This window comes from Aulonocara stuartgranti (assembly GCF_965226115.1).
Source record: "Aulonocara stuartgranti genome assembly, chromosome: 7".
Lineage (NCBI taxonomy): Eukaryota > Metazoa > Chordata > Actinopteri > Cichliformes > Cichlidae > Aulonocara > Aulonocara stuartgranti.
The window spans coordinates 19,602,810-19,726,123 of NC_138945.1; the positions used below are offsets into that span (position 1 = coordinate 19,602,810).

The 123,314-nt window shown below is 41.7% G+C and overlaps 3 protein-coding genes and 1 long non-coding RNA gene across 5 annotated transcripts; 1 reads left to right on the forward strand and 3 right to left on the reverse strand.

The window, feature by feature from the left end:
• Positions 1-277: 277 nt before the first annotated feature.
• kcmf1 (potassium channel modulatory factor 1) lies at positions 278-6,255 on the reverse strand. Its single transcript, XM_082542720.1, has 7 exons — positions 6,053-6,255; positions 4,303-4,470; positions 3,957-4,096; positions 3,120-3,221; positions 2,804-2,987; positions 1,969-2,263; positions 278-1,025 (listed from the first exon to the last, which is right to left on the reverse strand). Exons 1-7 carry the CDS (start codon positions 6,066-6,068, stop codon positions 761-763), a joined length of 1,170 nt encoding a protein of 389 aa, XP_082398846.1. The 5' UTR covers positions 6,069-6,255; the 3' UTR covers positions 278-760.
• Positions 6,256-7,806: 1,551 nt separating this feature from the next.
• Positions 7,807-79,444, reverse strand: itga1 (integrin, alpha 1). Of its 2 annotated transcripts, none has more exons than XM_082539464.1 (30): positions 79,375-79,444; positions 43,839-43,959; positions 35,165-35,274; positions 30,683-30,771; positions 27,566-27,677; positions 25,399-25,526; positions 24,515-24,663; positions 24,036-24,186; positions 23,779-23,953; positions 22,968-23,041; positions 21,511-21,658; positions 19,853-19,998; positions 18,688-18,828; positions 18,343-18,594; positions 18,011-18,141; positions 17,145-17,320; positions 16,893-17,044; positions 14,831-14,938; positions 13,743-13,822; positions 13,260-13,383; positions 13,093-13,173; positions 12,914-12,990; positions 12,649-12,747; positions 11,574-11,676; positions 11,333-11,446; positions 11,152-11,253; positions 10,967-11,074; positions 10,687-10,785; positions 10,456-10,569; positions 7,807-9,827 (listed from the first exon to the last, which is right to left on the reverse strand). In XM_082539464.1, the coding sequence occupies exons 1-30, from the start codon at positions 79,427-79,429 to the stop codon at positions 9,771-9,773; spliced, it is 3,576 nt and encodes a 1,191-aa protein (XP_082395590.1). In that variant the 5' UTR covers positions 79,430-79,444; the 3' UTR covers positions 7,807-9,770. The 2 variants fall into 2 exon arrangements, with proteins under 2 accessions (XP_082395590.1, XP_082395591.1); XM_082539465.1 differs by lacking the exon at positions 79,375-79,444 and adding an exon at positions 75,564-76,034.
• Positions 79,445-111,230: 31,786 nt separating this feature from the next.
• On the forward strand, positions 111,231-116,623 carry LOC309710198 (Golgi phosphoprotein 3-like). The gene is made up of 5 exons (XM_082539466.1): positions 111,231-111,663; positions 112,152-112,283; positions 112,537-112,651; positions 113,260-113,420; positions 114,190-116,623. Exons 1-5 carry the CDS (start codon positions 111,454-111,456, stop codon positions 114,451-114,453), a joined length of 882 nt encoding a protein of 293 aa, XP_082395592.1. The 5' UTR covers positions 111,231-111,453; the 3' UTR covers positions 114,454-116,623.
• A 2,042-nt stretch (positions 116,624-118,665) lies between these two features.
• Positions 118,666-120,091, reverse strand: LOC309710199. The gene is made up of 2 exons (XR_014277680.1): positions 119,451-120,091; positions 118,666-119,340 (listed from the first exon to the last, which is right to left on the reverse strand). It is a non-coding gene; the product is annotated as an uncharacterized lncRNA (long non-coding RNA).
• Between the last annotated feature and the right edge of the window lie 3,223 nt (positions 120,092-123,314).

Below are 123,314 nucleotides of genomic sequence, written 5' to 3' on the forward strand. Positions count from 1 at the left end.
CACGTCTGAAATAACCAGGGATGCACCGACGTATCTGCACTACAGTCTATCTCTAAATAAGACGGCAGTGACCTTTGTTCGCCTGTCATGTGACATTATGCATTTCAAACTGGAGAGTTCCTCAATTTATGTAGCACGAAAGCAAAAACAAACTAAACAAAACAATCAGTGCATCCCTAGAAATGATCATTTAACAATTGTGAGCTTTGGGATTTTAAAAAGGTTTTAATGACAGGGTCATTAAGTCATGCACGCTGCAAATAACTGCATGCGGTAGTTAATGGTAACCCATCCAAGCACTTTATTTATTAATAGTCATAAACACACACAGCAGCTTCATCAGAGGAGCCTGTGCCCTCTTCACTTTTTGAATGTGGAGTATTTATACGGAGAGCCGTTTTCATGTCACAGGAAGCAAAGGTCTGCCACAGCTGCCTGTAACATTTACCTGATAAAAGAAAAGTAATGTGGATTGATTATCGACTTCATATATATTTTATATAGATTTATATAGTTCTCTTCTCTCGCTCACACATTTATCCCACTTGCTCTCATTTATTTTTGTTTACAATATAACAAATGTGGTGACAGGCCTGAAATTACAATCACCAAAAACAAACTCAGAAAATCGGAGGGGAGGGAGAGGGGGTGAGGCTGGGGGTGGGGTAGGCTGGGGTATGGGGGACTGCTGCTGCTGCTGTTTGCTGCCCATCACTGACAGTTGCAGCACGGAGGACACAGTCTGCTTGATGCTCGGACATCAAAGAGGCGGCGGCGGAGGCTCCTTCCCCGTAGAGCTGCTCTCTTTAAGCTGGAGGTTCTCCAACGCCACATCTAAAGGCATGATATCCACGCAGCCCATCGCTCCGAAGTCGCCGAAGTCTCGGCGGTCGTCCTCATCTGAAGAGGAGCTCTCTTCGTGCATCAGCGTGGACAAAAGCAGCTCCTGGACAAACAGGCTGCGGTCGGCTCGCTCGCCTTCTAGGAACTGCCGCTCTGCTTCTGACATCTTGGGTTCATTCAACCTACAGAACGGTTATATTCATTAACACTCACACAGGTAAGAAACATATTACAGTACAAAGAAGTACTTTAACTAAAAGCAGTAAGAAGGACTCTGCTGAGGTTACAGTCTGCACGTTTAAGCTCGGTAACAATTTTTGTTTCTTAATGCCTAAAAAGTTCATGAAATGGAAAAATGATCAACAATCTACTGAAGTATTATTTCCGATACGGTCTTCTGCACCAAGTCACAGAACTATTTTCTACTAGAATTTATTTTGCTTTGTTTATCACAAGACAGAAAAGCACAGGGGGATTGGTTACTTCTCTAATCCTGTGACTCTTCTCCATAGTTTTCTGACAAATATATCAAACTGGGCAATAAAGCTGAATACAAAGCTGTACATTCATAAATGCATATAGAGCCAACTCAATGGGCAATGAGCAAAATCCACATGTAAATTTAGTCTATAAGTGTTTAAACATAAATAACATGTGAGGCGTGAGGACTTTTGGACTGACTGTCGACGTTTCCTCAGAGTATCAAATCTGAGAAACACACTGTGACATGAAAGCAGCTCGTCTAGACAGAGACTGTTCCTTTCCATCCAGCCCCTGATGGTGCTGATGGTGCTGCACTCAATTTGTGTCAAGAGCTTTGCTGACCTGCTTTTCTGGAAATAGGCCAAAAAAAGTATCCAGCTGTAACCTTTTATAGTTACATCGTAAATAATTCAGTTACATATTTTTCCTCAGTCACTGCACCTTACTAAACTATAAAATGAATGGTTTTAATATAAATAGTTACTTCCCAACATCAGTTATCACCAAACTTAGTATTTACTATCAAAACACTTTATTATAGCAGTTGTGTGTTGTTGCTGGATATCTGTGTTCTGACAGTCTGTTAGCAGAAACACATGGATTTATAGGCAAACTCTAAAGTCCACCTCCTGCTCCACTCACCGTGCTAATAGGAACTGGGAGCTGTGGGACGAGGACGCCGGATTGCTTTCACCCACGGTGGTGGTGTTGGCAGTTGCTGTGCTGGGCTGGGGGACGGCGGCGCCGGTGTTGCCCGGGTTGTTGCCGCGTCGCGTCGCGTGTCGGCTCGTCTCAACTTGCTGTCGTGCCGCCTGAGCTTGCTGCCGCTCCAACTGCAGCTGCATCTGGAGCTGCTGGAGCTGAGAGGCTGAAGGTCCCGACGAGTTTATTTGCCCTCCTGCAGCACGCCGCACACCTGACAGCTGAGACAACAACTCTGCAGGAGACGTGCGCACACAAACACAAAAAGAAGAAGAAGAAAAAAAAATGACTATTTGTTTCTAAATTAAACAGACTTCTAAAAAAAACAGCGTAAAAACACGAAGAAAGATTCGGACACGTGCATTTTTTTGCAAGCAACACAGTATGATGATTAAAAACAAAATATGGTACTTCAAAATGTGACTGCCTAAACTGTTTCTTGACAACCATCTATAAATGAGGCACACCCTTTACTTTTGCTTCTTCTCGCTAATGTCTGACTTTAATTTTTTATTTTTTTTAATAAATACTGTAATCTTGATGCTATAATGATCGTAGCACATATTTCTGCATGTACTCTTCTCCTCTTTAACATCTGGGCCAACCTGACTGAAACTTTGCATTATCTTCACCGTGTGTGTGATGTTACATTCTCTGTTTGCGCATCTTTCACACGTCACATTCAATGACTGGTCACTTTTACACAACGATTGCTGCATTTTTGGGGAACATTTCTGCATTTTGCAAACATTGTGGGTAAACTCCTGATGCTCACCTGCGATGGGGTCCATTGCCTCTCTGTTACTGGGGGTGTAAGTGGAGCTCTGTGATGAGGAGGATGAAAGTCCCCCTGTGGAGCCGCTAGTAAAGTGCATATTTGTCCGTCGTGCTCTGGGGCCGCCCAGTCCTCGCCCGGGGTGGAACATCCTGCGTACATGCCGCACACTGCTGGACTCATCGTAAAGGAGGACTGTTAAGGTTAAATTCGGTCACAATGTGCACACACACAGAAGAATCTTGCTATTTAAAACAATTCATGTAGAAAAAAAGGCTTATTTTGACACTATTGTGTGGTTAAATGAAAAGGATATTAAATCTCTTGGTGCTCTGTGTTCGAGAGTGAGGTGAGCTGTGAAGTCATCTGTGACATGGTTGGGATCCCCTCCGGGCAAGGCAGCGCATATTGGACAGATCTGAAAAAGAAAGATTGAGCTCATCATACAAACTGGCATGTCTGCATGGAGCAACTCTTCTACCTCACAAAAGGTTTAGGGTACTTACACACACACACACACACACACACACACACACACATATATATGTGTGTGTGTAAAAGCTTTAACTGTTAGGCTAAAGAATATACTTTATTAAACTGCTATTGCCATTAACCTTTTTTGACCAGTCAGGGCCAATGAGTAGAAAATTGTGGTCAATCACTTGGTATGAATCTAAAAAAAATAAAAACCTTATTGCTACAGAAAATGAATCTGTACAGGATAAATTAAACAATCAAAAAGTGGAAAATGCTGACTTCATTTTAATTTCCATTTCATCTGGCAGTAAGAGTCATGAAGAACACAAATACTAAGTTAAATAATAAGTTAGCTCTGGTCACACGCTTCAATGGCATCTTTTCACCCCCGCTCTCAAGTAGCTGTTGGTCAGACAACCTACTAGGCAGCCAGGTGTCAGCAGTATGAGCAGCCTGAGCCTTTGTCTTGCTTTGCTCAGCAGTGGAGAATGCTCATAAAATGCCACTGAATAGCTGAAGTGTAGTAACTGAGAATTACAATGATGACTAAATTCAGAGCATGCCAGTGGATAGCAGAGGTAAACTAGGATGCTTAGAGAAATGAGGACATTTCTAAGCTTATAATAGTACACAAAAGTGTACTGAGCAGTTCCGTTTGTGCAGTGAGTGTACTCACCACCTCCGTGGAAGTCTCTGAATGCTCTGAGGTGACATGCTCCTGTAAGGATGTCTCTGTGAAGCCCATCTTGCCACAGTAAGGACATGTGAACGACTGTGGCTGCTCTACTGAAAAAGTGTCTCCTCCATAGTACAAATCTGCAAGAAGATGATCAAACACAACAGCTCGTATTGATGTTCATCACTATTTTGATGATTACTTTCAATAATCAACAATATTTATTGCTGGAAATGTGCTGAATGGCTTGTAATCACACTTTGGAGTCCTTAGCAGTATCACCATCCCGTACAACAGGCATGGCGATCATGCATATAATCAGAAACCCACAGAGTAAGGTCTTTACCATAGTCTACCCTGGTTAATATACACTGCATGGGGTGCTCTGTGGTGTGCCTTGTTGTCGTGGCTCCGCTCTCGTAGCACGACGCGCACAGGTCGTAGTCGTAGCAAATTAAACACTTGAACCGTCTTCCTCTAAAGTTGCCCTTTAAACACGCATCGCAGCTCACACCTGCAAAACAGAAACGGAGAATAGGAAATAAAACACGTGGGCCTGACAATACTTTCACAAATTCCTTATAAAGGCGTCTCAGAGGCTGACTGTGAGAAGGCGATCCCATATCTGCAGGCCGGTCTCACTTACACAAGCATGCGTTTTGGAGTGGCACCAACCAACAAGTGCCAGCAATGAAGAACGCTGACATTCCAGCAGACTTCACAACCAACTCAGATTTATCTGAAAGCAGCTTTCATTGCTCACTTTTAACACAGTTCACTCTTTTTCAGGCAGCAGGCTGCTCCTTGTTTTTATCCCCCCCCCCCAAGATCGACAACACCTAAATTGGTTGGGGGGGGGGGGGGGGGGGCTGGGCATAGGCAGAATGGGGGAATAAAAAGCTGTTTTCAATGAGACATCATGCTGACATTTCCTGACATTACAGAGTGCCTTATTTGGCAAGTGTTAGTAAATATGTAAACAAGTATTAAGGGAGTTTTCTCTGACTCATCTCACATCTAACAACAGAGACCTGAAGGAACAATATGCACAAAAGATATCTGTTATTAAACAGATGCTGACATAAAGAAACCAATCAAACTGCAACAGGCCGCGTTGGGAGTTACTTTGAGGCTTGGTTAGACAGAAGCAAGCTCAACAGGATAAGTAACTGAGTATCTTGCTTAAAATGAATTTTAACCATCTGCACAATCCTAGTCTCAGCTGAAAAACTAACTGGTCCAGCAGAGGACCACGAAGCAGATTATTAGATACCTCTGTTGTACCTTGAACATATAACCTCAGATAATTCACCCTCGGTCCAAGAATGGTTAACAAAGCTACTGCGATCATGTCTGCATTATAGTGCTTCTTTTAAAACTTCTGAGGCAATTTGACGGGACAACACCTGGCAGGTCTTGAAATGTTTGAATGAAATTAGCCAAAGCTGAAGTTTTCGGTTACACTGATCGTAACTTAAACCCTGCTTACGAGCAGGCTGCTAGTTAGCCAACTTAGTTACTGGTTATACAGTCAGAGGCCTTAGACTTTCAGTCTTCTTGATGACAGTGCATTCGCTAACAGCAGTGTGTGACCAGACGGGACAGTATGGCGCTAATTGAATAGCTCCAAGCTCTCAATGAATAAATACTCTGAATATGAGCAAAATGTTGTGACAGCAATATCGGGATGTAAGACGCTGAGTAACTTATCAGTGCCGGTATAAGTAACGAAAAAGTCACAGGTAAACCAACGACTCCTTGAATTAGCATACATTAGCTTGCTCGCTAGCCCGGCTAATGTAAGGTAACGCAGTACCTAGCAACGGCTAACTGCTGCTCTGCTGCCGTATTTTTGCGAACAGGTCGAGTGAAGTAAAAACGCTCCAGCCTCGATTTAGAAAACACGAGACAGGTGTGTACAGCAGAACTGCTGACAGTAAACACACACGACAAGGGACAAGCCTAGTAACACACGGCGAAAAGCGCAACAACCCTCTCAGACATGAGCAAGCAGTTAGCAAAGCTAGCCCCAGAAGCTAGCTGCTCAGGTAATGTAGCCTTCAACCGGGGCGCCGTGGACCTGTTTATCAACTCACCCTCATGTCGGGACATCCTACAAACAGCGACACAGCCCCCTCCTCGGGCTCCCCAACACGTCTAATGGGGAACGATGCAGTTTTTGAGTCAATAAACTGAAAAATCCTTCAGCCTGGTCTGTTTTTTCAGGCAAGATGGATCCCCCAGCAGCTTACAGTTTGTACTGCTTCCCCTCCCAGTGTCACTTATGGGTGAGTGCTGTGAATGAACACTAGGCGGCGCTGTCTGCTATAAAATCACTCGACCCGGACTGTGCTGCTGTGATGCACCAATTCTTTAACCACATTTTGCCTGAAACATAGCATAAGTTATATGTTTAAACAAAAGAGTTTCTCTCAGCATAAAAAACAAATACATTTTTAAGGGCCTGTGTCCCAGATAAATCTTTTTGTTTGTGACACATGACTGAGGTTATTAGCACATTAGATTGCTTGCATTGCATTTTATTTGACCATTACTTTTAGATGAACTGCTTCAGTGCATACTCCTTATTTTGTCATTATAAAAGAAAACAACAATATATAGCTACACTACAGGACAAAAGTTTTCAGAACATCCCAATTTATTTCCCAGTTATTTATTGCAATTCAAGCTGTTAAAGTCCAATGAATAGCTTAAATGGTACAAAGGTAAGTGGTGAACAAAACGCTAAGGTTACCCAAAAGTGAAAAATAATGTACATTTCAGAATCATAAAAAAGGCCCTTTTCAGGGAACACAAAATGGGTAAACAATTTAAAGCTGCTCTGCAGCAATGGAGGTTCAAAAACTGATGCTACTAATTCCTACAGATGTTCCAACTTTTCTGAATTACTTACAACCCCCTTTGACTGCATAAAATCAGTGTTGAAACACACTGTGGTACCATACCCTCGTGAGCATCAGTTGAACAGTATTGTACTGCAGAAAGTAGTGTGTTGCTACAAAAAGGGCTAGAAAAAGGCAATTAACAATGGAAGAGAGACCGACCATCATAACACTTCAAAATGTAGGTCTTTCCTACAGAGTTGCAGCACGAAAGCCACTGCTAACACGTCAGAATAACACAAAGAGGGTTGGGCCATGAAACACCGCCGTTGGACTACTGAAGACTGGAAGAAGGTATCATGTTCATCACGTTCATCCAGTCACATGGTACGAACTGAAATTAACCCACAGGTTATGTATTTATGCATGAAGACATGCTTGAGACCACCTGAAGTTTGAGGTTGGCATGGTTGATAGTGTTGGTCTAAGTATTTTAGAAACTGATGATGTGAAAGTTTACTGGGATTTTTCTGCAAACACCTCTAAGGTTTACACAGAATCATCATAAAAAGAGAAGATAACCATTGAGTGGCAGTTCTCTGGATGATGAATGTATAACCAGACTGCTTTGAGATGATGGATCCATCTGGCCTTGTGTCAAAGGTTCTGGTTGCTGGTGGTAAAATGGTGTGGAGGATAATTTCTTGGCACACTTTGGGACCTTCAGTACCAACGAATCATCATTTATACACCACAGCTACCTGAGTATTGTTGCTACCCATCTTCTGATGGCTGCTTCCAACAGGATAATACCATCTGGCAAATCTCAAATCATTCTTGAACATGATAGCGAGTTCACAGTGCTCAAATCGCATCCATAATCTCCAGATCTCAATCAGTAGAGCACCTTTGGGATGTGGTTAATGACAGATTGGGAGCAGTGTATTAAACAGATCACAGTTCTGATGCGTGCTTTGTCTGAACAAAATGCAAGAGAAATGGTGATGTTCTTTATAAAAATTATTTATTTTTTTGTACATCAGATTCAGTTCATATATCTGTGCTAATGAGGACACATACACTCTGACAAACCAGTGCATTACAGTGAAGATTTCACAGCAGTGTAGAAGGCTGGGCTGGAGCTCACTTTGCTTGCTACAGTTCCTCGGAGTTGTGATCTGTAAGTAAGCTCTGACTGAACAAAGAGAGGTGAACTCCACCCTCGTGCGTGAACCCAACGTGGCCACACAATCCAAAAATTGACTAACAGCTACACATTCTCTATATACAATTTATTACATGTGCTTTAATGTCACCAGTGGAGTGAGAGCTGAGGAGTATTAAGAAACAGAAGAGCTGCCTCTTATTGTTGCTTATTTCCCTCAGCATTAAGACATAGTTATGAGGGGAAAACGCTACAAAAAGAGGCTAGAATATGTTTCTCCTCAATTCAGATTATAATCTCTTCTAAAATATCAGGCAGCTGTGCAAACTTTGGAAACAAAAAGGTACAAATAAGGTACTTTAAAGCAAGAGAAAGCCTAGAGTGTGCTATGCTTTGTGCACACTACAGCCACCAGAGAATCCCTTTACAACACAGAGGAAACTAGTGAACAGTTGGACATATATTTCTAAACTGGATGATTATTAAGTTCCTATTTTGCAAGTTAAAAGGAAATCAAAGTATCTGCTGTGATATCTCAGCCTCGGCATTCAGAACACAGTCATTCAACAGGTTCGAAATATCATTTTCAATCAAATGAAACCAAAATAGTGGATACAAACCCTCGTCTTTATATATATATATATTTCACTACGGAGTAATTATACTTTCAATACTTTTAATCAAAAAATACCATTATTTACATATCTGCATACATCTTAGCACTGAAAATGTGACAAAAGCCATATCATTTTCTCGAGTGTAAATTGTGTATATTTATGTCATTATTCATGATATTTGTAGCACCTGAGCAAAATCATTTCTCTGACCACCGATCTGAAAACCCCCCAAAAAACAAACAAACATTAAATTAAATCCAAACACGATCCTGTACATGTTAAGCTTTACATTTGTGACCAGATATATTTACAGTACAATCAAAGATTTGGATTTTGAGGACGCGGCAGTCTGTATCTCCATGGTAACCGAGGTGATGACAGATTAATTACAGACTGCAACTTTTCTTAAGTAAAAAAATAACAATTGCATTCAGGTTTTGGTCTTTAACATGTTTTTGACATTAAAAATGTGCCATTTTATACTGTTTAAATTCAGCAAGAACAACAACTACTTAATACCTAATACAGTGTTTCAAAAACCTAATCAAGCAAAAGAGTTTCACACAAAGGTGTAAGCTATCAGACAGACTGGTCCAACACACGGAAAGTTCACATATTGTCTCAGAAGCGTGCATAAAAGTAGCAACTTTGGATCCTCATTGTGAAAAAACCTGAGTACTTTTTTTGCCTCTAAAGCTGGAGTGCAGCTGCAGGAGCTCTGAAGCCTTTGGATTTCTGCTGTATGTCACAGAGTTAGTTGGTTAGATGGTGCTTTTTTGGCCAACTTGGTGCCTTGCAAGTGATGGTCTCCTCCGTCCCGCCTCTGGCTCCTCTTCTTGAACTGCTTGATGGGACTTGATGCGTACTGTTACTGTTTGTTGGTCATGTTGAACAAATAGCATGTGCAAATACTTCTGTATAGTCAGTGTGTCCGTCTCCGCGTGTGAGCCAGTTTCATTTCGGCTCCAGTGTTATAATCTAGCGCTTGGAAAATCAAAGAGTTTAGAAGTATTTGCAAGCTTTACCTGATAAATGCCAGTGCAGGAATCAGTGAAGATAATGCTGTTTGTGTTGTTTTGTTTTCCAGGCAGTCAATCTGTCACAGCACTAATATCAGTGGGTCTTATGGCGTTTCCTATGTCTGTCTGTTAGTTTGTAGGTCCTGATGGTGGGTGGCTGTTTGGATACGTCACTCTGCCTCTTCCTCCTTTGGATAGTCCCTGGATTTTCTCTTGAAAAAGCCAAACTGGAAGAGCAGAAAAGTGAGTCACAAAACCACTTAAAACAGAAAAGGATACTTTGACATTTTTGGACATATGCTTATTAGCTTTCTTGCTGAGAGTTTCTGTCATCATCTGTCTTAAAATCAGGATTAAAGCATAAACTTTACATAAACCATCTTGTGGTTACCACGATTTTCCCTGCTAGCGCTATGGCCGTACATGTTTTGGCTTTTTGGAGCCAGAAGTGATGATCTTGAGACAAAAGTTTTATCAGCTAACAATATAAAGCCCAAACACACATAGCCATTTGAAACACTTAAGTTTTTTAGGCATCCATCCATTCTCTTTCACTTATCCAATTCAGGGTCCAGGGGGGTTGACAGGAGCCTATCCCAGGGTGAGAGTCGGGGTACATCCGATGGTACAGGGCTAACAGAGACAACCATTCACACACCTATAGGCAATTTATAATCCTCAATTAACCTAATCCTGCTAATTGCATGTTTTCGGACTTTGCAGGTACTCTGGAGAGAAGCCACCACTGTGACGTAGCAAGCTAACCACTATTCCACCACAATTCTTTTGAGTGTGCTCTGCAGTGACAAGATGTCACACGGTCACAATGATTTGAAATAGTTTGCAGAATATTACCTTCCACAGAATGAAGATAACGAGTGCTAAGATGAGCAGTCCTATCAGGATACTGATGATAATGATCCAGAACGGGATTCCTCTGACAGTATCTTTGGAAACCTGGATACTGACCTGTTTAGAGGAAAAATACAGTACATACTCTAAATATGCACATATATGTAAACATACATAAGCATTTAATGATAATGAGATGTCACATGCTTACTATACCAGAACCTTCTGACTTACACTTCTGGTCATGTCGTTGCTGTTCACTTCAAACACGTCCTCCTGCTTCCTGATGTCCAAAGTCCCGTTCACCACCAAGTATAGACCGGAAAACTCGCTCTGTAAAGATAGATATTTAAGTATTTTATTTCCTTTCTGTCCATCAATCAGACAGCTGTCAGCCTGCTTTTTTTCCAATACTATATTGTATTTAATATTTATCGCAACCCATGAGAAAGAGCTGGTCAGAGAGAGCCAGACAAGCCAAAAGCACCCAGCGACGTCGCATCTCAAAACGTACCTCGATAAACGTAGGTTTCCACAATCTGAACGCCACGTTGAGCTGAGCGATCTTTTGGCCTTCAGAAATCGAGCAGTTAAACGATTCAAACTTTGTGTGGCTGTCTTGCTGCAGAGGAAATTAAACACGTAAGACGGGTGCAGGAAGAGTTCAGCGATCTGTAGAACACGAATGTCATCACTCACCAGCAGGTAGTTACTGAGCGTCTCTTTTTCCACTTTCACCTCTTTAACCTCTGAGGAGTTAATTTTAAAAGGATCGATCTGTCCTTTTGTGTCACACATCATCTGCAGAGTAGGGAGAAAACGACACGGACGTTGGTCTGTTTCTTCGCATACGCTTGCATATCCATGGAAGCACACTTACATTTGAGTAGGTGACGTGCGTCAGGTACAGTAACGTGTTCTTCCTCGGAGACTCAAAAGGATATTTCACTTCAAGGCCAAGGGTTGGAGTCACCCCGTCATGTAACTTTTCCACCTGAGGACATGTGAGACACAGAAAAGGAGTGGAATTCATATTACCGACACCCTGCGCCACATGTGAGCTAGAAGTTCTGTGCTTGTATTATAAATCATCCAAAATGATCACTGCGTGCAGATGTTACCGTGTAGGTGATGTTGACCTCTTCTCCAATCATACTGAAGTCACTGAATTTCGAGGGGTACTTATCCTCTTGTGTTATTTCAATGTGGTTGTTCAAAGGCGACCTGAAAGGGACATCCTTTTTACATCCTTCACTTCTCAATCAGAGCTTCAGACGCAAAATGATGTGTCTAATAAAGTTATAGGAAATAGAACCAAAAGTCTAAAAAAAGTACACTCTTGAGGTCTTCCTAATTCCTTACAGTCCAACTTCACTAATGCTGAATAAGCCATCAGTCTATGTGCATTAACTTTACCTGCATTAACATATTTAGGCCACTTGCTGGCAGCACAAGATGCAAACAAAGGCAAATATCACCTTCCAAACATTTTGAAAGGATGTCAATACAACATTCATTCTTCTTTTAACCCCATTTTACAGCCTGAAAAAGGTCAAGGGTCAAACTATGTGTGAGAAACCCTAAATAACCTTAAAGTAAAAGCAATTAATGAATTCCACTGACTTTATTAATCAATAAATGTTTTGTTTTTTTGTTTATTCTTCTTATTACTTAGTAAATAAAAGCTGCTATATTAGACCACGATTCTGCCACACCTGTCCTACATTACCAGCAGTGGTAATTACCAAAATCATGTTTCTATAGTGGTTAATCCAGCAGTATCGATCAGCTTTTAAATCTAAATGACATTTTTAATACTAAAATATAATAATTGTTGTCGTTCATGAATTGAAAATGAGTTTGAGTGGTTGAATGTTATGTGTTTATACATTTCCATATACAATCACATCATTCACAATCCCCAGACTACAAATCCAGATGACGGTGCCGTTATCGTTACGTGCATGTTGGCGTGCATCGTAAGCTCCTGGCTTGGTTAACAAGGAGGGAAACACAGCACAATGACTGACTCGGTTGTGGTACTAACACCTTTTTATTCCAATATAAAAGGAAATGCTAATATTATTATTATCATCATCAATAATATTGGAAACTTTTACTTGTCTGGCTAAAAAAAAGAAAAGAAAAGTGAATAATGTAGCTTTAATGCAAAGGTGTCGATTCACAGCTACTCACTTTACATCTACTTTGAACGTGAGTCCAAGTTCATACTTGACAGGGATGGAGATAGTCGCTCTGTTGTCGTGCATGGTAGAGAAATCTTCTTCATTGTCACTACAAAAATACAATTTACATGCATACGTAAAATTAACAGAACATCCATCCACCATTTTGGACAATTAATCACAGAAATAAGCAGAAACAAATCTTTTTCATCCTTTTTTCCAGAATTATTATTATTATCCTGATGATGTGCAGAAAGATGGAGGGATCCTCTCACCTTGTAGCTGTCACGGTGAACTCAATTTCCTTCTGAAAATATTTGAGATTCACCTCAAATTTCACTGTTATTGTTTCCTGTGGATTTGACATCAAACCATAGGTTTAGTGAGCAGAGGTAAAGAAATATTGTACAGGTAAGATGTTTTACAGATCCTGCACAAGGCAGATGAAACTAACCTCTTCGTTGTTTCCCAAGAAGGGGTACCCCACCTCAATGCTCACTTCGGTGTCATTTACAGTGGTCGTCTTTGTATCTGGCTGAAGAGTTGTAGTCACAGAATTACACGCATTGCTTCAGTCCGTAAAGTCAAGTAGCGCAGAGAGAGGAGGGAAAGGGTTCTTACCTCTACGTTCACAAAGTTGATGTTTTGTGTAAAGTTGATTTTCACGTTGGTGTTATAAGCTTTGTCTTTGAGGTTTTTAACGGTGATATTCAAATAAATGATTTCCTTTTCTTTGATCAATTTACTGGAGAAGTACATAAAAAATAAAAAGTCAGAACGGTTGGATGCGATGCGCACACATCAACACAAGGGTGCAGTCATACTCTGGATACTCTGGACTCGGCTGAATGACTCCAAAACTACGACTTACAACACATCAAGTAACAACTCTGATATGAGAAAGAAATAGTACAGAATAACATTCAAGAAAAATATATATGTGTATAAATATACACAAACCCATTTCTGAAAAAGCTGCAATTCATTTAAATTCCTGTATTTAACTGAAACCGGTGCAAACACGGAAACAAATGCTCAAACTAAGATCTGTCATGCTCGTTTTTGGTTTTATAACAACGATATAATAATAATAATTCCACTAACCTTTGCTCATCACATTTAGCCTTCAGGGAGAGGTCAGGAATGCACGTCTGAGTTTTGTTTCCACAGTCCATTAAAGTAATCTACAAGACATTTTTAAGAAAATAACAAATTAAATATTTCCAAAAGCTGCATTTTTACTTGGCCTTGCAGAATGATGCTTGTACGAGTTCAAGATCTGTACATACAAGATGACTGCGTGACTTCACAACTACTTTGCAAGCCAATCGTGGTAAAGACTCAAACTCTCATAGCCTCATATTGAAGTATGAATATACTCAGTCCAGTAGATAACTTGTGAAATTAGCAATAAGAATGAAAATAAGCTGCATGTTTGTTTGCACCCCTGAGAAGACGTGTTCCTTTAGATGACCTTCATTTCCTTTGCCTTTCCCCCCTGAGAGTGTTTCAGGCTCACAGTCGCATTTGTTCCCATTCCTAATAGTCTCCCACTGGACTGATAAGATCAACAGTATCTTCTCTCCCAAAAAGGATGGGATTGGAATATCATTTGCAGTGCAATGTCAAAAGAAAAACACTTCCGTTTGATAACTTCCTCTTCTCTGGGTGTTTGTCCCCTTCTCTTCCTGTCAATAACAATAACAGGAGAGGTCCCCGTGACGCAGCATGAGGGGAGACGGGATCTGCAACATATGTGGTTGTGCGTTTACGTGTGAGCAAAGATAACAATGCGACTAATGCGTACGGGCTTTAAATGCATTTTCTAGTGCATGCTGAAGCTGAATCCTCCTGTGATGTTTCCCAGCTTTGTCGGGAAACATCACGCACTCCAACCAATAATCTGGGAACCCTCTTGTTAGAGGAAATATGCATGTGGGGGTGTGGGAAGATGGTCCTGGCTGCTGGTGCTGAAGCACTAATGGGGGCTGAAACTGAAGGATGGTAGTCAGCTGTTGCAGAAGCTAATGCACTGTATCAGCAGCCAGAAAAGAAAACCCGTGTCCTCGCTACGGGATTATAAAGACAGACCGGGGTTAAATTCTTCCTGTCTGCAACTTTAAATGTTCTGCTTAGTGTAACTAGTCGATTATTTTACTAAAAGAAACCATAAGTGATATAAGTGGTCTTACATTGGCATTGATGGATTTGGGAAGACTTTCATCCAGCACAGGACCTTCTTCATCAGCTTTTCCGAACTCCACAGACACAGTCAGAGGTCCTCGGAAGTCTAGCCGTTCCTGGGATAGCGGACGATGAGGCAAAGCAGGGAGGAAAATAAAAGGCAGAGGGAGAAAAAAAGTGAAGAACAATGGAGGACTTTAAGGTCAAAATTCACTGGCTGCTTTCTGACGCTGAAGCTTTGCTGCATCAACTGCAAACTGATTCTTTCAAAACAAATGTGGTAAAATGGTGAGTTGAACACTGAGCTGTGTAATGATATGAGGAATGCTTTCTTGGCACAGTTCACTCCCTTCAAGTCAATCACAGCTTAGATTGCACAGCATATCTGAGTACTGCACCTGACCTTTGTCACCCCCTTTTAGACACTATTTAAGGTCATCTAGTGGCTACTTCCATAATGCCCCTGTTTTGATTCTCTGGAAGAATTGAAGGCGTTTTCAGAGCAAATGAAGTCTCCAGTGTTGCTGTGCAGTCCTTGATAAAGTGTTTGCCGAGTCTATTTGCAACACTTTGCTGGAAAACCATTCAGCATTTCACTTTAAGCCAGGGGTGGGCAACTCCAGGCCTCCAGGGCCAGTGTCCTGCAGGTTTTAGATTTCACCCTGGGTCAACACACCTGAATCACAGGATATGTTGAGGAGGTCATTTAGCCATTTAAATCAGCTGTGTTGGATCAAAGACACATCTAAAACCTGAAGGACACCAGCCCTCGAGGCCTGGAGTCACTCACCCCTGCTTTAAGCTAAAAGAAATGTCAAACGGATGGTAGAGCAAAGGTCAGAGGTATTTGGATTGGTCCTCTGGGGATTATAAGAGTCAGCGTAAACTTTTGCTCCTGTCCATTTAGGAGATGTTGAGGCAGTGTTTTCACTGGTTAAAAGAAAGCATCATCATGGTGGTAGCAAAGTCCTTCATCAAAGCCGCCAAAAAAGCAACACTCGCTAGCGCCACGGACGTCAGGACAGACACAGGTTTGTGACAGTCTCTGCTACTGAGAAAAAAAGCAATTTACCAAAGTAACTGAGATTTATTTGTGTTTGTGCGATTGTGCAAAGCCTTCATATGATGGACACACGCAGATCCAGTTTGAAAGAGGTGTGTCACATTGAGGCGCTGCCTATGATGAAGTCCTTCTTGAGACCGTTCCAAATGCTGATTAAAACTCAAAGGACGCTGATGAAGAGCTTTTAACATGAAAGTGCCGCATTTACAATCAGCAACACTGAACTGCACAGACTGTGCCTGTTGCTTAAACAATTAGAAACCACACTGTTTATATTTTTCAGAATTTCAGTCACTGATATTAACTTTATTTGTATTTTAACTGATGCTTTAGCAGAGACAAATATAGACGCGACGCTTCTTCCGTGCTTGTTAAATTCTCGACCTCTGCCTGAGGACAAGTGGGAAGTCTCTGGTCTGACTTGCACACTTGAACAGAGCAGGTATTCATACTCAACATACATAATAACAACAGCTGTTTCCAACGATTAGCTCCTCTTTCCTTCACTAAAGGGTTAGCCAGTCAGAGAAATCCATGGCTGGCACGAATGCCAGGAAGCAGAAGCTGCCCAAGAAGACGCTTGGTTTTAAAGTAGGTGGTACAGCAAAGGTTTAAAAGCTTTTAGCAGTTACAGGTAAAAGTAGTCAATGGATCACTACCTAATTCACCTTCTAATTCACTCTAATCACTGTTTCATCCTCACTCCTTTCTCTAAGTGTCTCCAGATAATTTATCGGCCAGTGCGGCACAAGGTTTAAACGGAGCATGCTTTGATCAGGACGGGGTCTGTTTCATGTTAGGTCTTCCTGCTCTGCATAGGACAGCTTTACCCTCCCTCCTCTCTGGCTAACAGCCCTAAAACACCATTAACATTTCCAGGAAGCCCTGAATATAACTTTCACTAATGAGCAGCGCAGCAACAAAAGGAATCCACTTGAATGTTGTGTTTAGTAAATGCAGACTGAAAATAAAGTCAGACTTTGTACAGGTAAGAAAACACAACTTGCCGACATCATGAAGGTTTTCTCCATGCATTCTTTCGTTCCGTCCATGATGGTGAACTTCTGTGTAGTCCTGCGGTCATTTTTTAAATCTTTGCTAATAAATGAGGCCCTGGATGTGGCACGCAGACTGTCCAGTGTTATAGTATAGGTCATATCTACAAGACACAAGAAGTTTTTTTTTTTTTAATGTGGTTATAAAGAAGAAAAATAAGGGAGAAAAATTGCAGAATCAAGTTGGTTTGTTACATGACTCACTTGCAGTTGTTTTTACAGTCGGCTGGTTGGATTTGACTCTGTAGGTAAAGCACAAGTTGGTCTTCGCACAAATAGATTTCCTATTGCCGTGTTCACACTGGTGCTCAATCTGCTGGAGGTTGACTTTAGAGGGGTTGAAAGTCATGCTGGCATGCAGCTCTGCAACATCTCTGGACCTGGTAACACAAATGAAATGCATTAACTACTAGAATACAAAGCACGCAGGAATAGTGCGTGTGCAGTTCAAGCACTGCACATCCTGCACACAGTACTGCAACGAACCACAAAGTAGTACGTTATAGCAGCACGTTAAATAGATGATGTCACTGATGCAGTCAGAGTAGAATAAATAAGTTTTCACAAAGGAAGGAACTAATGCATCTTGAGAATAAAACTTGGCTTCAGTTCTCAGCATCCAAATGTTAAGCTTTCTAAAACAGAGCCAGCAGTCCTGGAGGAAGAGCCTGCCTGCTGCCAAATCCTTTTTAAACTCTAAGTCACTTGGGAAATGGAGTTTTCACACAGCCTAGTCGAAGCTCTGTCAGTAGAAGCTGTGGGAGAAAGTCTGCCTTGGAGGTTAAATCATGCTGTTGGCTTCAAAACTTTGTGGGCTGAGGATGTATGCTGCTCTCCAACTGTGAAGTATGTTGCGGGGGCTTTTAAAAGAGAAATCACGAGGAGGTTGATGGTCACCAGCCTACAACCCCAGTGGGACATGCACAGCTGTCTAAACCCTGATTAATGCAATGGAAAGTGGACATGTATGCTGTCTCTGGGCTGCAGCGCTGCTGCTGCTGTTAACGATTGAAGTGGAATGTGTGGTTTTTGCAGTGAATGTTTGTATGTGAGGATGGGCCACGACTCACCAGAACAGCGAGGCCCCTCCCAGACCTCCTATAGTGATATCAGTGATTCCATCTCCATTTAGATCCATGACTCCATGTATGGACTGACCAAAGAATTTCACCTTTTCGCCATCGCCACCTGCAGGAATATGCTGAGGACACAGCAACAAACAAAGCAGGGGATATTGAGGCAAAACTGCAGTTAATTTAAATCCATTGTGGTTATAATAGTGATGCTAACTTGGGTAAACAGTATTTGTACAGAGTGGAAGCATCTGTAGCCTTATCTAAAGTATACTGTAATGAAAACAACAACAACAGATCTTTCAGTATTATAAATTCCATCTTCTCACCTGTACAAATTTCTTTTTGAGTGATTTCTGGTCTCCGTGATAGATGTAGACAGCCCCTCTGTGGTCATTTTCAAAAGGCGCACCAATCGCCACATCATTATACCCATCAAGGTTAAGATCTGTCACTGCTGCAATGGCTGTACCAAACCGGGCGCCGCACGGCTCATTTTTATTGGTGCAGCCGGCTGATTGGAGCGTACAGCAGGACTGATTAATAGGCTTTAAAGTATACTCATGCTTAAATTTGTTATTCTGTAACGGAGGAAAAACAAAAAAAGCTCTTTTATTTTGTGACTTTTAGCAGACGTCTGGCAAAAGTTATCCGACTGAACTAATTTTCTGTACCTTGAGCCTGTAGACGTAGACTCGTCCCTGCTCATCTTTTTCTGGGCCCATGTACATTGGAGCTCCAACCAACAGCAGGTCAGTCAAGGAATCCTTATCCACGTCAACAGTCTGAAGGACGCTGCCAAAGTAGGAACCAATCTGCGCAAAGCCCCAAATCATCTTTCAGTGTTTACTCCACTGAATTCATTCAACTTGCACATTATATGCAGTAAGCAGTGAACCCAGAGAGCCCACATTAAGCCACAGACTAATATAATATAAACTAATATAGCTGAATGCTCACAAAGAATTTGGTGCATCTTGTCCTGAATATATAAGACATAAATATGCACACATTTACAGGCATAGTCATCAATATTTATATTATTGTGCTTTTATGTATTTATTTACTATTTATTGATATATTGTAAGCTATCTAAGGAGCTGGGAAAGAAAAGCGTCTGGACTTCTTTAAGTTGCTTGAAGACGTTTCACCTCTCATCCGAGAAGCTTCTTCAGTTCAAAACTGAAGAAGCTTCTCGTATGAGAGGTTGTTATATTACTGTTTAGTGTGTCTATATTAAATATGTTGCACATCACTTGTTTTGGGGGTTTTTTTTGCATTATTTTATTTGTGTTTGAATCAGGCTGATGACTTGTCATACAGGCACATTTTGTAGCCATATTTTAAAAACTGCTCCTTTATAGCGCACTATGGACTAAACATAGTGTTGCTTGTGTTATTGGGCACTTCCTTTTGCCAGGAACGAATGGCCTGGAGCCACTTACTGACCATCTGCCCAACCAGTCCTTGGAGTTCTCTCATTGGCCAATATCCATGTGGATGTGTTGCTGGATTTTCTAAAAAAACCCCTTTTCAGACTTTTTCCTCTACTGCGAGCTCAGCAGATGTAAATGAAGCTATTGTTTCTATAAATAATGGCTTATGTGAATGATGTGTTTTTACAGTGGCTCTGATATGTAAAACACAACAGCGGACAAGGTGTGTTTTCTATTAATTACTGTGTTTTGCATCTTTCCCTTTCTTTTATTATTTTCCTTAAAGACACATGTGTAATTAGCTTAAGATAGAAACTGCGAGTTACCATCTTTAAGCTTCTCACATCTCCAGTGCAAAAGCGCCCTGAGGAACTGAGGCTAGCCAAGCCTGCCAAAGACTCACCTGTTCTCCTTTCAGTATCTGCGAGATGACGATTCTGTTGTTTTCATCGAGTCGGTAGATAACAACGCGGCCGGTGTGGTTGTACCGCGGTGCACCTGTGATGTACAGCTCTCCCTCAGACGTGGATGCTGACTGCACATCATACCCTGCGGAGAGTGCATTTACAAGCACGTTTTTTCAATCCAAACAGTACGAACCTTCAGGAGTGTCACAAAAGTATCTGCGATTTACGATTTCTCTAGAAAAAAAATGCACCCTCGCTCTGTTTATGGGATATTTTTAATGCCTCCTCTGGCAGCTGTTTACTTCTGCGTGTGAGAAGGAAACTGTAAAACACTGGAAAGGAACACACACCCACTTAGAAAAGCGCACCGCAGCTCTGCGTGCTGTAGCCTGAGCATTCGGAACGAGCATGTGCCAACAGCTGAGTTTATAGTGTGCGAGCTACCAGCGCTCCATCTAATGACATGTTGATTAAATAACTTGATACTAAGATACCACGGCTGCTTTACGAGCCATAAAAGGCATCAGCATGGAGCGACGAGCCTGTGTATTATTATTTATGTGACACAGAGAACAGAATCTGCTTTCGAAGTCAGACAAATGACGTACCTATTTTCCCCCTCACAGCAGAAACTTCCATATTTATTCTGCAACTTAATTTTACATCAGAAACACTTAGATCAGATCTAGGTTGGTGGAACAAAAAAAGGTGTGTATTCCATGTATTTTAATTCAACGTGCTAATTTTTTTTAGCTTTAACTTGCTTAAGATTGATATACTTTAAGAAATTATTAACATATATAATCTAAATAAATAAATAAAGCGTACAGTCAAAGAAGAGGAGAAAACAGGAAGACTGTTAATCAGGCAGTTATAAACATGAAGCAAAAATATTTTTGTAAACTGAAATACATGAAACCAAAGTTTATTCATCAAATTAATTAATTGCTAAAGTCATTTTTTAAATTTTATTTATTTATCATGACTTCATGTAATTCTTCAGACTCCCCAAATGCAATAAACAGAAGTATACACATACACGTCTAGTCCTGATTCTCCATATTAAGGGAAAACAGAGAATGTAAGCCTTTTTACTTTTAGGCTGCTTTAAATGAGATTATATCCAACAAACACAGCTAGTACTTAAAGTGGCCTGTGGAGCTTTATAGCAAAGTAGGCCTGGATATTTAGATGGTAATAAAAGCATCATAAAAAGCAGCAGCAGTAGTATTAAAACTATTCATAAATTTGGTTCCATAATTGACATAAATACATATGAGAAGCCAAAGGTACATATTATAAATAGCCTCCTGAGTAGATTTACATTTTTTTGCACTGTATTAGTAATGTTGTTAGAATATTTTATTCCTAACAAACTCTGACCCCTTCATTTTTAAGGCTAAATATGTATAATATGTAAACATGTTAAACACGTTTCACCAAAAAACATTTAAACAAAGTCTCTTTTATAGTAAAGGCTGCTATTTTGCATCTAACAGCACTAACGGGTAATGTAAGTACACAAGAGCAAGTGTTGTGCAGAGGAACTCACTTAAAGGTCAGTTATTATATATTTTTTTAATCCATGAAGACTTTAAATTTATATATCAGTGACATTTAAAGGAACTATAAATTTTATTAAGTTTCCACTCACCGAGGTACGCGGCCAGCCTTTCATTCCTAGCCTCTTTCAGTGGGTCAAAGAAAGCATCTTTCCCTGGAACCACGTCTCCTCCAGGAGTGTACATTACCACTGTCCCGTTCCATTCATAAGCTCCCACTGCTCCCAGTAACACACCTTCCTAAGGGAGACAACAGACAAATATGTGGTGGAAAAAATAACCCAATCCTTTATTTAAGCAAAACAGTGGCTCCATAGTGTAGTGGTTTACACATCTACACTAACAAGCAAAATATCCCTATAGAAATTTTACTTTGAGGTAGACTCTGCATTTCATATACACTACTTAGCCCCTCAAATGTAGTGGTGGTAAGCAGCAGCAGAGTGCAAGCATCACAAAGTTATATTTAAGTTCTGCACTTGTGTGAATGCTCTTCATCAGAGACCTTCAGGATCCCAAACAATCAAAGTTGCACCGCTGATGGGTGCTTTTCACAACTTTCTGTTATTATAGTTTTTTGGAATCTGTTTGGTAGCAATATTATGCAAAAGTAATAATAAAAAAAAATGAAAAAATAAAATAAAAAATGATACTATGGCACAAATCCAGATTACTTTATTTTTAAATGTAAGAAAGAGCACTGACTTTGGCATACGACTGTGGCCTTTAAGTGCACATTAAGTGCAACTTAAAAGTACAGCTATTGATCCCATAATAAAATAACAAGCATATACGGTATATTATTTCAAGTGAATATATCTATCGCTCTTTTTTGTCCAGAGGCAGCACAGTTAAGTAATAGGAATGGGAGGGGTTGCAACAGGACATGACATCTTTCATTAGCCACAACAAAGTGCGTCGAGTGGCTCTTTCCCACTAATGACTGCTAAAGTGTGGCGTCACATGTTTAGGATTCAGTACTATGACTCAGCTTAGGAGCCAATTCAGAGTAAGAGAGAGTCAGAGGAGATAAGAGCAGGAGGAGGAACATAAAAAAGGGGCGTTTTTTTTATTACATGCAGGAAATAGATACTGAATTTATCCAATCAGCCTTCTGACTCAACATCCCTTACAGACTTTTCTGCTGTGTACATCTTTCATTTGCTTTCCGACTCACATACAGTCAGACACGATATTGCCAGGATATCACAGTGAGCAATTCTCAAGTTTCCCAAAATTAACCCACAGAGCTGAATCACCAAACAGCTGTAGATGGACCAGAGATAACAATGCGGTATTGTGTCGGGATGAGTTCAGCAGTTAACTTCCTTGCTGATGAATCCATGTCCGTGCAAACAGTTCACTTTGATTCCACAGATAGAGCAACTTATCACTGCTGTGATCTCAAAATATGATTCATCCTTCAGCCATTTGGTGCGGTCTGGGTGCAATAAGTGATTTAGCAGGACCCAACTATTCCTCTGTAAACAATCTATTTGGTAGCAGTTTGGTGTATTAATCACACGTAAACAGTTGGACTGAAACTTACGTTTGAGGTGTGAGCACTAAACCCAGTTTGGGACATCTCCATCTGAATGGGGGAAGTGGAATTTCCACTTGTAGCTGAAGAAAGGGAAATTTCCGTTTAGCTACATGTACATAAACCACAGATAATCACATGTTGTCAAATCTGTTTTTACTTCGAAACATATAAAGAATATGGGTCTGAAACTTAAATATGGGTATCGTTTGAAATTTAGGGAAATATTTGTCTGTGACAGAACTGAAGTAATATCTTATGTTAGCTTAACATGAAGAGGAAGATAATCAAAACGATGGGCATTAATACCGTTTCCATGTGTGCCATTTAATTATTTCTAAAATGAATGTGATCAGTGAGGGGTGGGTCTGACTGTGAAATGCTAACGACTCATCAATCAGAAGTTGATAGCCAGTAAACATACCTTTTTCAACACACCCTGAAATGATGAACTGAGCCCACAAAGTCATTTATAGATGTCTGTGTCAACACGTGTTTGCTCATAGGGGGTTCATATGATTGTTGGAGTTTCCTCTATTATCGTGGGTATTCACAATATAAAACACTCACTTTTGTTGTGAATTGGCGCTATATAAATAAAGCTGATTGAATTGATCATTTGCCTTAAATGTCTTAATTGTTAAATGTGTTCAGCATGTAGTTTTTATTCATACCTATTGGATCTATTTAGGGGGGCAAGGCTAGCTCCTTCCTGCTTTTGTCGGTCTTTGTCGAACTATTTCAACATCCATTTCTTTGACAAAAGTGAAACTGCTAATGTGGCTTCAAGAGCATGCATATTTTGTGTCTATGCGTTTACCTTCCAAGGCCAAAATCCTGCTTCCCAGTGTATCCACAATGTTCACTAAAGCAGCCTCATCAGACACATTGAAGAAGTGGTCTTGGATAGGTTCACTGGAGATATTCTGGATCTCTTTGATAAACTTTTGCACCTCTGATAGAGATTTGTTCTGGCGACCGTAGTCCCCCAAAACCTGTAAACGAGAAAGTACTTAACATTAACGGATAAACTATTCTGACCAAAAACTGAAACATCACAAAATATTTTGTACTCACAGCGATGCCAAATCTCTCAATGTCATCATGCTCACAAGCTTTGATGACCTTTTGTAGATTATAGTAGTCGTGTGATTCTCCATCAGTCACAATCACCATGACTTTCTTAACTCCAGGTCGTGCACCACGCTCTGGCATGAAGGCTTCCTCTCTGAAATGCAATTAACTTCAAAGTTACTCAGACAATCCTGACTTATGCTAGTTTTTTTTTTCTGACGACACATCAATTGCAACACTATTTTTTAATTTCCTCATAAGATTTGAATTCCATCATGTCTGAAAATTTATCTGCAAGGCCAACTGGAAGGCTTGTGCTATTTTTCTTCTAACAATCTGCCCATGACAATTGTCAAGCAGACTTGAAATGACAGTTTCCTATTCAAATATCCATTAAACCTTGCCAAACCAGAAAGACTCAATTATTAATTGTGGTCAACCGTTGCCGGGTTTGCCCAAATAAGACAGCTAATGTTAGGTACCTGGCAGTATCAATGCCCAGGAAAGTCATCGTCTTGGTGCCAGTGTGCTGAGGAAGCTCTTTGACAAAATCCCGCAAAGCAGGCATGTTGTCAAACTGGCTCAGGTTGACCTGATGACTCACGGTCTCGCCATAAGACACAATGCCCACCTAGAAAACACGCATACATTCACACATTTAACATGTAAACTTTCTCCTACATTAAATTTCTCTCTATGTTCTTCTCTCCTCAGCTTCTCCCCCCAGACAGTCTGCAGAGGATGTGGCTGAGGTCTGGTGAGCTTGATATGACACAATGTTCTTTATACAGACTGCAGAGGACTTCAGCAGCCATGGAAGATTTGACTTCCAACCACTAGACTCCACAGTAGGAAGACTTTCCAGTGCTTCCCTGTGGAAAAGTCCACAAGCTGTGAGCCAGATCAATGTAACCATAAGAAAAACACATTCACAGAGCGATCCAATTCAAGTGGACAGAAATACACTCAGATTCAAACTTAGTGAGCGAGAGGTTGAATTTACTTTAAAGGCTGTAAAGTGCTCAGTTTATGAACTTTGCTTTATAAAGGGCATCTTACACGTGTGGAAAAATTACATAATGGAGCACAGTAAAGTCATTAAACATAATTACTAACTAATATAATCCTCCATTCATTCCTTTTCTATATCTGATTGATGTTACATAACTATTCCATTTATTCATTCATGTATGGCTGTGCAGCCTGCACTGAACGCACACATAAACCACTCTGCAAACGTCTATAGCCACTCTTTATTTCTTTATTTTTTGAAATGATGGATGGAGTGGGTAAAGGCTTTTTAAAAGTACTGTATATGCAAAGAAAATTGGCTTTTTTAGTTTGTTCTTTAAATAGTGCAACTGACTTGTGTCTGTTTAGGTCCGATCTCAAGTCTCCCAATGAACTTATTGAGAAACTCCGTAATACTCGACCAGGGGTAGATACTGTTAGATCCATCCAGCACGATCACAAGGTCCATCTCCTTCCCGCACTCTGGAACAGAGCCAAAAATGACATTTAATTAAAGGGTACGTTTAGTTTTCAGTTTCTCTCTGTAAGCACTAACAGGGGTGCTGAAAGCTGAGACTGGACTTTTTTCTTTTGCTTCTTTTTACTTTTGGCTAGTCTACACAAGCGTATTTGATTTGGTGATTTTTCTCCTAAGTAAGACATCAGGTTATGTAACACGTTCAGTCTGTTTCCTGTTTACTTGCGCCCACGGTAAACACACAAGCTCCAAATCAAAATGTAATAACGTAGATCAGTGTGTGTGTGTGTGTGTGTGTGTGTGTGTGTGTGTGTGTGTGTGTGTGTGTGTGTGTGTGTGTGCGTGCGTGCGTTGGTTTGTGTACGTATAAGTTGGGGTGAGGGGTTTATAGAGGGTAGCACAATGGGGGAACAAAATGAATATTTCTGTTACAAAGTATGGACTTTTTTGTTTTTTTAAGGCTTCTACTTTTGTTTTACTAGGTTACATTACAAACATTATTATTATACAAGAAGAGAATCTGCTAGCATAATAGGAATAGTGAATACAGGAGAAGAACGTGGAGTGGGATGTTGTAAACGGACTTCATTCATCAAAATGTGAAGTTATATTGATCGTGTTGGACAACCTTGTTATTGTTGCCCATTCGAAATGTCTGCTGCACCTACCATACACGCCTAGTTTTTTTACTGACCATAGCCAAGCATAAGACATTATTATGTCATAAACAAACCTATGCATCCAGACCAAGAGTGGAAATTTGTGTGACAATGTGTCCATAAAATCAAAAGTATGATTTTTCTCTTTAGTAAAATTTGGGTGAAGAATCATTAGGTGACTATTGTGTAATTTTGAATAGGAGGAGTGAACTGTGGAGGGACAAATGGACCCATCGCCATCGCATGTCTTTCAGCTCAGTGAACTAGAAATCAGTTTTACTTCAAAAGGTGACAGACCTGTGTAGTCAATTTACTGCTGTGCATTGGTGGGTGGTAAATGCTGACAACAATTACAATTGCCATTATGTATGTAGCAGATAACACAAATAAAAAGGTACAAAAAAGTCATCCTGGCTTGTATTTTTATTTTTATTCCTATTTATTCTATTTATCCCCTTCGTATATTTTATTTATATTTGTCTCTGTATTTATATATGTGTGTGTATGTGTGTGTATGTGTGTTTATGTGTGTATATATATATATATATATATATATATATATATATATATATATATATATATATATATATATATATATATATATATATATATATATATAAAACATTCTGTAACTCTGTAACTTCTGTCAGTGATGTGCTTTTTGGAAATCGAATTTCCCAGAGGAACCCACCCGAGGGATTAATAAAGTTCTATCTTATCTTATCTTATCTTATCTTATCATTTACCTGTGGAGGAACTAGAGTTGACGAGTTGTGAAATCTGTTGTAAATATTCATTTTAAACCTTCAAACTGTAGAAACCTAACAACTATGATTATATTAATTATAACAATTACTTGAGGCAAGACGTCTGTGTAGGAACAATGTAAGAACTGTATTTCTAAAGTCTTTTTGTTTCATTCAAAACTTTTTTTTACCTTCATTCATTATTTAGAGGATTAAATGAGTATGAGAAGTATACAATAAGTCTGTGTATATGATTATTTGTGGTAAAGTAACAGTGATTCAGAAAACCTGAGGGAATGAAAGAGAAAATGACTGTACGCTGTTTACTCTAGGGTTCTTTCAAAGCTGTTTCCATCCAGGGAAACGCCATGCAAGCCCAGTAAACTGTCTCCTAACTTGGGCATACAATGCAGCAGATGGGCTGGGCTGGACATGAGAGGGATGGGGGGGGGGGGGGGGTCGTCACAGACAAGTTTACATTAAGAAGAATGCTCTAATCTCTATGTTCGCTGAGGGAGTGTGAGTTTAAAGTCAGGGTCCTGGGTGGTACTAGTATGACGAGGAGATTGCTATCTCTCAACCCAGACAGACAACTTGTACAGACAGCGTCCTGTCTTGAGCAGATTTTCTGTACTGTACCTTGATATTTTGTAAAAGAGTTGAGGATCTGGAAGGAAGAGCTGACATTCGTACAAACTCCTGAGATGAAATGCTGCGGGCCGCACTTGTAGCCATACTGAGGACCACACGCCTGTGGAAACAGGACACACATGCATACAAACAAACAGAGACTCAAAGGCTGTGACTAGTTAGTTTTCCACTATTATGAGGTCATGGATGAGAGGAGAGCTACTGAAGACAGAAACAAAGAGGAAAGAACGACTCAAACTGAGGATGACATCAAGAGACTATTAAAACCCACAAGAGGTTGATTCAGACTGTTTCTCTTAAGAAAAGGAGAAAAGGAGACAGAACAGAGGAAAACTGCTAAAGGGAGCAGGCCTTTACTTAGAGGGAGGGGTTAAAGTGGATAGAAACAGTCTGGAATGGCACCTTTAATTTACAAGTAATTAAATCTGTTAAGTAACTGACTACATATTATTTTTGCTTCCAGATGATACCCCACGTACATCATCCACACATTTCCTTCTCATTCATAGAGAACAACAACTTCTCCAAAGAAAGCCTTATTGGCTACATCATTTACAAACTCGTGTCCTGGTGGATTAAATGAAGAACACTCGTTATCTTGTTTTTTAGAATTAATAAATGGGGCTGCATAGACTTATTCGGCCTGTATTTTTCATGTATTGATTATAAGATGTTTAGATTATTGATTTATGTGCGTCTATGTAATGTTTTCGTGGTCAATTAATATCTAGATACAGATCTGAGTTGTGTATTATGTGATATAGTTTGTTAATTTTTTGTCTTTCAGTGTGTTTCTGATAGCGTTAATGGTGTGTGATCTATGTATGTGCTTGGAGCAGGCCGTCACTTCTGTATGTTTATGAATTGCTGATCGTTGCTACCTGTGCTCATTATAGCTGTGACTACATGTGTATTAGAAACTCTGAGAAAAGCCATGTGCTGAAATGCTTCTGGGTTTTTTTTCTTGTTGCTGTGATAATAAAGATTTTATACAAGTAGTTGTGAGTACTGAAGTTCTTATTCAAAGACAATGCTAGTAATCCCAGAAACAAAGGCCTGCTTAGCATTAAAGTATCTCATTATTGCTAAAACGCTAACATTTGCTAATTAGCAAAACTGATAGAAAACCTGAGGCTAAAAAAACGCATTAGTTGGAGCAGTATACTTATTAGGATTCATCCTTTGGGGACCATTCAGGTTTGCAGAAAATTCCATAACAATGCATGTAATAGTTCAGGAAAATCAGTGCACCACTGTGATGGCTCAACAGGCAGGCATAATGAGTGGCACGGCTATAAATTAGTATTGTAAATGTTCAGTAAATGACTAAACACACATGCAGTCCAGCTGGTGATTAGATTGTGTTGAAATGTGTTACTAAACTCATTATTTGCTCATTATCATGTCATATGTTTCCTCTGGTAGCCTGATTTATACCAAATGTTTTGGGTGTTCCACCTTATAAATACAGACATGGTGTTGACATGTTGTGTAAATCACATTAAGGGTTTAAACTGCAGCTCCACCTCACATTTCTACATTAGATTTTCATACACGAACCATTCAAGAAGTTGCAAAAACATGCATTTACTGGCGCTGTAGTTTTGACACATTGGTGATCCTGCCGCCTGCCCCCTGCCACCTGCCGCTGGATCAGAGACTTCCTCTCAGACCGTGTACAGAGAGTTAGAGTGGGGCCTCATCTTTCCTCAGCCCTCAGCCTCAACACCGGCTCTCCACAAGGCTGTGTACGGAGTCCCCTACTGTACACTCTGTACACACATGACTGTGTTAGTTCCCACCCAGACAACACAGTCATCAAGTTTGCAGATGATACCACTGTGGTGGGGCTCATCTCAGGGGGAGATGAGACTGCATACAGAGCTGAAGTTCAGAGGCTGTCAGATTGGTGTGCAGACAACAACCTGGACCTCAATACCACCAAAACAAAAGAACTGGTAGTTGACTTCAGAAGGAGGAAGTCCGAGCTGCAGCCTGTCAGCATCAACGGGGAGTGCGTGGAAAGGGTCTCCAGTTTCAAGTTTCTGGGTGTGCACGTAGACACAGACCTCCAATGGAGCTCTAACACCTCTGCGGTCTTAAAGAAGGCCCAACAGCGTCTCCACTTTCTGAGAATCCTCAGAAAAATGGACCTGAAGAAGGAGCTGCTGACCGTCTTCTACCGCTGCTCCATTGAAAGTGTGCTGACATATTGCATCGGTGTGTGGTTCTCCAGCTGCACCACAGCACACAGAAAGGCACTCCAGAGGGTCATCAACATGGCCCAAAAAATCATTGGACATCCTCTTCCCTCCCTGAAGGACCTGTACAGCACTCGCTGTCTCAAGAGGGCACGCAGCATCCTACGGGACTGCACACACCCAGGACACCGGGTGTTTAAGCTGCTGCCGTCTGGCAGGAGGTTCAGGCTGCTGAGGTCCCGAACAAATAGACTCAAGGACAGCTTTTACAACAGGGCAATAGCCCTGATCAATGCAAATAGCTGACCTGACTGGATACCTCCCTGGACTTTTTAGGGGGAGGTAACAATGTTTAAAACGATAACAATAATATTTATATTTATAACAAGGTGCAATAATAATTAATGTGCAATAATAACAGTGTGCAATACACATACACTTATTCTTCTTTTTTATACTAAGTTAATATACTGTGTTGTGTTGTTTGTTACGTTGTGATGTGTCATATCGTGTCGTGTTGTGTTATATGTAGTGCCGACGTAGGACAGTTTTTCCAATTTCATTGTACTACTGTACTATGTATGACTGTGCAATGACAATAAAGAGTTATCTTATCTTATCTTATCTTATCTTATCTTATCTTATCTTATCTTATCCTCAGGTTTAAATAAAGCTTTACTACAGTTCTTAAGCACAACCCTACATGTTTAAACACTTCAACATTACCACAATTGATTCACAGCATCCTGTTACGTTCCCAGGACACAGAGCCTGACTTTTCCATGGAGGCCAAAGGTTTAGTGCGTGTTCTGCAAATTCGCTGCTGAGTAGTCTTGCAGCAAATATGCAAAGATCAGTCCTTCTTCTTCTTGTCTATAGAAAATGTAGAAGACTTCCTGCTTACCAGAAATCCTCCTTTGGGATTCGTTACCAGTGTGCTTCCCATGGTCATGTTTTCCTTCACTTCACGCAAGTTGGGAATGGTTGTGTTTTCTAAAAAAAAAAAGAAGAAGAATAAACTAGATGAATAACAGAGTGAGACAAACAGAGAGCAGCACAGCTGGGTAAATTTCTCGTTTTCATTTTCCCACAAGAAAAGTGCTGCCTATCCCAAAGAATGACATGAGACTAAATATACTCTGCTATATTACTTTACCATGTGGCCCCTCTGTGTGTAGCTTATGGCTATTAACTAAGAATATGGAGCACAACACAAATATTTTGTTGGTAAACAGCCTGTTTGTTGTGAAGGGGAAAGAATTAGGGGAATCATTAAACCAACCCAACATGTGTCTAAAATTAGCAGCTTGGGAATGTTTTGGATAGGAATTAGTTTTTCCTTCTGCAAATCTGTGAAACATGCCTTTTCAATTTTGAATGTTGCTCCCTGAGAAGTGATTTTGATGTGAAACAATTTCTTATTGTATGTGCAACAGATCTGTTAGCAGTTAGTGCGTTAAATTTTTACCCTATACGTCCTTTCCGGGTGGGTTTTTTCCCTCTATTTCCTTCCCACACTCACTAAAGTATACTAATAAAGGCAGCACAATCGGGCTCCCTGCTGACCTCAGGATGAAAAAAATCCTTGTCTTTCATAAACAAACTTTTTAAAACAACATTAAACTGTGATGTGGGTCTGAATTGATTTGGAAAGTGACCCATCCTTATTTCTTAACTCCAATGACACAGTTCAGGACCCTGCAGCTCATGATACCCACGTGGGACTGGAACGAGTGACAGACACCGAAATACAAGCTTTTTCCTCAGTAATGCTTGATAGCAATCAGAACAAATTGGACCTATCAGAGCACTGCTCCTGCTCTGGTGCTCTGCCTGTGATTTTCTAGATTGTGGATCTAAACTGCAGTGAGTTTTCACAACACTGAAAAACAGTAAACTAATTATTACTATGGCAAATCAGCTTCATAATCAGTCTTTGTTTTAAATCCATTTCCCAATTTCCTAGAATACCCAAACATTTCACATTAGTAGTTTTCAGTTACGGCTGATTGATTTAGTCAAAAGCAGGGCTGGTATTTTGTTTACTGAACACAAGTGAACTCACTTATACACCTCAGAATTGGTTCATGCAGTTTATCTACAACATTTTTATCAGTGCAGTGGCTGCCGCGACCAATTGAAGTGTGTCTGCTGCCGCAGCCCTGCATGGCCACTTCTGATCAGATTGTTTTCAGTGGAAATCCTGGTGACAGACGTACCAAGATGAGGTGCTCCAACCTGTATTTGTGGCACTCATGCAGCAGTACTCCACCCTGCGGCTGTTTCAGGGCGACAATGCGACAATGCCCACCCCCACACTGCTAGAGCAGCGCAGGCCTTTCTGGATAAGAAGCACATCCGGACACTTCCTTAGCCAGCATTTAGTCCTGATATGTCTCCTATTGAACAAACCTGGCACATGCTGAGTCAACGTGTTCATCAGAGACAGCCACAGCCACTGACCACTGCACAGCTGCAGGAAGGGAGAGCAATTCCTCAACAACAGATCCGGACACTTGTATTATCCGTTCTCAGATGGGTGACTGCTTGTATCATTTCAAATGTCTTCTGCGTGCATATATATAAAATATGTAGATAGATAGATAGATAGATAGATAGATAGATAGATAGATAGATAGATAGATAGATAGATAGATAGATAGATAGATAGATAGATAGATAGATAGATAGATAGATATCTAGTAAGACAAAATCTATTTGAAAACCCAAACTTATGTTTTGTTTTTGGATGAGTATATGTGAGAGAAGGCAGACTGACTTTACAATTATACAACTGACGCATCATGTTTGTCATTTAGTTTCAATTTTCTAAACAGAATGCAAAAATACAGCCAAGGTGTTTAGTAACCAACCCCTCCAAAATTGTGGGTACTGTTCTTCCTCATCAGTATTTCATAATGGCCATGGCATAACCGCCTCCCAGTTTTACTGGTCAGACTGAAGAGTCATTAAAAATTACAACACAACAGCCACTAACTTTGCTCATTATGGTTTGGCTTCGCTCGTCTGTGCTGGGAAAATGTAAATCCATTATGGAGGCAGATGTGGCGATGAGAGATTGTGAGGAGTCGTCAGTGGGCACAGACTGAAATGATGAAGAGTGACAGATGACTGACAAGCCCTTTACTTATCTAAAACATTTACATGAACACATCCTGCTGAACTGCGCAAGGTTTTTCTACTGTTATAGAAATATCCAAGAATACTTTATATATCCATCAACTGATCCTAAAGAAACAAACAGGTCATGCATTTGCTTATCGTGTCTAGTTTCTTTTAAAAAAGTAAAATAAACCAGCACTGTTGTCATCATTTAAACTTCTCCTAGTTTGTTGCTGACTTGTCTGGCTCCAGATTCCCATTGGATGCTTTCCAGACAAAACTTCGGTCTGTGAGATTCAAGCTTTTTTTTCTAAATCCCCCAAGATAAAGCAACTACAGCACTCTCCACTTCAGAGAAGGGAATTCCAACTGATCAGCACTTAAAACCAATAATTTACCAACAGCAGCCAAGCTGTTACCGTGCTTACTTAGAAATTTTAAGGTGTCCAAGGCAACTGTGCTAAAGCGGTGACGTATCAGTCTCTAAAAGTTGCAGATCTGCTGCACACACAAGCTCTCGGTTATTGCGTACACACACAGGCAGGCACTAATAGAGGCTTTGCAGACTACTGACCGGCAGCTAAGTTGTGTTTATCTGTTTAATTTAGATAAATTGGAAGGCTGAAACATTAAAACCTTGTTTATTTGCTGTCTTCCTGTTCCGATGGTTCCAGCTTCCTCCCCAGAAGACCCAGTCAGATATAAAAGTTAACTTACACACACATCAGACGCACACGCCCTGAAGCACTTGGATTTAGAGTATTTGTGCAGACAGTTAATTGAGAGCTTCTCCCATGCACACCGGCAATTAAAATCCCCCTCATGCACATGTTCATGCACATATATAAACCAATCGGCCACTGAAAGATGAAGCGAATAACATGGATTATCTGTTACAATGACAACAGATATAATATGCAGCAACTGAATGATTGATCCCCGTGTTATTATTGCTTCCTTTTATCGAGTGACAAAGTGTGTCTAGAGAAGAGGTTGTGGTGGGTGGTTGGGTCAAACACACAGCTTTCACACAGGAGACTGTGATCACTAATTAGATATCCATGTTTACTTATTACTTTAGAGTTAATTGATTGAGTTTTTACTTCTTTGAGGTCAGGCTTAGACACCTTCTCAAATCCAAGAATAACTGTTTAACTTTTTCACAGCATTAATCATATCAGTATAATTAATCATGGTAAAAGGTCCTGAAGCAGTGACGCTCCTGGGGCAACATTAAAATGTAAGGTTGTGGTAACAATGATATCAGATTGCGTGTGTTGGACGCAGGAATAACTGTGAGTGCTTTACTTTCTTGCCAGGATTTCACTATGGTCATGGCATAAGCACATCTTAATTTTATGCTGAAGTTAATGGCAGAGGAGGTTTGGAACGGTGCAGTTACAGAGTCAGCAGAGCGTTGGCAATTTTGATCTGTTAGGAAAAGGTGTCAGCATTGGTTTTTTTATCCTTTAGCCTTCATTTATCCGATAGTGTTGGAGGAAGGATGCTGTGCATTCCTCTGCGTGAATAGGAAAGTATTAACACAACAGGAGAGAAGGTAAAACATAACAGCCAAAATGTAAGGCCGTCCTTGCAAAACATTGTTTTCTACTTCATCACATGCATGACAAATTAGTCTTGTACACCGTCTGAGTTCAGAAGCATTACGACTACATGATCAGTTGTAAACCTGTGATCAGTATGTCATAGCACTGAGCGTATTACTGATGATAATGGTGGAAGGTAGGCCACAAATATGCTCTCAAATGTGCTATTTGGGAGTCAATCAACAGAACTTCTTACTCCATGATAATAATCAGTAATATGATCACATGATTGTCATAATCTATCAGGAAATAAGTGGCCTTTTGCATGTCTAACAAGGTGATTTTTAATTTTGTGCACGCAAAATGTATCAACAATGAGAATCTTTTGTTATTAACTTCACTAAACAGTTTGAATTTGTTATTTTTCAGTACATTAGGAGCAAGAATTTGGTACAATTATAAGTAGTGCGCATGAAGGTCATCGCTGTGAAAAGGGAAAAGTGCCCATAAAACAACAAATGTGACACTGACCACTGAGTGATCACTGTGTGTAAGTTTGATTAAAATCTGGCCAATACTGCAGGAGGAGCTGCATTTCTTGTGAACTGTAGCTGGACAGAGGGACAGGTGGTTGTCTTGGCATTGCATGAACTCATAGCCCCCTTCAGCCAGATCAGATAAAACTGTACACATGTGCACACAAATCGTTTTCTTACTGGGCAGCTCCAGTTTGATGCAGTTGTTGTTATCTCTCCCCACGGGACATTTGTAGACGTCTCCGGTTCTTTTACTCGGCTGTCCTGACAGCGGAGATCCAATCAGAACCCTGAAAAAATAAGGACGAGATGGGAATGGTTACATGGAAAGCCATCCAACATCCACACTACTTGCTTTACAATTGTGATAACAACCGCAATTCAGATGTTATTGCAGCGATTAGAAGCAGTGACTCTGAGATCCACTTCTGAGGTCCACAGCTATTTAGACATGGTTTAATTATACTTGTATAGCAATTGAACGTAAACCATGGTTCACACTGCCTAGTAAAGATGTTATAGTTTATTGTGATTGGCTTGCGAGTTTGTGGCTGCAGTTTTATTATATAATCACTCTGACACAATAACAAAGAAATAGCTGGAAATAAAAAACAACAGTTAATCTCATTTAGCTCTCACCAACACCACATAGTAATGGAAGATAACTCCCAGCTGCTTTTATAGCACTTCAGTGTTACGTTTAATGTGCTGGACAAGTTCAATATGTGTCTTGTGTGGGTTTTATTACACTGTGTCTCTCCATCAGTGCATTGATGCTAAAAAAAAGTTTGGTCATCTGCCTTCCTCTAAACGCTCAAGCTTATTAACATTCCTGACTCTAATGGACCCTGTGTCATTTGAAGCAAGACGCAGAGAGGAACAACAACACACCCGACACACTTTCTGCTGCCAGCTGCCTGTGAGAAACATTGTAATTATTTACAGCATTGAACGAGCACTCTTTTCACTCAGAAATGAAAAAATAAACACTTCATAATTACTTCATTAATGATAAGTTAAGTGTTCTTCCTGCTCGTGTCACTGCAAAAAAAGAGCAGCTTTAACAAGGGAATGATTGACAACCACTTAAATATTTCAACAGCGGTTCAAAGCACTGGTATGCAACTTTGTCCAAATATTCATGCTGCACACAGGATGAATAACTTTCCCGATCCAATGGATTTTCAAAACTGTTCTTAACATGAAAACCAGGCTTGTACAGGCTGTTGTTATTACATAAAGTTAAGTTTTAAAGGCACAGCCGTGTGAATAACTGTATGTAAAATGTGTGCTGGTGTCATCAACTCTAGATGACTCAGAACTTTCTCCAACAGGGTGTATTTGAAGTCAAACCATGGTCTTTTTCCCCCACAGTAACCGAGTCATTTTGGCTGACGTAACCAAAGTAGAAAAGTGAAAATAAGCAGCTGCGAGAGGGAAAATTGAAACGGTGTCCAGATTCCACTGTTTAGCTGAACGGCAATGAAATGGGTCGTTTTCAGATTGAATGAACAAAGATTGATCCTATCATACTATTTGTTTGTTGGGATTTGCATCTACTTCAAAAACAGCTCAACAGCTATGTTTTTGTGACAAGGAAAAAAAAACTCCTGTTATTAAAATTCTCATTGGTTTGTTGTCAGTATGATAAAAGGGTAAAAATGGCAGTATGGTAACAGGTTGCACAGTAAATGTGAATATGTTAAGATGCTGAATATAGAATTAAACAACTGAAAATGAAGCTGCTAGCTCGGCTTACAACTCTGAATCCTGGTTTATTTGATAATTACTCTTTTTCACTAAGTAGTTTTTCCCGAAAGAAAAAGGTCAGGGATGCAAGTGGCAGGAAATGAGCTTCCTCCAAAGCATGTCTGGGATCTGCTTTGGAGATAGAGCAACAAGCTCAAAGAGCTGCTAAACCTCCACAACAAAATGAGAAAGCTGTGGCAGTTTTGACATCTAATTAGGCTGGCACCTGGAAATCTTGTAGGTGAGATGTTTGGGACGTGTCCCATCAGGAGGAGACTGCTGGAAAACACAGAGCAAGCGAGGAAAATTATGTCTCTCAGCTGGGAGCGCCCCCAGATAAGCTGGAGGACATCGCTAGGGAGAGGAATATCCGGGCACCTCTGTTACCTTCTGCCCCCACAAACCATAATTCATCATTGGATGAATAATATATGGATATTTTTCAGCAAAAAATAGGTTACAAGTTCTTAAACCTTAAAACTCTTTAAATGTTGAATTTCTACAATAATAACAAATCATTTTCACATGATTTAAAAAATGAAAACATTGCACTTTTCTGAAACCTTTCCCAGCAATGTTGTGGAGAGCAGACAAATCTTGGGGTTAGCCAAGGTTACAAGAGGCTCCAGCGAAAAGCTGAACCGCCTGTGCCACATGTAACAGCTTTTCTCTCCCCACCCTCGCTGACGGTTAAGGCATCTGTAACTAATCAGTCACCTCCCACTTACAGCAACCTGCGTGTTACATCACCATGTGATTGCTATATTTTCTCATTAAAATATTTTCCCAAGCGTAACACTGAGAGCTACAGGTCGTCTCTAATTTTTCCCCACTAAACCTCTGTAAATCATTCAGCCTCGGTCATGTCCTCCCTCCGCTCGCAGCGTGCTTTGCCCTCATCACTAGTGTGAAACAGAACAAAATCAAGCTTTTTGGATGATATGTAGCACACATGTTTGACTGCACTGAGGAGTTTCAGTTGCAAATGGCTCCACTGATTAGCAGTAAGTGAATTACTACAAGTGATCTCATATGATCTCGATAAGTTAACTAGTACAAAGCGCCATCAGGTATAGCCATGCAGGAAAGGATCAGCGATTATAGTGCAACAGGTCTGACTTTAGAGTAACTAAAGGAGTTTGCAGAAAGCAGAAGAGATAAAAGATTTTAAAAACATGTTTCCATGTTTATTTTAGCAAGAAGCCACGGATGCTTGGTTTCATTGTATTAACAGGCTGGGTATGTGAATACTCTGGCGGGCAGTTTAAGGTTAACAGCTAGTAGTAAAAACAAGGACCTTCATTACAGCCGCAGCTGGTGTGCTCGCCCCAGCTTAATTTTACAAGCGAATCAGTGTTTTTTTCCTTTTTTTATTATTTTCTGGAGTAGAATTTAACTGAATGAACACTTGTCTTGATACGTGTGCACATTTTTGGCCAGAATTCTCTTAAACAAAAATATTTATTGGGAAAAAAAGACATTTAAAAAATGTATTATACCTCTATTACTTGTCTGTTATATAACATTAGGGATGCTCGTGGCAATTCATTTCTTAATCAGCTAAACAGGTCAGTTAAGAAATAGTCAAATATTAAGTTAAATTTGAAAACGGTTTAAAAAAAAATATCCCCATTCCAAAAGGTCACATGACAATCTCATTGGCTCACGGAGTTGTGATGTCACTACACTTTGATCCTTTGAAGTTTGACCTTAAATAGGGGTGAGAAACAGCAATTTGTAGTTCGTGTCTTCGCAGCATTTGTGTTTGCAGCTTTCACACGTTCACCACAGAAACTTTTGGAAACCTTTTCAGAGTTGTCGTGTACAACTTTCAACATGTATCCTACAAGACACCAACCAAGGCAAAAAGATTACGCCGCTTCTCCTTCCTGTCATGGCCGGCCAAATGACCTCTTAGCCGTCCAAAGGGCATTACATGACAGTAGGAAGGAAAACTACCACCTCCAGAATAAAATTCAACAGATTGAAGACGAGAAACTTCAACTGGAGGAGAAGTGTAGACAGATGGAAGCGCAAAATAAGAACCTTGAAGAAAGACAACAACGCCAGCCCGACATAACAATTATTAATGAGGGCTGGGGAATCAAGTTTGGACAAGCCTGAGACCAGATTGTCTTCCTAATTAAGGAAAACAAGCAAAAGAGCGCGGAACTAAAGGAGATGTCCAACCAGCTTAAAGACAGCAAAGCTACTGTTGAGAAGACAGAATGGGATCTCCAATATATGGACCAAAGGAATCGGCTGCTCCAAAAAAACTTCGATGAAGCTGCGAAAAAAAATAAAGAAATCCTCCAACAGAAGGAAGAACAGGAGAAAAAGCAAAGAGACATGGAGCACAAACTCAAAGTCACGGAGGAAAAATACACAATGCTGAAAGTAAAGTTGGATGATACACTGCGCCAAAACAAAGACCTTCTTCAAGAGAAAGAAAGATTGAAAGAAGAGAAGTGTATTGTCGAAGACTTTGAGGGTAAAAACCTAAAACTGCAACAGTTTTGTAGTGAACTGAAGGACAAAACAAGTCAACTAGAAGGGGAAAAAGAAAAACTGGACAAACAATGCTCACACATGCAGAAAAGGATGGATCAAATGGCGAGAAACAACTCCGAGCTCACTAAGGGGATATTGTTGGAATACAACAACTTGAAGCGCAAACACACTGAAATGCAGGCGCAAAAGCAAGAACAAGACAAAATACATGACGACCTGCAGCGTACGCTCCAAGATATCCACAGAAGAAATGAGGAGCTACAAGACATGTACAAAGAAGTACAACAGAGAAACGCAGATATGCACAAGGACAAGATAATGCAGGAGGAAACATCCAAAGAGCTCAAGGAAAAGCTTGAAGAAAAACGAGCAACACTGGAAGAGGTGGAGAAAACATGCAAGAAGCTTGAGAAACAAAACGCAGAAACCATCGATGAGTTGAGAACCCTCATCCTGGAAAAAAAAGCTCTTGTAGAAAAGTGCATGAAAAAGAAGAACAAACGCTTCCGCTGGCCCTGGACGAGAGACTCTACTGCTTCCTCACCTGGTGTAGCCTCGTCTTGCTCCACCTCTGTTCACCTCCCCAACCAGTCCCGGCAGTTGACTGCCCCCTCCTGAGCCTGGTTCTGCCGGAGGTTTCTGCCCGTTTAAAGGCAGTTTTTCCTCCCCACTGTCGCCTAGTGCGTGCTCAGAGGGGATTGTTGGGGTTTTCTCTCCTCTACCTTGTTTCATTATTTACTTGTTAACGTTTTGTTCTTACTTCATTTTACCTTGTTTCATTATTTACTTGTTAACGTTTTGTTCTTACTTCATTTTACCTTGTTTCATTATTTACTTGTTAACGTTTTGTTCTTACTTCATTTTACCTTGTTTCATTATTTACTTGTTTAACTTTTTCTTTTTCAACTTATTTATAAAACAATAAACCAATTGAATTTATCCTTTGAGTAGTTTTCATCTAATCTTTTCATCTATAACTTTTTCAAACATTCATATCTGTCGTTTATCTTCTTCTTGAAACCTCATAAATGGTGAAGGAAAAATCCTGGAACATGGTTCCAGGAAAAAGATAATTTAAAAAGGATAATTTAAATATGATTAATCTGTTTGGAAATCTGCAGGTAAACTGTCTGTCTGAGAAATTGATCAAATTAGAAGAGAGGTCAGCTGGATATTTAGATGTCACTCCTCTTATGCAAATTAATCAAATTCCTAAAGTGTAGTATTGCTGATTTTGAATAAGACCTTGAAGGACAGAAGACACATTTTCCTGGTAAAATGATGGCTGTAAAATTGGTGAAAGGGAGCCGACCAACTGGTCTGCTTCTCCCACCCAGTTTGTCATGGTCCATGGGTCTTTGATCCAAGGTTTTGAGTCTTTGAGTTGAGGATTCATTCTAGTTTTGAATTTTAGGTTCTTTGGATTAGGTTTCTGTCGTGTTAATGTTTTGTTTTCTATTCACAAGGTTGTTTTTAATACATCTTGTTAATTTTCTGATGCTTTGTATAAGTTCTTTATGGCGATCGTGGCTCAAGAGTTGGGCGTTCGCCTTGTAATCGGAAGGTTGCCGGTTCGAGCCCCGGCTTGGACAGTCTTGGTCGTTGTGTCCTTGGGCAAGACACTTCACCCGTTGCCTACTGGTGGTGGTCAGAGGGCCCGGTGGCGCCAGTGTTCGGCAGCCTCGCCTCTGTCAGTGCGCCCCAGGGTGGCTGTGGCTACAATGTAGCTTGCCATCACCAGTGGGTGGATGACTGGATATGTAAAGCGCTTTGGGGTCCTTAGGGACTAGTAAAGCGCTATATAAATACAGGCCATTTACCATTTACTTTCTAGCCTTGTTTGTGCCTTCAGTTTCTGTTCACTTTAGTGATGTATTTAGTGAGTCTCCCTTTGTGTTTCTGTTCTGGCCCTCCTTCTGTCTCGTCTGTTTGTCTTTATCTTTCAATGTTTCTTCATCTCTGTCTCAATGTCTCACGTTCAGTCTGTCTTCTTGTCTGTTTTCTTTACTTACTTCCTGTCTTTAATTTGAAACATTCAGTTTCCCTTCATGTCTTGCGCAGCTTTTCTTCCTGTCCTGGGCCCTCACTGGTTCCCTGATTGTCTTCATTTCCTCTGTCCTCATTACCTCTTGTGTATGTACTTTCTCAGTCCTTCTTTGTCATTTGTCGTGTTGTCCATGACCATATCTGTGTGCCATGTAGCTCTGATTTCCATGTGCTGTCTGAATAAGTAATCCTAGTGTTTCTTGGATACTTGTATTCCCTGGCTGTTCTGAGAACTTTGCTATTTTAATTTAATTAGCATTAAATACACACCGTATGTTCGACTTTTGTCTTCTGAGTATTGCATTTAGATATGCAACCTCTTAGACACAGTGATCCATAAGACTGTTGGTTAATTAGTCCAACACTCTAATAAGGGAATTTGTGAGAAACCAAAACGGTATGAAAACAGTCATCTCACCACCAAAGCTATCAATTTGATGTGGGAAAATTCTCTTTACGACAAAAGACGTGGGACAAGATATGGCAACTAGATAAGCAGGAATGGATGCAATTTACTGAATGTATTCATACAATGACACTAAGTGTGGTGTGAAGTTACTGCATGAGATGAGCTTTTTCTTTCTGTTTATTTAACCTTATGCTGCTGCAGACCTGTACCACATGTAAAGTGTTGCAAAAATGTTCCAGATAAGACGCCTCGTGTGACTTTTAGGTAAAATATTAACACATGAAGTCATCTTTATTTTTACAACAAGGTTCGCGCTGGAACGGTCTTGTCTTTCAGCGAGCATCTGTGTGTAACCCACATAAAATGAGGGTACCACTTTAATGAGTGATAAATATGAGGAGAGATGGGCAGCCTGCCCAACCAATTGAAATGCACAGGTCCCAGTATGCAGATACTAACCCCATGTTTGCCTACTGGTGGTGGTCAGAGGGCCTGGTGGCGCCAGTGTCCGGCAGCCTCGCCTCTGTCAGTGCGCCCCAGGGCAGCTGTGGCTACAATGTAGCTTGCCATTGCCAGTGTGTGAATGTGTGTGTGACTGGGTGAATGACTGAATGTAGTGTGAAGCGCTTTGGGGTCCTTAGGGACTAGAAAAGCGCTATACAAATGCAGGCCATTTGACCAATGGGAAAGCAGCCTGCCGCTGTATGTCTCACCCACCTACACTGTGTTCGGTGCTTTGTGTGGAGGTAGTTGCGTGCTAGCAGGAGAAAAGAGAGACTGAGGTTTTTGAGTTGGAAAGAGTATTAGATAAAAGTTTGTAACCAACTGTGCTGCACATAAGTTTGCTGGTTATCAGCTACCTTTCATGTTAAAAGTAGCCAAAGTGAGTAAACAGGCGAATGCTGCAGTTTTCTGGCGACTTTATAAAGTACCGCGTGGAGCTAAACTGTTAGCCTTTGTTAGCTCTGGTCGTTATCAACTGCCTGAAAGTTCATCTCAATCTGCTTCCAGAAGTAAGGTAACACTTGAAGCGCGACAAATGTTTATTTTCTTTCACGTCGTATTACTGTCATTAAAGAGAAAAAAAAACATGTCCTGTTACGTTATTTAGAGCCCCGCATTTTCTGACCGAGAGACACCATACTATTGTCTTCGGCGTGTGTGTGTGCTTTTTTTGTGTGTGTGTGCTGAATTGTTCCTGAGGTGGATCCTCAGGAACAATTCCCAGCCTTCCCACCTGGACTTAAAGCAGGGGTGGGCAATTCCAGGCCTCGAGGGCCGGTGTCCTGCGGGTTTTAGATCTCACCTTGGATCAACACACCTGAATCACATGATTAGTTCGTTACCAGGCCTTTGGAGAACTTCAGGACATGTTGAGGAGCTAATTTAGCCATTTAAATCAGCTGTGTTGGTTCAAGGACACATCTAAAACCTGCAGGGACACCGGCCCTCGAGGCCTGGAGTTGCCCACCCCTGACTTAGAGAGACTGAGATTCGCTTCTTTTCCACTTGATGATCTGCTGCACCTTGCAGTGTGTATCACTCACACTTTAACACAGCTGGTTATTCATAAGACCACTGACTGACATTCTCTCATCCCTATTTTCTTTCACACCCTGGGAAAGAAAATAGGAGTGGACATTTTTTATTTGGGACTTTAAATAATAAGCTGTTGTGTAGAACATTTTCCACATGTGAAAAGAGTGTGAGATTTTCATTTGAATGTACATTGGATTTGTGTAATCTGTTTGTATAAAAGTTAAGGAGTCAGGTTACTAGGGTGCACCCGAGCATTGAAAACCAAAAGGGACACTTGGCCAAGTCATTGTCTTAGTATGTGTTTTACTTTTCTTTCATTTTTTGTAAGTTTCTTTTCTACAATTGTAAAGTGCCTTTAACCTGTGCTTGTCAACCTTATGGTTTATTTCACTAAAGTCGGTTGGTTCTTTTGAGTTACATTCTTGTCTCAGTGTCTCATTTAAACACACCTCTGTGCTCCTATAGTCGAACCTATTGGCCCATTTATATATTCTTTTCAGCAATTCCCCTTACTGTGTTACATGTGAGATGCAGGGATCACATACATCCGGCCTCCTGATGACTTTAGCCCCTAAAAAACGCGCTGCTGATGACACTCACCATTTTCCCTCGCTGTTCTCAAACTGCTGGACAGTGTAGCCGAACATGTCTTCCAGCGGTCCAGAGAAGGACAAACTGTTCTTCTGGTCCACGTTGAAGGAGAACACGCAGGTCAGCAGCACTGCAAAGATAAAAGTACAGTAAAGGTTACGCATGATAAGACTCGAGAGTGGCGCCGCTTTACTTCCTGTTTGAGTCTGCTGTGCTGCTCTTCAGAGTGGATTTACATAAACTGATGGGCAAATACTGAAACAAAAGATGTGCGTATGCAGTTATTTCTAAGTGCAGAAGCCATAAACACTCAGTAAATATTTCTGAAACCCTCAAGATGCCTCTTGGAAATGGAAAAAAAAAGAGATCTACTAAAATACTTTGTAAATGTAATAAATAAAAGTTAGCATTTAGGTATTTTAGTTACAGCAAATATAAATAATTCTATTTATGTCAATATTATTTACGGGTGCATGAAAATGATGTACCCAGATGAGGGCCGAACTTTGTGAACCACAGACACGCACACAGACACACACAGTCATTCTGGAAGAGGAATTTCGAACATCAATGTGAGCCATTTTGGTCAGGGTTCAATCTGACCTCCAGGACAATGGCTTCTTCTCTGCACTCTGCCCAGTCTGGGTCTGTCTGTCACTGAGATGAGTATATCACAGAGCCTCTATATAAATCCATCCATGTCTCATTGTGCCTGCACCACAATGACACTCTTTATATCTACTGTGCCAGGAAATTCCTTCAATATAATTTATTCAATTCCCGGACCTTTGAGGGAGTGTAGAGGAGTAGAAGAACAGTGGGATTAAAAACAGAATGTGCAAAGGCAGACCGCATACATAGACGCACAAGGATAAAGCAGCTATTTATCCTTTGATGGTAATGCTTTGTAGCTAATGTGTCTGAGAACTACATTAAAAGGTCTAGACTGAAGTAATTTTACATCTTTTAGCAACACCCAAGAATTGATTATGTTTGTTGGTTTATCCACCAGATATTTCAGTGTGGTCCACACAGCAACATCCCAGACAGATTGCTTTGATATTTAGAAGAGACATTCACGAGCTCCAGAAAATGAATGAATGTTCTTACTCAGTCAAAACATCCCTGAATCTACACAATTTATTCTTCTGATTAAAAGCATAAAATGATTACAGTAGCATCTAAAAGAGAGCCCTGTGAAAGTACACCCTGTGATTTAGCAGCTTATATGATTTTATCAGGACCTTTCCGTGGTTGTGGATGAATTTTGACTCTTCTTTACAGCGCTGCTTCAGTTTAGTGACGTTTGCAGGCATTCGTTTATGCACAACTATCTTAAGGTCCCGCCACGGCATTTCAGTCAGGTTGAAGTCTGAACCACTGCAACATCTTCACTCTTTTCTTTTTCAGTCATTCTGCTGTAAGTCTTCTGCTGTGGATGTTATCATTTTCCCGTGGCATGACCCAGTTTTGGTCAAGCATTATCTGTCGGACAGATGTCCTCATTGTTGACTCTAGAATACTTTGCTGTTCAGAGAAGATCATGGTTGACTCAAAGACTGCAAGGTTCCCGTCCTATGGCCACAAAACAAGCACAAATCATCACCCCTCCACCACCGTGCCTCACAGTCGGTTTGTGCTGCTATGCTGAGTTTGGTTTTTGCATTGTGCATTATGGACAAAAATCTTCACTTTGGTCTTGTCTGTCCAAAGGATATTGTTCCAGAGGTCTTATTCTTTGTTCAGATGTAACTCTACTGCCATGTTCTTTTTAGAGAGACAGAAGCTAAAGTTTTTCACACATATAGGTTTGGCCTTTTCCCCCCTTAAAAATAACCACCTTCATTTAGAAACTACATTTTGTGTTTACTTGTGTTATCTTTGTCTAATATTTAAATTTATTTGATGATCTGACAAAAATGGGAAATCAGGAAGGGAGCAAACACTTTTTCACACCAGTGTAAAGACAATTTGGAATATCTGATATATACAAAATAATTCTGCATACAGTTGGGTCAAAGTAACTACAGAGCCCACTTCAAGAGACCATTTAATTCGACTGTAAAGAGTTTTTATATACTGCACTAGGAAGCTGACTTATTTTGGGAGCCAGCGTCTAGTGGTCACTCAAGGAACTTTTGTTTTTCTTCAGCACTGGCTTAATATTTCAGCCGAGGTTGTCTCTTGGCTCCATACATTCAAATGTGCTTACTGGCTTACTAAAATCACAAACTGCTGAAAATGTGGAGTGGTCTCTTGTGCATATTAACAACACAAGAAAGCCACAGAGAGCAATACATGCAGGGATTAGCATATGTAAGCATCCCTCTCTGTAAACAGAGCAGTTGTAAAACTGCTAGTCACGTTTAAATGTCGATCATTTAGATTTCATATAAGATTTCACTTTTTAAATTTCCAGAGACCACGAAGGAGGCCTGCTGAGTCATATACAGGAACCCCAGATGAGAAGTATTATCCCCTCTGTTTCTCCCTCAGTCATTTCTGCACTTCCTCTGTGACCCCCTTTCCATCTCTCAGAGAAGCTCAATTTCCTTTTCCTATTAACCTGATTATACACATCTCCACAAATCCAAAGGTACACACGCACACACGGACACACAGCTAATTTAGCTGATTTAAGATGGCTTCAGGCCAACCAGGCCTTTTCATTCATCACAGACTGAGCTCAAGTACAGTTCAGAGTCAAACCGGCCTGAGTTGTAAATCACTTAGGAACATCATTTGTCCACTGGCAGGCACATACTTTGTGTATACCAATCTCATTTCGCTGTATTGGGTGTCTCCTGGCTCTACTCTCTTCAAATCAGAACCAGTGAAGTTATATAACTGTCTATTTTTGTGAGATGGGCTAACATCTGCCCTGGAAAACCAATAAGCAGTCTTGTCCCTCTGTGGATGGAAATGGCCACATGAGTGTCTGAGGTACTGGCATATATACCCATATGGAAAAGAAATAGTAAAAACATATATGATTTACTCATGAAAGTGGCCACTTTCTCATTACTTTCATATATTTTTTTAGTAAGTATACAAAACATACAAGTTTCATTGTATAATTTTTCAAGGGATCTTATATGTGTTTTCACTCTTGTATGCTTTTCATACAAGTTTCATACAAGACAGATAAAAACTTTATAAGATTTAAATATATCTTTTCCATATGGGTATATTTGTCCATCACTGCTGGAAGGTTCATTATGTACTCAGTCATGAGTGTGTATAGCACATCAGTTCATCCTGACTGAAATATCTCAACAACTCCTCAATGGACTCCCATGACATTTTGTGCAGACACTCATGGTCCCCAGGGGAAATAAAATACTTGCTAAGGTCAAGCTGTGACTTTTCTTTAAGAATGAAACTGATCATTGTGGTTTAAGTGAAATGTGTCAAAAATTACTCATTTAGACCCCCTTCAGGACGAAATGTTCTGACTGCAAAAAAGGACAGAATTAAGCAAGATGTAGGTTTGAGTTGTAAAAGTAAAGCCAATGCAGAAGTGCACTGACTCTTCTTTCCTTTTCATGGGATTATGGGTGACTCAGGTTGCAAACTGACTTCTGGATGTAGGTCTATAAGTCTATGGGAAAATGGCCCTTGGCTTCCTTGCTTTTTGACCTCAGTAAACACTTTCTTGATTACTTTATGACACCAGTTGCTATTTTCAAGTCATACTGAATAAAACATGAAGTTCATTTTGTAAGTTATGGTCATTATCCAGAAAAGGGAATTATCGAGGGTTGAATGACTTGTCAGTCGCTAGCCAATAAGCAAGCAGTGTCACTGTCAAACTCAACTTTACCTCATTAGATATGGTTTCAAAAAACGTTGAAATGCCAGAAACAGTAAGCTTAACAAACTTTGCTTGAGCCTTTCTCCAACAGTAACTGACATATATATTGTAACGATGGTTAAGTGTTACTGGACAGTGACATGTTGGTTTTCTCTGCACACTGTTGTTGTTCCTTTAAGATTCATGTTTGGTTGGGCTGCAGGAAGTAGTGAGGGTGGTGTACAGGAAGGGGTGGGGGGGACCTGGTTGTTCTGTGTGGGTGCCAGGCTGAAGAGAGGTGTAGTTCGAGAGCGCTTCCCCCTGAGTTAACAACCCGCTGGCTTATGTGCCGAATAAACGGACAAACTGAGACCCCAACCGTCTGGTTCTTGTGAACGTTACATTGGTGTCAGAAGTGAAGAAAGAAAAAAGAACCCCAGAACGCCTGAGACCCTGTTGCCGGCGACGCTTGCCGTTACGAGACGAGGATGTTGCCGGGCGGGATTAAGAAGGAGACGGAGGAGAGGGAGGTTCGTCCGCGCTCGCCCGCCCATGGAGTGAGGGAAACGGCGCTGCGGCTGTCTGCCGAGGCTGGATTTTCTCCAGGTTTGACTAGGCTCGGGAACTGTTCGCACAGCGGCCGCGATTCCGGCGGGAAGGAGTCGACCTCGCTTGGCGCGCTGTCACGTGATGTAAACAAACATGGCGGCGCCCAGCAAGCTGCAGCGAATATAAAAACGCCTAAGTTCAGCGGCAAGACGCCATGGGAAGTGTTTATCGCACAGTTCGAGCTGTTAGCTGTTGCAGCTGGCTGGTCTGAGGAACATAAAGCTCTCCAATTGGCTTTGTGCCTGTGTGAGGATGCAGCTGCATGCCTGCTGCTGCTGACCGAGGAGCAGAGGGGAGATTATAATGCTCTGGTCGGAGCACTTCAGAGGCGCTTCGGGCAGTATAACCAACCAGTGCTGCTGAGGTCGGAGTTCCACAACAGACGCAGATTGCCAGGTGAGCCCCTCCGCATTTTGGCCCATGAAGTCGAGTGCCTTTGCCGGAGGGCGTATGACAGCATGCCACCATCAGTGCAGGCGGAGTTAGCTCGGGACCAGTCCCTGCAGGCCCTGAGCCCTAAAGAGCTCCGCATGCAAACTCAGCTTGCTCGGCCGGCCACACTCAGTGCAGCCCTGGAGCTAGCGTTGGAGAGGGAGATGCTTGCAGGATCCTCTGGGGGCGCTGACGACGCACACGTGGTGAGGGCTGTGTCAGCACCTGTGGAACAGATGGAGACGCCAGCGGGCCTGTGCAGTTTGGTGCAGACAGCTTCGCTGCAGTCGCCTTCCCCTCGGGCTGGCCCACACCGCCGACCTCAGAGCTGCTGGGGATGTGGACAAGTCAGACACCTCATCAGGCAGTGCCCCAAGCTTGCAGCGGTTCAGGGAAACGCCCACGGGCCCGTGTAGGCGGGAGTACACGGGCCTGGGAGAACGACATCCCCACACCACCGCCACCTCCACCCGGTGCGGCCATCACTGTGGGCTGGACCCAGGTTGGCGGCTTTTGCCATGTTCCAGTGACGATTGCGGGGGTGTCCTGTACGGCCCTGCTGGACACGGGATCCAATGCAACGCTGGTCCGACCCGATATTGTCCCAACTGGAGCTGCTGTACAACCGACTAACGTGCAACTTAAGACTGTGACCGGTGATCTGGCCCCAATGAGAGGGAAGGGAGTGTTCCAGTTCAAGGAGGGGGACCTCGGTGTGTCTTATGCTGCCTGGGTGGCTGACGTGCAGGACGCCTGCATCCTTGGGCTGGATTTTTTACGAGCCATTGGTGGTGTACTGGACTTAGGCAAAGGCCTCCTCGTACTCCCTGATGGGAAGAAGGTGCCGCTTATTCCTCCCCCGGTCTGCACAGCATCTGCCGCGGCGTCCACCTCCACCGCAGAGACCCCTGCAGACCCGCCAGCAGAACAGCGAGCGGAGGAGGAGGAGGAGGAGAGGCTCTCAGCAGTGAGGAGTATCTGGTCAAAGAACTGTGAGGGGCTGACTCCACAGCAGCAAGAGAGTCTATGGCAGGTACTAAAAGAGTTTAGTGACATTTTTGCCCTGAAAGGAAGTGATGTTGGCTTGACACACTTGGTAGAGCACGTCATTGAGACCGGGGATGCCCAGCCTATTAAAGTGTGCCCCCGCCGCCTGCCCCTGGCTCATCAGGAGGCTGCAGACAGGGAGCTGTGTGAAATGATGAAGGCGGGCATCATAGAACCATCTGATAGCCCGTGGGCCTCCGCGGTGGTGATGGTGCCTAAGAAAAAAAGTCCTAGGATGCGTTTCTGTGTGGACTACAGACCACTCAACAAAGTGACGAAGAAAGACTCTTACCCCCTTCCCAGGATTGATGAGTCCCTCGACTTAGTAGCCGGGTCCTCCTGGTTTTCCACCCTGGACCTGCGGAGTGGCTACTGGCAGGTGCCACTGTCCCCGGAATCCAGACCGAAGACAGCCTTCTGCACTAACAGGGGACTATGGCAGTTCAAAGTCCTGAGTTTTGGCCTTTGCAACGCTCCTGCGACCTTCGAGAGGCTCATGGACAGTGTGCTGGCTGGCGTCCCACGGCAACGGTGTCTGGTTTACCTGGATGATCTTCTAGTGCACGGGAGCTCCTTTGATGCTGCCCTGGATGCCCTGAGACAAGTGTTGGAGAGGGTGGCGGCTGCAGGCCTGAAGCTGCATCCCGACAAGTGCCACTTCATGAGGAGGGAGGTGGAGTTTCTGGGCCACAAGCTGGGTCGTGAGGGCATCAGCACTTTGGAGGAAAAAATTCACACCATTACCGAGTGGCCCACACCAGCAGACCAGAAACAGCTCAAAAGCTTCCTAGGACTGGCGTCTTATTACAGGAGGTTTGTGAAGGGCTTTTCCTCCATAGCCGCACCACTCTTCCACCTGCTGCAGAAGGACCGTGACTTCATCTGGACCCAGGACTGTCAGCAGGCGTTCGACACCCTCCGCAGATCGCTGACAGAGTCCCCAGTCCTTGCCCCCCCTGACCCCGCCCTGCCTTTTGTCCTGGACACTGACGCAAGTAATGTGGGGCTGTGGAGCGGTGTTGTCGCAGGTTGGACCGGAAGGGGAGAAGGTGGTGGCGTACTTCAGCCGGGTCCTGAACAGGAGCGAGCGGCGCTACTGTGTCACACGACGAGAGCTGTTGGCTGTGGTGGCGGGGGTGAGACACTTTAAATACTACCTGTGCGGCACAGCATTTGTTGTCAGAACTGATCATGCTGCCCTTCAGTGGCTGATGTCTTTCAGGGAGCCAGAGGGACAGGTGGCTCGCTGGCTGGAGGAGCTCCAAGCCTTCAATTTCACCGTGGAGCACAGAGCAGGGACGCACCATTCTAACGCAGACGCCCTCTCTCGCCGCCCATGTGCTGCAGCTGGCTGCCGTTACTGTGAGAAGCGAGAGGAAATAGAGCGGGAACTCACGACAATAGATGGAGCAGCACAGCTCGCCTGCAGGGTTCTTCTGGTGGTGGATGCAGCGGAGTGGAGGGCACGGCAGGAACAAGACACAGACCTGCTGCCGGTCCTGCAGTGGCTGGAGAAGGGGGAGCAACCCCTTTGGGATGAGGTCACTGGGTTTTCCATCTGTACCAGGGGGCTGTGGGCCAAGTTTGCAGCTCTCAGGCTGAAGGAGGGGGTGTTGGAGCGTGCCTGGAAGGATCCTGCCACGGGGGAGGAGAGGTGGCAGGTTGTGGTGCCAAGGTCGCTGAGGTCAGCTGTGCTGGGAGCCTGCCATGGGAGCACTGGCTCTGGCCACTTTGGGGTCTCCAAGACTCTTCGCCGCCTCCGCCAGGGCTATTACTGGGGTCAACAGCGGAGGGATGTGGAGGACTTTTGCCGCAGCTGTGATGCATGTTCCTCACACAAAGGGCCACAAGACCAGTCCCGGGCTCAGCTTCAGCAGCAACCAGCAGGAGCCCCAATGGAGCGAGTAGCTGTGGACGTCATGGGCCCATTTCCTCGCACAGACAGAGGAAACTGCTATGTTCTTGTGGCCATGGACTATTTTACCAAGTGGCCGGAAGCATACGCCATCCCAGATCAGGAGGCTGAGACGGTCGCTGATGTATTAGTGGAGGGGATGTTCAGCCGCTTTGGAACAGCAGAGACCCTCCACAGTGACCAGGGGCGTAACTTTGAGTCCAAGGTATTTGCTGCCATGTGTGAACGCCTTGGGACTAAGAAAACCCGCACCACCCCACTTCACCCCCAAAGCGATGGGCTGGTGGAAAGGTTTAACAGGACGCTGGCCCAGCAGCTAGCCATCCTTACCTCAGAACACCAACGGGACTGGGATTACCATCTTCCCCTTACCCTCATGGCCTACAGGTCGGCAGTGCAGGACTCCACCCAATGTACGCCTGCCCTGCTCATGTTAGGGAGAGAGCTGAGAACTCCTGCAGAGTTGGCTTTTGGGAAACCCCCGGACGCGCCAGAGGCACCACCGGGCCGGGACTACGCAAGGAAGCTGCAGGACCGGCTGGATTCTGCACATTCCTACGCCCGAGAGCAGCTGGCGAAGGCAGGCCTGCGCCAAAAGAGGAATTACGACATCACCACTAAAGGGAGGCACTTCCGTGCTGGGGAGCTGGTGTGGGTCTACAGCCCAAAGAGGAAGAAGGGACGGTGTCCTAAACTGGATAGCAGCTGGGTGGGGCCTTGCAGCGTCCTAGAGCGAGTGGGGGAGGTTGTTTACAGGGTGCAGTTGCCTCCTAGGGGGAGGATAGTAGCGCTGCACAGAGACCGGATGGCCCCCTACAGAGGACAGTCCCTCCCCTCCTTTCCAGAGGGACGTGTACAGAGCGTCCATGACCCTGCTCAGAGGGGCCCCCGACCGGGGCTGCGTTCCCCCCCCTCGGACTCTTCACCCCAAAGCCCCGAAGCTCCGCGTCCTCCTCAGGGGCTCAGGAGGTCAAGGAGGGAACGTAGGCTACCGCCCCGCCTCAGAGACTGTGTCGTTCCCTCGGGGACGAGGAACTTATTGCTGGGGGGGCAGTGTAACGATGGTTAAGTGTTACTGGACAGTGACATGTTGGTTTTCTCTGCACACTGTTGTTGTTCCTTTAAGATTCATGTTTGGTTGGGCTGCAGGAAGTAGTGAGGGTGGTGTACAGGAAGGGGTGGGGGGACCTGGTTGTTCTGTGTGGGTGCCAGGCTGAAGAGAGGTGTAGTTCGAGAGCGCTTCCCCCTGAGTTAACAACCCGCTGGCTTATGTGCCGAATAAACGGACAAACTGAGACCCCAACCGTCTGGTTCTTGTGAACGTTACAATATACAGTATATACAACTAGCAGAACATCTTTACAGCGTAGATGGTAGGAAACACAGGCTTAGCTTCCTGGTACATTTAAAGGGAAAGAAAAATAAAGCCACTACAGATGTGTCTTTAACCTGTATTCTTTTCTGAAGGCCACCATATGGTGACAGCAAAAAGCAAAACCATCTTTTAAATAGTTTATAGGTTGGCTTAAAAAATGGTAACAAGCTAATTTCTCCTTGGCATTTTTGTACAACTTACCAGTTTCAAGGCAGTAACATTTAAAGTGGCCACTTGTGATGGATGCTTGCTTTTACATCTTGCTGAACATTCAACCCCTTTAAAAGAGCAGTCAGTTGGACATTACTTTCTGGCAAGTACATTCATTTTAAGCCTATTTGTCAATGGCTAAATTTAGCATCCCATTAAGTATCACAAGAGAACAATGGAAGCACCTTGCTAATTAAGCTAGCTAGCCAACTAGCTACTTTTGGTCTTCCATCCAACCTTTCGTCCATTTTCTGTCATTTAACATGGTCCAGGCCTAATGTACAAACAAATATATGATGTGATAGTGGTTACAAACATCTTTTACTGTTTATAGATAAATAGTACTGAGCTTAAAGCAGCACGCTGTCCTTCCATAAACAAAACTGACAGTGCGTTTTAACTTTAAGACAATTTCCCTTTGTTTTGTGTTCATAATCATTCTGACTGTTGGGCTCTCCACACTACAAAAACAGCAGAGGCCCACAGCGTCAATGAACACGTCCAAAAAAGCCAAAAAATCTGCATGTCATTTATCAAAATGGAAAACATGCTGACCAGAAATGTCTAATCTAAGTTGGTTTGAATACTGCAAAAGTGATATTACAATGGGTCTGTTTTCAGTCAAGGACCACGTGGTCCTGATTGATCCCGGCAGTCTGTCAGCCACAAGATAAAACCCCACTGCTCTCTCTGCCACAGTTATCAAAACCAAAGGAAAACCAAAAGACTTTGCTGCTGATACAGCGAGTGCAGAAAGCAGCACCCGCTGACCTGTGAGACATCACTCAACTTAGCACCTGTAGGCTTCAAAGCTTGGCTCAGCTATGGTTAAAAATCTGCATCCCATTGGCACCTGCTCATCTGTAACATATCTAACCATCTATAAAGAGCTTTAAAGCTTAATGCAAATCACCATCTCTGGGAAACAAAATCATGAAGTGGGCCTGACATTTGACCTTAATTAGATGCAGTGAGAAATCAGTTGTTAAGTTGATCCAAGACAGACAGTCAAAACAAATCTTCTAAAAAGAAAGCAAGCAAACATCTGCAGAAACTAGAAAAAAGTTCATGTCGTGCTGAACTGAAGACTGAACTGGTGCATTTATCATTTATGGCGTTGACCCTTCAAAGGAATAATGTCAAAAGGGGCTTTGGGTGGGACTCAGACCTTTTCTAAAACCACATGCTGGCATTTAACAAGAGACAACACTGGCAAGAGAAAAGCTTCAAATAATTCTGGCATGTCTGTGGGCAGCCTAGAGCCATGAAGAAGTTATAAAACTGAAATATTTCCAGATTTCCTCCTTTGTTCTTTTATCTTTGTCCATTTTTCTTCTTTACTGCACATTTTTCCCATTTTTCCCCCATCCATTTTTTCTCTGAATTCATCTTCTTTGCCACTCCAGCAGTAACCACGCTACCCTCTCTAATCGCTCTAGGAATGGTTATCACGAGCTGAACTTCTGACAGCTTTTAGCTCCGCTTACTTTGACAAAAATCTTCTCATTTGGCTGCCTGCTCAGTCTCTGCTTTAGTCTTGGCAAATGTGCGGCATGTGGGCTTGCAGTGGACATAAAGGTTATAGATGTAGGCGTGTTTGTGGCTTTACAAGCAGAAGAGAACACAAGTGGCCGCTTTTTTTTTTAGGTTTAGTGATTGCATCTGTAGGCAGGGGCGGATTGGATAAATAACACAAGCTAAAAGAGACACACGAATCCGCTGCAGATATGTCAGCAGCTGTGGAAGGATAAAGGGAAGAGGTAGCGTGAGCAGTGCGTAAACAGAGCAACAGCAACTCAGGTGCCCTCTGTGTTTATACAGGCTGGCCTTCAGGAAGCATACTGGACATGCTCAGTTACCTGAATTAAAAATATAGTTAAAAACACAAAATCCACACCACTGACAGATATATTAAGCAGGAGATAAAGTTCACAGCAAGTGATTCACTGGCTGCAGACGATTGGTCACTAGTGGACATTCCAGGTTCCGGTTCCAGTAAATTCAACCCAAGAAATGAAGAACAGATACTACAGATGTGATGAAAGCCTACAATTTGTTACCAAGGTTTATGCCAAAAAAAGTAAAAATGTGACAACACCTTTGGAGATGTTTGCTTATTAAGCTTAACAAACAAGTGCACCAACAATCATGCGTTTAGACAGAAGACGGCTGATCATGGACAAATTATAAGCAGACAACCAAACCATTTAGGAAGCTTATCCAGAGAGACATTGAGTTTGGAGGGGTTAGCACTCACTAGCTGGGATAGGCTCCAGACTCACCGTTACCCTGAACTGCATAAGCAAAAGAAGATGGCTCAAATTTATCTAATCTATGCAACTCTATGAGGTACCTTGAGCTGCATGTAGATTACACTGTGAGAAAGTTTCTGCCATTAACTTTGTATTAACAAACTGCCAAAATGTACATATCCTTAGGTATTGCTGTTATTGTTCACAGACTGGGTCAGGATCATTGAAGCAATGTTTAAAGGTGCAGTGTGTAAAATCTCACCACTAGATGTCAGTAGATTGAAGAATCTAACTACAGTGGCCACTGTAGGACAAACAACTTTGGCTGTCATTCATTTTTAGTGAGTGTAGGCTGTCAGTCCCTCAACTGTCCATCACTACTATTTACTATGGAAGAGCTGTAAAACTTTGTGAAAGGAGATCGATACAGGTCAGTGAGTGAGAGAAGCTCACTTCTGTCCAATTACAATGATACCGAGTGCCGCTGTTAGCTGCTGTTAGTCGACGTTAGTGAAACTTCCTTCAAAGTGGATCTAACGTTGTTGGATAGCAATTTAATTTTTATACAATGTGAGAAGGTAACCAAAGGGTTTATCAGAGCATGATTTTTAGAACACTTGAGCCCAACATTGTGTTGCTGGCATAATGTTAGCTTTAGTTGCTGTTTAGTTGGCAACACTGCATGAAATTGGTTCTAAGAATAGTGGACTTTTAAGGTTAACAGTACCTTCACATAGTTATACTTCTTGTCAAATCCTCAAAATTGCAAATATTTAGCAAACTTTGCAAATATACCAGCCACTCACAAATAGCAGACATATTTGGCAGTCCTAATGTGCATAAATAAGGTGTTTCCTTTGACAGGCTAATATGCCAAAGGTAACACAAGATACACAGCTGGAATTTTAGAAATTTGTGAAATATGCTCCAGACGTTTGCGCTGTTACCTAAATTAAATCTGAGGACAAAGTGAAGTCTTTAGCTTTGTTAGTGTTATAATAAAAGTATTGGGCAAACTTCATATCACTAAAAGCACAAAGACAACCCTAGTGGTGGAAGAAGTGGCAGTCCTGACATCAGTGAAGTCACAGAGATTCATCTTCTCTCTACAATATTATGACAATTCAACCAGTATTTGGTGAAATATTCCAGTCTGGATCAAAGTGACAAACCATATGTCATTCCCTGAGTCACTCGTGGCTAAATCACCTCCCTCGACCCTGGCTGCTATTTAATCTGCTTCCTCTTCTCCCTCAATTCATTCATTCTGCTGTGTTTTGCCCCTCAAAAACATCATCCATTCCTCTACTGTTTCTTCAATCCATTTATCTCTGTCTGCCCCTCCCATTTCCCATCTAAGCATCTCTCTGTTTACACCCCTTAATACACTGACTGAACCTGTCGGCTCAACAGTGTCAGCTTCCACTTTGTGAGACTTCCAGATGTACTCCCAGGAGCTCGTTTTTTTCCACCGGTGCGGAAAACATCCAGGCTTACAAGCTGAGACCCACACAGGACATCATCCCCCCTGACAGTTGTCAAACCTTTCATCCCCTCCCCAAATTTCTCTCTCAGTAATGCAGGGGTGGTTGACACTCTTCTAACCATATCCCCTGCCCTCCGACCACATAAGCATACAATGTCTGCAAAATCTGCTGATCACAACAGTTTTCCCATATAGGGAGCATCTGGACGGAGAGTGCTCCTTGGCTACATCAAACTAAAAATACACACACCCATAGGTCAAAGAACAACCTCTCCCCAGAATCAATAAGAGACATGCAAAAACAATCATGCATGTTATGAAGGAAACGGTGAGAGAAAATAATAACCCCCCCTGAGCTTGGGGGTAAACTGCATATCACCCACTGTTACAACATCACAGCAGATTTATTTGGCAAACTCAGTAAAAACAAATGAAACTGAAAAAACTAAAAGGGAGCGTCACTTATGCTAGTAAAGCAGGAACCAATTACCTTAAAAGTGCTTTGGGTTTATGCACTGATTAATTCATAATAATAACTACACATTTTAAATAGCATGCATGGTATTTTAAACAACGTACATATGTAATTATAATATTTCAGTGCTCTTTGTTTGTACTATAATTAGTGTGTTTTAAATAATTAATTGATCCTAAAGTTCCACTTACCCTCAAACCAACACAATGACCTCCATTAGCCACTTATGATGTTTAATTTTTTATCAGTAGTACAGGAATATCAAGTGCCCTTAGCTCTCTCCTTGCTATTTCAGTAGGCTGATGCAGTTCATTTATAGGTGAAAAAAGTATGAATCTATTCAGTGGTAGTTTCAAGCTTGCTGTTTTATCAAGCTAGCTACATTTTCAGAAAACAAGTTCTCTTGGGGAATATGTTTTTATGTTTTTAGAGCAAGTGGCTGAAATTATTAGATCAAGGAGGCAGTTAGCTTAGCTTAGTTATGAGGGGCATTGACACACCAACCAGTTCACTCGCCACTTACTCACGTAGATGAAGAATGAGTCGCTCGCAGACCTTCCAAGCTGTGGTTGGCAAATTAACCCAATGTCATATTTACCACCCTGTCATATGTGAGCTAACATCCTTCCCTCTCACTGGAAGTCCCTTCAATTGCTCATCTCAAAGTCGAGAATAGTTTAACCTTGGACCAAACCACTTTGCTTCACCAGCAGTAACTGTGCAACTAATTTCTTTAAGTTGATTAATTTCATTGAGACTGTTTGCAATTTTGGTGTTAATCGCTCCCCTATATAAAGCCCAACAGATTTAGGATTTTTAAGACCAATACAGATATTTGGCAATTTAAAAATCGGATATTCTGATACATTGGCTGATACTGTTTTCACTTTTGACATAGGCTACCACACAGCTGTCAGGTGGCTCAGCATGGGCAAAGTATTACAAAGAGTAAAGGACCTGAGAACAGAAATTTGAGAATTTTGAGGAGAGCTCTCAGATGCAGAACAGAAGGCAGGTCTTGTATTTGCTGGGGATGTAACTGCACTAATGAATGAACTAAACTGCAAGGCAAGGGCCTATTTGTTACATGATGAAGGCTTTTATGAGAAATTTGGAGCTTTTCAAGCCAACATTATTATTCACATGCCAACAGTTAACTTGATGGTCCTCTTTGGATCCATCTTCACATGAACAATGATGATGAAGATTACAAATCCAGATACAAATACTCTCAAAGACGATCACATCACATTTCTACTCTCCTTCGCATTTTCACCTCAGAGATTGAATCAGACACTTTTCAAACCCGAGACACAGGAGATTTCTTTTTTATTATGCCTGCTGGACATTGCCGTAGCCTAATTGTAACATCTACTCCAATTAGCAGCAGTTTATAAAGTGACAAAATTAATATTGTGCAGAATTGAGTTAAGGTTATTGGCACGACCCATTTGAGAAAATGAATTGCCCACCCTTGGCTTACAGGCTCAGAAAAAGGTTACAAGTCGCTTATTTGTGATGAACTAGCTATTGCTTTGTTTGGGGGAGCGAAAGGAAGTGGTGACGGAAAAGACCCAAGTAGGAAGTGACCATGGATGTCTGTGTCATTGTTCACAAAAGTCTCCCGCTGCTGGATTCAGCAATATCAAAACTATTTTGTCAGCTGATCCACTATGTGCACTGGAAGATTTTCTTTTTATGAGCTACTGGAACATTTCCCTGAAAATGGCTACATTTTCCATTTTCAGAATTGGGATGAGCCAATGCACACCCTGCACTAGCCCCAGATTTACATGAGAGCGGTGCAATTTTGTTGAAAAGCAAAGAGTGGTTTTAAATGTGAACCACTAACATACTGTTTCTGTTATTCTCAAGGCAGCACTAAAATTCAGAAACACGTCCTTTTAAAAAGATGCAGACACGTTGGTTTATTGTGGATAATAACAGAAGATAGACGTAATCGTTAGTTGAAGTTTGTTTTTGTATTACACAAAGGCTTACTGAATGAAGATTGGAAAGAAAAAGTACACATTATAAAAATAAATATGGCATAAATATACAAATTAAACAGCACTGCAACTTTGTTATTGTGTTTTAAATTACTGGATTTTCATTATTGCTCAGGATAATTATTTTGAAATTAGGGTTTACCCTTATTAGCACATCTAACTAGTGCCGCCCAGTCCTATCAACACACTCTGTCTTTCTGACACACACACACACACACACACACACACAGATGTGTTTATGGAAGGTCACACAACTCCCCTTGATCTTTTCTTTGTTCGTGGTCAGGGCTACTCAACAGCAAGGACAAATACCACCCAAGACATACACACAAACTATGAATACTAATACATGAGCCAGAAACTGGTGAAATGTAAAAAAATAAAATGGCACACATAAAAACATAAAGTCAAACAAAGATTACCCAAATTAATTCTGACCAGCCTTGCTAATGCATCAGAATTGCTCCAGTATTACCAGAAGTATCGTTTTCCCCAATAAATACATGACTATTCTGAGTAACAAGCAGGAAATCAGCATAGCTGTGGTTTGAAGGCTCACAAAAAAAATGAAACTTCAAAGATGATATCAGCAAAAAGAAATTTGTGATATGTTGGTTTTGATTTGAATCTTTTAGTTGCTGCTGCTGTTTGCGGAGAAATCCACAAAATACACCCCAAAACAGACAACGTGATGCTGAGTCAAAAAACTTTGACACAGTTTTTAAAAGGTCCGTGCTTGTCGAGTCGTGTTTTGAGTTAAAAGAGCTTTTAATTGAAAGTTATGTTGACTGACAGGAATTACTATGAAATGCTGTTTTGCTGTGATGTTGATAACCTTAGTGGAGAGTGTTCACAGGTAAGAGGGGGGTACCGGCAGATAAGATAAGGAAGGGAAGAGGAGGAGAATTGTGAGTTTTACTGTAATGTGATTATATTAATAGTAATCCAGAAGTGACAATATCAATCACTGCAAGTACATACAAAATGTACATATGTATATTTACACCTATGTGTGTGTGTGTGTGTGTGTGTGTGTGTGTGTGTGTGTGTGTGTGTGTGTGTGTGTGTGTGCGCGCATATGATCATTGTTCATTTCTGTTTAACTTGATGTAACTACAAAAAAAACCCCAAAAGACACAAAACGTCTCCCCATCAGTGATTTCTCACAAAAAGATAGAAAGTATACAAGAGGGAATTTTACTTTATAGCCTTCCATTTGATTACTTCATTACTTCTGGATGAATGTTGATATATATCCATTTCACACTATGATTGGTCAAAAGTGTGTGGAACTTCTCTTTCTCAAGTGCTTTTTAAATTTGTTTCTTTTTTGTCAGATATTTAGTTATCTTTAGAATTGAATAGAACAGTCTGAATGTAAAACCTAAAGAAAATTAGTCATTACATTTACACCACAGTACTATGCAAAAGTCTTAAGTCTCCTGTCATTTATTTGTATTTTGCCAGGATATCAAACAGTATATAGATCATCTGAAGTTCTTCTTTTTTCTTAAGGATATGACTTTCAGATACAGTTTATCTGCTGTTGTTTTTTTGTTTGTTTTTTGTCTTCCACTTGCAGTTTCCTCAAATTTCTTGAATTGCACATCATGCTGTGTTTTTGGCTAATACCTCTTTGGGAATCACATTGTTGGTGCAAAAATACTACTTTATGTCTATCAGACTGTGTTTTCATTGGAATTTTTGTCAATTCAACCAAAGAAATGGGAACACATTATGTGTAGTTCTAGTAAAAAAGTTCCCAATTATACCATTTAAAATTGGTTCTTTGATAAGTTGTCTATTATGTGAAGACACAACACTAGTTCATCACTTAAGTTATGTGCCTTCTTATGCTTGAATGATTCACAGGTCAGTGTTAAGTGGTTTAATAAATGTATCTGAAAATGCTCGAAAGAAAAATATAAAGAAATGGAGTGACTTAAGACTTTTTGCACATACATACTGTATCTGAGTGGAGCCTCACAAACTTTTGATATGGTACCAATCTGTTCTAAAGAAGAGATGTGATTAGTCAGATCCTATGAAACATTTGTGTGTGTGTGAAGAGCATCATGGTTAACATGAAACATTGCTCCAAGCAGACACCATCTCCATCTCTCCATATGTATGATGGATAGCTCTAACCTGCTGCTGGCAGAGACACAAGAGGGTGAAGGGCTGGACAGGCCTGGTGCACAAATGCAAACATGCACACATATAGAGACTGAGATCTGAGGCTATCAGCGCTTAGCAGGTACTAAGAAACTCGGGGGACAACAAGTATGCGTGTGTGCGTGTGTGTGTGTGTGTGGGGGGGCACTCCTTATGTGTTTCTTCTGGCAAGAAGTTATGGGCCCCTGATTAGTTCACATGGGCAAAAACAAGGAAATGACTACAGGCAGACCTAAATCCTGTTTAACAAAGAAAAAAGAGAGAAAACTATATCACAAACTACACCCAAAACAACATGAGTTTAACAAGCAACTGACAGGTTGGCGCCGTCAGGGAGCTGTGGAAGAAAAGAATGCAGTGGGAAAAAGCCTGTATATACAGTGACTGAAGGAAGTTTCTGTAACACAGTCAAAGTGTAAGAGTGTCACATGTTGTGGCACAATACAGAGAGAAAAAGTCATGGAAAAAATTAAAGAAAAAAAAGCGCTAACAGCCAACATTTAGTGCTTTTGAGCTGAATCACTAACACATTTGTAGTGTTAGTGAATCACTAACACATTTGTAGTGTTAGTGATTCAGCATTATCTTTTTGCCAAAAGATAATGCTGACAGAGGAAAATAAGCAGAGGGTACCACACCACCTATCTCACACTATCTCCAGATGCATGACCCTCCCACCTTAAATCTTAAATGAATGCTGTATGTGTCTTCACCTGCACAACATACAGCCAGGAGCCCCACTCCTGGAAGACGTTTGTGCAACCTAATGAGAACAAAAAGGAAATATGGCAAAAATAAAAGACTAAGTGATCAAATCACAGCGACTCTGACTTACTACCCCCTGCTTCTCACGGTGCAGTAAGGCAAAACTTACTTCATACGTGACTGAAATAACACATGAAGAAAAAAGACAAGGTGTTAACGTTTTGCATTCACTTCCACAAAACATTAGGTTTACATTTAAGCCTCTAAAGAGTTCTTCTTTACTGTCGGTTAAAGTGCACGTTTCAAGAAAACCACACATCATTGCACTTTCCAGGCAAACTCATACAGCGAATCGTCACCTTATTCTCTCAGGAAAAAGAAAGAAGAAGTGTAATTGATGGTGCAACTTGATTTAGCATTTTTAGCAAAAGTTATCGAGTTTTAAACTGTAATGACTGCTTCTGGTGTAGGTAGGTGTCCACTGAAATCTGATAGCACGTAATATGAAGCTAAAGACAGTTAGCGTAACATAAAGACTGGGAAACGGGGAATCGTTTAGCCTTGGCTCCAACTTAAGCTTTCTAACTTGTCTGCTTGTTTTCACTCAAACTGAAGATAAGGTGCTGTCCTCCTTCAGCACATGTTCGGAGACGGGACCTCCCGTCTGACTCCGCATTGTCTCACCAACAGCTTTCCCCTCTGCCTCCCAATCCGCCCCGTTGCCTCTGCCCCTGTCCACTTTGCTCCTAATGCCTCACAACAACTGTGCAGTGCCGAAGGTCACATGACTGAAAAATACCTCGGCGTACACAAGCTGTCTGCAGGTAGATAGGTATAAATTTCTGGGAATAATGAATGGCTCACAAAAATGTTGGAAAGAAGTTTTTTTGTTTGTTTGTTTTGGGTTTTTTTTTGTTTTGTTTTTTAATGAATGTATTTTTATGTAATTACAACCCCAACCACTCAAAGGGGTTAAAAGCAAGCTCCTGGGAATGCTAAAATTGTAACAGCCTGAGGAAAAGTGTGGACAGATGATGAAGTGTGAAAAAAAAACATGCAGAATGCTTCAAGCTGCTGATGCATGTGTGTGGCTTGACCTCCTATGGGGGTTAAGACCTTAGTAAACTGACACGATTTGTGATGTAGCACCTTCACGGGTATCTCGTTCGTTTATGAAACCAAAAGACGTGACGTGTGTGTCTTTGGGGGATTTTTCAGCTCTTATCTCTGGGCTTTTAGGACACTCGTAGGAAAATAAGCCTTTTAAAACACTTCACAGAGATCACCCCTACAATCGGTCAGTCATCTCACAGAAAACTGTAACTATTAAGCAAAAAAAATTAAACACAGACACAATATGTATCCAGCTTTCAGGAGCGAGACAGGAAATATCAATTTGACTTCTGGAGATGACTTCATACGACAGAAAAGGTTTAGCACAAGCACTGCCATGGCGACACCAAGCTTTTTTTAATTTCCCCCCTCACTTCTCCGTCTGCAGCTCTGGCAGACACAGCACCTCAGACAGAAATGAGTCATTTTCTGTGGTAAAACCCAGCCCTGGTGAGCTTTACCACAAGTCACCATTAACACACACATAGCAGGGATTCAATTTTAGGGTGCTCAATCCCTTCTACACTGCACTTGAGTATATTTGGACCCCAAGGACAATTAAAATAACCTGCTGTTGTTAATATTAGGTGTGAAATCTATTGTAGCTGTCCAATGACGAAGATACTGACAATAAAATGCCTGCAAGTTAGACGAAAGCGTCGCAAATCAGCAAGAAAAAAGGAAAAACAATACAAAAGTGTGTCGAGTGTCACAGTGTGAAGTAATACTTAAGCTTTAAAAAGCTTTAGCAATCAAGTCAATGCTTTTACTCTGAAAAGTGTGTCTCGTGCTGTGCTTCTGGCACGGCCCACATCCGAATGAAATAGAGTTCATGCCCTACATACCACAATTATTACCTTTCATTGAATCATTAACAATAAACCAGAACATCAGGGGCGGGGTAGCTCATCTGGCCCATGTTAAATCACAAATCACAGGTTATTGTAAAGTGTGAAGCACACAAAGAAAGTTTTGCTGTCGAAGGTTTGCTGTAGAAACAACTGAAATTACTATCGCGTAGTTACAATATTATGACTATGTGATAGTAATGACCATGACCGTTAAAGGAATGAAAATATATGAATGCATCAGCATGTCACAACACTGACGCTGCTACATGCTACATTTCCAGCCCAGTCTTGTTCCAGTCTCCAAGTAGTTCACTGGCATGGTGATGGTGATGGGAAAGTCCCAACCATGCTTTCCAGTGCATGATTATGATGAGTAAGATCATGATGATATCCATCTAATAGAAAACAAAACAACGCATATTTCGAGCTATCCCATCACTGGGTGTTTCATCAAGTTCTTTCATTATCATTTTGGATGAAGTTAATCAGCATCGAGAATCTAGTGTTAACATAACAGTGAAAAAGCATTAAAATCCTACTGCATAGTCCCTGTGCAGAACCACGTACCAGGGCTGTGGTTAGTATTAGCAGCTAGCTGGTAAAGACAGTGGAGCATATATGAGCCAAATATTCTTCATGAATGTTATTTCAGCTTATTTCTGTAATGAAAAAAAAATACTAAAAATATTTCAGTTTTGCACATTTTGGTAAAAATGGGACTACACTGGCATTCAGTGTCAGCAATGACTAGTCCAACTTTAAACATGTCCACCTTGCTATGAATGTCCTTTTCTGTGTGAAGCAGAGAGTGGGTGGCTTCAAGGTGGTCAGACAGTGTTTGTTAGGGGAAATGGACTGTTGCTAGTTTACTGTGAGTCATTGAAGGTAAAAATAGTTCTTTTTTTAAAAATTTCTTCCACTTTAATTTTTCACGGCTCTGTGAATGCCTGTTATCCACGATGTGCCCACACCATGCATCTTTCTCCCTTCGAGCTGATATGCATCTTTGATTACCAACCAGTAACGCCATTACTGCTTTTAGAAGACACACCAGCTTTACCTGACTCTGTGCATCTTCCACCTCACATGGGTGCCATATGCTGCACAGACAGCAGTCAGTACCAGGAAAAACTGTTACACATCTGTCGCTTGTTCAGGCAACAGTATATGAGACTAAGACATGTGGGTGGGCTTGGTGGTTTTGCAGGCTCGAGGCAGCATCTTTGAACTTTTCTTTGACATCACAATGTTTCAAGAAATATGCTTCTTTGTCTTGTTTCTCCAGTAACTGTAGCATCCTGCCAGCTTCGCTTTTTTTTTGTGACATCAGTAAACTCTGCGCACACTCCGGATGCATGAGTTTGTCATCATCTAAATGAACTTCATGTGACACTGTGGTAGAGTTACTGACAAGAAGAAGGCTTCTCAATTAAATGATTACCTTTAATCATTTACAGTTTACTCTAAGTAATTGCAGTTAATCACTAAAAGTTAATCTTCCTAAGTTTTTAATGTGGACTTGGTGACAGAGCAATAGTTGCTTTGCACTGTCAGAAAATAGTGGATAATATCAAGGAGATGGCAATAAATTTAGGGTTTTTATTTTCCAGAGTCAATCCAAAAAATTCTTCTTAAAAGGTGAGAACCTGATGCATTTATTTGAACAATAACTTACGTGATCCATTACCAAAATGATCAATCAACAGTTTTTTGTTCCAGGACTAACGTCAGATTTTGCTTTCTTTTCCTACATTTTTAGCTTCTTATGCTCAAGCCTAAAAAGGTAAACCCTCCAAGCAAAACACATGTCACCCATCACTGCAGCTGGCTTTCCTGCAAGAAGTGAGGCAAAAGAAAGAGAAGACTATCATACATCAGGAAAACAGATACCGTATGCATGACACTATTGATCCAAGCTTGCGTAGGTTCATCTGATCTTTGATGCAGTAGTTGGTGTTGACTATTTTTTCCCCACATGCACATATTTGTCTTGTTCTGCGCACAGATCATGCACCTTTATGAAACAGACGCAAAGCGAGGTACAAGAAAGATTTAATCCTCCTCTTCCTTTTTATTCTTTTTTTTCCGTTCTCTGTATGATTACTTCCATTAAATTTAAGAAGAACTAAGCAGCTTAACACTATGAATGCCTGAGTGGATCGTCTGTATCAAAGGCTGTATATATGATTCATAGATCACTACTACAAAGACCTGCAAGACATATATATTATGTGGGAGATGAAGGAGACATGGGGGGAAGTGCTGCATATATGCCTGTTTGAGTTCAGATGTGGTTACCCTGTAGTCTAGTGATGCACCAATCTGTTATTAAGATAAGAGAGTACTACAGAATGCTATGCTATCAATATCAGTGACAGTGACACAATCTATTAAATTAAGTTCTTTGTTGTTCTTTGTTTACAATACCACACATCAACAGCTGTGCAGCACCAGCTTTTAGCTGGAGAGCTAACATGGCGTGGAGGAGGCCAACAGAAATAATTCAGCAGGTTGGACACAGTTCACACTCGCTACCCCGACTGTTTACTGTCGCCTTCTTTCTGTCGCTCATGCTTTGTTCAGTTGATAGTACTTGCATTGCACTCACAGTAGCAAAACTTCTCGGAAACTCAAGTTATTCTTTCACCCGTTTCTTGTCAGCACCACTCCACACTAGATGTTTGCACACATTTACTTCACCCTGATGTCATTTTGCGAGTGGGACTCAAAACAGGACAAAGTGAAAATGCATTGACGATAAATGACATCAGCGGTGCGGTAACTACGCTCACACTGAGTTTTTTTTACAACAAATACCAATTTAGCAAATATATACTCTTGGATGTATTGGTGTATTATATTTGATCTTTATTTTATTTAAATGGGTTACTGCAAACATGCAAAAATCTGAATGTGCCAGACTCATTTTGACTGTAGTGTAGGGCATGGAAATAGCTCCTGTCACTGCAGTCCCTGACAAACTGATATAAAAAGCCTGAACACATACATAATATATAAATCACTCTATATATATTATAAATCAGTCTTGCATAACACTTTCAAATCACATGAAAAAAGACAAAGGTCCATGAAGAGTATTCCAAAAACAAAGGCAATTAATAAATCATTGTTGAGACTTTACTTCAGGTTTCACGATGTCTTAAGCAGAGCAACAAACATAAAATAAGACTTTAAACACACACATAGAGCTATTGAGTGGAATCTGAAATGTGGTATATTCCTTAGGTCTGTGTGTATATGCTTCTTGATAAGAAAGTAATAAATGCCCAAAACGTTACTTCAGAATCTTCTCTGGAAAAAGTTCTGGTGGATGCAGATCTGTTGTAATTTTATTTGATTACAAGAAAGAGGAAGACAGTTTATTCATAAGTAAATTGACACGAACATCATGTCAGTGCTCTGTGTGCCTCAGTGATGAAATGGTTAACAGAGTTAACGGATCTCTGTGTCCTTGGTTTGAGACCAAGAAGAGACGTAAGTCCAGCCTCAGGGGGTCATAAGTTAGTGTACTCTCAATGCTGGTCCCAGGACAAACAGGAGGATTGTGTCAGCGAGGGCAAAAACTGTGCTAAGAAGAACATTCACCATGGCAACCAGTTGAGAAATAAGGGAGCAACCAAAAGTACCACATCACATCAGCATTGCGTGTAATGGAATACTCAAGGATAAGGTATCGGGTATTATATCAGAATCGGATAAGAAGTTGGATCGTTGTGTCTTCTCATATGATGGATCTTCCATGCTTCCAAGCATTTCTTGCATGCTACGTTTGGCATTACAGCCACCAAATTTCCAGCAAGAGTATTAACTGAAAGCTGTGCAAATGAAAGAGAACTTGTTTAGAACGAGCAGTTCACCCAAGTTTAAGTAGTGGTTGTCACAGCAACAATTACATCTTTTTTTTCTAAATGTTTGCAGTAAACAGCTGAAATACTACAGCAGAGTTTGCAACAGAACTCTGAGCTAAACGCTACCTTAACTAACAATTTCCTCTTGTCTAAATATAGCCATGTTGTGCCGTATGCATCATTCTCACTTGAGTTTTCAGCATGCAAATCAGCATTCACACTGTGAATCTGACCTTTGCTGAAGCATGAGATACGCCACATACATTTTCTGTTGGCAAACCACGCATTTTCACTTCCTCTGTGGTGGCTGCTACAGTGGCATGTGGGGTCACTGGCACCAATATCACTGTGTGAAGGTTTGCAAAAAAATGTTAGCATCTCATGAGAAAACTAATTTCAATGCAAATTGCACAAAAACATTTCAGCTGTTGCACACACTGTTGCACACACTGTTGCACCAGCTCAGAAGGCAACTGATTCACATTCAGGCTAGTTGCATGAGATTTGTGTATTGTAGTTCTGAAGATGGGCCCCTTTGTTCAACGACCAAGGCAAGAAACGCGAGACAAGAAAAAGGAGCATTACAACAAACGGCTGTGATCAAAGAGGCTCATTTGAGCTATACATGACATGTGTTAAAACACTTATTCAGTGGCTGCTACTTAGACATAATTCGACTTAACTGCAGGTATAAATACACACAACACTGTCACTTTGGAGACACACAGCTGAATCCTGTGAAGCTGCAGGTAACTAACAATATCAAACCACTGGGAAGAATAAACACAACTTCAGCTCCAGCTAGAGTTTCACCATATCTGTATTTTTCTGTTAGACGTCTTTAATAACAACTAACAGGAAAAAAAATCTAGCAAATTTAAGCTATCGTTCCAATACAGAAGAAGCCGCTTTGTGTCATAAAAACTGGCTCTGAGGCGCCCCCTTATTTGGCATGAGATTTGTTTTCACAGAACAGAAAACAAAGGCCTGCATATGGTGGTTTCATCACAAAGGTCAAAATTATCAAGAAATCGTTAAACGAGAAAGAAAACTATTCTTGAACTAAGACTGGTTTACAGCCTCCACCCCGCCTCCTTACGAAACTGCAAGCGTTGACGAAGGCTGTGAAATCCAGCTGAAAGCACTGGAAAATATCCAGAAAGCGAACACTGATTTGAGGCTATTTTATCCCATGATTACAAGTGCTTTGTGTCATTGGTATAAACTAGAAAATATGAACAGAGCCATCCATCCTCTTCCACTTATCCTTACTTATCAGAGTGAAGTGGCTGGAGTCTATCCCAGTTACCAGAGGGCGAGAGGACAGATCACCAGTCTGTCTCAGGACTAACAACGTATCTTAGCCAATGCAGAAAAAATGCATTCAATTTAACTTCTGTTTATTCACTGTTTTATTTTATAGTCAACGAATTTGGGTTATACTGAATAAATATAAGTAGTAAGTATTTTTTGTAAATTATGGTCATGCAGTGTAAAGGTTTATCTGTGGTACAAAAGCACATGCTCATTGGCTAACGAGTTCTCAGTGTGTGTGTGTGTGTGTGTGTGTGTGTGGGGGGGGGGGGGGTTACAAGCTGATGGCAGAATCTCTGAACTTGAGGCTTCAATGCAGGACTTGATGTCACAGTAGCTACATCCATTTTTTTTTACTGCCTGTCGGTATAGCTCACCTTTCAGAGGCAGTCTAATCTTGCCTACATGTTATGCAGTGTTAGGTGTGACACATTACAATGTAACAACATTGCAAAGAAACAAAAATACTGTAATCTAGAGCTGGGCGATAGAACGATAACGATATGTATCGCGATATAACTTTTACTCGATAGAGAAATTAAGCTATCGCGATAGACCTCGCGGCTCTTGTCATCTTAATAAAAAAAAAAAAGTCAGCCAAATTCAGTAGCGCAGAGCCGAACCAATCACAGCCGCAGCGTCACGTCGTGTGACTTGTTCGGTACAGCACAAGTGCCAAGCCGCACGTGTGTTTGTTTGGGAAGCAGCCAGCTGGTAATGGAGCCAGCGCGTAATGGAGGAAATGAGTGTGCCGACTAGAAAAATCAACCGAGCGTGACCGAAGAGAAAACAGATGATGGTTCCAATGCCGGAGAGATTGTCGAACGGAAGAGCCATAGAAGTTCCGTAGTGTGAAGGTATTTCGGCTATTTCAAGTCTGACAAAAAACAGAGTAGCGTGCACTGTAAATTGTGCCGAAAACAAGTCTGGAAATACAATAAACTGGTGCATGCGTCACACTGCGCCACGTTATTGTTTCGGTGAAATGAATTTCTACAATACTGTTACTGTTAATTCTACTCTCTGCAGTGTTTAAATGCTTACACATACACAAAGTTACTGTCCGTCCACACATACGACTCGGTTCTGCTTCTATGCCCCAGCTTCGTTTACTATTTCCCACTGAGGCTTCTAGACTTCTGATTGGCCAACATTTCTGCACGGTTAGGAATCTAGCGCCACCTGCTGCTTTGGCATGTTCATAGCAGCGTTTTCCTTCATTTCTGCCTTTATGTGTGGACGGGATTCTTTTTTAAAACGAAAACGGAAAATCTCCGTTTTCAAAAATACCCGTGCACGTGTGGACGTAGCCTCAGTCTCTGACTGGAAGCGCTAATTCGTCATTCGGCTTTTGTCAGACTAAAGTAACTGTTAAAACTGTTTGAAAAGCTAAGCTATACAACAAGGAGAGATTGAGAATTTCCTTTTAGTTCTCAGTTTATTTGATATTGACAAAAGTTAGTCAGTTTTGTCTGTTCTTCTGTAAAACAAACTAAGATTTATTTTTAGAATTAATATTTTGTTTCTAAGTGGAATTGACAATTTAGTCTGTTTTGTTTGTTCTATTTTGAAACTTAAACGCTTTAGCGGCTGCCTTTTGTGTAGTTTGCAATATTTGCCTTTATTTATCTGATAAAGTCTCATGTTCCTTAAGTACATCTACCCTGTTGAACTTATTATGGGAAATAAATATTTAAATCAAAACAAGCTGCTGATTATTTCACATTTTACTTGTGAGCAACGGCACATTTAAATCTTACAAATATAGTTATTTGGCTTATATCGTGATAGATATCGTTATCGCCTGAAATGAAAAAAACATATCGTGATATGAAAAAATCTCATATCGCCCAGCTCTACTGTAATCACATTTCATTTTTCAGTAATACAGTAATCTAATGCACGACTGTGCTGAATGGAGTGATCACATCACAGATACAATTGTGCCGTTACTTGGGTTACAAAGTTTCTTCGGTTATTTGCAGGACGGGTAGAGAAAAACAAAACAAAAAAACAGTGAACTGATCTTATAATCAGCTGCTTTCAGTTTGTGTGCAGGAGGAGGAAATGGTTGAGCAATGTAAAGTGGAGATATGGATATTGCGTTCACTTTTCTGACACAAAAGGACAAGAGCAAGATGATAAAGCACAAACTGTGTCCAGGACAGAAACAACTACATTATATTGATAGCATGACTTTAGCTCTTTGCAAGCAACTTCACAGACAGCATGCTAGCGCAAAGCTAGCCAAGAACCCAGAGCTGAGTGTATGCCGACCCCAGCCCAGCAGCCAGAGCGTGCACTTCAACAAAGGCAGTAATGAGCAGTCAGCTATGCAGAAAATACTGAATGAAAGATCATATGTATGTCCTCATTGGGATAAAGTTATGTGTCGTGGGATTGTAGCCTAAGGTTTATATTTTTAACTTTTAACTCTGAGAAAGTACATATCAGGTAATCTAATATAGTGATGAGAACGAGTAGTGTACTAGTGCACTTACTTTCTCCAGCAAGTAGTTAAATAAAGTACATTATAAATTACTTTCAAGAAAATTAATGAGTAATGTATATTATATAACTTGAATAATGACCACACCACTGATTTTTTTTGGTCATCAAATACCATCAAGACAGCCCTTTAGTCTGAGAATACAGTGCTCAGAGAGTAGCGGAAGAGCAGCAGGCACACTGTTACATGGTCAGAGGTGGAAACCATGAGGTAGGTGTTAGTTTGCTGTCATCTTCGTGTGAAATCCTCCACATGTGGGCTATAGCAGTGTAACCACAACCTATCAGAAAAACATGTGAGTAAACAGACCATTTCTCAAAGACTTCTCCTTTGGCATATTTCTGTAACTACAAATGAAGCTGCTGTTTTCATGCAAGAAAGCACACGATCTTTGTGATATAACGTCATCTTCTTCTGCTGCACTAATTAAACTTTCCCTTTTTTGCATCAAGGGTGGATTCGATAGATTTTGATTCTATAAATTTCTATAAACCTATAAATTCTAGTCTATATATTGTCAAAATGCAACCATTAAGTTAAAAAAAAGAGAACCTTACATTGGCATTCCTGGCATCCATGAATTTCTAGAAAACAAACAAACAAATGAAGTAAAACCTATATATGCATAGGATGCTGCCAGAGGTTTTAGATTGGCCCTTTAAGGAAGGCATTACAGGCGCAGGTGTAGGGAATTACAGCCAGAAGGAAGCCACACAGTTTTTCAACCAGGTGGGGTTGTTGATTCTGATGGTCATGCCATGTGTTTTTCAGCCTATATTTGCACTGAAGATATGATTAATAAATAAAGCACTGGCCATGGCGGACCTCAGTTTCTTCATCACAACGAATTGGAAACAACTTCAAATTCCCTCAAGTGGCGTTTTGGTGGTTGGATTGCCACGAAAATGATGACAGCAAATTCTCAAGACTATATAGTCTCTGCTTTCTCACTGGAAGAGGACATTTTTATCATGGCAGCCTGGTTGTGACTTTGCCACAATAAAATCACCAGACGTGAAAAGTGAAAATTGTCATTTTCTGCTGCACGCACATGTTTAGCAGAGGCATTCCCACAGTCTATAGATATATTCATGTGTGTGAAAAACACAAATAAGGATGCTCAAACTGAGTCTAAGAAGAGACAAGCAGACGATAAGCTAACATAATCACTCACCACTCCAGGAAATCTGTCCGCCCATGCCAGCAGACAGTTTATGTCAGATTAGTGCTGATTGCTGCAGACTCCAGGGAGCACGCTAATTCAGATTCAAATATTACAGTCAGTATAGGAGGAGGGGGAGGGGGAGGAGAAGGAGGAGACATATTGCTAATGACGGAGATGGCCGGTTTCACCGCTATGTCTTGCCAAGTTAATAAATTCACTGCAGAGTTGCAATGTCTTAAGACTTTACAGTATATCCTCTGACATTCCAGTCATCAATGAATTAACTGCCCTCTCTGCTCTACTGCGGCATTCCATGTGCTCAGGAAAAGACAAATTTCCTTGAAAGAGTTGTGAAGCACGTAAACCCGTTTGTGTTTGACTCGTCCTTCAGCCCCTCCTTCCATATCTGCAGCACACATACTGTGAAAAGACACTGAAATGTGATCAACTCGTACAGAAAACACCTTGTAATCTCTGCGGGGCAGCGAAACAGAGGTCTCGAAACAGCGTTCATCTAATTTACTCCTTTGTAATCAAATAACAGGCCATAAAAGGCAACTTTGTTTAGCAACCATATGAACTCCAAAATACCCTCTGGCTATTTCTCGCGGCTCACAAGCATCCTATCATGTGTGAGCGCCGTGACGCTGCCGCAGTCCCTGCATTAAAGGAGCAGTTCAAAGAAGAAAACAAAGAGCTTTGGCTTGAGTCACAAGGTCAACAGACAAAAAAAGAGAGGAACGAGAGAAAGCCTCAAACAGAGGTCAAATGTTTAGATCGTGAATATTATTGCAAAACCAATAGCTATTTCTATGGTAACTGATCATTAAAGTCATTGATTCAGATGAAACCATAAACACGATGTGGTTCCAGTGTGAGAATTTATTACGTTTTTGGCTACAATAAGAAGGTCAGACAAACAATGTGTGTTATGTGTTAATGTCACCTTGAAGATTGTGGCATTGCCTAAAACTGTACTTTGTGTGAATGGCAGCCCATTTCTATTTTTTTAATGTGTTAAAGACTAAATTATTAAGTACAAAAGAATTAAATTGAACAACGTAAATGATAATTAGTCACAGCCCAGTAGGTGACTGTGTTCCTGCTGTTTGTGTCACTCCAGTCGACTCATACTGATGGAAGCCAGATGCCCCTCTTCTCTGAAATACCAAACTCAAACCACCTGCAGCTCCATCGCTGTTAGGAATTTACATAGATTAAATGCTGCCAGTACAACAAGCACATGTGGGCCTCTGAAGCAGGCAGTGGTAGCTATCATAACCCAACACTATGGACTCAAACCAGCTTTTACCCCTGTGTGAACCGCCTCCTGCCGCTCACACTACAGTGCTGGGCCAGCAGCGCTGAGCGTGATGGAACAAGATCAGTTAAGTAACAGCGTCCAGCCTCATTCACAATAACCCTGAATTTGCGCACGTAGAAGGAAAAGCACTGTTCGACAAACTGCAGGAATACGATTAAAGACACTAAAGAGAGACAGAGAGGGTTAGATTAAAAAGAAAATGATGATGGGATGGTTATGGCATGGGCTTGGCCATATGAGCTTCAACTGAACTGACCCCTTGACACTCACACAGCCACACACATTTCTCTCCAGCTCTAACTCAATTCTCTAATGACCATCACAAGCCGGAATCACATGTAAGCGTAGAAATCTGAGAATTAATCAGAGACATGCACTGTTGACTTTGTCTCTATCCCACTTTCTCCCACTTATCCTCCCCTCCTCCAAACTCTGATACATCACCGGTACAAACTTCTTGGACGTGACCTAGAAGTTTATTCACTTCTGCTGCTCTGGAGGTGAACTTGAGAGAGAGCGTAGCATCACCAGAGGAACTACCCAAAGCGAGCCAGCAGCAATTTCCCTTAACCAAGAACTTCAGATCAAATCACTGCCTACGAGGGTTTGTTCTAAAACAGGGTGAGACATAATTTCACAAGATCTGCACCAGAAACAGCAGAAACACATGGCACTGCAGAAACACAGCCTACTTCTGACAGCGTAAACTCTGGCATGACCAGCATCTAATTAGAGCATCGCGCAGTAATTTGACTGACCGTTCAACGTCTCTGTTATATAAGCTCATGGGTGGCGTGCCTCTGAGACCTGGCTGTCTATGAAGCACCCTTGTTCCTTCAGAATAAATCTCACCTGGGCACATACAGAAAGTTCGTATTAGGACAGGACACCGACTTTTTAATGGGCGTGTTGGCAAGGTGAGTGACACTTCTAATGGATGCGTTTAGTCGCTCGGTCGTCAATTATGCATGCTGCCAGGATCCAAGCGTGTGCCGTCTGGCGTGCGCGCAAGGATGCGCCGAGGGAGCTTCGGTACTGTAGAAGAAGTGCTTGTTATTTGATCCAATAATCATTACACGCGTCTTTTTTCTGCGGTCATTACTTACCAATAATCGCATCTGTTGTCAAAATAAAACGTTGCCACATCCTGAGTGCCGTTAGTGTGAAGCTGTGTCCTTGTAGCTTCACTCAGTCTCAGTCCACGGACTTTTAAACAGAAGATTTATCAGAATTTTTTTTAAAATGGCTAACAGCAGACTTGTAAGAGTCCTGGAAGCATTTCGTGTGCATCAGAAGCTTCAAAGTCTGAAAGTCCTGAATCAAACTAGACTTCTGAGTTGGGCGGGACAAACAGGGAGGAGAAGAAAAAGTGGGCAGTGTCGCGGAGTGAGGGTTCCTGAGCTCTGAGGGTCGCTCGGCCGTTAATGTGAGCAGCGACACCATAAAAAGCAGGGTTGGGATGAAGGCATCTGCAAAAATCCGCACATCAGTCGCAAGTCTGTCAATGTGGCGTGCACAGAGCCTCCACGGCAAACGGGTGCGCTCCCCAACAGACGCGCACAGCAAGCAGCGCAACTGTGTGTGTTTCACTCCCTCTCCGCCCCTCCCTCCCGCTGTAAGACACGCTGTATAGCTGTTACTTACACACAACCATGGAGGAGAATAATGGACAGGTAGAGCAGAGAAGGATGAGGGACAGACATGCCAGGCAGGCAGCAGGTCAGTCACAAACAGAGCTAAAACAAAGCCATCCTGCATTTAGCCTAAGAGCTTTTAGATGAATATGTGTGAAGTCTTTCAGTGCTTCAGCTTGGTGCTTGAAAATTTTAAGGTTTAAGCTCCTTCTCTGCTTCAATGTGCTTTTAAAAAGTGTAGACTACCTGTTTTGTGATTCTTTCTCTTAGTACAGCTGTTGCAGAACCTCCACCATGTTCCAAAAGACAAGCAAAACATACGAATTTCCTGTTCAACATGACACATCAAAATTAAAACCTTAAATAACGCACATGAGTAGCTCAAGTTACTGGGACTAAAGTCAAAGCCTGAATTATTGCTTCAGTCCCTGAACGTGGGTGTGGGAGTTTAATCATGCACAGGACTTTATAACCTATGTCAAGCCCATGGGAAAATCTTAGTACAAGTGGTGTCTGGAGACTACAACTCAGCAGTAAGACTAAAATAGGCTCAGTTTAACATACAGGGTTCGGTCCGTGTGGCAGCTCGTCCTTCTGTTTTCAACAGCAAAGTCATTAAAAAATTGAAAAAGATTTACAAAAATGAAGCTGTGCCAGTCTGACTGTGGAGGAAGGAAAGTTTTACAGGTTTCACTAAATCAGGGGTTGTCAAACTGTGGGTGGGGACCCACTGGTCATCGAGCTAGTCTAGATGGAAACGAAGTTGAATGAATATGATTTATGAAGAGGAAATAAACAAGAGTTCACTGATGCCATGGTGCAGTATCCTGTTTACGCCGCTCTAAATATTTTAAACAAAAAGTCTTTTAGGTTTTAGGGTTAAAGTGCACTTGTGAGTAACTGTCTGTGAACACATTCAAAAAGTGTGAAAAGTAGCAAACATGAACTCTAATTTATTGCAGAGTGAAAACTTTTACTAGACAACCACACAGCCCTTCGTGAACTGTAATCCCCGGTGTCCTGGATGACTTAGAAGCTTTCGTTATTGTATTGAAGATAGGAAAATAGGGCTTAAAAATGATCATCCAACATCTGTGTTAGTCCTACCCAAAGATGTCAGTAAAACAAAATTTTTGCATATGCAAAAAGCACACTATATGGAATTGTAAATATTATTTTACGCCTGTATTACACAACATCATATTGACAGAACGTTAATCAGTGACAACCCACGTGTTAGATTTGTTTACAGTTTTTCTCAGTCGCTTTGGTGCGTTCCTCAGAACACCATTAACATTTGCACAGCAGTTAGTGCATTTCCCAAAACAATTAGTGCAAACTGCAAAACCTAGTGGATAGCCTGCAAAAGCACGTCACATGCACAGAATTGATTATCCATACCTCAAAAGCAAGTATCCATGTCAATGAAACTGTCAGTGCCATCAAAATGAAAAGTCTTGACACCATCTTTATGAACAAGATAGTCAAATGGCATTGTCATGTTTCCACTATGACAGTTTATAATTTCAGTGTTTCCCATTGCAAAAACAATTGGTGACACCTGAAAATGCTGACGACAGCACTATGGCCTACCTGTACAGCCATCTGAAATGTGCAGTAAAGTCACTGTAGATGTTATGGGAGTCTTGGGAGTAACTGAGACACTGAATACGTACGTTTCACATTTCCATTGTGTAGAAGTGTTTGTAATCCTACAGAATTGTGCAAAAGAAAAATATGCTACAGTCACTTGTGCACTGTAGAATACATGTAAACATAAAATCACCCATTTGGTAGAGCTGTGCACTAATGTGAACAATAAACAGCACATGTAACAGTACAGTAAATCATTCTGACACATCCAGACGTTCCTGTCTGTCTGGCCACATATTTTCATCTACATCACAACAGATGTTATCCCTCGCAATGCAGCGAGGAAAGTATCTCCTGGAGTGGCGAATCCATCCTCTGCAGGACCCTGCTGTGATGTCGTCACATGCTGCATCCATGGCTGCTAGCAGGGCCATTTGCTCATGTGGATTTCATTTTTCTTGAGTACTCTGTCAATTGTTGAAATTGAAACAGATTCAATATTGCCAAATACCGTGTAATTCTCTATGACAGCGCTTTGTATGTCTCTCAGCTTTATTGCATTGTTTGCAATGACCATTGCACAAATGGCTTCTTCTTGCTGTGGGGTAAAAAGGGGCCCTCTTCCGCCTCCGCGAGGTTGTCTTACAATCCTATGTGGTGCAGAGTAAAGTTTTTGTGAAATTGCAAATACAGTACAGTAACATGTGATGTGTCTGAGATGGCACAGTACAGTACAGTGTATTACTGTTTGCATACCTGTTTTCCCTACGGAATGTTTGAATGATTGAACTGACAGTAGTTCTTCCAATATTGGGTTGCACCCTTCGACCAGCCTCCTCCATGGTGAGGCCGTGATTGACAACATGGTCCACAATTGTAGCCCTTATTTCATTAGGAATCCGCCTATATCTGCCTCTTCTCCCTCTTCCCCTTCCTCCCCGCATCCTCACCCCTCTTCCACGGTGCTGACCTTCCATTTTGTGTCACAGAAGTGTAGAAATGGTACACACTAGCTCCTGCGCAGTTTATATATGCTTGCCAATTGGGGATTCACAGGATTCATCCATAATTGACAGTGAACAAGTTGTTTGTCATTGGTTACAACTAAACTTTCACACGCCTCCTCATGAGTGACAGCTGTAATTCACCCGAGATCAATTGTTCAATTTCGGAGACATTTCCAGGAACAATGATACAGAAAGGTATAGGATTTGCTTGACAGATGGCCAATATTTGGCATGTGATAACTAGTTCAACAATTTTGTGTGTGATGACTCAAGCAATGGATGTATGACTATTAGTTTTATTGGGAACGACTATTCAGCATCCATAGGTATGATTACTTTTGACTGACATGACATAAGCAAATGGAAATGTCAGAAAGCAGCAGGGAAATGTATGGAAGCAACTGATTCATGTCCAAAATCATTTGCAGTTTGTTCAGAGAGAGGAGAAATTGCTACTATGATGTGCACAAATGACTGAGTGTTGTGGAGGTTGAACTAATAGTTATGAGAATTTCAATTCTGATCTGAGAAACGCACCAAAGCGACTGAGAAAAACTGTATGTAAAATAAAAAGTTGTCTCTAAATGGCTCAACTTTTGTTTTTATGCACATAACAGCAGTATCTAAGGGGATTTTAATCTAATGTGTCAGCATGATGGTGCTGTGGTTAGCACTGTGCTCACCTGTCCTGGACATGGATTCTCTCTGGGTACTCTGGCTTCCTCCAAAGGCAGGCATGCTAGGTTGATTGGTGTCTTGACAGGCCACTTATGTATTCAGCTCTCAACCTATAACAGCTAGGATAGCCTCCAACCCCCCCTGGAAACCTGAAATGGAGCAAAATAAAAAGCATAGATGGACTGCTTTTATCTGAGGCCTGCGATTGTTCCGATATCTTGCAGCTATGAGATATGAGATATATAGTTGACCTCAGTGCTGAGAGGCAAGATGCCTCTAGATAACATGTCACGATAAACCAATTGGTATGGTATTAGATAGATAGATAGATAGATAGATAGATAGATAGATAGATAGATAGATAGATAGATAGATAGATAGATAGATAGATAGATAGATAGATAGATAGATAGATAGATAGATAGATAGATAGATAGATAGATAGATAGATAGATAGATAGATAAAAAGAACTTGGCAGGAAAAAATAGGTAAATTAGAAATTTTTAAAAAAGCATTTTCCCATTGCCTTGCCTAGCATGTGAGAGCTTGGATAGTTTCGTTGATAAAGAAAACAAACAAACAAAGAACACAGATTTGTTTGGTCTAGATCTCAGTTCCTCAGCACTCAGATCTCAGTAGTGATTGTCACTGATTTTGTTACAACAACAGAAGCGTCACACACAGTCTAAAAGTGGTGCCAATTCCAGCAGTCAACAGCTGGAGAGAGAGAAAAAAATCCCCATGTTACGGAAGGATTATTATAATGAGGGGGCAGTTAGAGCCTGGACTACAACCAACCACACAAGTGTACAGTTACCATGTTACCATATAATGCAAAAATCCTCTGTTCAACACAGTATCTTGCAGAGCCATAATTCTGAAATAATAGCCCCCTACTGTGATGGATGATCTCTGAATCAATTCCTGACAACTGCGCTCTAATTTTACGTGTTACTCTACACTTCTTAAATTCTACATCATTATTCCTTATAAACCACAGTTATTTCCCTTTCAACTGCTGCTGACACATGAGTACCTGTTCATCAACAGCCAACCATTCAAGGATAATTTAGCAAACGCCAGGATCACTTCAGCAGCTGTCATCATGGTATCCTAACAACTGACATGGTGATAAAGTACATACCCTTCCAAAGGTGGCTGGCTCACGTGGGTGTTCCTACATTTCTTTTGAATATTTTGTAATAAGTGTGTGTGAACTGCAGTTTTACTTAAACCCCAAGTCAGCCACATTTAATATAAGTATCTACTATAACACCTTCTACACACTATAGTTTAAGAGACTTAAACATTTCACCGTGCAGCAGAGAGTATAATGACAGGCATCTATTTGACAGACGATCTGGTATGCCTCCGATCATGAGCTGCTTCTCCGCTAGTTAATCTCAGAGAAACTGTTGTTGTTTTTTTCCAGAAACATGCTCTTTGAGTTGTTTTCTAGCAAAGTCTAATCTGACCTTACTGTTCTTAAGTGTAACCAGCACGTTCCAAAATTATTATGCAAATTATATTTTCTGTTTTTCCTAAATAGTCGTTTCAAGTGACAGTCGGCATAATTTTCGAGTCATCGACCAATAGAGTATAATTCAAATGTTACTGAACAAAACTCCCAATGAAAACAGTATGTTTTTCAAAAATAAAACACTTAAAATGCACTGTTCCAAATTATTACACACACAGAGTTTCAAAAGATTTTATGGGTTGTGGAGAATTGAAAATGGTCATTTGTTGAATTTGCAGCATTAGTAGATCAATTTCATTGAAATCAAAAGCTATTTCAATCAAAAACATCTTAACAGGTCAAGTTACATATTGACATAGGACCACTTATTTGATAGCAGGTTTACAATTCTTGCAGCAGTGGAAGTTTTTGGAAAGTTTCTACTTGAATGTCTTTGCAGGATGTCAGAAAAGCCTCCCAGAGCTGCTCTTTGGATGTGAACTGCCTCCCACCCTCATATTTGTTTGCTTGAGGATGCTCCAAAGGTTCTCAGTAGGATTGAAGTCAGGATGGGGACCACACCATGAGTTCCTCTCCTTTTACGCTGATAGCAGCCAATGATGCAGAGGTATTCCTTGTAGCATGAGATGGTGCATTGTCTTGCATAAAGATGGTTGTGTTGCAGAAGGCACAGTTCTTCTCTTTCTACCATGGAAGAAAGTGATCAGTCAGAAACTCCACATACTTTGCAGAGGTTATTTTCACACCTTCAGGGACCCTAAAGAGGCCGACCAGCTCTCTCCCCGTGATTCCGGCTCAAAACATGACTCCACCACCTCCTTGCTGATGACGCAGCCTTGTTGGGACATGGTGGCCGTCCACCAACCATCCACCACTGCATCCATCTGGACCATCCAGGGTTGCACTGCACTCATCAGTGAACAAGACTGTTTGGAAATGAGTCTTCATGTAGTTCTGGGCCCACTGTAGCCGTTTCTGCTTGTGAGCGTTGGTTAGGGGTGGCTGAATAGAAGGTTTATGCACAACAGCAAGTCTCTGGAGGATCCTACACCTTGATGTTTGCAGGGCTGCAGAGGCACCAGCAGCTTCAAATATGTGTTTGCTACTTTGTAATGGCCTTTTAGCAGCTGCTCTCTTAATCTGATGTATTTGTCTGGCAGAAACCTTCATCATTGTGCCTTTATCTGCACAAACCCATGTGTGCTCTGACTCAGCCACAAATCTCTTACATTGTGGAGATCATGCTTAAATTTTCGTGAAATATCTAAGGTTGTCATTACACTTCCAAGGCATTCAACTATTTCACGCGTTTCAGCAGCAGAGAGATCATTTTTCCTTCCTATATTGCTTGAAAATGGTGGTCTGCTTAATAATGTGGAACGTCCTTCTTTAGTAGTTTTTCCTTTAATTGGGCTCACCTGGCAAACTAATGATCATAGGTGTCCGAGATTGATTTCAGTGATACAAAGAGTCCCAAGACACAATTCCAACAACAACTTTAATCTTGATGACACTTAAACACAATTTGCATAATAATTTGGAATGTGGTGTAGTTTGCAACTTGCTGTAAACCCTCTGTATTTACATTCAAGAAAGTCTCTTGTTTGTAGGCCTGAGAACTTCCAGCTGTTTTTGACTTGGTTAGGCAAGAAATTTAGAGATTTTTTTTTCCTAACCAGAAAAAAACGATTCTGCGATCATGCACTTCAGTTGTCTCGTGTGGTTTTCCTTTTTGCGTTGCTGAGCTGACAGAGTGGTTTGACAGAATGAACCAGACTGTTCATTTTAATCAATCTGATAGGTTTATTTTTCCATTTTCAACCTAATGATGACCTCCTTCTCTTGCATCAACATCTTCAAGTCCAACACTTGGAATCAACTCCAGATCTTTTATCTGCTTATTTTTCATGAAACAACAAGGGATCGGGCTCCATCTGACCACAAAACAGTGCATCAGTTATTATCCAACGACTTTTAAGTCTTTGGAAATGAGGAACTGTGTATAAAAAATATAATTCCTTAAAAATTAGTGCAATACCCCTTTAATTTAATTTAAAATCCACAGCAGCGCTTTAAAGACTGTGTACACTTTAACACTTCTGTCAGTTTCTTCTTTCTCAATTTCACTGCGTAAATATTTTGAATCTTTTCATACACAAACCGCATACAGGATGAGTTATTCAACATAAAGTACATCCTTCCATATACAATCTAGGTGGAGAATAATGCGGGATTACATGGCGTGTGTGCGCATCAAATGTAGCGCAAACACGCTTCAGCTATTCTCATAGAAAGACATCAAACAGGATCTCAGCAACTCCCAGTCAATGAGAGAGTTTACAGAAGTCCTTCCTGTCGTCAGCCATCGCACTGAGATTCAGGAAGACTCTGATTAGTTTTCATGCACTTCCTCACCACAGCAGACCCTTCCCCACCCATCTCCTCTCTTCCTCATCCTCTTTCATGCCTTGATTTGGTCATATGCCTTTCTTTCTCTTTGTAGCAATGTATAGACTGCATGTATGTTTTCATTTCTGACCTCTACGCGGTTTCCTCCCCCCTCCTCCATCCCCTGCCTTTCGTTCTGACATACTATATTCTCCTATTAGCCGTGGAAGTCTATTCTAATGTGTTTTGCTTCTCTCGCTCCCTCCTTAACTGCCTGTATACATAAAGACAGGAAGAGAGCATTAGCGTGTATGAGATATAAGGCTGTCTGCCTCTTTAATAAATTGAAGGCATGTTTTTATTTACTTCCGAGAAATACTTTCTTTGAACTGAAAACTCTGAAATTCATTCATATTCCCGAACGACAATAGCTCGTCCGAGATGCTTTTTGTGGCAAAGGCAATGAAGACAAACTGTTTATTTCAGACAGTAATTCCCGGCTACTGAAGCTGAAAAACTATCAAACTTTGACTTGGTTCATAAAGTGTGACCGGTGATGTTTCTCTGCAGCCCCTCATCCCAACTGCAAGAACCTGCAATACTACATTGACTGAAAGCCATTTAAAGTGAGGATCTAAGGAATCTGTAATGTATACAAAGAAAATGGTTTGTGTGTAACAGCAGATGATAGCTCACAGTAAACATATGCTATGTATGGGAATGTTGTGTATTTTTATTTATATTTATTCAACTTTAAAATAAGTGGGTGTTGTTTTTTTGTTGGGTCTAATAAACCCAACAAAAAACAGTGAACAGATAGAGGAGCAGACTTTCCCCTGAACTGGTCGTGCATGGAACCACATTTGATTTTCCTTGCTGCATGTGCTCTCATGGCGAGCTAGTGCAGCTGATCAATAAGGAAAATTAGTGCAATAAATCATTTATTGATTGAAACAACAAATATCCAACATTAACTAGATTCTTGGTATCAGAAACCATGACTTGACCCTTTGGCATAAAGAAATCCAAAACTGATAGACAACTTTGCCTCTGAAAAGGGCTTACTTAAAATCTAGCCACTGTTCAATTCAGATTTTTATGATGTTTCTGTCCACGTACTGCCTGCTTCTAATTCTCCACCACCAATAACATTTAAATGGATCCCGACTAAACGTGCTTCTTCTTCTTCTTCTCTGTCTTTCGGCTGCTTCCTTTAGGCCTCGCCACAGCATCTCATCTGCCTCCATGTCATACTATCTTGAGCATCCTGTCACACCGTCACTCTGTCCTTCATATACCTCAGAGGAGGGACAGCTTCATACTCAGCATCCTTTCAGCTCCATTTCACAACATATCCACTTACTCTGCTCTGCACATGTCCAGATCATCTCAACCTTCTCTGACTTCGTCGCTGAAGTGCTCAACCTGAGCCGTCTCTCTGATCTTTTAATTTCTAATTTTGTCCATTTTCCAGCTTTGAATGGTTGGCTCCAGGTATTTAAACTCATCCACCTTAACCATCTCTACTCTTGCATCTTCACTGTTACTCCATCTCCCTCTCTCATTCACATTCCCTCTGCTGCTTTCATTCCTCGTGGTCAGCAGCAGCAAGACAGAATACTGGATCGATATCAGACAACAAACTCATCTGTGACTGATCCATGTGCACCTGTTGTTAGCTGGAAAGCTAACATATTAGCAAAGGTATCTCACTCTATCTACACTACTGAGTTCTATTTGTATGCTGGTGGGACTTTTTAATTTAACTGAAAAATGTACTCTCTCTCTCAAGCTGTCATCATGTTTAGTGTAAGAACTGTGGAAAAGGTTTTACTAATACGGACCAGTGCGGTAACTTTCTTCACTTTCTTGTATTGGTGCAGTGTGTAAGTCCAACCTGATGCTGCATAAAACATAAAAGAAAGCTGCAGTTCACCAGAGGTAACAAAGTAACCTCTGTGGTGCTCATGGTCAGATTTAGGTTACATCTAGCATAGTAGAGATACATTTGCATTAAAGCTGATGATGCTTTGATTCATTCACTGAATTTTAACTTTATACAAACTGTATACTGTCTAGCATGAAGACAGTAAACAGTGTAGTGTCAGTGTAGGGGATGGATATCAGCCAAGAGAGCTTGTCAAACTTTGCACATCTTGTTGAATTCCACAGTCCACAAGCCCAGAAACAGCAGCAGGTCAGCTGATCACAGCCTGCACTACACCTGCTGAAGCTCAAATTAGAAAGTATTGTGAACTATGATTGAGCCACTTCACAGCGCTTAGGCTTCCCCCTCCTGCTGAATCCCACTGAGTCAATCCCACCTTGACTCTACTCATTTTACTGTCACCCGCTACCCTCTTTTTCAAGATCCCTTTCACTGCAGTTGTTTTACACAGCAGATTCAAACTAAGCACATTCAGTAGAATTAAGAAGTTGCTTCACTACTTCAGCTTTTACTGGAGTATTTTTAACACGGTTATCTGTACATCTACTTGAGTCCAGTCTGTAACTTTGCCACCTCTGCTGTTCCTATAAGGCTAATTTTAGACACTAGTTGCAGAGTAAGTACAACATACATAAAGATACGAGAAGAAACATGTTCAAAATGAGCAAAACTCAATTTTCTCAAAGTTTGCATCTGTGGCCACACACCATATTCATCAGAAGAAGCCCATCAGTCCACAGCTATATAAGGACATGCTGACCTCTGTAGAGGATGACTTCTTGCTTGTATTTTTTTTTTAATCTTCCACAAACAGTGAAAGCACTGAACGTGGAAGATAAGAGGAGTTTCTCATTGTTTTGCAGCGTGACTTCACAGCTCCTTTAGCTCTGTTGCTCTTTAGCGTGACTTTGCACATAGCCAGTCTGGTGACAGCTCAGCGTGAAGGAAAGCAGATCCATCCTCACTGATTCCTTTGTAACGAGAGGAGCTTCTCACTCCTTTTTGAGCTCTAACATTAAGCAGACAAAGGAGAGCAAATAGAAGTATCTTGAGTTTAGAGGTTACCTCACCTCAGGAATTCTTGTTCACTATCATTTCTTTTGTTTTTTTTGTGTTTTTGTCTTGTATACTCACTGTGTTTGTACTGCCTTTCTGCTGTGACCAGGAAACATGAACTAGAGTAGTTAAAAGCTTATTGAACTTCATGCCTTAATTCAGATGCTTGAGTAGTAGCACAAACGTTTCAATTAGCACGTTCATTTGAAAGTAAACCTGTCATCCTTCCTGTGCATTGTTCCTGATAAGAATCAGACGTGTGTGTGCACCAATGAGATCTCTCTTAAGTCTGCCGCATTGTGGGGCTTTATCTTTTGCTGATTTTCTGAAGCTTCCTGTCACTCTTCAGAAGGTCCATACAAGGTCAAAACCTTCTGACTCTGTCAACACTCAGCTGTGGAGCTTTAGTTACCGCCTGACTGCTGGTTTTGTCTCTCTCTTACACAAATAAACACACACACACGCTCAGTGGACACCCCTGCCGTCTTTACAATGACAGAGAATCCCTTTGCATGTTTGTATGCAAAAAAATGTTAGGCTTTAGAAATCCATTTAAACTTGACTTCATGTAACTTTAATAAAAGCATTTCTACTGGCCAAAAGTTTGTGATAAAACTCGCACTGTTAGCTAGCTGGGACCAAATATGAAGAGCAACTGGATGAATTAAAAACCAAAATTGTGTGTAAACCATTATGACTTGAAGATGATGCTTCCTTTGAGTCTTCCCCCTCAGAGCGTATTGAGCATCAGACACGCTCAATACGCTACAGTTTTCAGGTTTTCACAGGTTTGAGAGATATTTCAAGTCGGTCAAATGTTGGATAGTCCTGCTGTTCCTGAATGCCTCACTGGCTGTGTCACGTCTGGTTCTTATCTATGCATTAGCATCCTTTTTTGGACTGGTGAACTGTGGTATCCTGTTTGTGGTTAGTGAGTGCAAACAAACAGAAATTAGTTCATGAAACAGTTTTCTCTCTTGTAAATGAGTCTCAGTGCTGTTACCTTTGAAAATGGTTAATTTAGGGAGGAAAAAAGCATTTGTTTTTTAAATCACATTATTCGTAAAAGCAAACAGACTTGTTACTGGCAAGGCAGAGTTGTGATAGTTTAGTGTCAATAGTTTATTAGTTACAATGGCAGCCCAACTAAATTAACTAATCAGTACAAATAAATGGGGGCCACTACACTGAGGAGTGCTCAGGGGTGCTACCCACTGCCTCTCAGATCAGTCTCTAACACTAAATGTGTGCCAACAGTAATCTCAAAAAGCCCAGACGAACTTAAGGATGGGCCACAGGTGCCCCTTATAATCTAGCTATGATTGGCAAACTAGTGTAGGAATTCCCCCACTACAACAGAAAAAGCAGGTCTATAGTCACTATCGCACCTAAAGCAAATTTAGAATCAACTAACTTAATGTGCAACACTGTGAACACGTTAAACAAGCTGAAGCTGAAGCTGCTGTTGTGATAGCACTTTGCTTTCGTTGGCATGCTATCATGCTGACGTTTGCTCAAAGCAGGAGGCCTCACAGAGCTGTTGGCTTGCCTGTTGAGTCAGCCTTGTTTTTTTGTTGTATCCTTGGAGTGTTGTTATAGAAGTAGGGGCAAAAGTAAGAAGTCATTATGTGATATTGTTGTGTGTGTTTCTATGTTCTTATTCCTGCAACTGCCCAACAATGACAGGAATGTGATTTCCGTCAAAGTTTGTCCCCAGACCTTAGTGTAAGTACACAGGAAATTTGATGGAGCTTCGCTCACTGGAATGGATTGTTTATAGGATGATGAGCTCCAAGAAAACATAAAAAAATAAAAAGACTACAGTCAGCCCCTAAAGACAGCTTCACACTGATTGCCCCTTAAAGAATCTGCAGCACGCAGTGTTGCTGTGAGGATGTGCTGTTTAGGAATCCCCTTTGTTCCAGCAAACTCACCTGAATGCAAACAGGCTGCATTTACACATGTGTGCACGTACAGTTGTTTCAAGCATGTGACATCACATTCCTGGCATGTCGCACAGCTATTGTGATTTGGAGGATATCGTATTCTGCTTAGAGTGCCGTCACTTCTTGGCGTTACATCTGACATGACAGGATGGCAATCATGGGAAGAGACGGAGAGGACTGACCAGGGTGTGTGTGTGTGTGTGTGTGTGTGTGTGTGTGCAGGGTGGGGGTGGGGGGGCAAAACTTCTGTTCATAATTTAACACAAGACAGGTTGTGGAAGGGCTGTAATTCAAGCAACATGTATCCAGTTGTGGTTTAGAGTTAAGGCTGATCTATGAACTCCACATTTTTAACAAGCAGAAAGCAGCTTTGTACAGCAGCCCAGTACAGCCCACCCACAAACAGACCTTCATGAACTTGAAATGATTAACAAAGTTCCACAGAAGTTTTAGAGAAAAGACAACAAGATAATAAAGGACATTTTGCAAAAATGGAAGCTACTTGAGTTACTTCAGTTTCAGTCCATGGTTTTCTAGGTGTTTTAGGTGACTTTGGATGCAGTATGTTTGTTGGTGCCAAATGGACCAGACTGAGTATTTCATCTCAAACTGGTTTCTCGAACATAACAGAGAGATCATTCTTCTCAAATGGCTTCCACAGTCAGCAGATCCCAATCCAATGAGCTGCCTTTGGGAGGCGGTGGAATGGGCTTCATGGATGTGCAGCTGACAAATCTGCAGCAACTGCTAGCATGTGAATGTAGACCAAAACCTCTGACGAATGTTTTCAGCACCAGCCCTGAGGACAAAACCCAGTCCAACCCAGCAAAGTGCACCTAATGAAATGTCCAGTTAGTGTAAATTAGCTTTAGTTTTAATTAAACTTTGAACACATTTCTTTAAAGAACCACAAATGTGTCTGTTATATTGACGCCAACCATAGAAGATTTCTTTTCAACAGCTAAAACCCTTTAAATGTTGGTAATGTGTAAGTTATAAGTAAGTATAATGGAAGTTTTAATCATACTGCACCCACATAATCAACACACGGTGCAGACACCACAACAAGAAGCTGTAAAGGCATCTCACTATATTCCTTTTTTTTTCTGCGTGCTTTTAAAAAGTACATTAAGAATTTTGTAGTGCAATAAAAACAAGTGTAAATTTCAGGTTATTTACCCTGTTGACATAATTTTGTGTATATTTCATCATTTAATAAATTTGTTTACATTTTTATCAATAAATATAATTTAAAACTTTTGAAGGTATTGCGCTTACAAACAGAATGACATGCATGCAAACAAATAAGGAAAAGCTCTAGGTCAAAAATGACCTTTTAACATGTTCATTTAGTTCCATGCTTACTGTTATTTACATAAAATCAGTTTCACCCTCTATAAGGAAGATAAATATTTGAAACTGGTTGTTTGCAGTTGTTGCATTGATGTGTGTGTGGAGAGTATGGTAAATGCAATAACACTGTCGCTAGGTAACTTGCTCTTCTGTTGTAGCTGCTAAGCAGTAAGTTTATGGTATTTGCATTAGGTTTCAGTGTAATACTATAATGACTGTTATTATGGTTGGACTGAAACAGCAATTTAGTCTGAGACTTGATCCATCGCAGGGCGCTGTACGCAAACACACACACACACACACGTGTCAACAGACTGCTAATTATTCAGCCTAACCCCATGTGCTGATTACACCTGTCACAGTATAAAATTTTCTCTAAGTAATATTTGTCACAGAAGGAATTCACTTTAAATGGTAAATGGCCTGTATTTGTATAGCGCTTTACTAGTCCCTAAGGACCCCAAAGCGCTTTACACATCCAGTCATCCACCCATTCACACACACAGTCACACACTGGTCATGGCAAGCTACATTGTAGCCACAGCCACCCTGGGGCGCACTGACAGAGGCGAGGCTGCTGGACACTGGCGCCACCGGGCCCTCTGACCACCACCAGTAGGCAACGGGTGAAGTGTCTTGCCCAAGGACACAACGACCGAGACTGTCGGAGCCGGGGCTCAAACTGGCAACCTTCCAATTACAAGGCGGAAAAAACAACAGAGAAACGAGGCAAAAGGGGAGTCTCTGTTCATCACTCTACACACTCACTGTACAAGAACAGCCTCTCTACAACATATTATGTGTGTTATTAACATGACATAAATATGATATCCATTGTTGGTAAATAGCGATACCACTATGCTCATTTGGTATAGAAGATTACAAATGAAAACATTTGGCTCAAACATTGTTGTGGACATACGAACATTGTTGCGAGAGCATACATTATATATGAAAGCGAGTGAGTTTTGGCTTATGTGTAGTTTCTGAAAGGCCCATCACCTCGCTTCTGTTTACTGAAATATCTCTGCTCAGACTTCTCACAGCAGGCCAGAACGACCTTCAAGCCACCAGCCGGTCTACTGCTGCACCTCATGCTCCTCACTGTGACTGCATTGCTCTCAATGAAAACCAGAGGCTCTCCAGCTAGAGTCAGAGATTTCAATGCTCTGTCAGCAAAATATTCGTAACACACCCTCATTAGGAACATGACATCATAAGTACAAGTAAAACACAGAAAAACAGTAAACAGATGTTCTGTTGCTCTCTGAGCAAGAGCTCAGCCGTTAGTGACAAGAGTCGTCGTCTTAGCCGTTTAACTTTACCGGTAGTTGAACTTTTTGTTTGTGAATTCTCGTGTCATAACAACGAAAAAGTTTAACTTTGACAGATTCAGCTCTGGTCATGTTGACAGGCTTCCTGTGGTGGACATTGATTTAGAGGCTGAGAAGAGTGCAAATGCTTCAGTTCATGGCCTCAGGGAGCCACATCATCTCAGGTTTAATCTGTGCGCCCAGAGGGAATCGAGTGTGTGTGTGTGTGTGTGTGTGTGTGTGTGTGTGTGTGTAGGCATACTCATGTGTTTGACCCTGCTACACTCAGCCTCCCGCTGTGCAACCAGATGATGATTAAGATCATAAGGTCTCCACGCCGCCTCATCGTGTTCACTTTTGCTTGGCTTTTTCATCCACAAATCTCATGTTTTGGGGGTTGGCCTCTGACCACAACTAGAAAACTGCATGAGGAGTCATCTGGTCAGGATTATCAGCTGGTACTGGCTGAAACGTCAGTCAACCAGCATATTTGAAACTCTTTAGACACATTTAGGTTGTACTCAAAGTAAAGCGGTATTTCATTTCATTTTCGTTTTCCACATTCTGTGATGTCTTCCACGAAAAACATCACAAGTTATGTTTTGTCCTTCTTCATAACCATTTTTAGAGGAATGATTTTTTATTTATTAATCAACTGAAATGGGCCTATGAATCATTCAAGCGCGCAAAAAGAACACATGGGATGAACCAGTGTAGTGTCTAAACATAACAGGCAGCTTAGCAAACGACCAGTCTTACATATCTTTAGGCGCTCTGTCACTAGCAGCCTTTCAAAGCAACACATAATTGTCTTGATGCGTGCTCAATCATCCAGGTAAGTAAATCCCAAAAGGTTGATTCTGTTCATCTGGACGTAGCGTTCTCAGTGGGAGAAACGTGGAAAATGGTACTCTGATCAGTGGTTGTTGATCAATGGTGACGACAATTTGCATATTAATGGTCAAGGAACTGGCCTCACAGCCCATTGTTCATTCAGTGGGCTAGTTTCAGTTATTGTGCAAAGGTACTGTTTATAAGGTTGGGGAAACCTGCAGTCAGCTCAGACTGAACAAGTCACTTGGATGGGTGATGAAACGTTTCTCCCAATGAAAACGCTACGTCCAGATTTGTTGTTTTTTTTACTTTGATCTGTCACAGATCTGTCAAAGCGCACATTTGAAATTATTGGTTCAGTATATATATGGAGGATTGGTACAGTGAGTTTCTACAGGCATCTGTAAAACAGGGTGGAGACTGTGTCATAGTTTGGGGCTGCATTTCAGCTTGTGGTGTTGAGGATCTCATCAAAATTGGTGGAACACATTAAAATACAGTCGGATTTGCTGGTCTTGTCAACACTGATGTAATTATGAACACAGAAAAGTACCCTCACATTTTGGTCTACCCAATAAACCATCAGGAAAGCATCTAGTTGGCAATAGCTTAATTCTTCAGCGTGACAATGATTGCAAACCAGGTATGCTTTCACTGTGTGAAAAACACACAGAGGAACACTGTCAGTCATTGACTGGCCTGACCAGAGCCTGGACCTCAGCATTAGTGAAGCACTGTGGAATCTTTTTGACAGAGATCGGAAAAAAAATCAGCCAATATTTAAAAAAGAGCTTTGAATGTCCTTCAAGAAACTTGGAGAACTATTCCTGAAGACTACTTAGAGAAATTACACAAAAGCTTGCCAAAGAGAGCTCAGGCTGTGCTGAAGAATAAAGGTGGTCATGCTAAAATATGGACTTTTAAGCTTGTTAGTATAGAACAAACTTTAATTTTGCCTTATACACTATACTTCCATGTATATCTGCAAATGTTTCAGTAAATTGCATCACCTATTTTTCATTTTCTAGGAAAATATGAAAAACTGCTCATATGGAAAAGATATATATAAATCTTATAAAGTTTTTATCTGTCTTGTATGAAACTTGTATGAAAAGCATACAAGAGTGAAAACACATATAAGATCCCTTGAAAAATTATATAATGAAACTTGTATGTTTTGTATACTTACTAAAAAAAATATGAACGTAATGAGAAAGTGGCCACTTTCATGACTAAATCATATATGTTTTTACTATTTCTTTTCCATATGAGTGAAGCCTGCCTCAAGACTACACAGCACTGTATGTAAAACATGTAAAATCTTAACCTTAAAAGCAATTTAGATCTGTGAAAATAAACTGACTATAAACTGATTATAGTCCCTCTAAAATGTAGTCAAGTACAGGACGATCTAAGTGATACAAATGGAGGATAATTCCTTTAATTCCTTTAAAACTGAAACTGCCATTTATATTTACTTTCTGCCACTGGGTGAGGCAACCTTGACCCACTACTGGCTCAATCGATCGTGGCGCAAGAATTGGGAAGTTTGCCTTGCAATTTGAGCCCCAGTTTGGACAGTCTCAGTTGTCGTGTCCTTGGGCAAGACACTTCACCCATTGCCTACTGGTCAGAGGGCCCGGTGGCGCCAGTATCCGGCAGCCTCGCCTCTGTCAGTGCGCCCCAGGGTGGCTGTGGCTACAATGTAGCTTGCCATCACCAGTGTGTGTGTGTGAATGGGTGGATGACTGGATGTGTAAAGCGCTTTGGGGTCCTTAGGGACTAGTAAAGCACTATACAAATACAGGCCATTTACCATTTTACTTAACCCCACATCAGCACATGGAGTAAATAAACTGAGGTCAGCTGTGTTGCTGATTCATCAGCTGTTCCTGCTAATTAGGTGGCAGAGTGAGTCATGTGAGTATCCTGTCAAAGTCTGCTGTTTCGTCACACAAACAGCAGGAGCTCCTATTTAATGTTCAACTAAATGAGTGGTTGTGAGTTACTCTGTGTGTGTTAATGTGTGTATACGTGCAAACATAAAGATAGTCACATGTGCCTCGTCACTGTGTGTATTTGTGTGGAGTTTCTTACAGCTGGGCTTCAGAATCTCTGGAGGGGTCCTATTGTTAAAGACTTCCTGCAGAAATCCAGCAGGGCGAGCAGAGGAAAGGGAGGATCACAAAAATATGGAGGTTAAATAGAAAAAGAACACTTTCAGCTGTAATCCACAAGGACTTTTTTTTTACAGCTAGAAAATGTAAATTAGCAAGCAGTAAGATGCACCAAGATTTTTCTTCTTGATCTGGCGTAGTAGTTCTACAAGTATCTCTTAACTCTAGCTTTTGTCTAATTCAGCTAATGAAAAATGTGTCTGTCTGCAGCTCAGTGCAGAAACAGGATCTAAATACAGAAACTACCTGAGAGATGAGAAAGTGAACTAAAACAGTAAATTTGTGGACTTTGAGGGTAAACAATGATCTTACTGTCCATAAAGCTTCAGATCTGAGTAATCCTCCTCTGCAGGTTTCTCACTTTCGCCTTAAACACTTGATTTTGCGTGACTTTAAAAATAGATGCTATCATTTCTGTAGTTTCTTCCTTCCACTGCTACGTTTTCTGTATCTGGCCGATCCTGCAACAAATGACTTGATTCAACTGAGTGGATGTGATAACACAGACTTTCAGTACATGCATTCAAGCCTCTGTACCGGAGTGAAGTTGCTCTTTGGTCAACTGCATAATAAGTTGTAGATGGATTACCTCATTGTTATGTTTATTATTCGTGTCACTGTGAATGGGGCAAAAGCGTAGCGCTTCCTGTAATTGTGCGGATATGGAGCAGATGTTGAAACTGACATCGTTTTTGCTGCTTTCTTTCGCTCGCCTCATTATTCTTTCATCTCATTATTTCTTTTTTGTTTTCTTTAGCCTTATTTCACTCACCTTAGCCTCCGAGCTAGGGATGTGCTGCCATTGCAATTGCAATGATTTGCAGCGAGCTTCTGTTTCACCCGCTGTTCAAGTTCACAGCAGACTCCCCCCCAAAAAGGGAAGAATTAGCAAGAAATTTGGTATTTGACCTTTTACCCTCCATTTATTTCCATACAGTGTGGCCTTCTTGTCTGATCTGGTTTCCTTTTTATGGAAACAAACTGTGAGAAAAATGATAGAAGCTTCATTTTCAAGCCATTCGCATCAGATCCCAAAATTGTGACTCTGTTTTATCTCAAGCCACTCTCAGGCATATCACAAGCCATTAAATGTAATTATATTTTCTCTGGCACTGCTCTCCAGTGAGATGTATTTATTACATCAGGCAACTGAGATATTATATGAATTGCTTACTACACTGCAACAGGCTGTGGGGGTGCTGTCGTTAAAAGAGCACACGCATTTGTATATGTGAGAGCGCTCATGCGCATTTATATTGGGGAATGAGGGTCACTAAGGGTCACCCATGTGCCCACTCCAGAGACAGGAAATGGCTCCAATATGGGCTTCCTTGAACGCTTTTGGGAGTGATTTAGGCTCCTTGTCAGGGCCAGAACTCTAAGATCAGGGAGCACAAATGTACAAAGTGAAAAATACAGATGTTTCATTTGGGCCATTTGAAACCGTCGATCTCTGGTGGGCTTCACCGAGAGTCAGGGGTTTATTAACAGTGTCAGTGGGGCAGCGAGCAATGAGCTGATATGTCAAGAAAAATTTATGTCAAGTTTAATGTTAACATATGTAAAAAATGCTGCTTTTTCTCCCTGACAGATACACCTCAAACCTCTGCTAGCTTCTTGTCTTTATCGTCATGTAAGACCAGATTATTTTCCATTAGAGCCGTCTTTTCTATCAGATTACGTTCTGTTAGAGTCTTTTAACATGTGTTTGTGCTACTGGTGGATTTATGTGTAGCTTTCAATAGCAACACCTGTTCACAGACTCGAACATGAAGATATATTCTACTTCAGACTTTTTCCAGACCTAATGCTAGATGTTTATCATGTCATCTTGGACTGTGTGCAAATATGCTACTAAGATGGTCAGAGTATCTGACAACTATCTCGGCCGTGATGGTTGTTTACACAGAGCATATTTCCAACCATCTGCTAAATCTAATTTAGGGCCATACTTAAGACTTCAGCGTCACGAAAGGGGGCATGTTATGATTCTCTTAGCAGACACAATAAAATGTGAACAAAGCAGCGATGTTTTATTCAGGTTGGATGATGCAAACACAGAGCTTACGCACTCCACTGAAGTTTTTTGGGTGATTGTGCCTGTATATTTTCATTTTGTTATATTTCTATATTTTTACCAGGGTAAACTTCCGCCTACTATCCCACTCCTGCTTTACAGGTGATAATAGAGCAAAAGGACCACTAGTCTTTGACTTTATTTATTTTCTGCTGTGTTTTACTTGCATCTATTGGAAAGAGTGAGTGTAAACAACAAAAAAAATATTTTATTTCATGTGCTGGAATGTGCAGAAAATAGGTTTAAATGTTAAACAAATTTCTTCCAGTCAGAGAATGGTGCATATAATTTAATTTTTGCTTGATGCATAAAGTTAAAAGACTAAAACTAACACTCAGGCGATGGCGGTCCGGGGGCCGGCCGTGCGGAAGGCAACGGCGGCCACTCAGGCGATGGTGATCCGGACCAGGCGAGGATGAAGACTCGGATGAAGCTGGACCAGGCGAGGATGAAGACTCGGATGAGGCTGGACCAGACGAGGCTGAAGGCTCTGAGGCTGGACCAGACGAGGCTGAAGGCTCTGAGGCTGCAGCCGGCGAGGCTGATGATGATGCTGCAGCCGGCGAGGATGATGATGATGCTGCAGCCGGCGAGGATGATGATGAAGCTGCAGCAGGTGGCTGGACGGGCTCCTCGGGCCCTCCAGCTGAGACAGGTGGCTGAACGGGCTCCTCGGGCCCCCCAGCGGAGACTGGAGACAACGGCCGGAGCGGTCCCTCGGACCCTCCAGCGGAAACAGGAAACAAAGGCCGGAGCGGTCCCTCGGACCCTCCAGCGGAAACAGGAAACAAAGGCCGGAGCAGTCCCTCGGACCCTCCAGCAGAGACACGGGACGAAGGCCGGAGCGGTCCCTCGGACCCTCCAGCGGAGACACGAGACGAAGGCTGGACGGGCCCCTTGGACCCTCCAGCAGAAGCCATCACAAAGCCAGCAGGCATGGAGTCCTCTGGCAGACATGAAGGCAATGGGTGCTGTGCTGAGCACTGGCCCTGCTCAGACAGCACTGACACGGAGTTGTTCTCTGAGGGCTGCTTAATCTTCAGGGGTCCAGAATCAGCTGGGGACTGAGACCTAGCCTCTGGGGAAGCCCTGGAGTGCAGAACGGTGCCTGAAGCAGCTAAAGCGCGAGAAACTCCCTGACTGGACCTTAAATTTTCTCCCTGCATGGAGTGAATGAGTGGAACCGGTACTGCTGGAGCCAGAGCTACGGGTAGCGGGGGCACTGGAGCTACTGGGGCCTGCGCTACAGGCGGCACTGGAGCTACTGGGGCCTGCGCTACAGGCGGCACTGGAGACTGAACTGAGGGGGGCACTGGAGACTGAACTGAGGGGGACACTGGAGACTGAACTGAAGGGGGCACTGGAGACTGAACTGAAGGGGACACTGGAGACTGAACTGAAGGGGACACTGGAGACTGAGCTGAAGGAGGCACAGGAGACTGAGCTGAAGGGGGCACTGGAGACTGAACTGAGGGGGACACTGGAGACTGAACTGAAGGGGGCACTGGAGACTGAACTGAAGGGGACACTGGAGACTGAGCTGAAGGAGGCACAGGAGACTGAGCTGAAGGAGGCACAGGAGACTGAGCTGAAGGAGGCACAGGAGACTGAGCTGAGAGGAGCACTGGCTGCGGGGGAGCTAACTGAGCTGAGAATGGCTGCGGGGGAGCTAACCGAGCTGAGAGTGGCTGCGGGGGAGCTAACCGAGCTGAGAGTGGCTGCGGGGGAGCTAACTGAGCTGCCGGCAGCTGCACAGGCGATAAGCAGCTCGCGTTGACATCCGCCACACAAAACGCAGCCCCTGAATGAACAGTCATGCAGTCTGAAAATGAAAAAGAGTCCTCACTCACCACAGCCGGCGATTTAGAAGCCCGAACGTCCGGCTGTGGGGTGGCGCGCTTGCGGCGCGATCGGCGTTTCCTCCCCGCAGACGGCTCCGACGGGCCGGGCAAGATCACATCCGGCGAGTCGGGCAGCGAGGCAGGAGTGGCTGAGAGAAGGTGAGGTGTGTGCCGGAGAAAAGCCTGTATGGTCGGAGGAAGTGAATTCAGTAGCCATGGCAGGCCAGAAAAGAGACGTTGTAGCCGACCTTCCACGGCGCGGCGAAGCTCGTACGGAGGATTCTCCAGCCACAGCCCGAGGAGGATCTCCACATTGTAGCCGATGTCATCCTGGAGCTCCTCGGACGGATTGACTGCCGCTGGGTCCATGGTGGCTGGTTCGTTCTGTCACGGTTTGCGGGGCAAGCCGTGTGGATTTGTAGTAAGGACCCAAAAGGCGGCAGCTCTGGTGCAGGTGAGTGTTTATTTACAGGGGTGTAAGTACAAACAGCGGTGGCGACAAAACATGAAACCGGAAACCTAAACTGGGTAAACTAATAAGACAAACCAGAATGAGGATGCAGGGAGGTCCGGAGAAATACATACGGGGAGACGCAGGGAGACCGAGGGGAAACAACACAGACGAACCAGCGATTACTAAGACAGAAAATACAACTTAAATACACTCAGAACACAGGGAGATTACACACAGGTGGGAGTGATTAACATGACGAGACCAGGGAGGCAAACTGAAAACACCCACATAAGACGCAGACCTTCACAATAAAACAGGAACACACGGGGGGAACAGGGTAAACACCAATTAGAGAACAGAACCAAAATCGCGAAGAGAAAACACAAAACGCTGGGTCAAAAGGACCCAGGATCATGACATGCACACTGTTCACATTTCTGGGGTCAGGCTGGATGCCATGTTTTGATACAATGTGGCCCAGAAATTGTACCTGATCTTTGGCAAAACAGCATTTTGAGGGGTTTAGCTTCAAGCCACTTGCCTGGAATCTGCCGAATATTTCTTCCAGATGCTGGAGATGTTCTGCGAAAGAGCGGCTGTAAATGAGGACATCATCCAAATACACTAAGCAGGTTTTCCAGGGAAGGCCACGAAGTACCATCTCCATTAACCGCTGACATGTGGCTGGAGCGTTTGTGAGTCCCATGGGCATAACAGTGAAGTGGTAAAGTCCACTGCCGGTTGTGAAAGCAGTTTTCTCATCCTTCTCTTCCAGTTCAACCTGCCAATAGCCATGTTGAAGGTCCATTGTGGAGAACCAGGCAGAACCTGACAGAGCATCCAGTGCATCATCAACCCTTGGAAGAGGATGAGAGTCTTTGATTGTCACTGCATTGAGTTTCCTATAGTCGAGACAGAAACGCCATGTACCATTTTTCTTTCGCACCAGAACAACTGGGGCGGCCCATGGGCTGTAGCTTTCTTCGATGACACCTGCCTTTAAAAGGTTGTCAACTTGAGTCTGTATTTCAGCTCTCTGTTCAGGTGTCACTCTATAGGCTCTTTGTTTAATCGGTGTAGCATCACCTGTGTGAATATGATGCTTAATTATGCCTGTGTGACCCCTGTCTTCTGAGTGCTTACTGAAGATTCCCGAATACTTCTGGAGAAGTGATTTCAGGGACTGAACCTGGGAGTGTGACAAGTTTGTTTCATCGATTTCTACCGGCAGAGTCGAATCATACACAGGTGAAGTAGCACAACATGGCTGCTCCAGTGGGATGATATCAACAGATGAGCCTGAATGAAACTCACCAAGATGCTGTCCAGGGTACAGTTCGATTTCATCACTGGAGGGATTAAGCATTCGAACCACTGTAGTACCATTCTGAACTTCACTGAGAGTGTGAGCCACAACAATGTCACATGTAGGATCAGGGATCAAGACACCGTAGTAGTCTGTTGGAACAGGAGAAGCCGGTGTGGCTGCTGACACACAGGCTGTGATCAGAGTTTCGCTCATAGCTGGAATTTTGGTTGGCGCTAACACAGAAACATTACAGCAGGCAGCCACCTCATGTCCTTTGGGCAACAGGGGAATTTTCGTGTCCCACAGTTGCAACACTTTGTTTTTGAGGTTGAGAAGAGCATGGTGCCTCTGCAGAAAATCCCAACCTAGAATGACTGGCTGGTAAGCACCTCTGAGGACTTCAAAGTCCTGCTGTCATACCTGAGTCCCAAGCCTAATACCAACGGTTAACTTGCCTAAGATTTCCAGACGTTCTCCATTGACTGAACGAGCTGGCACAGAGGATGCTACCATAGGCCGTTTTTTCAAAGCTGGATGAGAGTTTCGAAAATCTTCACTCACAAGGGAGACAAAGGAACCAGAGTCAATTAGAGCACACACTTCAATGCCCTCGACAATAGCCAAGATGTTAGAGGAGACTGATCCATCAGATTCTGAGGGGAACTGGGGGATGTGGTTTTGGGGCTCTGATACTGTAGCCGATGTTTGCCCCTCAACAGCAGCTAATGAAAGTTTCCCTGTGGGCCGGAGGTGAAATGTGCAGGCCTTTCCAGGGACTGGAAACGAACACTGGTCCTACTGTAGGACCCAGCATCTCTAACTCTACGTGGAGCAGGACTGGGACTGCGTCGGTATCTGTTATTGTCAGGGTAATTGTACCTGGAATACTGGGAGGGCTGTTGGGAATGGTATGTGCGTTGATCGTGTTTCTCACATTCGTCCCACTCATTGAACCTCTGGGGAACAGGGGAAGAAGGACGTTCACGGTGAGACTCGGGATCACGATGATAACGCCTCTCAGGCGAGCAATAGTCTCTGGACTGTTGTCTGGCATGATAAGGCGACGGGGACGCACTGCGGGTGCTGTACTGAACATTGGAAGAGGAGGATCTATCCCGACTGGAGTCCAAACGTTGGGCAAGGTAACTCTGTTTCTCCCGTAACTGCTGTACTTCATGTTTCAGGCTGGTTACAGTAAGCGTGAGCTCCTCAACCGCGTGAAGAAGTTTAGCATCAGTAGGCTGAGGACGTATCATAGCAACCTGTTCCGAAGATGGAATATGAGAGGATCCTGCAGCTGTAAGTTGCAATGCTGCCCGTGCTCTCTCACAACGGCTGGCAATGCGCAGGGCTCCGTCGAGATCCTCTGCACCCATCTCATGAATCTTAGATTGCAAGGTGGGGTCCAACCCAGCAACAAAACGGCGAAATTTTTCACCTTCCAAGGCATTGTAGTCATAGTTAGGGAAAGCTTCAAGCACAAGACGGGTAATATCTGCGCTGTACACATCTAAACTTTCACCTGGTTTCCGGGGGCGAGCATTCACATGTGTCTGGAAGAATGGCAGAGAATATTTTGGACCGAAAACCTCTTTCAGCTTATCCTTCACTAGATCATAGTCTTTCTGGGCTGATGAAGGCAAACTGTCCCAGTACAAAAATGCAGCATCTGCTAGACGAGTAGGCAGAACAGAGGACATCACAGTTGGCAAATCTACCTCAGGTGGAGTTGTAAAAGGTTAACATCTGTGTTTAAGTTGAAATGTGTGGCTGGTAAATCTGGATTAATAGTTAAAAAGTTAAGAGATAAAAAGACTTATGGGGATGTTAGTTCAGTTTATGTCTTCATACAAGGAAAAAAGGGAACACCCCAGTTATAATTTGGTCTTTGTTATATCGTTCAGTGTTAAATCAGTATTTTTTCTAATTACACTTTACACCTTCCATGGCATCACTTGAAAAATACCACTAGGTGGCGCATAGCGGACAGGAGGAGCGTAAACCCCCCTCTGGGAGGCAAATCTGCAGAATAAATCCTGCAGTTGAAACGTAAACAAGTTCATGATCTGTGCCTCTTTATTTCAATACACAGCTATAGGATCTAGGATCGCACCCCTCCCAGGCACCTGTCACAGCCAGGGGGGCAACAGAGTCATAGCTTGCACTGACACTTCAAAGCGACGAGACCAACTAGTAAAAGATTCAGTCCCATCTCCTTTAAAAACAGGTGGAAGATCTATTGTCAGGGCACTGGAAACGTTATGGTGGGCGGGAGCAGCAATAGTCCGTATTGCATCCACTGACCTCGAATGTGGCACAGGAGAAGAGCGCAGCTCATGCACAGATTCACTCTCGTCAGCTGACATGTTCCCAACAAATATCCAGCTCAAAAAAAAAATCACAAAAATCACAAAAACAGAGAGAAAAGCTGCAACAATCCTTACTATCTCCAAAAATTATTACTGTTATTATTTTCAGTTCATCAGCTGTTCACAGAGAGGGATAAATCCCAGCGGGAAAAAAAAACGATCTTATCCGCAGCTTGGGAGTAAAACTCACCAAATACACAGATCCATCAAGAAAATAAATCCCACCGCTGCCACCAGATGTAACGTGAGGGTTCACTAGATGGTTTGGAATCTCTCTGAATAATTAGGAACAGCAAGATGGAGACGGATAACTTTTTAGCAGCCACTTTACTCTCAGCACACCGCAACAACAACCCACACTTCCTGTGTGCCGCCCTCATGAATAAATGTAAAATGGCGCCGGTGAGGTCGGCTGCCGTGCTGGATGCTCTGCCCTAACTTCTCCACTTTTTGCAGTTTTTCGTCACTTTTTGCTATATCTGCGATAATCTTGCATTGGCATCATGCAAAACACACAAATCCGCTACAGTAGAGACACTTTGGTTTCTATTGGTCTGCAATACGGGAACATTTCACCATGTTTAACTCCGGACCCAACCTGGCCAAAGGAGATCCTGAGAGAGAACAAAGGACGCGACCCTAAGCGACGGCCTCGAGGTAAAAGAGCCGGCATCAGGAACAGGCTACGGGCTCGCGCACACCGCGCACCCATGCCCAGTATCCTGCTAGCCAATGTTCAATCCATCGAGAACAAGCTTGGTGACCTCAGAGCCAGAATCAAGTTCCAGAGAGACATTCGGGACTGCAACCTCCTCTGCTTCACCGAGACTTGGCTGAACCCAGCGATACCAGACCACGCCGTGCAGCCGACGGGGTTCTTTTCGGTTTACCGCATGGACAGGACAATGGAGTCGGGGAAGAAAAGAGGTGGTGGAGTGTGTTTGATGGTGAACAACAGATGGTGCGACAGCACAAACATCTCCCCACTCACACGCTCTTGCTCGCCCAATCTGGAGCTTTTGATCGTTAAGTGTCGCCCTTTCTATCTCCCTCGGGAATTCACTGCGGTCATTGCCTGCACTGTTTACATTCCCCCTCACACGGACTCGGACACTGCCTTATGTGAGCTACATGAGGCTCTCACACATCAACAAACACTTCACCAAGATGCCGCACTCATTGTTATGGGAGATTTTAACAGAGTGAATCTCAAACGGACATTTCACAACCTTCACCAGCACATCAACTGCCCCACCCGGGGCACGAGGACATTAGACCACTGCTACACCCTGTTCAAGAACTGTTACAAGGCTCAGCCCCTGCCGGCATTTGGAAAATCGGACCATTCCGCCATCTTCCTCATGCCTGCTTACAAACAAAGGCTAAAGCAGCAACCACCAATCAGGAGGGAGGTCGCTCGCTGGACGGACCAATCGGTGGCCGCGCTGCAGGACGCACTGGATGACGCAGACTGGGACATGTTTCGGCGCAGCTCTGATGACATCAACATGTTTACGGAAGCGGTTGTGGGATTTATCGGGAAACTAGCGGACGACACAGCAGAAAGAACTATCATCCGAACGTTTCCCAACCAGAAGCCGTGGGTGGATAAAAACATCCGCGACGCTCTGAGATCACGCACCGCTGCCTACAATGAAGGGCTTGTCTCCGGTAATATGGACCTATACAAGGCTGCGTCCTACAACGTGCGCAGCGCGGTCCGAAAGGCAAAGCGGAGCTACAGGGAAAAACTAGAGTCACAACTACGACAGTGCGACTCTAGGAGCCTGTGGAAAGGACTGCGGACTATAACGGACTATAAACGACCAGCTTCTTCAATGATGAATGCAGATGCTTCACTGGCTGATGAGCTGAACACGTTTTATGCTCGCTTCGACGCCGCAGCAATTAAAACAACAAACGGCTGCGCGCGCTCGGAGTGCACCAGTGAAGAAAATGCATTCGTCATCACAGAGCATGCCGTGAGGAACACCTTCAGGAGGGTGAACACCAGGAAGGCAGCAGGACCAGATGCAATCCCTGGCCGGGTCCTTAGAGCCTGCGCTGATCAACTAGCACCGGTGTTCACGGAGATCTTCAACCTCTCCCTGGCCGAAGCTGTGGTTCCCACGTGCTTCAAACAGTCCATTATTGTCCCTGTTCCAAAGAAACAACAGCCCGCTTGCCACAATGACTACCGTCCAGTAGCACTGACTTCAATTGTGATGAAGTGTTTTGAAAGACTGATGAGAGATCACATCACTTCTTCACTTCCTGCCACCATCGACTCACTTCAGTTTGCTTACCGGACTAATCGTTCCACAGACGATGCCATATCTCACCTGCTCCACACATCCCTGAGTCACCTGGACACTGGCAGAGGGAATTATGTTAGGATGCTGTTCGTGGACTACAGTTCAGCATTCAACACAATAATTCCCTCTAAGCTTTTCACCAAGTTGACGGATCTAGGACTCAGCTCATCACTGTGTCAGTGGATCCTCAACTTCCTCACAGACAGACCCCAATCAGTGAGGGTGGGAAAACAAGTCTCCCCCTCCATCTCACTCAGCACTGGAGTGCCTCAGGGCTGTGTTTTAAGCCCCCTGCTGTACTCACTGTACACTTATGACTGTGTAGCCACATCCGACACCACCTCCATTGTCAAGTTTGCTGACGACACTGCTGTTGTGGGCCTGATCTCCGACAACATCGAGACGGCCTACCTGGAGGAGATTAGGAACCTGGAGACCTGGTGCCAGGAGAATAACCTCCTCCTAAACATCAGCAAGACTAAGGAGCTGATCGTGGACTTCACTACAAAGCAGGCGAGGAATTACAAACCCCTCATCATTAGTGGCACGCCAGTGGAGAGAGTGGACAGTTTCCGATACCTGGGTGTCCACATCACTCAGGACCTGTCATGGTCCTGTCACATCAACACCCTGGTTAAGAAAGCCCGTCAGCGTCTCTTCTTCCTCAGAAGACTTAGAGACTTCCATCTGCCACTGAAGGTGCTCAAGAACTTCTACTCCTGCACCATCGAGAGCGTCCTGACGGCAAACATCTGCACCTGGTTTGGGAACAGCACCAAGCAGGACAGACGAGACCTGCAAAGGGTGGTGCGCTCGGCAGAACGCATCATTCAATCAGAGCTCCCTGACCTGCTGTCCATCTACACCAAGTGGTGCAAGTCCAAAGCCAGGAAGATTATGATGGACCTCTCCCATCCCAACAATGGACTCTTCTCACTGTTGAGGTCTGGGAAGCGCTTCCGCTCCCTTAAGGCCAAAACAGAGAGAATGAGGAGGAGCTTCTTCCCCCAGGCTATTCGGGGCCTGAACCAGGTGTAGGACTGGACTCTCCCAAACACGTCACTATAAGACTGGACTCTCACACACGTCACCACACGCACCACCACACATTTCCTATAATCCCATAATTCCTATAATTTATAATCCTTATCTTTATAATCTCTTCTGCTATTTGCACATTCTTTACTGTAAATTCCTAAGTTAATTTGTAAATTTTTGTAGTAAACTGTAAATTGTAAATATTGTAAAACTTTTCTTCTGTCATTTAATGGTTGGGCATTGTACAGCTACAAGCATTTCACCCCCATGTCATACTGTGTATGGTTGTGTGTGTGTGACAAATAAAATTTGAAATAAAAATTTGAATTTGAATACTTCACTGACCTCTCAGAAGCCAGGAAATCTTAAACTCAGATCAAAACAGGGAAAACAACCAGGTAGATATAACACACACTTATTACTGGTTTGAACATGCATGTCTAAACATTCAAACATGTAAACATGTAAATATCAAAACACGTAACCACCAAATAGCTACATAACTAGCTTTATAACCCTTGTAAACACCTCTTTGTATATCAAATTAGATTTAAGTTTACTTCTACACTTTACAGTATGATGGATTATGCAGAAAAAGTAGAATTGGGCTGAAAGATCTATCTCTTTATCACCTATTCAGGTTGTAAATCGTGTTTTTAAAAAGTAACTAAGTAACTAAGTAATTAACTACTTTTGAAAATAAGTAATCAGTAAAGTAACGGGATTACTTTTTGGGGGAAGTAATCAGTAATTAGTTACTGATTACTTTTTTCAAGTAACTTGACCAACACTGCTTATAACTAACGGTTATTTGAGTTGTTGTTGCTTTCCTATCAGCTTGAAGCAATCTGGCCATTCTCCTCTAATCTCTGCCATCAACAAGACATTTTTGACCAGAGAAGTTCTTGTTTGTAAAATCTAGACTTGGTTTTGTGGGGAAATCCCAGAAGATCAACAGCTTCTGAAATACTCAGACCAGCCAATCTGGTACTAACAACCATGCCACATTCAGAGTAACTTAAAATGTCTAAATTCCTAAATGCTCCTGCAATGTGATCGGCTGTTTCAATATTTGCCTTATTTGCCTTGATGAATAGCTGAACAGGTGTGAGTGCGTATACACCTGAACCTGACTTTCATTTTACTCTCAAACACTTCTTTTTTAGTGAAGCAGCTTTTTCATGTCACTTTCGTAATGGTCAGAATTGATTCATTTTTGCTTTTCTTAGATGTAAAAGTAGCTTATGTTAGATGCCCAGCTCTTCCTATCCACAAGCCAAGCAGTTCTTTTATTATTTCCATTACTCAGTAGTGTATTAATCATTTTTATATTTGAGTGTTTCCATTTGCAAACTACTCTTTAAAAATGTACGCCACGTGTTATCTCTACCACAGGCGGCTTCTTTTTTTTTTTTGAGGGATTTTTTTATATTGCTTCTATTACTTATTTTAATTAATACGTGTTTGTTCTATATGTTTGGTTCAACTTCCCTGAATCAGTGTTGTTTCCTCAGTGGACTAATTTCCTCACAGTAATCCACAGCTGATAATTGTAAATGGTAAATGGCCTGTATTTATATAGCGCTTTACTAGTCCGTAAGGACCCCAAAGCGCTTTACATATCCAGTCATCCACTGTATTCCATTGTATTCTTTGTCTCCTGTTGTTGTTGCTGAATGTGATTGACAAGTACTATATTTACAAACCACTTCTTGATAACCCTGGGTGTCACTGATTGTAGATGAGCAATCCAGAATTTGACGCAACTTGGGCTGAATAAATCGTCTAACCTAATGAGACATGCAGCCCAGAGAGTGAATTGCTTGCTTTCCTCATTACCTTTCGGGAAGTATTTCTGATAATAATCACGGCGCTTAATGAAATAAGAGCTAAGGGAGCCTTTTCAAGAATGTTTTTTAAATGACCTCATCTTAACCCAATCAGGCCCAATCAATGTTATAAAAATATTCACACCTTTCCTGTTTTCAGGAGCTTGAATCATGTTTTCAGTCATGTTTTGTCCATCTTCTAAAGCTACTTTTTTAAAATACAAAATTACCCTTTTTGAACAACAAAGTAAATGAAGGCATTTTTTTTTAACTTAATATGCACTTGTATAAACAGTTTATAAAGCTTTTTAACTGAAAAAGGGGATTTTTAAGAAAGTAATTAAAACCTTTTCCCAACATATAAAGCAGGTTTTCATTGGACTGTAACAAGTCCAGTGAAAAACTAAGTATACACTTAGTCCTTCCATAGGAATAAAGAGGTTGGGAATCCAGTCCAGTGAACCTGATTAATTGATCACTGATGATTAATTGATCATCATTAGATAAGTATCATGTAAGTACCATTCATGAATTAATGTATGCTGTGGCATTCAGGTATGTGTTAACACAGTGCATCAATTATTACAGTAGTTGATTTCCCTGCAAAATTCCCCCCAAGATCAGACCATATAATGCTAAGAAATGCTGTAAAAAACAAACAAACAAAACAAACCCAAGAGCTACATCTCAGTTTCTGCGGGCCTCAGTTAGCATGTTAAATGCTACCGGTTGTGACAATGTAAAAAGAAAAAGACAAGCATGGATTATATGCAAGGGTTGCCAGGAAAAAGCCTCTCTAAAAAGAACCTGACAGCACAGCTTAGGTGTAAAGGCTTTTTCTGAACAACATCCTTTCGACAGATTGGACCAAAATGGAGATGTTTGCTCATAACGTACAGCATCAGGTTTGGTCGAAACAAAACACAGCCTATCAGCATGAACAACTCATCAAGCACTGTGGTTTGGTGGTGATGATTTGGGGTTGTTTTGCATCTAGAGGACCTGAGCTCTTGCAGTCACTGAGTCAACCATGAACTCCACTGTATACCAATGCATTCTAGAGTCAAATATGAGGGCTTCTAAAGCTTGGCTGAAACTGGGTCATGCAACAGGACAATGATCCCAAGGATCGAATGTACAACCAAAAAGGTTGGAAAAAAACATATCAAGATAGTTGCAATGGTTCAGTCAATGCTCAGACCTCAGCCTGACTGAACTGTTGTGGTGGGAGCTTAAAGAACTGTGCATAAACAAATGATCACAAACATCAATGAACTGAAGCAAGGCTGTAAAGAAAAGTGAGCCAAAATTCCTCCACAGTGATGTGACAGACTGATAAAATCCTACAGAAAGGAGTAAGTTCAGGTTATTGCTACTGAAGGTGAATTTAGTGGCATTAACCTTACAGCATAAAACTTCACTATAGATTTTTTTGACTTTTTTAATGCTTTTTGTGTTTCCATATAAAAAGTCCTCCAACTCATTTTTTTTCTACAATTACTTGATTCTGGAGGTAGAAAAATATACAAGAGTATGTCACACAGTGGAAAATTGTGTTTTTATATTTTGTTTTGGATTGGACTGTGTTGGTACATAGTGTCGATTTTATTTGCATGATTTTATTGTAATAGTGATATTGCATGTTTGTTTATTGATATTCCTATTGCATGATTTTATCCCCATATTTATAGTGTGTGTTTAGTGTTGATTGAACAATATGTTTTTTTTTATTCCACTGTGGATTAAGCGGACAATTGTAGGCACCTGTGAGGTGGGGGCGTTCCCCGAGGTGGCCTATCAGCCGCCAAACTGACTTAAGGGAGATGGTGAGCGCAAAGACTGAAAGAGAGACACACGAAAAGTGAAGAGCTGGAAACAAAACGCGTGCAAGCCAGCATATGAACAGAAGGACCTCCGGCCTGACTGTGGGGCGCCACGAGACATTCAGCGATCGGCCAGCATAACCCGGCGATCCACAGTAGGGCAGAATAGCGACCGTGGGAGGCGACGCGTGAAATCCACAGTAGGGCAGGGGTACGCCTCTGCCTGCATCTGTGAGTATCGCTTTCCCACTGTTGGGCGCTAGGAGTAGCTTTGCCGGGGAAGGGTGACAGCGGCTGCGCCGACAACGTTGCTGGCCCGTGTCTGTTGTTTCAGGGCGGAGCTACGAGGGAGGCCGTGCGCGGGTGTGGAGAGTGGCTGGACTGCACGATCGCGCACCGTCAGGTGGAGATAGGAGCCTCCTCCCTGGTCTTCTGCTGGCGAGATTCCCCATCCCGGAAGAGGAGTTCCTCTCCTGTCTCTTTCAGCTCAGGAGAATTTGCCCGCGTGTTGCTGGACTGTGAGAATTAGGACCCTGGGGGGAGTTTTTAGCATAGGGAAAAACATTCATTCAGCTTTGTGTTTTTAGTGTTTAAATCATTCCGGCCGGCCGGGTTTTTAGCGGGTTGCAAACACTATTTTTATTGTATACGGGGATTTTAGCTTGTATTTGTGACTCTGGCTGTGTTTTTTTTTTATTTATTTTTTTTTTTATGGAAAATAAATGATGTGTTTGACGCCAGCTAAGTTTCTGTGCTCTGAGCGCTGACCCACTCACTCCCCTTTCTGCTTGTATGTATACAGACGTGGTGGTGAAGATTTAGGTCCACCAGTTTAGCGGCTACAAGTATATAAAAGGTGTTCTTTTATTTAATGGAGTTAGACTAGTAGATATGTCTGTTTGTTGTCATTTGTATAATGTCTTCTTGACCTCATAGCTGGGAAGTCACACGTGTAACTAGCATGAATAAAGTCTGCATTCTATTTACGTTTTGGGCATGTGGGCTCATTTATATTATTAGTTCCATATGTGGCTTTTCCACTATATGGCACAACACATGCCATAAAAAAGATGATAGTCCAGCCGCTCTTACATCACCGAGGGCAGTTATGTGCAGTAAATGGGAGTGGAGCAAGGTTATAATCCAAGATGCATCTCTCCCAGTGATGAGTAACAACAATAATAACCAACATACAGCTGCTAAAGGCAACAGTCATCACCCTCATGCTTAAAGATGCCAACATAGGTAAGAAAATAGGAAATAACTTGTAAACAGAATAATAATAACAACCTAGTTTATAGTATTTTTTTATCATGCACATAGTCTAAATTTAGTATCAGTGCGTTTTCATGTGAAAGAAAAACAATCAGTGTTCATCATCATACACAGAGAAGCTGAGGTCAGCAGGGGGAGGACATAATCAGTCTGGTCATGTTTCCTACGCATAGCCTGCCACCTTGTGTTGAGAATCTATATTAAATCATATAGCGTTCGAGCTACCGTAAGTAAACTCTCCAATGTATAGTTTGCATTTTTTCCCCCTAAATATAATACTAATGTGTAGTGCAAATTGCAATACATGTTGCATATTACAGTTTAAAAATTAGCTTGGGTCTTGCTACAATTAAAAGCTGCAGTTACCAGCACTGCTTGATCAAATATTTAAATAATTTAACTCATCAAAGCACCTCAGCTGTGGTAATAAGTAAAGAAATAGATGAATTAATTAAGTATATACAATAGAACTTTAATTTAAGCATATATAATTGTTCCCAGGTCAGAATTCTTTTTAAGTGATCTATTGAAGGTGCAATAATTAAGTGTATATAACAAGAGAATAGATCGTAAATGCCAATTTTTATATCATTATTTATTTATTTATTTTTAAACCCCACCAACAACACTAATATAGAAGTAGGCTAATTCTTCATACAGTAAAAGTTTATAGATGACCAGCTCTGGCTATTTTTTACACTTTTTCCTAGACTGAGCCCGCCTTTATCATGTGTTATTTGGTTTCCTTTACTCGTCATTACAGAGATTAAATAATGTAATGATTAAGACAGGCATTTTAAAATTTTTATCTAATTGTTTGCATCTTTAAAGTATTTTGAGTTTCTTCCTAAAACGCTTTACTCAGCATCCATTGTTTTTGTTTAAATTAGGGCTCTACAAAACAAGATTTCCTCTGAATAATTCATAGCCTTTGTCGTTAAATGTAATCAGTTTATGGGGCAGCTCAGAGGTTATGTAGCACATATTTCCCGCTGTGCTCTGTTGTATGCACGAGGCCGGAGGCGTCCGCGGATCACTCCAGGCCACGTTTTTACGTCACCTGCCACCATGTTGGATCCGGAAGTGGGCAGAGTCTGCAGGAATCTCGAGCCCAGCTGAACGTTAGCCGTCGGCTTCGCTCGATCGGTCCACCGCTTTCCGATTTTCACCTCTAACCTTCAGGTTACATGCTGCGTGGCTCTCTTGCTGGTCGAAGTCGGCGCCTTTCTTCGGATTTTATCGTTTTTCGGCATCAGCTATGAGTACTCTCACGCAGAGAACATCGGGCCTCGTCCAGCGGCGGACCGAGGCCATTCGCAGCGCCGCCGCCGAAAAGGAGAAGGAGTCCGGCGGTGAGGAGGACGAAGTGCGCCGCGGGGAGGAGGAAGACGACGACAAAGGGGACTCAAAGGAGACCAGACTGACGCTAATGGAGGAAGTGTTGCTCTTGGGCCTCAAGGACCGAGAGGTGAGCGCTGTTTTGCAGTCCAGCTTAGCAGGCTGGCTAGTAACTTAGTCGCTACACTTGACATTAACTAATGTTAGAGTTTACTGTGCGTCACCAGTCGTGGTTGTCAACAAAGCCAACTCTGGTTTATTAAAGCGCTAGTTAAAAGTTTCCCGGAATGCTGTGTTCATGTAGCACATCTGGAAGTGTATTGATTCACAGTGTGTCGTTGCTAAGCTTGCTAGCAGATGTCATGTAGCTTGTATTTAAGCGCATCGAAATGTTTTGCGCTGCGTTTTGTTGTTGGCTCGTAAGGTTACAGAAAAAAATGGGGGGTGGTGGAGAGTGAAAACAATTATCAGGTTTGTTGAGCTTCTTAGCTCGGGTTTCTCCAAGCGTTCACTTGACAACTCGCCAGCGAGTCACCGCTTTCCTTTTCATCTCGCTTTGCTTCAGCTCCTTCCAACACGTCAGCTAAGTTAGCGAGTGTGTTTTTTTTCTCCACCCAGGGCTACACGTCTTTCTGGAACGACTGTATTTCTTCCGGCCTTCGAGGTTGTATGCTTGTAGAGCTGGCTCTCAGAGGGAGGTTACAGCTGGAGGCGTCCGGTGTGCGAAGGAAAAGCCTGCTGGCAAGAAAGGTGAGAACTATTATATTGCGATGTTTGTGCGTGTGTGTAGGGGGGAAAAGGACCAGTTTGTCCGGTTAAATGCTTTGACGTAGTGGACACTTGACACTGTTTGCTTTTCTTCTGACGAAGAAGGAAGCATTTTTTTTGTCGGGAGATTTATACCTAGTTATCTATGTAATTCCTCCTCACACAGGATGTGTCTACATCACAATTCCACAGACAGCAGCCATCATTATTAAAATGTTTACCTTTCTCTGGCAAGGTGATCTGCAAGTCAGATGCTCCAACAGGAGACGTGCTGCTGGATGAGGCCTTGAAACACATTAAAGAAACTCAGCCTCCAGAGAATGTCCAGAGCTGGATAGAGCTACTGAGTGGTGAGCTAAGGACTGCTGTATTTGTTAGCCAAACCTAGTGGTGATCTGCTTATTGTTTCACCTTTTCGGTCACATAGGTGTCTAAAATGTTGGGGCGGAGGAGTACTGGTTGCTTATGTGCAATGTAATGTCACATTTGTCAGTAGCAGGATTAATTGATTTTTAAAATTGTTTTAAAAATACCTTGTAGTGCCCCAAGTGGCAATTGTTGGAAATGCAGTAGATAATTAGGGATGCACCAATCTGTCAGTAGATGTCAGTCTTGGTGTTCGTTGTGTGAGATGACATTCACCAATGGCAGTAGTTAGCGTTTATCTGTAGTCCCAAAACTTTTCCAAGATGGATAAATATCAAAAGACTGTGTAATGATGAAGATTTATTACACTTTAAACATTTATTTTTAATTAAAATACATTTACATTTTGTGCACTGTCACAGTCTGCAAAATGTAACAAAATATAACAATGGGTGCATCCTTTATAAAAGCAACACAGGAAGCATTTTTGGCTCCTGTTCTCAGCTAAGAACCTTAAAGGGGAAAAATGACCTCGGCATGCACGTCATTTATTTTGTTGCGTCTGAAAGCCCATCTCAATGTTGTCACGTAGGCGAGACCTGGAATCCGCTCAAGCTGCACTATCAGCTGCGAAATGTCAGAGAACGTCTGGCCAAAAACCTGGTGGAGAAAGGTGTCCTCACCACAGAGAAGCAGAACTTCTTGCTTTTTGATATGACCACGCATCCGCTTACCAACAGTACCATTAAACAGGTATGCAAATGTTCACTTTGTTCTGCAATCATGATCAAAATTTTGATTCAAGCATCATTGCATATCATTAGTGGGGGAGGTTTGTGTTTTTTAGTTTGCGTGCGGGAACTGTCAGCTATTTAGGAGCATGTTAGTCACACCCTCAACTTCATTTGATAGAGGTTTGACCTATATTTGCACTTTTTTTTTCTTCACTGGATTCAGTTAAAGTAGAGTTGACAAACTGCACAAGTATTAGTGCAAAAGGGGTAATATTCCCCTCTTATATATTCTCTCATATTTTAACTGGATGGCAAATCATTTTCACTTCATGGTTGTATAGTTAACAACCTTGATTTTGGTCTAGCATTAAAACAAGCAGCTATAGGAGGACAAGAAGTCTGGCAGCGATATATGCTTATTAGTTAGCTGTAACATAACCTTCTATGCAAAAAACCAACTGTTTAGTTTCCGGCCTCGAGAGGCTAAAGCAAACTTCCTGTCTGACTGCTGAAGGGGTTAAAGTCTTGCTAAACATGAAGCTACAAATGTGACTTTAAAAAAAAAAAGTTTTTATTTTAGTTATTTAATTATTTATTTTGTTGTTTATGATATTTGTATACGTGCAGAACTGTGTGAACTTTGGTTTTATGTTAAAGTGCTTTATAATAAAGGTATGGTGTGGTACAGATTCTGAGTTAGAGCCTGAATAGTGTAATGATCTAATTGAATCTAATTCACATTAATTCTAACTATAAAACTCTATAATATTTACTGTTACTACCTGCAGCGCCTTGTCAAGAAGGTCCAGGACTCTGTTTTGGAGAAGTGGGTCAACGATCCCCACCGCATGGACAAGCGGGTTCTGGCCCTGATTCTGCTGGCTCACTCGTCCGATGTTCTTGAGAATGCCTTTGCCCCGCTCCAAGACGAACAGTACGACCTCGCCATGAAGAGGGTTCACACTCTGCTAGAGCTGGAGCCAGAGAAAGAGAGCGCTAAGCCCAATGTCAATGAACTAATGTGGGCCGTGGTGGCCGCCTTTACTAAATGAAAGCACCTGATTGGTTGGACTGAAAGGTGGTCTGTATTATTTAATTGGCTGAAGGACTTAATGAGACAGACTTCACTCTAATGAGACAATCTGTTTTGGTTGGGGAGCTTGTTTAGACATCTCTTCTGGATGATATTTTGGTGGTAGTCCATATTAACACACAGTCTTGATCGGTGGTGGGCTTCACCAAGCTAACAGTGGGACGGGCTAGATGACTCTCTAAAATGGAAACAACTGGCTGCTTTCACACAAGTGAGGTACATCATCTGCCACTGCAAAGGATATACTTATACAAACATCAACACTACATACAGGTGGGTTTCTATTCGTTAGATGACATCGGAGAGCACAGTAGCTGGCAACAGTAGTCATGGTGAATATGAAGATATTGACTGGGGCCGAGTTTCCCTTCAGCACAGAGGAAACGTCATCTCTTCATCACTTCAAGATCTCCATACCCTGCCACATGCTAACGCGAGGACAAAGGATGAGCAACGCTCTTTCTGCTCTCGCAGGTCTCCCGCTTCCACCTGTTCGTTTCCACTTGAGTTAAGAACGCATCTCTGGGTTCCCATTATTACAGACTACCTGACTGTGTCAGATTCATTTTGTCCTTGCTTTAATTTTTCTTTCCTCCTTTCCCCTCAATGCCTCTTGAGGGGGAAAGAGGGGCTAAACACAAGTTCAGTTCCTTCACCAGTAAGTGTGAGATCATTCGGCCCTTATAGAGATTTAAAATGTGCAATCTAACAAAGCTCTCATTAGTTTACTGGTTTTTCAAGGGTCCATTCTGTGTGTAGAGAGCGCAGCTAGTCTTCCGTTTCTGTTTCTGTTGCTGATCGATGCTTGGAGTAGCCTGCCATTAATTAACTTTTTGCACAGCTGCTAGCCCTGCAGGTAGGTTAGTATTTATAGGTGTCTTCTCGGGTTGTGTAACCCACTTGTGACAAAGGGATTTGATGATTATAAACTTTAGAAACTATGGTAAAGGAGAAAAAAACGACAACAAAAAATCTCAATCCAGCTCTATAAATATAAAAAATTAAAAAAACAACAAAATAAATAATTCCCTTGGTGATTTAAAAAAAAATGCTCCTGCTACTTATATTTCTAAATGTGAATCGAGATGTAAAGATGCAGGGGGAAAAGAGTAGTGGTCGAATTTGGATATTTAAAAAAACCCTCTGTGACACTTACTGTGATCATTAGTGTTTACTTATACATATTAAGGATTTGTTAGCTAAGCAGGTTAGCTATTTTAGTTACTACAAAAACATATTTTCTCACTTAAAACTAGTGGTATGTAGACATAGAAGTGCTATTTAGGTTTAACAATATTTTCATTTCCCTGAAAATTGACAAAAATATTAGTTGAATTTCCTTTTGTCATCGTAGTTAGTATAAAAAAAACAACCCAAAAACAAAACAGAAAGTTAGAGGCAAGTCTTGTGTAGGAGTTTCCACACATGACTAATCGACAAGCATAACCTGTTTGCATTTCCTCTGAAGAAATCGTCCTGACATGATCATGTGATTTATTCCAGTTGTTACTTTTAGAGGTAAGTGAGAAAATGTGTTGTGTAGTTATGGAAAGTCAAGACTTTCCATGTATCTCAGCTTAATTGTCATTTCATGATTACATGCTCTTTTTGTTCTGTTTAATCGGCCCCTGTGGGCATGTTGTATGGTTTGATACATGGAAATGATGGCGGAGGTTACATGGGGTCTTGGTAAATCCCTGTTTATGACTGAAACATCTTAACGTCTAATGGAGAGGAAATGAACTCCAAACACGCTTTGGTCTGGGAAAAACTTGTTTCATTGTAAAATTATGATTATAAAAACACCGTCTGATCAATGTGGTCTGTGTATGAAGTTACATCGCCTGTTTTATTTTTGCCTTTCTTCTACCTGCACAGTACCAGTGGGTATGAAGAACTGTTGAGACACGTTTACAGCAACAAGACCATGCTTGTTCTCGGTGGAGGGCTGGGATGTTTGTGGATGTAGCTACAGAGAAAACGGCTTGTATGTAATTATTAATCATTTTATGTGTACGGTCTAATTGAATTCAGTGAAAGGGATCTCTCCTATCCTCTATAATTCTGTATGCTTTTTGTATTACCACAAAAAAATAAACTAAGGATCCTTTAAGTGCCTGAATTTATAATGTTTTGCTGCAGTTTTTCTTTCAGAATTTATGGTTAAAAACGGGCTTGCTCTTATCAAGATTTTGATCCCTTAGGTAGATCGTCTGATTCGCATTCTTCTAGCACTAGTTGGTAGATGAATCTCTTCAGTGAATATAAACCTTTGCAAGATTTGTTCAGTGATCAAAGGGGAAAAAAATGTTGGTACTTGTTTTCAGTGGTAGAAGTGTGCTTCTAATAATCAGTAGGTAACAAATAATTGATAATAGGTTGTAGAAATTATATTTATGACAGAAAGTTGATCAGTTTCTTTCTTTAACTTAAAAGCCTACACATCAGTCTCTGAAATTCATTAACTAACATGAGCCAATTTGTTACCTTTGTGGAACAGTTTGGGGTTTTTTAGTGATCTCAACCAAGAAATAGTATGCGACAGCATTTCCCATCAGACTAAACTTCTTACAGGGATCTCATGTTACCTTACCATTCTTTGTGAACTCTTCGCTTCAGCTACACAGTTTCCATTACAAACATGGGAGTGGCTTCTTGCCTAACTCTTATCAGGAAGCAAATTATTTCTGGGATGTGCAGGTGAAAACATGAAATGAAACTAAGGTGAATCGTTTTATTGGGGGGAGAGTAACACACACACAAAGAGTTCCCTGAAGCTATTTAACCTTTAAATACAATGAAACTTGGATGCATTTTATGTTTGTATTTTTAACAATAAATATAATTTTTTAATAAGTGGGTAGTCAACTTTCTTTGAGGCCAGAAGTTTGTGAACCACTGCTTTAAACAGAAATTTCACCATTTTGTACCATATTGACAATGTGTATGTGAACTTTGTCAGATCGATGTATTTCACAGCAAACGTATTCTCAAAGTTGGAGAACACCGGCCTTCCTAATTGTGTTACTAGATGCTCAATTATCCAGGTAAGGAAACCCCAAAAAGTTAATTCTCTGCATTCAGGTAGATGTCGCGTTTTCCTCAGTCATCCAGGTGACTTCCTCAGTGTCAGCTGACTGCAGGTTTCCCCAGCCTTACAAACAGCACATTTGCATGATGACCGAAACTATCACCACTAGTCAACAATGACCTGTGAGGTCAGTTTCATGATCGTTAGTATGCAAGTTGTCGTCACCATTGATCACTGACCATCGATCAATGGCTATGAGTACCATCCACAGAGAGTTGGGGAATGGCAGCGATGTAAGAAGGTGAAAGATGTACGCTTGGTCCACTGGAAACACTACGTCCAGATGAACAGAATCCATTGTTGGTGGGAATTCAGTTTAAAATGAGGTAGCAGCAAAGCAGAGCTGTGTAAAGTTAAAAATATAAATACAGCTAGTTCTTAGACATGTAAATAAATTGTTATAAGACAGATTTGAAGGCGGAAAGAATGCCAGCAGGATGAATTCTTTAAAAATGTCTGCAGTTAAGTACAGCCAAGATCCATTACTCTTTGACCTAAACCTGGGCTGGAAGACAGCTGCCTGCTGATGTACTCCAACACCTGTAAAGCCTTATGAGCCACGACTACATGTTTGGAATCCAAAAGATTTTAAACGCCTAATGTTTCCAGATTAGTTAGGTTTGCAGCACTTGGCAAGCAGATAATCATGTCCAATTTGTTTTGTTTTTTCCCCTAAATCTTAGATCAGAACTAGTTCCCAGAGAGACACATGATTGCTGCCTAACACTGAAATTAGATAGTTGGTGTTACACTCGTTGTTTTCATGCCTGCTACCACAATTCAGAATGTCTGCTGTGGGCACAATAGCTGTGGATGTGGAGTTAGAAACCCTTTTTAATCTAGTCATAAGTTTGCTTGGCGTCAGCTGCTCTTACAGAACCTGACACCAGCTGTCTCAAGTAACTAAAAACACAACGCTTATACTATTTAATAACAGACCCACCATCAGTAAGCCTTCTAATTCAGTTTTAACCATTTTCTGATCATAAAAAATGTGCATTGTTTGTATTCTTAACTACATTCACAAACTGCTTTCTGTCATAGCCACCATACAAACAGATACTACACATGACCAAGTAATACATTTACTGAATGTATATCTTTTAATGAACTGTTCATGACACACTTCCACTTATGCTGACATTTTTTAAATGCATTTTAAGTAGATTCACAGAATTTATAGATTCACAAGTGTCATTTCCTTTAGGTCCAAGTCAGTTAGTCTAAATGTCACACCTTAACCTATAACAGAGCCAACATGCATGAATGTCCACAGATAGTATACGGTGTATATACATGTGACAATCATCATCTTTAGCAGATATCATCCATTCTGAAGCTCCTGTTCGATCCAGTTCGTCACCGATCTATATCAGCGGATCAACAGCATCCCACAAGTTTTCCTCTGGAGAGCTCCCGTCTTCCTTTTTGAGTCCACTGCCAGTCCAAATCCAGCGACTCCAGCAAGATGTGTCCACAAACATATGTACATCCCACTTACGGCTACCATATTGCCACCAGTTATGAGTCTATATATGAGACCCGTCTTTAATGTTAGGCTCACGGCCAGTCAGATTTACAGTACACGCTTCCTCTTGATGAGCTCTCACATCATGTCTCACTTGACATTTGCGACAGTCTTGTAGTGCTTGATAAGTATTTCCAGCAGTTTGTATTTCCAGTAGAGTTCATCACCGGCTTTACGAAGCTCGCGTGCGCAGAGTTCAACAGCGGCAGCAGCTCCTGAGGGTCTGTCTGAGGGAAGAAGACATCGGTTAGATCATATCAGTCGATTGCTCGCAATCTGTTAGTAAACTATCGGGCTTAACTAAAACTTCCTCAATCAGATCGGTTTATATATTCACCTTTGCTGGCCATTTTCTCAACGATAATAGTCCGAAAACGAGAAGCGCTTCACGGGATCGTTTTGCTTCTTCAGTGTTGAGACTTGATGTTCAGGAACAGGTTTGACCTATTGATAGCCCAGACTGCCTTTTAAGCATGCTATACGTCACACACATGCTCAGAAAGAAATCCCCCGTTGGTCACGAGTCAACTTCTTCCTCCTCCTACTTTGTTTACGAGCGTCTACAATCAGTAGTGTTAAAGATTAAAATGGTTAAAACTTAGTATGTTTGCACTTTACTAAAGATATATACCCTGCCCTATTTTTTTTCCCGATAGTCACATTTAAGTACATTTAAGAATAACACAGAGAATAGAAATGGACACGTACATATGTTTTTAAAAAAGTCAGAAGTCTCAGAATGAGCTCATAACCAAATGAAATAGAAAGAAAAACAACATCTGAACCAGTTCCACCGTGTCACACGAAGCAACATTTCATCAGACCAGTTTGTTGACTGCAAAAAGCTCACAAACCAACCATAAAGAAAACAGTACAGACTGTACGACAACAGTTCACAGCCACACTTTACGTCCTACCTGGCCGATAAGATTAGATATTTAGAAACAGTATTCTTTTCACCATGTACAGGACAGATATCATTGGACGTATTATATAAACACAAACACAGAATATTTAAAATAACAAGCTGCAGAAAATGTTTCTTTTACATCAAAACCTTGCATTAACCGGTGTCACGCAAGTTTCCGTGACTGAATTAATGCAAAAACAAACAAGGCCAACACCACTCTAATCACGTTACACACACCAGGCACGTGACCTGTTTACACTAGACGGTGATGAAAAACTTGGTGACGTGGAAGACAAAGATATGTGCATTGCGCTTCTTCCTTAAAAGTGCACTATTTGCATTTGTGCTTAGTACAAGCACCATGAACTTGTTTGGGCATACCTTCTCCTTTCGTACGAAATGGGAAGTACGATAGTCGTATCACCTGACCACCGACGCTTAGAGAGTTGCAGTATTATTTCTTTATTTAAGGAAAAAGTATTTACTTTTGAGAACTGAGTCTAAACTTTAAGATTAAGAAATTTAGATTATTGAAAGTGCCACAATATAAATGTTTAATGTATGTGGCATCTTGGGTCTGTTAATACCATGCATTTACGCATGCAGACAAGGTCAAGACTGCCTGTGAAAGGTCAAAGCGAGTATCAGAGTAAGGAAGAAAGTTAAAGTGACTTTAAACGTGACGTGGTTGTTGGTGTCTGACGGGCTGGCCAAGAAATTTCAGACACTGTTGATCTACTTGGATTTCCCCACACGCCACCATCTCTGGAGTTTTAGTAAGAAAAACAGAAAATATCCACTCAGCTTAAAGCAAAAGAGGAAATTTCGGCCTCAACTCCCAGTGGCTTGCCATGATTAGACAGCAGAATATTCGAAAACTGTTGCCTGGCCTGAGTCTCGATGACCACAGTGTACCAATCTTCTAATCCTGCTTCCAGCCTCTATGCCACAAATAATCAATAAAGCCACACTGAAGGCAACTAATGAAGTTTCAGCTAAGTATAAGTCAGCAGTTTAGCCAAGTGGCTGCCAAACACATGGTGGGCCTCCCTTTAAATGGTCATGTAATTAAGAGCAAATTTAGATTAAGAGCAAATTTTAAATTACATTTCTGCATTAAAAAAAAACATATAGAGAGTGAAAAATTATGTACGATATATTTATGGTGAATTAAAAGCCGAATTATACATGGTATATTAAAATGTCCTCATGCTACCTAAAAACAGGCTAAAATCACCTAAAAGCATCACATCATTTTAATGTCACTGCTTATAGCAGAAACAGGCATGTATTAGTATAGTAATATAGTTTGTATACACTTGTATAATTCTATGTATATTTTTTATGTCTCTATATATAATACTTGTATGGCAATAAAGCAATTTTAAACGTTAGATGGAAAATGTCTTTATATTTTAATTACTGTACCGCTACTATTATTGTACTACACTACTATTACTGTAAACATACTTAAATGGGGGAACTCTAAGTGGCACCACTGCACATTTCACACATGCTGCTAGTTGTCCACAGAGCTCAGAAGTGACATGGTTACAGCAGGTGTGTCGCTGCTGCTGATAACAGCATTGTTAAATATACTGGCCTTTTATTGCCGTGTCCTTAAGGTATATGTTTTGAATGTAAATCAACAGGCTTATCATGGTTTCTCTCTTGTGCAGTCTTGTGACCTTTTGTATGAAATTTTTTGTTGTTGTGCAACATCTCTGAGAGGAAATCACCCCATTAATGTTCCACTTCATGGTTGGGGTGTGTGTGAATGACGTTGCTTTGGTGGAAGTAAATAAATAAATAAATAAACATTGGCTTTTTGGGGCTTTCATGGGTAGGTTTGAAGTCGGTGCTTGTGTTATTTGTGATGGGAGCAGGTAGCTTGTGTGAACAAAAAAGGGAGTTGACAGGCTTTGACCTTTGTTTGTGTAAATACTGACAAAAGAAGAGTACACAGATGTGACATTAATAGTCAAGCTGTTCTTTAAATAAGCCATTCATGCCATCTGGGTTGAAGTAAATTCAGATCATTTAATGTAAAAATTCTTAGGAAATGTGACTTTACCTAAAGGTATGCATATATGTGATGGGGAAAATCTGAAGTGGCATGTTTTAAAATTTATGAGAATAGGACGTCATAGCTCGTTTACTGAGACTCGTGTAAACACTTCAGTAAAGTCTGCTTCAGTTACTATCGTCACATATTCAGAGGTATTCAGGTAGAAAGAGGAGAGGCTCACCCACCTGTTCTGACTTGGTGCAAAGTAAACAGTAACTGCAGCTGTGATACATACTGTATATGTGAATTTTTGCGTGTATTCATATAAAAACATTTTTTTACCCCTGGTTTTGTGTGTTCATGTTCTGTTCTTTTGTATAATTAATCTATTTGTATGTTGTATATTCATTGTTTGTTCAGTAAAGTTCATTTATTTAAAAAAAAAAAAAAGTAACTGCATCTGCGTAAAAGAGAAATGTTGCCCTCTGCTGTCCGTGACCTGAAGTACAACGTAGTTTAAAAAGAAAATGATAAACGAGAGTTGTGTGTCGCTACAGTTAATATAATTACGTATGATCAGTGCACCCTTACAACCTTTGAAAAGTAAAACTAAAGCCAACTCAGCTAACTGATTAACTTATTAAATGAAATTAATTAATAACTGAAGTTCCTCTGGTTGTTGACTGTTAGTTGTACGAAACAAAGTGAATACGCCACCTTGTGATGGGCAGATAATAATGATAAATAATTAGTTCTTTTTTTTCCTTTCTTTTTAAACGGTGAGGATATTTGTCCTTTTTGCCTGATGGCCCGTCCTATACTCCACATGCACATGTAGAACGATAAGAACTCTTGTGCCTTTAATGTGCACAAGACACAAGAACAGAATAAAGCCCAGCTACAAAAACCACGACACAGATAAAACCAATGAAATAAAATAAAATCATAAATATGATTTCCTATCTGGTTTCTGGTTATTTAGGAGTTACACAGTGTAATAGCCACCGAGATAAAGGATCTAAAGGGATGGTTCAGTCCTGCACCTTGGGACAATGATGAATTGTCCATGAAGCTGAAGAGGTTGTTCATTAACATGGGCTATTTTTGATCTTTAGCAGCGACAGGTTCATGGACAGTTAATCCATTACTGTGCTACTGCTGGTATTACAGTACTGCAAGGTTTTCCTGTTTGTCTACATTGTGTTTATTTAACAGCTCTATTTACCGATTACGTTACAAATTAGGATTTCATGTTGTCTTACAGTGTACTACTTTTGTTTTAT

Coding starts and splice junctions, on each gene's coding strand:
- itga1 (XM_082539464.1), bottom strand. CDS start 79,429: ATGCCTGCCTTTGGAGGAAGCCAGAGTACCCAGAGAGAATCCATGTCC. Junction 17,045..17,144: donor GACTGTAAAAACAACTGCAA/GTGAGTCATGTA, acceptor TGTGTCTTGTAG/ATATGACCTATACTATAACA. Junction 9,828..10,455: donor TTATCTTCATTCTGTGGAAG/GTAATATTCTGC, acceptor CTGCTCTTCCAG/TTTGGCTTTTTCAAGAGAAA.
- LOC309710198 (XM_082539466.1), top strand. CDS start 111,454: ATGAGTACTCTCACGCAGAGAACATCGGGCCTCGTCCAGCGGCGGACC. Junction 112,284..112,536: donor AAAGCCTGCTGGCAAGAAAG/GTGAGAACTATT, acceptor TTCTCTGGCAAG/GTGATCTGCAAGTCAGATGC. Junction 112,652..113,259: donor CTGGATAGAGCTACTGAGTG/GTGAGCTAAGGA, acceptor GTTGTCACGTAG/GCGAGACCTGGAATCCGCTC.
- kcmf1 (XM_082542720.1), bottom strand. Junction 2,988..3,119: donor ACAGAGCACCAAGAGATTTA/ATATCCTTTTCA, acceptor GTCCTCCTTTAC/GATGAGTCCAGCAGTGTGCG. Junction 1,026..1,968: donor TCCCAGTTCCTATTAGCACG/GTGAGTGGAGCA, acceptor ACCGTTCTGTAG/GTTGAATGAACCCAAGATGT.